Here is a 142,690-nt window from a genome sequence, read left to right on the forward strand (position 1 = left end):
TATATTTATTGTTAAACGATTAAATTTTTACAAAAATATTTTATCACAAAACTAAAATAAATTCATCAACTTCCCAAATTAGTCCACTAATAGTTAATTATTAAATTTAAAAGTAAAATAGATTTTTCTTTTTTTAAATTTCATCCGAAAAAAGAAAGCAAAATACAACTGATTGCAACAAATAGAAAAAATAAAAACTAAAAGCAGTGGGTCCCAATCATATCGTACGATGACGTGGCAAAAACTCGGTGCAAATTGGATGAAAACTGGAGGAAAACGACTGGATGGGAACTGAACCGGAAGAGAAGGCAAGAAAAGAAGAGAAAACCAGAGCTCTCAGCTGATCTATACGAATTAATTTAAACAAAAAAAGTTTTAATTTTTTATTTCTTTTTTTATTTCACTCAAGTTGTCTTCAAATCGTTGTTTGAGATTTGTTGAATCTTGAGAGTTAGAATAGATTTGAAGTTACATGAAGCTGATGTTATTAACGTTTCGTAATAAGCTTATAAATAGAAGATGAGGAGTGTAAACGACAGCGTTGTAACCGTTAACGCCGCTGCCTCCGCCATCGTCTCCGCCGAGTCAAGAGTCCAGCCTACCACGGCTCAGGTATATCCACTTTTACTAGTAGAATTTGTAAAAAAAATCTTTTGTATTTTTTCTGATTGGTTGCCGAGAAAAGTACTGGAAATACGCGATTTTCAGATTACTTAAGCTCTCTTCTGAATTGAGAATCTGACGGGGTGGGGAGAAGAGCGCGGAAAGTTAAGCTTTTGAAAAAATCTCTTGTTTATGTTCTATGCTTGCTATTCTCGGTGTTGAAAAATCTGAAACTTATTTGTGATCTGTTTTCGGTATTGAACTTCAATTTTCTTCGTTCTCTGTTTGGTTGCCGAGAAACTGAGGGAAAACTGAAAGTAGTTGAAATTCGGATCTTGAGTTCTAAACTTTAGCTGAGGTAGATAGTCAACTCAAGGTTATAGTTTTACCTTTTTGCTTTTCATGCTTCTTAAGAATAAACAGCAAAAATGAAAATCTTATCATTGGAATTCAATTAAAAAAATAAAAAAATAAAAAGATTGCTTTACGCGTTTACTTTAAGGCGCAGATTTGAGTTTAAGAAGTTAATTATTTTTCTTTTTAACTAAAAAGGTAATCTTTCTGGTAGTTTCAAGTTTGTTTGGTCAGTTTTCTACAATTCCTTCACGGTTTGGGTGGGTGAAGCAGCTCCTCTATTCATTCTAGTGTTCTCCTACCGAAGAACTCTCTATTATCGCCTTACGGTGGAAAATTAGTCGATTTGGTTTACACAATTTTAAAGCAATGGAGCTTAATTTGATATTTGATACAAAAAATTTACGTCTTTTTTGCCATCATATTGAACTCCCTATGAAATCATACTCTAGGAAGAATGCAATTTGATCAGCCAAAATTCTTGACCGACCAGTCGTATAATCTCGGACTAAAAGTTATGTTCAAAAAGAGTGTTCTTCGCAATCTAATACGTGGTCTTCCTTGGAACACTGAAACAGTAATTAAAGCCAGAGTAGCTGCTTGCTCAAAATTCAAATTGCCTTTTTGGCAACAGTTTTGGCTTGATTTTACAGTCAATGCTGTCACAATTCACTCGCACTTACATCGCGACCTGTTTCTGCAGTTTGTGTGTGTATTTTATGCTGTGTAGTTTATTTGTTTATTCACATTGTACATGCAAAGTTAACAAAGGAATATGGAAACCGGAGTTTTATAAACATATTGCAACAATAAGGTCCAGGAAGAAAAAAAATTATCAAACTTTTTATGCGGAATTAGTCATTGTGATGTAGTCATTATCATGTTGCGGCAACAGATAGTTATTTGTTCATCTTGCCATTCATTAATCCTTCATTGGCATCTTATTCTAGTAGTTGAGAGATGAAACCAATTTACCTATATCACTCACTGCCTTATAGAGAGAGATTGTGGATGAAAATAACTTGTTTTCTGTATGGAATACTGAACACTCTTTTATTTAACAACAGAAGAAAAGATGGGGAAGCTGCTGGAGCTTTTACTGGTGTTTTGGATCTCATAAGAACAGTAAGCGAATTGGCCATGCTGTCCTTGTCCCTGAACCAGTGGCACCTGGAGCTGCAGTTTCAACTGCTGAAATCGTAAGCAATCCGACTGGCATTGTAATGCCCTTTATCACCCCTCCCTCATCTCCTGCATCATTTCTGCAATCGGATCCTCCATCTTCCACCCAATCACCGGCTGGATTGCTATCCCTAACTGCCCTTTCCGTTAACGCCTACTCTCCCCGTGGACCCGCATCTATTTTTGCCATAGGCCCTTATGCACATGAAACCCAGTTAGTCACTCCACCTGTATTCTCTACCTTGACAACTGAACCATCCACAGCTCCTTTTACACCTCCTCCAGAATCTGTTCAACTGACTACACCTTCATCCCCTGAAGTACCGTTTTCTCAATTGCTGACTTCTTCCTTGGAGCGTGCTCGGAGAAACAGTGGGATCAATAAGAAATATGGATTGTCCCATTATGAATTTCAGTCTTGTCAAATATACCCTGGGAGCCCCAGTGGTAATCTCATATCACCCGGTTCAGTAATTTCTAATTCTGGAACATCCTCTCCTTTCCCTGATAGACGTCCAATCATTGAGTTCCGGATGGGGGAGGCTCCCAAAATCTTAGGATTTGAACATTTTACTACTCGAAAATGGGGTTCTAGGCTAGGATCTGGATCATTGACACCAGATGGACTGGGGCATGGTTCACGACTGGCTTCTGGATGCGTGACTCCAGATGGTCTGGGTTTGGGTTCAAGATTGGGTTCGGGAACATTGACACCTGATGGTTTGGGTCCTGCCTCAAGAGATGTTCTTGTGGAGAGTCAGATTTCTAAGGTAGCATTGCTTTCTAATCCGACTAATGGACCTAAAATCGATGAGATTATAGTTGATCACAGGGTCTATTTTGAATTGAACGGTGAAGATGTCGTACGCTGCTCAAAAACAAGTCATTGGTATCAAGCAGAACCATGCCAGTTTATGAATATCGGAAGGACTTGGCGGTGCAGGGCAGGGTAGAAAGAGATGGACTAACAAAGGATCTAGAAAGGTCTTGTGAGCTATTTATAGGAGACACATCCAAAGAAACAAATGAAAAGGTTTTAGGAGAAGCTGAAGAGGACCATTGCTATCAAAAGCATCGTTCTGTTACTCTCGGGTCAATTAAAGAGTTCAATTTTGACAACAGAAAAGGTGAAGCTTCTGATAAGCCCACCGTCAGGTCCGAGTGGTGGGCGAATGAAAAGGTTGCCGGAAAGGAAGCTAGGCCCTGTAACAACTGGAGTTTCTTCCCAATGTTGCAGCCAGAGGTCAGCTGATTCTGTAAACTATGCAACTTAGTTTCACATCCATGCATAAAGTCATAAAACTGGTTTAATAGATTTGCAACAACACTAAACCACTAGCCTTTCAGTTGTTTTATCCGAAGGTTGTACTTTCTTCAATGGTCTCGGTATAATTAGACGGTGAAGTGAGCTAAAAGGCTATTTTCAGAGGTCAGATGAGTCTTTATTCCTTATGACCTAAAAGATGATCCGGCAAGCGAATAGTTCATAGGGATAAACTGTGTGGGTACTGATAGAGCATTCTTTTAATATTTCTTTACCTAGTGTTATACCAAAAACAAAGTATCCACATGTAGTGTTGTATTATTACTATTTTTATCTTCTTTCAAATTTGTAATAGTAAGAAGGATATGTATATATTTTTTATTTCATGCTAGTATCTGTAGCTCATTTGGTGTTTTTTGTGGTTCATACATTGCTCTCAACTAATAATGATGGGGATTCAGACATCTCTCCTGTTTCTCACCACACGTACAGGATTTAGATGTCGCTTTGAATATGCTTACACTGAAAGTACCGAGGTCTAAGGACTCCCTTGAAGGAGAGATGCTTAGTACAAACCAAAACGAGCACACCTTCGTAGTTGTTAAGATTATTTATCTAGTTAAGCTAGTTATCCAGACTTTTTGGTTTTCTTCACATATATTCAGAGATATATATATATATATATATATATATAGGTACGAGAATACGATCTTTAGGCATGCATGTACCTGGCAATCACTTTCGAGATCGGATAACATGGTAATTAGGCACAAGAACTCTGCATAGCATTGAAGCCAGAGGGAACATGTTTGGTGCAGAAGTGGTTGATAAGTCCATATGATTTTAATAGACATTTGTTTTGTAGGGCATGGATCATTAAAGCAGTGAAGTTCGTAGTAGGACATAGAATGATGGCCATTAATGGTTGATGCCAGCAATATATATGCTGGCTAAGGATAAGCCGAACAATGTTTGGTTAGGTAGCAGCCAAAGCTTTAATGTCTCTGTCCACAAAAATCGGAGACAGAAAAGATGTAACAAGCTGTGCCCAACATAAATGGACTCTGCTTCTTCACCATCACATAATCATAAAGATCAATGGGGGGGATTTTGAGGGCTCACTTATGTTCTGGTGCTTTCATCATTGATCTGTTTTTACTGAGCTTAAGCTTCAACTTTTTTTTTTTGGTTCTGCCATACGTAGTTTAAAGTAAACTATTGAGTTCAAGTCGTGTAGATAGAGAAAACAATTCAAGCACAATTTTATCTCTGTTCTAAAAGTTTGATTCGATTTCAAATATAATCAGATTCATGTGACTAATGAAATTTGAGTGATTTTAAAGATAAACCTTTTTTGATTCTGTCAAGTTAATCAGTGTTTAACACTTATAATTGAAGTGATTTTTTGTGTGATGTACATAGGGATGATCATAAGTTGGGTTGAGTTTTGACTTGTCCAAATTTATTTTGATTTGATTTGATCTTATCTTTTAAAAAACATGATCCCAAAATTCAATTTTTTATAAAACAAACTTTATAAAATCGAGTTAAATTCAATTGAAACTTGACGAGTCAGATCAAATATACACTCCTAGAACTAGGAGTGCTTACTGAGTGAGTCGTTCGCGAGCTGAGTTTGTGTTCGACTTGTGCTCATTAAAAAAATTTGTTGCTCGACTCAACTCGTTGTTCGTTAAAATTGTGCTCGACTTGTGCTCGTTAAAAAAACTTGTTGCTCGTTAAACTCACTCAAATTTTTACCTTATTTTTAACTAGAAGTTAAATCTACTAATACTATATAGAGTTTAATATAAACATAAATTAATAAATTTAATAAAAAATGTCAAAAGAATGTATGAAGTAATTATAAAGTCTAAACTCTAAAACAACAATTCAAAAATACATTAAAACAATAATTAGGGTTTGATTTTGGGTGTAGTAAAATAAAAATTATTAATTTAGTATTTTTATTATTTATTAGAAAATTAATAGATTAGTAATTTATCATTTTTTATTATCTATTAGTAAATCAATAATTTTTAAATGAAATACTTTTTTAAGATAATTACTAAAAAAAATTAAAAAAATTAACGAGCTGCTAACGAATTTATCGAGTCAAGTTAGATTTTGCTCAACTCAACTCATTAAAATCTTAAATCGAGTCAATCTAAATCGAGATTTAACCGAATTTTAATCAATACAAGTTTGATCTGCTAAACTCATTAAAAATCCCTACTTAAAACTTGTACTTGTTGTAAACAATCTCTATTGGTCCTAATTCAGAACGGGACATGGCTCCAGGTTTACAACAAACGGGCTTTGAGAGTGAAGTGGGGAGACATTACCTCCCTACAATTGAAGGCCCATATTTCTCTGCTCTTGACCCCAAACGTAACACCTTATTTCTCTCGTTCCCCATCGTAAATCTGCCAGAATACTATTGGATTAAGCAATTTCATCAATGTAAGTTCAAATACAATAAAATTATCTAATTTAGATGATATAAATTTGTTATAAGATAAACTCAAAGTTTATTCATTTGGTTCATATTTGTTATAAGATAAACTTATATAAATAAAATCTTAAATTTAATAATACTGATTTTATTAATTTAAACTTGTTTGCTTGTACTTGGTTGGAGCTTAAATTTTGTTTTATTTGAATGTCGTTATAATCAATAATACTTATCATAATATTATAAAATGATCATTAAATTTATTAAATTATATAAAATAATTATTATATTTATCAAATTTTATTATTATTATATCATGATGATTATTATATAATAATTTGTAACTTTAATTATAATTTCATAATTTTTAAAAGTTTAATAATAAAAAATATAATTGAGTAATTCTGATATATATTAACCATATTTTTATTATTTAAATTATTTTTTTGAGAGAAAAAACACCAAAAGCTAAAAAGGAAGGAATCAGATCCAATTGAAGAATACCAATGTAAAGAATGAACGCACGTGGAGATTTTCAGCTGCTTACAGTTATTTATTTTTAAAAACCATTTTATGATTAATAGTATTCATTTATCTTTAATATTCTGAAATCAACGTTTCAGACAAGACAACTCCGTCAGTTTCGCCTCAGACATCCTCTCTATCTCCATTTAGATCATTATAAGCTCTCTTCGCGATCTGCTAACAGTGCTTACAATTTCACAGAAAGTTGAAAAAAAATTAATAATATTTGAGATATCACGTTTTCAATTTAAATTTATTTTTATTTTAACTTTAAAATAGTTTTGGATTTTTTCTTCTTAGCTGGCGATATATTGGATGTTGTAGAGTAAATCAATACGGCGATTTGTATCAGTCTGTTGGAGCTAAGATTCATAGCTCCAACGCCAAGCATGTGATGTGAAGTAAGATTCCTTTTCCTTTTCTTCTTTTGTTTTCTTTGATGGTTGATCCATTTTGTCAGCTATTCATTTTCGATTAATTTTGGTGTTCGTTGGAGTTTGTATGTAGATCTGTATGTTTTGTGACTCACGCTTTTTGAGCAGTTTCGAGATTGTATATTTTCGTTTGGTTCAGCGGAAAGTGGGAGAGGGAAAAGAAAATGTTCAAGTATTATTTCACAGTCTAAACTGTTAAAAGGTTGAGATTCGCTCAATCATGGGTTTTTTGGGTTGCTTTATGAATATTGAGAGATGTTTGTTGCTTATAAGGGATTGAATTTGAGTTTGTTTGGCTATAGAGTAAGATGTGAATTTCAGTTTGTTTAGAGGTTTCGACGAATGTAAGTGAATCAGCTAGAACCTGGTAGTTTGGGTTCATCTGAAAAACCCTAAAGCCAGAGGCACTAGAGACTTGAGATTTAAGAAGGCTGGTTCCAGACTTTCAGCTCTATAATAATGTCTGCTCTGAATTTTTAGTGGCGCGCTTGTCTTGGAGTTAATTCCACTGATTAAGAAATTTAAGATATCATGTGATGAACTTTATTGGTTTAGAAATTAGACAAACATGTCTTAACATAAACAAATCACTCTTTATCTTAGAAAAGTAAATGTTTCATGTCGAAGTAATTAAAGTAGTTGATTTCTGTTATGGATTATTACTGCACTTCGGCCGGTTCTTGAGCATAGTACTCAAATGTGTTTGATAGAAACTAAACCTGTGGTCCCTCATCTGCTTTTGTTTTTTCTTTTCTTCAGATTCTGGCATTTGGTGTTATTTGTGAAGCTTGCTGAATTCCAACTCATGGTCTAGATTCTTTCGAAGATTCTCTTTTTTGAATCCATTCTGAATTAAATATATGAAACGTATATGGGTCTAGAGTTTTAGTATGATATTTGGAAGTAGATTTGCTTTAGAAAACCTTGCCAAATAGTACAGTTGATCTTCAAAATTGGAAAAATGCCTTCATGGTGGGGTAAATCATCATCCAGAGAATCGAAGAAGAAGACAAGCAAAGAGAGTTTCATAGATTCCTTTCACCTAAAAATTAAGACTCCACCTGAAGGTAAACCAAGCAGTAGATCAGCAGTTTTGAGAAGAAATTGCAGTGACATAACTTCAGAAAAGGGATCTCACTCCCGAGCAGAATCAAGGTCTCCTTTATCTTCTAAACAAGTTTCTAGGTGTCAAAGCTTGGCTGAAAGACCTCATTCTCAGCCGCTTCCACTTCCTGATCTGCATCCCACAATTGTGGGTCGTACAGGTTCTGGAATCGGCATTTCAACAAAAGCAAGGCCAGTAAAAGGCTCCAAGTCATCTCTATTTCTGCCTCTCCCTAGACCTGGATGTATACGCTGTAGGCCAAATCCTAACGACTTAGATGGAGATTACACTACTGCTTCAGTTTCAAGTGGGGGTTCCGCTGAAGGTGATGATCCCACTGACATGCAGCTTCATAGCCCCCTGGCAACTGATTACAACAATGGGACTAGAACTGCAGCCAGCAGCTGTTCTAGGTGAGTCTGTTTCTTGTTAACCATGGTGCTTGCATTGAGGATTTATTATTGTACAAACATAGTATTTTATTGTACAAACTTATCCCTTACAGTTTTTTTTTGGTCTGAAGTTTGATGCTTAAGGACTAGTCCTCTACAGGCATCCAATGTAACTCGAGAGAAGCAAACACACAGGATATATCATTTGGTAATAGTAGCTCCACAAAATCACCTAAAAGTAGAACTTTAAGCAATCATGTTCCAAATCTACAGATTCCACATCACGGTGCTTTCAGCAGTGCTCCTGACAGCTCCATGTCAAGTCCCTCTAGAAGCCCAATGAAAGCTTTTGGCACAGAGCAAGTCATGAACCCTCTTGTTTGGGCAGAAGACTTATACTGATATCACTTTACTTGGATCTGCCATTGCTCCAGTCCTGGTTCAGGTCACAATTCTGGCCATAATTCAATAGGTGGAGATCTGTCAGGACAGTTATTCTGGCAACAAAGTAGGAGCAGCCCTGAGTATTCTCCAATACCAAGTCCCAGGTTGACCAGTGGTGGTCCCAGTTCCAGAGTACATAGTGGTGCAGTTACTCCTATTCATCCTAGATCGGCAGGAATGGCTACTGAGTCACATACTAGCTTGCATGATGATGGGAAACAACAAAGCCATAGATTGCCCCTTCCTCCCATAACAATTCCTAATTCATCTCATTTCTCTCATTCAAACTCAGTAGCAACATCTCCCTCCATGCCACGGAGTCCAGCAAGGGTGGAGAATCCCGTAAAGCCAGGGTCACGATGGAAAAAAGGAAAGCTTCTGGGTAGAGGCACATTTGGTCATGTTTATGTCGGTTTTAGCAGGTATAATACTCCAAAGAAATAACTTCATTTCTTACATCTCTTACACTAAGAAATTAACATGTATCCATGGTTTATGCCTTATGCTAGTTTATATTGAGCTGTGTAAATATTCAGTGTTTATTATACTCCATCAATTACAAGTTCCTTTTGCATACTCTATTTTAAACAAGTTTGCATCCAAGGATTTCTTCTTGTGTTCCCTTTTGAAATGTTACTTAGTAATTCAGTTTGTTTATTTACTGTTTGTGTTCTATCTTTTTCAGTGAAAGTGGTGAAATGTGTGCAATGAAGGAGGTTACATTATTTTTAGATGATGCCAAGTCAAAAGAAAGCACTAAGCAGTTAATGCAGGTAAGCTGTTTTTCCTTCGATGTTGTCTGTTTGATGCCAAAAGAAATAATATGTTTCTTGATTCCTTATTATGCTTTAATTTGGTTATAGGTGTGGTAGAAATTCATATTCTCATTGCTCTGACAGGAAATTTCTTTGTTGAACTGTTTGCGGCATCCAAACATTGTGCAATACTATGGGTCTGAAAAGGTGTGTCCCATGTACGACATTTTGTTCATTGGTCTTGACATCTTGTATTGTTATGGTTATTTAAAACATTTACAGACCAAAAGGGTTCTGTCTTCTATCTGGAAGAGTTGCTCTTTATATATTGAGAAACAGTGAACCATATCTCGTAGTCAAGTATGGTTATTTTAAAATTGTTGTTGAACATATTTAAAAGTTCCATTGATGAAAGGATTCTATCTGGAAGCATTGCTCTTTAATATTGAGAAATGGTGAATCATATAATGCTAAGAAACTTTTGGGAACTACATTTATGGTTACTTAAACTACCCAACTAAAGTTTACTATAACATGTAAGCATTTTTTTCAGGAAAAAGGGCGAAGGCAAGGATTATTTTGATTCACTTACAGAACTTCGGGATAATTTTTTACAGGTAGATGACAGGCTTTACATATACCTTGAGTATGTATCTGGTGGGTCAATTTATAAACTTCTCCAGGAGTATGGGCAACTTGGTGAGTCAGCAATTCGAAGTTATACTCAACAGATCTTGTCTGGCCTTGCATACCTACATTCCAGGTCTACTGTCCACAGGTGAGTCAGTTAGGTATCTAATATTTTTGAATTATAGCTTCACGGGCAGCTGTCTATTGATTTTTGCTTAAAGGAATATACCTTTCACCATCTTGTTCTTTATTTCTTGGGCAGAGATATTAAAGGAGCAAACATACTAGTAGATCCTAATGGTCGTGATGTTAAGTTGGCAGATTTTGGGATGGCAAAGCATGCAAGTGTAGGCTTAATCATTTTTGTTTTAAATGAACTTAATCAGGAAAACCATTGAGAGTCATGAGTGAGAAAGTTAGTGAGAGAGTGAGCGTGGCGCATGGTATTGGTTCTGCAGACAGAGGCGGAGCACTGTCTGGCGAAGGAGCATGGGTAGCTTTCATTGATAATCTTAGTAGGAGAGTTCATAGAAGTGTTTTATGGAAGCGTTTTAGTTATTTCGGCAAGGTGATCAAAGTATTCATTCCGTTTGTCAATAGAAGGCCAAAGTACAAGGACTATACATTCGCCTTTGTGCATTTTGCAAGTAAGGAGGATCTGTTCAATGCAAAGGATAGGATGAATAACGTTGTGGTAGATGGTAGGAAAATATTGGTGTCGATTGCAAAATATCAGAAGAGAGGCTTTCTGAGAGGCCGTGAGCAAGTTTCTGGAGCGGGGTCAGGAGTGGACAGAGAAAAGGAGTCGCGTGGGAAGAGATCAATAAGCCATGTTGAGGCTAGGAAGAGGGAGTTGCTTAGTAAATTTCATGATAGTAGATCTTACAAGGAGTCGGTTGTGGGAAGGGATATTATGGAGAGCCAGCAGAGGAATAGTGGTGGCGATGTGAAGGGGGGTAAGAAGACTTTGGATGTGCATATTCCATTGGAAGAAAGAACTTGGTTAAGATCATCTCTAACTGGTATATGTAAGCATATTTTCGAGGTGGAGCTTGTGCAAAGAAGTTTAAGGACTGAGGGCTTCAATGTCAATGTGTTAAGGTGGGGTTTTGCGAAAAATGCCTGTCTGATTGTCTTTCAGTCGGTGGAAGAGAAAACCGCAGCGGTGAAGGATAAATGGGAGGCATTGTCTTTTTGGTTCGAAAGGCTTGAGCCTGTTATGGAGGAGAAGGGTGTTCCTTTATCTTTCTGTGTAGTTTCCTTGATGGGTGTCCCTCTGAATTCCTGGTCAGTTTCTTTCTTTTCTAGCTTGGCAGAGAGATGGGGCAAGTTAGTAAAGATTCAGGATCAAACTGCTCAAAGAGTGGATTGCAGGGTGACTCAATTGCTGATAAGAGTGGAAAGTCCGTTTGATATTCCGTCCCAGGAAGTCATTAATACATATGGTAGATCCTTCATTATTAAAATCAAAGTGGAAGGCTGTGATGAGTTCTTTCCGGAGCTGGATGATGGGGTGGATGAAGCCGGTTCTGTGGAAGGACGGGTCGTCCCGGGGGAAGAAACTCAATCGGAAGGGAACAAAGGAGACGATAGAGAAGCTCTGCAAGGACAGTTGAATTTTCAGTCGATGTCAGGCGCTTTTCATGGGGTTGACACGTTGTTTGATGGCAATTTGAATTTAAACGTGGAAGCCAATGATATTATAGGGACTGTCCATAGTGATCAGGGGACAGTACTAGGTGAGGTTAAAAGTAAGAAGAAAGTGTCAGAAGCCCTTTCTGCTGAGAGAAAAAGGGTGTGCAGTTTGGGAGGTGGATCCTTGGGGCAAGATAAAGGTGTCAAAGACTGTGGGATTAACCCTAAAACGGGCAGATATGTGGAGATTGGGCCTAAGCAGATTGGGTATATTTCTCCAGCCCAGTGTTGTCCTGTGGATAATGAAAGTAATTTCCAGGACCAAACTCTTTTCCAAACATATGAGGAAAATAGTAGTTTCATGGGGGAGGAGGTGAAGGAAAACAGCAAGGAATTGGAAGATTGGGCTAAGGGTGATAAAGGATGTAAATCTAAAAAGGCTATTAGCAATCCAATGGGGAAGAGGTGTAGGAGATGGAGATTGGGATTTCAGGTTTCGAAAGGATTGTCAATTAGCAAGACTTCTGAAGGTGTGAGGGGTTGTGGACGTTTTGTTAGGGTGTACAGAAGGTCGAAAACAAGAAGAGTATGGCTATGTTCAGAAAATAGTCATAAGCACAGTCAGAACAGGCTGGTTCTTCATTATTTTAAGCAATTTTCTTCAGCTTCAGGGGATAGGGGCCAAGTCAAGGAGTTAACAGGTTCTGGTCAAATTCAGAATACTTCTACGGGGCATATGAAAAGCAGTTTTTCTTCAACCAGGGGGGGGGCAGACCCGTCTATTATTTCAAGGAGTCGAAGATTATACAGAAAGAAGAGAAGAGGCTTAATCTCAAATGCTTTGGCAAATGCAGAAGTGTCTACAGTCTATTCTCGGTCCTTCTCTAAAGTTTTGGAGGAAGCATTGAATACTTGGGAAGTTTGTCAGAGGTTAGGCATTTCTTTCAAGGAAGGGAGGGAGGCTTTTATGGATAAAATTAGAAAGATGGAGGAAGGAGCAGGGGTGGTCAATGAAGCTGGTCAGTGAGCCAGTTTCTGTGTCCTGAAGGTTTCGGTAGGAAGTGCTTATGATGGAGTGCAATTTTATTTCGTGGAATGTTAGGGGATTAGGAAGAAAGGAAAAAATTAGAGGGGTGTCGAGACTTGTAAATAAGATTAAACCGGTTGTATTGTTTTTACAGGAGACAAAACTAAATAAAAGTCAGAAGGGATTGAATAGGAAGTTAGGAGGAAAGTTACTAAAGGGAGCAAGTTTTCAGCCAGCGGATGGGTCTGCTGGTGGATTGATGTGTTTGAATGAAAATGTTTTTGAGGCAAATGAGGTGGGCAATCATAGTAGATTTCAGATGTTAAAAGGAAGGTTCAAGGTGTCTAAGGTGGAGTGTGTTTTTATTAATGTATATGGCCCATCGGTTGAGGAAGAAAAGGAGTTTTTTAGTCAGCTGTTGAGTTTTGTTCATTCGGTTGATCTGTCTCTCTGCATTGGGGGAGATTTCAATGCTTATCTCGAATAAGAGGAGAAGATTGGTGCCTCTCAAAACTGGCATTCAATGGGTCTGCTAAGGAATTTCCTGCAACAATCAAATCTAATTGGCCTCCCTTTGGTTGGTGGCACCTTTACATGGGGTAGTCATAGAGAGGTTACCACTTGGGTAAGGTTGGATCGTTTCTTATTGAGCAGCAGCTTCTTAAGTTGCTTCCCCAAGGTGGTTCAGAAACTACTCCCTAGATCTCTTTCTGATCAATACCCTATTCTATTGGCGGAAGATGGGAAGAACTGGGGACCGAAACCATTTTGGTTTTTTAACTATATGATGGAGGAGGATGGTTTTGTAGATATGGTTCAAAATGTAATGTCAGATCGGGTCAATGATAGAGGGGGAAGCAGAATGTTTAATTTATTAAAAGGAACCAAAAAACGTATCAAGGAATGGCCAATCAGAAGTAAACAGGGGATATCAGAAGCTATTACTGGGTTGGAGAGTAAAATTTATGATTTGGAAATTAAGGCACAAAGCAGTGGACTGTCTACTTTGGACTGGGAACAGCTCCTATATTCCAGAAATGAGCTCTGGAAATTGCACAGAATCGAAGAAAGTATTTGGTTTCAACTGTCGAGAGAGAAATGGATTAAAGACGGAGACAGAAACACTAGGTTTTTCCACCTATGTGCTGTTAACAGAAACAGATTCAACACTATTTCGGAATTGAAAGTGGATGGGGAGGTGTTGACAGACCTAGAGGTGATTAAAGTTGCTGTCTCTCAGTTCTTCAAGAAAGCTTATAATTCCAAAGATTTTTTAGAGGTAGAGAACTTGAACCTGAATTTTGATATATTGAGAGAAGAGCAAAGGACTGGCCTCGAGGTTATTTTTTCAGAAGAGGAAGTAAGGGAGGCAATTTTTTCTTCGGACAGCTCTAAAGCTCCAGGCCCTGATGGTTTTACAATGGGGTTTTATAAGAAAGTCTGGCCAATTATAAAGGGGCATCTTATGAAGTTTATGGAGGATTTTTACTATGGAAGAAAATGGGATCATGGAGTTAATCATGCGTTCATTTCTCTGATTCCAAAGAAAGGCAATCCGAAATGTATTGAAGATTACATACCTATAAGTCTAGTTGGCAGTCTCTATAAAATCATCTCCAAAGTTTTAGCAAGGAGACTAGTTTCGGTGATCCAAGATATTGTGAGCCCTTCACAGTTTGCATTTATTCCGGGGAGACAATTACTAGATTGTGTTTTTATTGCAAACGAAGGTATAGATAGTTGGAGGAAGCGAGGGCTGAAAGGGGTGGTTTTCAAAGCTGATTTTCAGAGGGCGTATGACTCGGTTGAATGGCCAATTATTTTTAGATTACTGAGAGTCATGGGCTTGGGGAGAGATGTGTTTCCTGGATAAAATGTTGCCTCTCTACGGCGTCGATATCGGTATTAGTGAACGGTTCTCCTACAGAGGAGTTCTCGATGGGCAAAGGGTTGAGACAAGGATGTAGTTTGTCTCCTCTCTTGTTTAATTTAGTGGGGGAACTGTTAAATCGTATGTTGATGAAAGCGGCGGATGTGGGACTTTTTCAGGGATTTACTTTTGGAAGGTCGGATGCCCTCAGTCTAACTCATCTACAGTTTGCGGATGACTTGATTGTGTTTTGCCGAGACTCATCTACCTACATCCTCAATATTAAAAGAGTCATGAGAACTTTTAGCATAATGACTGGCCTCCATTTGAATATGTCGAAGAGTAATTTGTATGGAATCAATGTGGAGGGCGAGGTACTAAATGAATGGGCTAAGGAGATTGGTTGTGCTGTTGGGGTTTTTCCAACAGTGTATTTAGGGTTACCATTAGGTGCAAAAAGGAACTCAGAGGCTCTTTGGGAGCTAGTCATGCAAAGCTTCAACAAAAAATTATCCGGATGGAAAGCTTTCTCACTTTCTATGGCGGGCAGATTAGTGTTGATTAAATCAGTTTTATCCTCCCTGCCAATTTTTTTCCTCTCTATTTTCAGAATTCCGAGTAAGGTTTATAGGAAACTAAATTCTATTATGGCAAACTTTCTGTGGGGGGAGGGTTCTTCAAAAAGCAGAATTCACTGGGTGAATTGGAAAAGGGTTTGTCTTCCCGTAGAGGAGGATGGGCTGGGAATCTTGGATTTGAATTTCGCTAACAGAGTACTACTAGGTAAATGGGTATGGAAATTCGCAAATGAAAAGGACTAACTCTGGAAGAACATGATTTGCAGTAAACATAATGCGAGTACTATGTCTTTAGACCTTAACAAGGTAATCTCTCCTTCGGATTCTTGGATATGGAAGGGTATTACAAGAAATTACTTGGCAGAGGACGCAATTGGAAATGGTTTAAGATCTCACTCGAAGATACAAGTAGGTAATGGAAAGTCGATTGTATTCTGGCATGATGTGTGGCTAAATGAGGAATCCTTAAAAAGTCAATTTCCGAGGATATATGCTCTATCTAACAATAAGTGGGGAAAAGTTTCAGAGTTTGGAAGTATAATAAGCAATAAGTGGATTTGGAACATTCATACGAGAAGGAATCTCTGTGACTGGGAGATGGAGCACTGGATTCGATTGATGACACTATTGGAGAATGTTGGGCTATCTGATTCGGTGGATGATTTTTTGGCGTGGTCGGGAAAGAGTGATGGATTGTTTACTGCTAAAGCCTGCAGGTTGACCCTTTCTTCCAACTCAGGGGCAGTCTTACTTGGAAGAAATTCGTTTGGTCAGGTTTGGCCCCACCTAGAGTCGAAACTTTTCTCTGGCAGGTTTCTCATCAAAGACTGGCAGTCAGATCGGAGTTGATAAAAAGGGGTGTTACGTTGGAGGAGGTGTCTTGCCCGTTATGTGCTAAGCAGGAGGAAACAGTTCAGCATTTGTTTATTTCGTGTCAGGTTGCATGGGATTTATGGAGCAGTTTCTGGAGGTTATGGGGAGTCTCGTCAGTTTTACCTAATGATCCAGCCTCTTTGCTGTGCTCCTGGTCGGATTTAAGGCCAAAGTCATTAATATGGAGCTTTATACCGAGGGTAGTTCTTTGGTCACTATGGAAGGCTAGAAATTCGGTGGTTTTTGATGATTGGAAACTGGACAAACCTAATCTTTTCTTCATATGCAGATTTAGGTTGGTTAAGTGGTTCCTTGCTAAATACCCGAACGTTATCATTCAGGTTGATTCGCTTGTAGGAGACCCGTCGCTCGCAGACAAGCACCAGACAAGGCACCCTAAAAGGATGAAGGTTCAGGAATGGCTTCCTCCTCCCCTTCATTTTTTTAAAGTTAATGTTGATGGGGCAGTTAGTGGGGACGGGCTATTGGGGGGAATGGGGGGCATTTTAAGGGACTCAGAAAGCAAAATCCTTGGGTCTTTCTCGCTTGCTGTTGGTCCAAGTCCTCCTCCACTCGCTGAGATGAAAGCCATAGAGAAAGGCATTGAATTTTTTCTATCATCGGAATGGGCGACTCAAGGAAGGTTAATTATTGAGAGTGATTGTAAGACAGTGGTGGATTGGATCTTACTGCTGACTTCTTCTCCTCCTTTCCTTAGTTTATTGGTTCAAAAAATTGCTTCCTTAATCTCGGAGTAGGGCGATCATTATTAGACATATACCGAGGAGATGTAATTGTGAGGCTGATGCCTTAGCTAAACAGGGGATTGGCTGATCACACATTATTGCTTTAGAGGTCATTCAGTAGGGTCTTGGGTTATTGTGGTTGTAGGGGATGTGGTAGTTTCGCTATTGTGTAGGGGCGGACTGGTCGTTTTAAATGTTCTGTAATTTTTATGGTGTTTAGTCAGTCTGCTGGTTGTTTTTTATGTACTGTGTTTCTTGAGCAATAAAATCCTAAGGCACTCTTTTCCTCCCTTCACTGATTAAGGAACTTTCTCAAAAGTTCCATTAGTCAAGAAGGGGGTTTTTAATGAGGCCTGCAATTCTTATCAAAAAAAAAAAATGAACTTAATCAGACTAAAGTAAACTTGAGGTAGTCCAAGGTTGTGGAGATTATATTATGACTCATTTATGCTGCGATATTACTCAATGATTAGGCTTTCTTCTTCAAGGCGATTTCCTAGTTTTAAAACACATGCTTTGCAGATTGCAGGGCAGTCATGTCCACTATCGTTTAAAGGAAGCCCTTATTGGATGGCACCTGAGGTCGGACTTAATTTCTCTATTTGGTTTTAAGGGTTACTTCAAGTTCTAATCCATCACTTTGGGGGGGGGGGACTATCGTTTATCTGGTTTTAGCTTTCTTCAACCGTGAAATCTTCCTTCTACTGTTTCTCAATTTTTTTCTGCTCTATTATTTCCCAGGTTATAAGGAACTCAAATGGGTGCAACCTTGCTGTGGATATATGGAGTCTTGGATGCACTGTTTTGGAAATGGCTACAACAAAACCTCCTTGGAGTCAATACGAAGGGGTCAGTTGTAAAAATAGCAAGGATAGGATACTTGAAAATTTAGTGTTGTTTAGTCGTCTTTCATGATATTTCTCGTCTATGTATATAGATAAAATTTCAAGCATGTAACCTAATTAAAGTTTTTGTTTCTATTTGTTTGATATTTGCATGTCAGGTTGCTGCTATGTTCAAGATTGGAAATAGTAAGGAACTTCCAGCCATTCCAGAATACCTCTCAGATGAAGGAAAAGATTTTGTGCGGCAGTGTTTGCAACGCAACCCACTACATCGTCCTACAGCGGCTCAGCTTTTAGATCACCCATTTGTAAAATATGCTGCTCCTTTGGAAAGGTCTACTCCAGATCCTGAGCCTTTAGATCCTGCCCCTGGTGTTACAAACGCGGTGAAAGCTATGGTAGTTTTTTTCCTATTCTTTACCCAATTTGTAATTAGGTTGTGATTGTGCTCTATATCATTTCATTTATTACCTTAGAAAGGTTCGTTTTGGCAACAACCAATGAATCGGTTTCTACATAAATATTAGCTGGGTCAATCATCCCTGTGCTAATGTATATGCTTAAAGGTTGCTGCTGTGGAGGTCTCTTTTTTTTTTATAAGAATAGGAGGCCTCATTAAAAACCTCCTTCATAGTTGGCTCTTGTGAAAGAGGCAACTAGTGGAAGGAGGAAAAGAGCACCTCAATTTATTAATAAGCCTTAATACATAATACTACATGTTACAAGCTAGCTTCATGAAAAACAATACATCAACAAAATAACACAGACTTTGAACACATTCAACCAATCCCCTCCTTAGCTAACTTGTCTGCCTCCCAATTACAGCTCATGGGAATCCATCTGATGATAATATTCCTAGAAGAGATTTTTTTTTGATAAGAATGGAAGGCCTCGTTAAAAACCCCGTTCTTGATTAATGGAGCTTTAGAATAAACTCCTAAATCAACGGAAGGAGGAAAAGAGTGCCTTAGAACTTTTATTGATATTGAAAGTTTACATAAGATTTAACAATTACCCTAAAATCCAGTACTTAATACTTAAACACTCCAACTGCCATAATAATCATCTCACACAGTCAACCTATCCCTTTCTTTGCTAAACTGTCTGCCTCTCCATTGCACGCCCTTGGAATTAACCTCACTGAATGAACCTTTCCCGTGATAAGAGTAGAAATCTGATAAACTAGATGCGATAAAAAAACTGGGGCCAGAACCAGGGAATGAATCCAATCCACTACCGACGAACAATCACTCTCAACAATCAACCTACCAATAGACTCCCAACGTGAAGACAAAAAAATTTCAATGCCTCTTTTTATAGCTTTTAATTCAGCAAGTGGAGGAGTTCCTTGACCAACATTCTCTGAAAAAATCAAAAGGGTACAGCCATTCCAATCTCTTAATATACCTCCAATTCCTCCACCCGAACCATCAAGCCTAACAGCTCCGTCGACATTCATCTTTAGGAAATCTACCGGGGGGAATCCATCTTAAGACATGACAATCTTTAGCTTTCAATAGTGACACTCCATCTGCAAGGGATGGATTACCAATCAATACATCCTCCTGAATAGTTATTTTAGGAAATTTGGCTAGGAACCATTTAGTAAGCCTGAATCTAACAATGAAGAACAACGACATTCTGTCAAGAAGAGATCCTTCAAAAACCATTGCATTCCTAACTTTCCAGATTGACCAAAAGATTACTCCCGGGATAAATTTCCAAATCATTGAGTTCACCCTCAACTCACCCCATGAACAAAGAAGCGAAGGAGGATCTTGTGGTAGCACCAACGATATGTCCCATAAACTAGCTATTTTGTTCCATAATTCCCAAACAACATAACAAGAAATAAATAAATGTTGCACTGATTCCTCCTGTTTCTTACACAAGGGACACAAAATATCATCTCCTAGGGGTATACCTCTCTTAACCAACTCAGCTTTGACTGCTACTTTCTGATGTGCGAGCTGCCAAAGGAAAGCTTCCACCCGAGGTGGAGCAAGACCCATCCAAACCCCTTGTATCCACAAAGCACTACCCCCCAACTCACTGGCAAGAGTATTTCTGCATGATTCGACCGAATATAGACCATCTCCACTAGCAGACCACGATAAAGAATCTTCCACCAGCTCTGAAAGTTGGATATCGTTCAGTTTAGACATCAAATCCATCCATTGGACCAATTCCCAATCACACCAATTCCTTCTAGTTTGGACATTCCACACCCAACCGCTCTGTTCAAAGCTTCCAAACTCTACGATCTTCCCCTCTTTAATAGGAGAGAGCACAAAAATTCTAGGGAAAAGAAATTTTAAAGAAGTCTCATCAGCCCATGCATCATTCCAAAAAGAAATGGACTTTCCATTTCCCACTTTCAACTTCGAATTTGATCTAAAACAATCTCCTACCGAATCATTCTTCAAGTAATTATTAGCAATTCCTCTCAAAATCCAAGAAGAATGCGGATAAGTGACCTCCCTAATAGACATATTATTGCAACTAACCTTGTGTTTGCTGCACAACACTCTTTTCCATTGGGAATTTTTGTCATTGGCAAATTTCCACACCCACTTACCCAATAGAGCCCGATTGGTGAGATTCAAATCTTGGACACCTAAACCGCCTCCATTCAATGGCCTACAAACCGTACTCCAATTCACCCAATGAATTCTCCTCTTTTCCTCTTTGTCACCCCATAGAAAATTAGCCATTAACGAATTTAAATTCTTACCAACTTTGCAAGGCATTTTAAACAGAGATAAGAAAAAAATTGGTAAAGAAGTTAGCACCGTCTTCAATAATACTGTCCTATCGGCCAATGACAGACATGAAGCTTTCCAACCAGCAAGTTTAGCACTAAAATTCCTAAAAACTGGATTCCATAAAGCCTCTGAATTTCTCTTAGCACCCAGAGAAAGACCCAAATACTCTGTTGGAAAATAACCTACTGAACAACCCACTTGCGATGCCCAATCTGCTAATACTTCATCCTCCATGTTAATTCCAAACAGCTTACTGTTCACCAAATTTAGATGCAAACCCGCCATAACACTAAAAATCCTCAGCACTCTTATGACATTCTTGATCTGAGTTATATTTGCTTGGCAAAAAATGATCAGATCGTCCGCAAACTGTAGGCGAGACAATGTAGTAGAATTTTCAGCTCTCCCAATAACAAAACCTTGGAACAATCCCTTTTCGACTGCTTTGGATAACATCAAATAGAGTATCTCACCAACTATGTTAAACAAGAGCGGCGAGAGACTACAACCCTGTCGTAAACCCTTGGCCATAGGAAACTCTTCCGAAGGAGACCCATTAACCAGAATCGAAATCGAGGCTGTCGAAAGGCACTGAGAAATCCACGAGGACCATCTGTAGCCTAAACCCATCTCTGACATTGCTCTAAATAAAATTGGCCATTCCACAGTATCATAAGCTCTCTGAAAGTCAACTTTTAAAACAACCCCTTGCAACCCTTGTTTTCTCTAATAATCAATTCCTTCATTCACGATAAAAGCGCAGTCCAACAGTTGTCTCCCCGGTATGAATGCATATTGAAACTGACTTATGATATCTCCAACACAACAACTCAATCTCTTGGATAACACTTTAGAAAGGATCTTATATAGACTGCCCACAAGACTAATCGGTCTAAAGTCCTCCACATTATCCGGATTAAGTTTCTTCGGAATGAGCGTAATAAATGCATGATTCGCCCCATGTTCCCATACCCTACCATAGTAGAAATCCTGAAAAAATTTCATAACCTGCTCCTTTAAGGTAGGCCAACATTTTTTGAAAAAACCCATGGTGAAGCCATCCGGGCCAGGTGCTTTAGAACTGTCCGATGAAGCTATCGCTTGCCATATTTCATTTTCTGAAAAATACTCCTCAAGTTTTGAAGATTGGTCCCCTGTCAGCTTTGCAAAATCCAGAGATAAATCAACCACTTCCAGAGTTAACTTAGAATTATAAGCTTCCTTAAAATAATCCGCAATATGCAACTTAATCAATTGCGGATCAGATACATCAGAGCCATTAAACTTCAAACTTGAAATTTCATTTCTTTTACTCCTGTTTAACGCAGACAAATGAAAGAATCTTGTGTTTCTGTCCCCATCTTTGATCCATCTAGCCCTTGATTTCTGGAACCAAATACTTTCTTCAATTCTATACAACCTCCAAAGGTTCGATCTGAACTGTAACAGTTGATCCCACGCCTGTTGGGAGATAACACCACTTTGTGCTTTAATTTCAAGATCATTAATCTTCAATTCTAATTCTGTAATTGACTCAGAAATCCCATGAAACTTTCTGCCAGACCAGTTTCTGATGGATTTTTTGGTTCTTTGTAAAAAACTGAAGATACCCCTTTTCCTCTTACTCACCCGCAAATTATCCTAGGACAATTTAACCAAATCCTCAAAACCTTCCTCCTCTAATAGATAATTAAAAAATCTGAACGGTTTAGAGCCTCAATCTATAGATTTTTCCTCCAATGCAATGAGATTGTGATCTGATAAAGACCTAGGTAACATGCTCTGCACAATATTCGGAAACCAGATCAGAAAATTCCCAGAAATTAGAAACCTATCAAGTCTGACCCAAGTAGAAGCTTCTCTATTATTACACCATGTAAACTTTCCCCCTACCATAGGAAGATCAATCAAGTTAGTTTGGTTCAAGAAATTTCTCAGAATATCAATAGAGAGCCAATTTTGAGACTTTCCCAACTTCTCTATCGGATCAAGGTACACATTAAAATCCCCCCCAATGCAGACTGACATGGTTTGAGCAGCAACGAAATCCAACAGTTCCCTGAAAAATTCAACCTATTCCGAATCAATGGAAGGACCATACACATTAATAATCACGCACTCTTCACTTGTGTTCTTAAACTTCCCAAAAACTGCTATGAATCGACCACTTAAGTGACTATTGAGAACTTCAAAATCCTTATCATTCCACATAACCATTAAACCCCCTGCAGACCCCATTGCTGGAACAAACATTTCTCCATTATCCTTCTCCTAAAAGCCTGAGAACAATTTACTAACTTTGTTTCTTGAATAAGGAGGATGCACGGTTTGTGCTTCCTGACCATAGTTGCTAAAGCTCTTGATTTTTCCTTCTTACCAAAACTTCTTACATTCCATGAAATAATCTTTATCTTTATCATGAAGACTGTTGTTAAACCAAAGCCTCAGAGCAAAAAAGTAGACAAAAGTCTATTCCCCCGAGTCCAACCTTACCCTGCTTTCTTCCAATCCTTCCTCAAAATTTATAATATTTTTCCAAGAAGGCCTTCTTCCCCTCTTTGAATGTAATCCCCAAAATTCTACTGACTTCCCATGTTGCCAAAGCCTCCTTAAAAAATACCGAGAAATTTAAAGATGATGCAGTATGTAGACTGACCACATCAAGAGCTTCCCTGATCAGAAGCCTTCTCTTCCTTCTTTTGTCCACCCTAACCACTGGATCAGACTGACAATCTGTTGTAACATCTTTTACACTCCTAACCTTTGCAGAAATGTGCCTAGAACCACCTACCTCCTCCATTCCCATGGATCTTCCCTCCACAATAACAGGAAGAGATTGATTACTCGCCATAGGCTCAATTATAATCCTGTTATGATCAGTCATCTCCAAAGATTGCAATGCTCCTTCTTTCCTGCTCAGGTTAAACCACACATTTCTGTCTCTAGTTCTTTTATACACTCTAGAGATAGAGCCTCCATTCCACCTTCCTATCGATGCATTCCTTATATGTAGACTTCTAGACAAATGATCTAAAGGACTCCAACTCCTTAAACCATTTACAAGAGAGTCTTTATATAATCCTAACCCTTGGTTACTACCCATATGAACTAGCCTTGCTTCCCTTACCACCTCTGTTGCCTCCACTCTACTATCTTCATTATCCTGGACTGTTACTTCCTTTAACCTTTCATCCTTTGACTTTTTTGAAGTCCCTCTGTCAATGGCCCCACTAGGAATCGAAATTGGGATTAAGTCTGACGGAACATTATCCACATTCTGCGTATTTGTTTCAGCCGAACCATGATGCTGCTGAACTCCTAATATTTCCCCCTTAGACTCCTTATAATGACCATAGCCCAATTTAATTAAATTAACAGCTGGCCCAGCAGGAGAAATATCAATGTTTTTTGAATTGGGCTCACTCAACTCCTCTGATTGGGCTTTCTCCCTTTTAAAGAAGATATCATTCCTTAAACCAAGACCCCTGTAATCCCCTTTAAAATTCAAATCTTCATCTGAAAAATCTGACAACTTTCCTCCACTAGGTTGACCTTCTCCAACCTGCAACATTAAATGCTGACTTTCACTACAGCCTACCACTGTTGTACGAACATCCCCTACCAACCATCTGTCTATTGTGTCCCTAGAATCCTCAGCTAGCAACTTTGAGCTACCTACCCCTCCTGAACACCTATCTTCTTTCTCCTCCGATGAAGCTTCATCTCTGAACTCACCATCATCGGCCACCGTAAAATTTGCTACTGAAGAGTTATCCTGTTTTGTACTAACCGATCCCACATTAATTTTCACCTTAAAGGATCTCCCATACGAGCCCAATGTAACAGATTCATGAATATCATAAGGACTGGCCACCCTCAACAGTGCCCCTGCCACCGCCAGATCTTCTCTTCTGACCGTCGACTCATGAATACACACTAGTTTCCCCCACCTTGAAACAAGCTTTTCCAGAAAAGGAACATTCCAACATAGCAAGGGGACTCCAACCAATTCCACCGAACAAAAAGCCATCGGGACACCATCCATACTCATAAGTGGGTCGAGCCAATCAAACCAAAAGAACAGTTCCTCCCTTCTGTTCAACCACGCCTCCTCAAACTCTTCCTTCGAGCCAAAGGTTAAGATACAAGAATTCCATGAATAACCCCATTTAGCTCCCTTTACCTTAATCCCTTCACTGGCCAGCCCCTTCACTACCAACTCCAATTCAAAATGGGATTTGATAATCCCTGTTAATGATCTTTTCACCCACTCATAATCATCTGAGTGAATATGCATCTCCCACAAATTCCTCAGACCTGCTTCCTTTCCTGGATGACCCTCCCTTGGCTCTTTACTCGTCGAAATTTCCCTCCGCCCATCATAAGATACTAACGCATCTTTATATGATCTGTCATCCCTCAAACAATTGAAAAACTCAGATCCACCACTTCTTCTCCGAGTCATTCCCTTCTTCAACTTATCTTCTTCTCTTCTGACGTTACTACTAACAGCTTGCCTGAGCCTCTGCTTCTGGTATTTAGCTACTCCTACCGAAACTTTCTTTCCATCTATCCAAATCCCATTGACATTTGCTATCGCCTTCTTTAGCCCATCTTCCTTTGCAAACTGAACGAAAGCAAACGTATGGTTTCTATAATTTGGCTTAGAAGAACTGCTCGGAATGTAAACGCGCAGAACACTCCCCTATTGTTGAAAAATTTCCTTTACTGTTCTCCAAGTTACCCTCTTACTCAAATTGTCCAAAAATACCGTCCAATCCTCGCCGGAGGACTGACCGCCTGAGGCCCTCTTTCTCTCCCACTCCCTCTCTGACACACTCTCTCTCTCTATCTCTCTCTCTCTCTCCATGAAATAAACCATGTGAGATGTAATGAATATGGTATTGTAATTGTTCGTTTCTTGGTTGTAAACACTTTATCGTCTGATCCGTTTGTTGTTCATGGTTGGGGACCGACAAAGAACTTATTTGCATGAATTGTTTGATCCAATGCGGTAATTTGTTTGGACAATCTCTGTAGGGACAAACACATGGGATTGATTCGAGCTCCGTGTTCACAAGCAAGTTATTGATCTCTTCAGCTCCCCCGAAGTTGTAAAGCAGATCACATCTATCATTCCTAGAAGAGATTAACGCCCCAATTTCCCCAACCAATGTAGAGAAAAACGTTGGTGCAAAAACTGGCATCAAAATCCAGTCAACTGTTGTTTTGCAATCACTCTCTAAGATTAATCTTCCTTTTAACACCCATTCTGAATTAATGAATAAATCAATGCCTTGTTTAATGGCCTTTAGCTCAACAAACGTAACAGGACCTTGTATCGCAGCAGACGAGAAACTGATTAGCGTAGAACAATTCAAATCTTTCAAAACTCCTCCAATGCCACCCCGCGACCCATCGCCTTTAATCGCCCCATCAACATTGAATTTAAAGAAATCTGGAAGAGGTGGAGACCAACATTGAACCTTCTTATTTTTCGAGGATTTAGCAGAAACCTTGTCTGCAAGTGTTGGATCCCCTACAAATAAATCAGTCTGGATATTAGCATGAGGAAATTTAGCTAGAAACCATTTGGCCAGCCTAAATTCGGAAATGAAGAACAAAGATGAGCTGTCAAATTTCCAGTCATCGAAAACCACTGAATTCCTAGCCTTCCATAAAGACCACAAGATAACACCAAGGATAAAATTCCATATATAAGAATGCTCTCTAAGATGGGACCAAGAAGAAAGTAGGGCAGAAGGATCTTGTGGCAAAACACAGGAGATATCCCAAAACCTAAGAAATCTATTCCACAACTCCCCTGCAACAGAGCAAGAAATAAAAAGATGTTGAATTGTTTACTCATACTTTAGACAAAAAGGACACATAACATCTTGCAAAGAAATCCCTCGTCTCTTCAGTTCCACTCTAACAGCCAATTTCTGGTGACTAATCTGCCATAGAAAAGTTTGAACTCTAGGAGGAGTCAAACCAGACCACTCCCACTTGGTCCACTGAAAATTACCTCCAGTACCGCCTGCAATAGTCAATTTGCATGACTTCACCGAGAACAAACCGTCACCTCTCCCCGACCATGCAAGAAAATCATCCACTGATTCATTCAGAGCTATATTCTCAATCAATAACATCAAATTACACCAGTGATCCAATTCTCAATCACATAGATTCTTCCTCAACTGAATATCCCAGACCCAACCATTATTGACATAACAACCAAAATCGGACAATTTCCCCCTTTTATTAGTCGATAAAGCAAAAATCCTAGTAAATTGTATCTTTAAAGGAAATTCATTAACCCAAACATCATTCCAAAACTCAATTGACCTACCATTCCCCACTTGGATCTTCGAATGGGACCTCAAACACTCCCCTACCTCGTCTTTTTTCTCATAGATGTTCTGAATTCCTCTCCAAACCCATGAATCCCGAGGAGAAATTGCCTTGCATATTGATAAAGATAAATTGCTGACATTTTGTTTGCAACACAATAGTTTTTTCAATGAAGAGTCTTTTTCATTTGCATACTTCCACACCCTTTTCATATGGTTGACACCATTTTCCAATGTATTCGTTTCTTTGCAATTCCTTCACCCCATAGGAAACTAGCCATCAAAGAGTTGAGTTTCTGACTTATCTTTGAAGGAATTTTGAGAATTGATAGATAAAAAATCGGTAGTGAAGACAACACCGACTTCACCAACACCAATCTTCCCGCTATCGATAAGGAGCCTGCTTCCAGCCTGCTAATCTGTTGTGAACTTTCTGTATAACAGGTTCCCACAAAACCTCTGTATTCTTCTTGGCGCCTATCGGTAAACCCAGATACGTCATCAGAAATGCTCCCATCCCACAACTTGCTAACGAAGCCCATACTTTTACAATATCCTCATCCAAATTAACTCCAAATAACTTAATCTTAGATAGATTAAGGTGGAGTCCTGATATAAGACTAAAAATCCTCAAAACTCTCTTGATATTAAGAATTTGAGTTGGAGAATCTCTACAGAATAAGATTAGATCATCTGCAAATTGTAAGTAAAATTAAAGAGATTATCATCCCTACCAATACTGAACCCTTCGAAAAGACCAATTTCAGTAGCTTTGATCAACATTAAATTTAAGAGTTCCCCAACAATATTAAATAGTAGAGGGTTTTCAAATTTCAAATTCCCCAGGCGTTTTTGAAAATTTTTCTCTCCTCCGACTTACACCCGTTGTCCGCCGCCATCATCAGCCACCCGCCTCCGCCGTCAGACGCCGCGCTGGCCGTCACTTCCGGTGGCCTTTGAACACCAAAACTTCCAGATTTTTTCGACTCGACGCCAGCATCAAGGATCTAGGCTTCATTTCACCAAGGAGAGCCTACAACTCAGTGTATCTTAAACGTGGCCCTTCGACTTTTTAGCTGTTGGCGACGCTTCTTCTTTCTTTTTCTCCAACGACGGCGCGATCTACAACAACATTTTTACTTTCTCCATCTCCTTGCGTCTTTCGTCTCTCCACAAGCAATCATGTCAACCACGTTCGTCGCTGATCTTTAGCTGCAGTTTTGATTCTATTCATCACCCTTTCTTCCTTTGCTTTTCTTCAACGATAAAGCAACACAAAAGAAATGAGTTCCCGGAAACTTGAAGTGGGTCTTGCTACCCCTCTCCATTACAAGTCCTCTCGGCAAAAGCCAAGGCTAGCTGCAGAACATGCTTCGGCTTTGCAGTCTGTGGAGGCGGGGATTTCCAAGATACGAACTGCTATTGTGGCATTTGATCGCCTTGTTAATTCCCTCGGTTCACTTAAAGACACCGTTGAATTACGTGACAAATTGCATAAGACAAGGCTTGATATTGAGCAGCTCGTTAAAGAGTCTTCAGTCAAACTAAGGGAAGCAAGAGAAGTTGTGCAAGATGCAGAAACCTTAAAGAAATCTGTCGATGAGAAGCTTGCAGCTGGGAGGGAGACAACAAATTCATCTTCCGTTCCTAAAGAAGTTCGTCCATCAAGTTATGATGTCCATGTGCTGGAGGAAGGTGACCAAGAAACGCGTGGAAGGAGATGAGATGAGGGTTGAAGCCGCAACTCTCGGGGCTAAGGCTGGCCGTCAGTCCAATAGCGGGGATAAAGAGGCTGGAAAAAGTTTGAAAATTCCGGATAAGAAGGCGAATCGAGTGGAGATTTTGGTGCCGAAGGTTACGGAATCGGAGCTTCATAAACAGAGAGTGGAGCAGCAGGCGCCGACTTTGAAGGTAGCGAAGAAGGCCAAAGAGAAGCAGTGTAGGATTGCGGCGGGGGAGAAATATGAGAGGATGCTGTTGGAGTCCACCTCAAAGGGGTGCAGTAATGATAAGATTGGATGCTACACGTTATTTATTGATAACTTACCAGAGAACATTCACTGGAAGAGGTTTGGATTTTTATTTCGCTCTCATGGTCGGGTTCTTGATGCTTTTATTCCAAATAAAAGAAATTCAAAAGGAGTTCGCTTTGGTTTCATTCGCTTCGCAACTTTCGATGAAGCAAGAAGAGCGATCTCAAGAATGAATGGTTCTCATATCGACGGAAGCAAAATTGGTGTTTATTTTGCTAAATTCAAACCTCGACAGTCCTTTTGGAGAAAGTCCTCGACAGGTGTTCTTCGCAAGTCCGGGATGGAAGATGTTTCAAGGAAGAATCATTATAAAGTTGAAGGTGTTATAGATGAAGAAAAACTTCAGGTGTTGAGCAATTGTCTAGTGGGGTGGTGCAAAGACTTTGTCAAAATTGGTCATCTCGCCAGACAAATGCAAGCGAAGGGCCTCATTGGCTTCACCTTAACGAGAGCTGCTGGTAATGCGATTTTAATGATTTTCGAGGACAATGCTTCATTGAGAAGCGTGAAGAACGATAAATCAAAGATTCTCGCAGAGTGGTTCTCCATAGTCGAAGCTTGGTCAGAGAGTTTGGTAATGGAGTGTCGTCGAGTATGGTTAGTTTGCGAGGGTGTTCCTTTTCACGCATGGAATTGGGATACTTTCAAGAACATTGCTGATAAGTGGGGTTTATTATTAGCTATCGACGAAAGTTGTCAGTCTGCATCATCCTTTGATCGGGCAAAAATTCAAGTCCTCACAAAGGTTGATGCGAGAATTGATGCGATGGTGGAATTGAAGGTTGCTGACAACTTCTTCAAGGTCATGGTGCATGAGATAGAACCTTCATTCAAACCAAACTCTTGGGCTCCTGAAGAAGACGAGTCTCATTAGATCTTGTCTCTTCAATTGTGGTTGTTTTAGTCTATATGGTTGTAGGTGTTGCTTTTAATTTGTATTATGTTCTGTTTTATTCCTACTGCTGGTGGTGTAATTAGAAGTAAGGTGATTTGACTGTGGCTTTGGATGAGGTCATATGAGGTTAAGGTGTTTGTTGTAATGGTGTACATCACCATGAGAGGATATTCCATGGTATCTTTTGTATCGGGTATTTTATCAATAATATTTGAGGTACTCTTTTCTTCCTTCCAATGTTCGTTAACATACCTTTAGTATGTGAACGAATACGAAGGGAGTTTTTAATGAGACCTCCAACTTCTATAAAAAAAAAAATATTAAACAGTAGAGGGGATAAACTACAACCTTGTCTCAACCCCTTGCCCATCTGAAATTCTTCAATTGGAGAACCATTAACTAGGATCGAGATTGAAGCAGAAGAAATACAATATTCAATCCAAGAAATACATTTATCCCCAAAGCCCATAACTTTCATCAATCTCACTATAATCAGCCATTCCACTGAATCATAGGCTCTATGAAAATCCACTTTGAAAACAGTTCCTTTCCTTCCGTTTTTCCTCCAATAATCAATGGATTCATTGGCCATAAAAGTACAATCAAGTAGCCGCCTTCCAGGAATGAAGGCAAACTGCGAAAGGCTTATAATGCCCTTAATAACTGAAGTAAGCCTTTTCGATAAAACTTTGGAGATTATTTTGTATAAGCTACCAACAAGGCTTATTAGTCTATAATCCTCAATATCTTCAGGATTAAGTTTCTTAAGGATCAATGTAATAAATGCATGATTAACTCCATGATCCCAATTCCTCCCTCTATGAAAAGCATCCACAAACTCCATGAGAGGATCCTTCAAAATAGGCCATAATTTTTTAAAAAAACCCATTGTGAAACCATCTGGACTCGGGGCTTTGGTACTGTCCGACTGAAACACTGCTTCCCGAACTTCTTATTCTGAAAATTTGACTTCCAGGCCATTTTTCTGCTCATCTGTTAATATCGCAAAACTGAGTTTAATATCCTCCACCTCTATTGTAGTTTTCTTACTGTAGTTCTCCTTGAAGTAATAAAAAACAACGGCCTTCAACTGATCTGGGTTAGTAATTTCTACACCAGCCACCTTCAATGCTGAAATTGAATTTATTCTGTTTTTATTTACTGCTGTTAAGTGAAAAAACTTCGTATTTCTATCCCCATCCTTATTCCATTTTAACCTTGACCTCTGTAACCAAATGCTCTCTTCCTTCCTATGCAACTTCCACAGTTCATTCCTCGACCGTAACAGCACATCTTGTTCTCGAACGTCTAAACCAACATTTTGTGCCTTCAATTCCAGATTATTAACCATGTCTTATAGTTTTGAAATTTCTGCAGAAATCTGTTGATAAAGAGTAAACAACATAGTGGAGAAGAGAAGGAACTCTTTTTTATTATATATTGTGAATGGTGAAAATACATCTTTTTATAGGAAAAATTAGGAGTAAGTTTTCTATTAGAAGTAAACTACTTAGTAGTTATCCTTATTTATCTAACTTTCTAAGAGTTAGTGTTATATTAAAATACCAACTTATCTATTGCATAACCTACACTCCCCCTCAAGTTGGGGAGTAAATGTTGAAAAGACCCAACTTGGATATAATCTCATCAAAGGTAATTCTTGGAAGTGCTTTGGTGAGAATATCTGTTAACTGATTCTTCGTTGAAACATAATTGAGCTTCACCGTTCCACCATTCACCTTTTCAGAGATGAAATGGCTGTCAATCTCCAAATGCTTCGTTCGATCATGATGAACTGGATTCTTTGCAATACTTATTGCAGATTTACTGTCACTTTGAAGTTCAAACCATTTGTTGGCACATAACCCCAGCTCAGTTAACATTCTTTGAAGCCAAATTCCTTCGCAAATTCCAAGTGCCATTGCTCTAAATTCTGCTTCTGCACTACTTCGAGACACCACCGCCTGCTTTTTACTTCTCCAAGTAATCAGATTTCCCCAAACAAATGAACAATAACCAGTTGCAGATCTTCTATCCGTTAATTCACCTGCCCATCTTGAATCCGAAAAAATTCTTACTGTTCTATCATCACTATTTCTAAAAATTAATCCATGTCCTGGTGTCATTTTCAAGTATCTTAGAATTCTATTCATAGCCTCTAAATGTTCTTCTCTTGGATCATTCATAAATTGACTCACTATACTAACAGGGAACACAATATCAGGTCTAGTAAGTGATAAATAAATTAGTTTACCTACTAGCCTTTGATACTGTTATTTGTTCACATGACTTCCCAATTCTTCTCTCCTTAGCTTCAGATTTGCTTCCATGGGTGTTTCAGCTGGCTTACATCCCTTCATTCTAGTTTCTGATAGTAGATCAATGATATATTTCCTTTGGTTGATCAGTATTCATTCTTTTGACCTTGCAACCTCCATGCCTAAAATATACCGTAAAGTTCCAAGTCTTTGGTTTCGAACTCCTTCGCCAGTAGCTTTTTCAATCTTTCTATCTCCATACAATCATCACCTGTTAGAATGATATCATCCACATAGACAATCAAAATTGCATTTTTGTTGTTTGAAGATGTTTTGACAAATAAAGTGTGATCTGATTGACATTGCTTGTAACCATCCTGAATAATCACCTTTGTAAATCTGTCAAACCAGGCTCTTGGAGATTGCTTAAGTCCATACAAGGACTTTAGTAATCTACATGCTTTTCCTGTATTACTCTTCACACCCAGTAGAATTCGCATATATACTTCCTCCAAGTTTCCGTTTAGAAATGTGTTTTTGATGTCTAACTGATGAAGCACCCAATTCTCATTAACTGCTAATGATAGTAACACTCTCACAGTGTTTAGTTTTGCTATCGGAGCAAACGTTTCATGATAATCAACTCCAAAAGATTGAGTGAATCCTTTCGCCACTAATATCGCCTTATATCTTTCAATGCTACCATCAGCTTTGTATTTTACCGTGAATACCCATTTGCAGCCGACTGGTTTTTTATCTTTCGGAAGATCAACTATAATCCAAGTATTGTTGTTTTCCAATTCTTTTAATTCCTCTTCTACTGTCTTTTTCCACTTGGGATCTTTCAATGCTTCTTCCACCATTTCTGGAACAGTAATGCTATCTACACTTGCTGTAAAGTTCTTAAAACAAGGCATTAGCTTTTCATATGCAACAAATCTCTCAATTGGATAATTTCTGCATTTTCTTACTCATTTCCTTTGAGCAATCGGCAAGTCATTATCATCAATTAAAGAATTTAATTCAGTGGAAGAACTCTTATTACCTTCTTCGTTCTCCAAAGGATTCTCGTTCGGTTCCGGTTCATGACAGTGTCCATGCTGTGTGGGAGACTCGGGATTAGGTTCAGGGATTGATTTAGAAATTGGTTTTTGTCGTCTCTTGTAAATCTGCAACTCGGATTGAGGTATTTGAGAAGAAGTGATATGTTGATCATGTCGAGGTAAATGTGTTTCGGTGGACTGGTTTGGCAAGGATACGTTTTCTGGGTTCAGTATTGTTGTTTGGTCTGGCTGTAGCGATTTTGTAGGCTTATTCGACTGGTTTGACGGTGCTGGTTGATCAAAAAGAGCTGGCTGCAAATCAAGTGACAATTGTTGCGAGTCAATAAACTTATATTCATTATATGACTCCCCCTGAATAGCAGTTTTAAGGAAAAAATGTGTTTTTTCAAAGAAAGTAACATCCATAGTAATAAAGAATTTCTTTGTACGAGGATAATAACACCGAAAGCCCTTTTGAGTCGATGAATAACCCAGAAACACACCGAAATGCTCGAGGATCTAATTTAGACCTGAAAGGAACATTGTTATGAATGAACACAGTACAACCTAAAATTCTAAGGGGTAACAATGAAGTCATCGGTTTAAAATTGGGAAAAAACTGAAGAAAAACATCTCTCGGACACTTAAATTGTAACGGTTTACTAGGGAGACGGTTAATCAAATAAGTGGCAGTTAAAAGGGCTTCCCCAAAAAATAGTTAGGAACATTTGTGGAAAAAAGTAGAGACCGAGTAACCTCAAGAAGATGCTTGTTTTTTCGCTCAACAATCCCATTTTGTTGAGGAGAATTGACACACGAAGTAAGATGAATAATCCCGGTTTCCTGAAAGAAAGAACCCAAAATATTGGCAAAATACTCACTACCATTGTCAGAATGAAACATTTGGATTGAACACTGAAATTGGGTTTCAACCATCTTATGGAACCGTTTAAATATTTCACAAGCTTCAGATTTGGTTTTCATGAGAAAGGTCCAGGTAGTACAAGTGTGATCATCAATAAATGAAATAAACCACCGAAACCCATGTAAAGATGCGACCCGAGATGGTCCCCAAATATCACTATGAATCATGGTAAATGGTTTGGACGGTTTATATGGAGAAGGTAGATAAACACTCCTAGTTTGTTTAGCAAGTGGACAAATATCACAAAAAAAGGATTTTGGACTCTTATTGACAAACAAATGTGGAGACAATTTTGCAAGATAAAAGAAACTGGGATTTCCTAAACGAAAATGCAATAACATAACATCGGTTGAAGGTTCAAGTAAAGAAAATTGTTGTATAACATGGTAGGAAGTAGATGGGTGGGAAAATAAAGTTGCTGGAAGTAGGTAAAGATCCCCACAAAGCCTAGCACTGCCAATCACTTTCCCCGAGCTAGAATCCTGAAATTCACAAAAATCAGAGTTAAATTTCGTGATACATCATAAATCGGCTGACAACTTGCTAATGGAGATAAGATTGCAAGTGAGATTGGGAACATAAAGAACATGAGATAACAAAATGTCCTGATTTATTCGAATAGACCCATGACCGGCAACACCGGATAGAGAACCATCAGCTGTTCGAATATGAGAGATAGACTAGTCGACATGAAAAGTGTGAAAGAGCTGAAGATCACCCGTCATATGATCACTTGCACCAGAATCCACAACCCAAGTAGGAGTGGTGGATGTATTAGCCAAAGTAGCAGAAGGAATTCTACCTGCAGGTACTGATTGGGAATGAGTGTTTAACCGACTAAAAAACTGCTGCAACTCTTCCATTTGTTTTTTAGTAAACGAACTTCCTTGTAAATCAGTATTCACAAAACAGTTTTCTTGAGTATCACGTTGTTGATGCTGTTTTGAAGACTTCCCATCAGTAGGCTTGCCATGTAATTTCCAACAGGAATCCCGCAGATGGCTAACCTTCTTACAAGAGTCACACCAAGGTCTCCCCTTCTTTGGCCGAGTAGGAGTTTGAGAGTGAGGGATATAATTGTCACCATTCAATCGGTGACAGGTGATAGAGGCTGAAGAAACATCGAAGTGACCTTCGATGAAGAAGTGGAATTCATGATCGACAGCTAGATTTAGGGTAAAAAAGAAAAAAAATCGGCTAGATTTAGGTGAAGGATCGGTTACCTAGCTGATACCATGTTGATAAAGAGTAAACAACATAGTGGAGAAGAAAATGAACTCTTTTTTTATTATATATTGTGAATGGTGAAAATACATCTTTTTATTGGAAAAGTTAAGAGTAAGTTTTCTATTAGAAGTAAACTACTTAGTAGTTATCCTTATCTATCTAATTTTCTAAGAGTTAGTGTTATATTAAAATACTAACTTATCTATTGCATAACCTACAAAATCCCCCTTTGGTTCGGATTTGGCCACTTCTTTATAACTCTTTTGGTTCCCTGAAGTAAAGAAAATATCCCCCTTCGAGAATTCTTATTCTTTACTCTTGACAGAGAGTTTTCAACCAACCCATCAAAAGCGTCTTCCTCTAACAAATAATTGAATAAGCGAAAAGGCTTGGGTCCCCAATTGATGCACTCATCATCTAACACCACAGGATTATGGTCCGAAAGTGATTTGGGAAGCATTTTTTGGGTCACTTTTGGAAAGTGATAAATGAAGGAACTACTAATAAGAAACCTATCAAGCCTTACCCAAGTGGAAGACTCTCGATTGCTGCACCAAGTATACCTTCCCCCAACTAACGGTAAATCCATCAAATTAAAATGATGAACAAACGATCTAAACAAATTCATGGAATGCCAATTTTGTGAAACCCCACATTTCTCCTCTGGATCCAAATAAGCATTAAAATCCCCCTATGCAAACTGGCAGATTTAAGCTTTGCACAAAACACATCAAATCCCTAAAAAACTCCTCTTTATCCGCCTCTACCGACGGACCATACACATTTATAAAAACACAATCTAAATTCAGCATTTTGAACTTCCCTGAAATTGCCATAAATCTGGTCATAATGTGTTCACCACTGACCTCAAAAACTTCCTCATTCCACAGAAACAACAAACCACCTGCAGAGCCATTAGCAGGAAGAAAACTGCCCCCTCATTATTTAACTTGAGTAATTTATTCTGAAATCGTTGTCTTACGATAAGTTATCGGGTTGTAATATGGACCATTAATATGAAACCATGCATGGGGGATGCTGAAAATTGTCATATGATCTGCACAAACATCGTCTTGTCTGTAGATGTGCCCAATTTAGGTTCCCTGATATCCTCTATGTCTTAGTCATGTTGTAACTTAATGCTTGACATTGACACTTGGCAGATACCAGTTTACCTACTGATTTCTTTCTCATTTGAATTATATTTCATCTTTGTGTATAATCTCTAGATGCAGACTTTTACGTTGTTATGCATGTTTGTGTTTGTGGCCCGACTTTGTTATGCATGTTTAATTTGTGAACTTTCACGTGTTACCTATGGTTATTGTTTTTTCTGGCTCATTGACTTCTCAGGGAATTGGCCAAGCAAGGAATTATTCCCCCTTGGAATCGGAGCAACCTGCTGTTCATTCGTCTAGAGTTTCACCATAGGAAGCCCTTTTTTTATTCAAGATCGCCACATCGGAATGGAAGGATGTCTCCTCCCATATCTAGCCCACAGATCACTTCAGGCTCAACTACACCTTTGACGGGTGGTACTGGTGCTATTCCTTTCGGTTATCTGAAACAATCAGCTAACTTGCAAGAGGGTCTTGGAAGCACGCCAAAGCCCCCAAATGCTCTTGATGTCAGTGGCTCTTCTTATAATGAAACCAATCCTGACATTTTTCTTGGGTTGCAACTAGGTTCTAATATATTTTCTGAGCTAGTGCCATCAGAAAATGATGCTTTAGGAATTGGAAGATCGGTTCATGGGGAGTCTTATGATGGACAGTCTGTATTGGCTGGTCGTGTTTCTCGACAGCTTCTGAAGGATCATGCTATGATGAACCCATCACTAAATCTTAGTCCCAGCTCCCCTTCACCCAACCAAGCCAGTGTTATTATGTAAATTCCGAAGGCTTACTGACCAGAATGTCCTTTGTGTCTTCTGGCAAATCGTTCAATAAGGAGCCATAATGGAAATTTCAGGAATGCGGTTGAAAGTGCAGGGAAGTGAGGTGGCTGGTGGAGGTGACAAATTGATTCCTGTAAGACATTTGATAGACCATTTATTCTGGCGAACCTCTTCCCGGAAAATACGTATCTTGATGTTGTAAGTGGTTACTTGACATGGCATAATATGTGCAGAGTTTGTAAAATCCACTAAAGCTTGGCTGAACTATGTTCATCAAAGTTTGTTTCCAGGCTTCCGGCGAGCTGATGTATTAAATCTTCTCGAGTATAGGCAAAGGTCTTGGCTGCAAGAATTATATATTCTTTAACATCATCATATACAGAGTTAGGTTCCAATATAGTTATGCACATGCTAAAGGAACTGAATGGGGGGTTCCAAGTTTTTGTTCTGAAGCAGTCGCTGGATCAGTATCGCATCTTTTTCTGTCATCTCCATGTACATGCTTTTAAAAGTTGCATTCCCCCGGAAAATTTGCCTGAAAGATTCTTTGGTTTTTGATTGAAGAAACAAGATACTTTACATGCGGTGCTATCGTTGAGCTCTAGCTTGTTGTGCCTTACATCTTTGAAGGGATTGCCGAGGGTGATAAACAAGGCATAAAGGCAGCAGGGCCACATGGAGTGGCCTTCTCAGACAGGTTTCGTCCAGCACCAGTTTGAGTTTATGTTCAAGCATGCAGGATCCATTAGGAGCCTACATTGGAACAGGCCTGCTATGCATTATATGTTGCTTTGGTGCTTCAATCTGTTTGGCGTCTTGCTCCCTGTTTATCCACACAAAGCTTTCAAGTTCTGTTACTCTGAATCTTAGGTGAAAGATTTAACATATTTCAGGTTAAATGATGGTAATGGAGCGGGAGGGATAAGGGGATTTGTGTCGAACTTGGAGCCAATGTCGACTGAAGACTTGCTAATAATTCTTTTTTGCCCTCAACCTTACAAGTGAGCCTTCGAAACATTGAAAACGGTATAAATGACTATTTAACTGAAAAGTGTTGTTGCATTCGTACAATGGTACGTGAAAACAGCCATAAACGACTTAAACCTAATGAATAGGTTTTTGGAATACGAGAACCTAATAAACTTAATTGGACTAATTTCTTAATGTTTGTAAATATAAAGACCACATTCTGACTAATTAAAATGGAGGGACTAATTTTCCAATTTTTGTAAAGTAGGGAAATGGAATTTATAATTAGACCAGTCTTTTGATTTATTTACTTTATTTATGTGGGTAATTAGTATTAAAAAAAGCTAATCTTTCAATTTCTTAAACTGTATAAACTTACCTAGTTTCTTATTCCAAGTGAAAAATGACAATTACTAAGCTAGCCAATGCCGTTCTTTATTGTTATGCAAACACTAAAACATCCTTATGAACATAAATGAACTTCAAACATTTAAATAGATGGTTTGATGTGAGGTTTCGGATTCAATCACCACGTATGCAAGAGAGTATGAACGGTCATTATCAAAAGTTAAAGTTGAAAGTCTTTGAACAAATATTACATTGTATTTACCCAAAATCATAAAAAAAAAAGATGATAATTATGTTTAAATTTTCAATTTTTAAAATACATCAAAACTTAGGTTCGTGATTTTGGATGACAACGAATGAAATGTGAATATATTCAATTTTTACAAATTTATAAATTTGTTTAAAAATATAAGTTCATTTTATTTATATTGAATTTGAGCATTGTCATCAAAATTTGAATGTGTTAAATATTTTATTAAAATATCTAAACTCACAAAAATTATATTTTACAAGTCTAAAGAAATCGACTAAGTTTAATTAGGTTGATATTATCGTCAATACATTAGAAAGTAAGATATCTTCAATACATTAGATCGGAAGATCTGAGATTGAATATAACGTTAATACCCTCCAATTTTTGGATGAGACGGGACCTAAATAATATGGTTATTACACATATTTAAATAATAATATCATCCAATTTATGAGGAGAGAAATCTAGATAAGTATAGACATTGAACTAAAAAATTGTATGGTAAAAAAATACATACTTGAGCGCTAATATCATCCTATTTACGGGTGAAAATAGATATGAGATAGTGTAAACATTACATAAAAATTGTATGCAAACTCATTAGAGTTGAAATAACTTTTAGTCATTAAACTTCACAACTTTTCGAAATTTCATTTTTGAACTTTTTTCTTGCCTATATCAATCATCGGACTAGACAATTTTATTTTATTTTTAATCCTTTTAAAAACGTGGCAATATTATGCTACATTGCCTAATACAATAGTACTACATTAAAATGACAATCTAAATTCAGGAGTTAATGTGAAAAAAAGATTACAGACCAACTTGAAAAAATTATAAAGTTTTAAGGACTAAAAAGATATTTTGTCCCAACTCAACAATTGCGAAGTAAGTTGAGAAAGCACGCAAGAAAACAAATGATTGAAACTCCACTTTTGACACCACAAAAAAGGACCTTTGCAATAGCAATAAACCCAATTTATTACAGCAAAAATTTGGACAATTATGTAATTAGCAGATGCAGTGAAGACTAGTCGAATTGCTATACCACCTTAAGGGGGGGGGGGGGGGGGAAGAAGACTGAATGATAGAACATTTTCCAACAGACCACTTGTAAAACTGGAACCTCTGTTCTAAGAATATAACGATGATTCGCTAAACTGTGCATACCTCGATAAAAGAACAAAAAAATAAAAAAAATTCTCATCTCACCTCTTAGGTGGCAGATCTTTGTTTCGGAATATACTTTATCTTCACAACCTTTTCAGGCTTCCTTCTGAACTTGCCGTGGGCAGGTCCGGTAGTTGAAGCCTCGGAAGCCCTTGCCTTAACAATCAACGTTTCTAATGAATCGTTTACGATATCAGAGCACCCTGGAGAATCAAGGTTTGGGGAGAGAACCAATGTCACATGTTCACCTGCAATAGCTTCCTTCCACCCTGCAAAGCCCATCAGATTGTTTACGAGAGAGATGAGTTAATCAGGTGACAACAGATCTGTAGTGATAATGTTCAATAGATAAAATGATCAAACACCCCAACTTACTCTCCGCAAGAATGGCCTTGGCAGTATAGCTGTTGAACTGCAAGCTCCCAGGTTGTACAGGCATTGAAGAGAGATTCATGCTTCCCACACCATCAACACCATCTGTCGAAGAGGACCTTGAACAGCTTTCATTGGAAGTGGCATGCACTCCGTCCTTTTCAGCAACCACTTCCACATCAAATTCACTAACACCATTTTGGGCTGGTTGTGAACTTTTGCTGTCATGTTGGCTCACTGGCCTCCAAAACTTAATGGTTGATCGGTTTGAAACACCCTGAACAGGATCAAGTTTGCTGGACTTCTCCCGAACATTGTTCTTTGGGATTCGACACTCAGCGTCAGCGAGGCTCATGTCACGGGCTTCAGCTGGATTTTGTCCATCGTGATTGCTATAATTTTCAATCGTGACAGATATAGAGCCAATTAAAAGCTCATGGTTCTTATTTTGATTCACTTGATTTACTGTTTGTTTCTCTTCTCTAATTTTCAAGCTCTCCCCTTCCTTTACTGCTTTAGGTTTTTGGCTCCAAATTTTATTACCGTTACCTATTGCACCAAACCTTTCCCTGTTTGTTCCATGCTTATTAATGCCGCCTCCACATTTAAATCCACGAGAATTCTGACTGGCATGCAAACCATTAAACACCCCTCGTGAATTATGTGGATTCTGCCATCGAGCAACAACTATTTGCCGACGCCCGCCAACTTGCTCCATTCTTCTTTTAACATTCTGACTAGTTCCTGGATCCCTATAGCCATTGCTAAACCCCAACTGAATTTCATGATCTACATTCTCTTCCAGCTTGGAAAAATGAGTGGGCTCTACAGATGGAAGAATTTCATCTGTGGATATGGCAGGATTTTGTCCATCAGAATCAACAGCTGAAGGGCTGGATGTTTCAGTGGGAGTGTTATCCTCCGATGAGTCATCCATGCTCTGCTTGCTTTCTTCCAAATCCGAGTGCCTTTGTTCGTTTGCTTTCTGCTCCTTCTGCCTTAGCTTCTTCTGTCTCTTTCTCTCAAGAAGCTCAACTTGCCTACAGTGGAGGATCAGGAAATAAATCAACAATTGTAAGTTTCTTCAATTTCTCCTTCTATAAGGTGTTCAAGAGTTGTATTCGAAGAAACCACATGCAGGTCAATAATCAATAAACCTAACATTAGGTGTTAGACCTACCTGTTACCACTGCCAAACTGTATCACATGATGAGGTTGTATCTTGGAACTAAAAGGCACAAAGTAAGACTGAACTTTAGAATACTAGAATTGACAAGCCAAGTGCCAATATTTTTCCTTCTCTAGTGAATTTTTCCTAAAAGATCTTGATGGTTGAAATGGAAAAACAATTTCTGCAACTTTAATTTTTTTATCCGGCTGTGTTCTTTTCTTCCTCAAATTATGACATTACATTTCAAGAAATAAAAAAGCATTTCTTTTGTGTTACATCTTTTGGAAGCAAATTATTAACTATACCACATTGTGGGGGTTTACCCTTAAACACTCAAGGAAAAGAAGAAATTACTCAAGATGCTTTTGTGATCATTTTTCTCCTAGACATAAATACTTGAAGAAGGTTCATAGAAAAATAGGAAAGATGGGAATTTAAGTTGGCCAATCTTTTTGCGCAAGTCAAATATCACAGCTTTTCTTTTTCTTTTTTCTTTTTTAAAAAAACTGTTACACATGGAAAATTAGTGATATGCACCTCTTCTGGGCAGCTTCTTCCTCTTCCACCAGCAACTTCTGGCACCTCAAAGCTTCAGCATCTTTATCTGCAAGCCATGCTTTAACCTGAAAGTAAAACACAATTTACTTTTATAAGAAAATAATAAACGAAAGAATATAAAAATGTGACAAGTTCATGTTCTTATCCAACAGTTCTGCTACTTCAGCACAAAATTATGCATGTGTAAGCATGAAAACTTTGAGGTAAAAAAACCTAGAAAGAACAGAACAAAAAAAAGGTACCAATTTCTGTTCCACCAAAAAGCTGGTAAAAGAAACCAAGTTTTTGGTTTCAAGACCAATCTTTCCAGCTTCCCCATCAAAAATGTATTTTTGCATTGGCATGGCTGCACCACAAAGGAAAGTCCTTTCACTTGCATCATCAAGGATACTAAATAATTCCCGTGAAGATATTGGAAATATTGAAGGTCTAGCTTGCACGAGGTCCTGAAAAGAATTAAGACAAATGAAATTCACAGGATAAGAAAGTATTAGCATCTTTCAGATCTAAACAGAACATTTAATGAACAAGAAAATACATTCCTTACCAGAAGAGCAGAACCTGCTCTCAAGCAAACTTGTGGCAAAGCAGAAAGGGACATCTTTACATGTGTAGTCAATGATTTTATAACTGAAGATCCCGGAACTCCCTGGAAAGTACAGTTAACAAGGAAGCAATTGTTTAGGAGGCAGAGACAAGAACAAACAAAAACAATAATCCATGAAACATATGCATGTTTAATTGTTTATACCAGTGAGAAATAACCATTTGGACACAAGGTAATATTAACAAGTTACATATCGATGGTGTGTAAACCAGACCCGGATGTCACTTGAAAATTTCTAAATGACGTATCCGGAATTAAAAAGGTGAGAAATTATAAACAATTATTACTAAATGATGTAACAAGGAAACAGATGAGAAAAATTAAACAATTACCTCCAGTAACACATCCTTGAATGATAAGATTTCTTTCGCCTCATCCTCAGAGAGCTGGAAATAATATAAATGAGGAATGAAAGAAAAGAAAAAGATGAAAACCTAAAATGTATAAGAAAAAGACGAGAGGGGAGAGAGATATACCTTGTCCCAAAATGCTGCTAATAGGTCCCTATTTTTAGCAGAATCCTACAATATATAAAACAAAATCTTTTAGAGGAACCCTACGAGATGATAAAAATAAAATAAAAATAGGAAAGACAAATCTCAATTTTGCAAGAGGCTAGGATGATGAAGCAGCAGGAGAAAAACAAATTGCGGGAGAAACTCTAAAAAAAATCAATTTAATAGATTAACCATGGCTCAAAGGAATTGAAAACCTTATCCAGTTTCTTCAACCTATGGTGCACACGTATATGCCTTCTATAGTTAATGGGTGAACAAAATTCTCGCAAACACTTATCACACTTTTGTGTCTGCACCTTCAGAGGAGTGAGTAACGGCCAGCCAGGTATATCTGCAATAGATACAGGCAAGAAAATCAAGAAATAATGTAGCATTATAAAATATTTTCCAGGAGAATGATTTAAGCCATCAAATAATTTAGAAGTACCTTCTTGATCTAAGGCATGGAGCAATTGAATCCATTGAACCGGGCTGTCCCCAGCCCTTGAGAAGGGAAGGAAAGGTTCTTTTCCAATGGCATGTCTGATGAAGGTGTCCAAAGAATCATTTGGATCCACTGATTTCATTACATTTGCAGAATTGGCTGCTTTTGCAACTGGCATTTATGCATGCAAATAGAGCACAACCACTGCTAAATCGGAGGTGCCACTGCAACTAAAAGGGGAGAAAGACAAAATAAGATCGTGAACAAAGCTTAAAGTGCATGACTTACCCGTTGGTGAATGACAGTATTTTGACAATGATTCAAGAAAGAATGCTACTCCAATAAATCTATTTAATAGCCAGTCAACTACTTAAATAGAAGGGTGGTTCAATAACCAGACAATTATACCACTCATTATCTAAAAGGGTAGATATCATTCTGCATCTAGGTCATTTTACCTAATTCGGAACACTGGACAATGTTTAAAATTGATGCTACCTTCCACCACCCTCGGCCCACCTATATAATGGTAAGTGTCTAAAATATCATCATACAATCATGTGCCTGCACTGGAATCAAAGTGTGCACATGTTAGTTACAACCAATCATCCTGAGGGATGAACATAATAGTGAAAGACATCTGCCTGCTTCAATAATGATCAAAATAATAAGTCAAGAGGTGTCATCTACAACCATTATCCCATCTAAAATACTCAATATACATATATGCATGCATCCCATTGGATAAAGCTAGACAGGAATGCAATAACTTTATGTTCGTGCTTACTATTTCTGAAATGATAGCCAAATGCAAAGCTCAAATACAGAAATATCTGAAGTAAATTAAATTCATATAGAGTGCACCAAATTCTTGATAACAGTTAGGTCCAAGGACTTCCACATTGTACGAAACCAAGCACCATAGCCTTCATAAAATAGCAGGCAACTTATGCCAACAATGTCAACAATGGACCTGGATACTCATCCTACAGCAATTTTCTTACAGCAAAACAACTAAATGGTCGACATAGAAATTAACGCTAAACTCCATATGCAGGTAGCAAATGTATCAATTTTAATTACAAGAAAAGATTAACCAAATCATGACTCAATAACAACGAGAACAAAAGATCATAGAAGAACAAAGTTCTATCACCACTGTCCAAATGTAAAACAAAATAAATAAACAACTTTCCGAACCATGAGTCCTCCAAAAAAAATAATAAAGGAATTTTCTAGAAACTTCTTATACTGAGCCACAATACAACCATTAAACTTAGTTTTGCCCAATTTACATTCTTCACCCAACGCAAAATTCAAAATCCGACTTTCAAGTTCCATTTTATAACAGATTCCGCAAATTAACAATTAAATTTCACACAAAACTAATAAACAACTAAAACGAATTAAACGAAAAGATATGGTTAGGGCTTCGAGTCATGCGATCTGCGATAAATGCACGTTGTTGAATGGAAGAAACAAAAATATATACAAAGAAATGAAGTGATCGATTAACGTACCAGTGAATGAGTGAGAGGGAGAGAGGAAGAGATATACGATAGAGAGACAAAATCTTAAGCGATCGCAAGAATTTAGAGTCGAGGAGCAGGAGATTGGCGAATGTTTGGCGGGAGGGAAAATCGCCGAGAAAAAAAACAAGGAAGTGATCGACCGAGAAAATTGTTGCGGGAGAGAAAAAGAGAGTTTTCGAGGCAGCGAAATTGTAAGAGAAAAACATACAAAAGGTGGAAACCGGACCCTTTTCAACAGTGAATTTATGGGGAAAAAAAGGGTAAAATATATAGACAGGAATTATTGAAAGTAAATATAAAGAGGTGACGTGGAATATTTTTGGTGGCAAAGCTATGGTTGAGGGACGTGAACTTTAGAAACAAGGCAAATCCACACTGAAAATTAATTATTTCAAACTTATTTCAAAAAAACATTTATCTTATGTTTTATATAAAATATTCATACCAATAACTAGATTACGAGACATTTACCATATGATAGAATCAAAATTTTCATATTAAAAATATCAACTGTAGATCGAATAATTAATTTTTTTTATTAATTTATGAAGATTTAATTAATTTATTAAGTAATGATTTTTAATAATTTATTTAGTTTAGTTAATATCAATTTTATAGAATTGGAATAAAGTTATTGATAAAAATTTAATTAAGTGTGAATAGATTAATAAACTAATCAAACAAACGTCAAGTGAGAATAATAATGGAAACACGTATAATAATAATTGTTAGGGAGTTCTTCAATGAAATAGAATTACATTTAAAAAATAATAATTAGATTCTCAAATTTATTAAAAAATCTTATAAAATCTTTATATTTTGAATATTTTTAATTAAAAACCTTCAAAATTGTTATTTTTTATATTAAATCTCCTAAACTTATGAGAATTTTAATTAGACTTAATTTTTTTTAAAAAGAAAGAGTTTTTATCAACTTCTTCAAAAAATTTAATTAGGTCTCTAAAAACTTTTAATATTTTAATTAGGCCCCCAAATTATCATGCAAAGATTGTCGTAGGGAAATATTCAAGTGACATCCGAATCTGGTTTACACGCCATTGATATATAACTTGTTTACATTACGGGTATAAACATGCATATGTTTCATGGATTATTGTTTTTGTTTGTTCTTGCCCCTGCCTCCTAAACAATTGCTTGAGTAATTTCAGAACTCATCTTATCAAAAGAGGTATTGATAGACATGCACTTTCGTATAATAACTAACTACTAAAGCTTCATGTATTTATGGTGTAGATTAATATGTAAATTTGAAGGATAACTTTGACCTTTGTTGGTTTATCTTAGGATAATTTAATACAGTAAAATTATTATATTTCTAAAAGATTTGAGTTCAGGTTATAATTTTAAAAAAATAAGATCAAGCCAAGTAGACTTCAGGTCCTAAGGAAAAATATTTAACTCAACTTTACTCGAAAATAATAGTATAATAGACATTTAAACATATATACATTTCTTTATTGCAGTTACAAGAAGTTACCACTAATCACATTTTTTTGTTTGCGTCAAGGGCAGTGACGGTGACTTTACCCGACCACTCCCCTACCATTTTTGTCCTTTATTTTTTATTTTCTAATTTATAGTTGTTCAATTTTATTAGTTTTCAGTTGTATTTTATCGTATTTCTAATAATGTTTTCTCTTGGCTCATTTCTTAATAAAAGGTATCATGGTTACTAATACTTTTGAACTCCCGTTGCATATTTTTTTATTGGTCTTCTTTTTGGTCTACAGTTCTATAGGTTTCCTTGGTTGCTTGCTTTCTTAATGCATGATCGTTTGTGTAACATCCTCAATACCGGGTTAGTGATCAAATTGTAAAGTTTCAGAATTTGGTGACTAGAGTAGAACCATGGATTAGTTCAATGATTTATATGGAAATATTTCCTAGAAGTTGTTAGTAATTATTAAAGGAGTTAAAGGGCAAAATGGTCATTTGACAAGGAAAATTTTTATATTCCTTTTATAAGATAAGGGAACCACGTGGGAAAGGAGAGAATTCTCCAGAGTTTTCTTTCTTATTCTTCCTCCTCCCGTATCTCCAAGCTCAAAGGTGAGTTTCTTTGTTTGTGGATTAATTGTTGATTTTAAAGTTGGGTTATGATCATTAGATGATAATTAAGCTTAAGGAAAGTTTAATTTGGTCTAAAACAACAAGATGAAAGATATAGAAGAGATTAAAGAAAATGAGTTTTTAGATGAATTTCTGGAAAAGAGTTAATATGTGAAAGTTGATAAGGAATTTGACTTGTCATCACTAAGAATAAGAGATTTATGAAGTTAGAAGGGATTGATAACAAAGTTGAAAGTTTAGTAAGATTATTAATTTTAAGAATCATGATAAGATATGGAAGATAGAGATGGTTTATATGAATACAAGTTGGTTTAAGTAGTGGTAGTTGAGTTTAATGACATGATAGGGGCTTAAAATAGAAAAATTGAATGAAGAGTTGATGATTTTCGGGCGTAAAATACGAATTATGGGCAAGTGTGTCGATGCACATTCAATGTGTACCGATGCACATTCAATGTGTACCGATGCACAAGTAGTGCATCGATGCACCACTATGCACCCCCTTAAAATACAAACATCGAATGTGATTTATGTACCGATGCATAGATGGTGCATCGATGCACCCGTTAAGGGATGTATCAATACATGGTGTAGTGCATCGATGCATATCTTTATTAAAAGATGAAAATAGCTTTTCTTTTAGCCTAAGAAATGATAGTTTAGAATATATTAATTAGTATATTGATAAGTATCAATATATTACTATGTAGATACAGAGCCTAAAAAAGTTCCGGAACTTGACAAGTAAGATTGATCAAGGGAAAGATAACAGATCGGTATTGACTAGTGAGGCCAGGTGAGTGCGTATAATTAGAATATACATATTGTATATGGAAATTGGACTTACGACAAGTCTGTTTCCAATATGTTGAATATATGATTGTATGATTAGAAGTATGATTTTGTTTGATATTACGTGAATATGCTTAGTTTGTATTACATGTTATGTGGTATGAATTTATATGATATGTGTTATATGACAATAAATTATGTATTATAGGAAGAAGTTATATGAGTTATATGAACCTGAGATATAATTTATAGGATCATAAACTATGTAAAATACCAATGACTTATGTGATAACAGGAGGAAGTGATAATATAAATATGTAAGATAAATTATATGGGAAAGATTTATAGGCTTAAATGAATTTATAATAAATAAGATATATAGTAAAAAAAAGCTGTGAAGCCATAGAGAGATATTATAGGAGCTTTTGATGATAATTTATTAGAAGACTTGTATATATGATAAGCTATGTGAAGCTGAACTAGGTAAATATATGAAATTAGTAAATAAATGATGGGAGATAAGTAATAATGTAAAACATGGAGTTATGATATATATATATATATATATATATATATATATATATATATATATATAGACTATATGAAAATGTGTACATGAATACATGCATAAGTGATATATGTTTATAGGTTATAATATGTTACATAATTTATGTGAATATAAAAGTGTAAACCATAAGTTATGTGATATGAGATAAGTTATTATATATACATAGGGTACGTTATAAGATGTGATCTATGTGATTACCGGAGAAAGGGTAATAGTTATATGAGTATATGAGTAAGTTTATAGGTTAATGATAGGACATATAAGATTATATAAATGTATGATAATATGGAAAGTGAATTAAGTTTAATGATGTTGAACCCTATGAGTAGAAGTTATGTGATTATAAGTAACATGATTATATGATCACAAGATATGATACATGATATGAGATATATGAAAGAGAAAATATATGTCATATGAAATATTATATGACTATGTGATTATATGAAAAAGAATACAATTATATGTGATAAGCTCTGTGATATGTGAATCATATGAAAATGTTCTACGCGTAAGTAAATCATGTGTTTATATGTATATGTTATATGTGATTGATATGACAATGAGCTATGTGAAAGAACTATGTGACTAGGTGAAGATGTGAATGTGTGATAACATAAATATTAATGCCCATGTTATGTGTCCTGAGAGCTAGAGGTATAGTTGGCATGCCAAGATTCGAGGGTCTACGCGGTCCTTCGGGACATATATGTATTCTTTGGAACATGTGTGAGGTCTTTTGAGACACATACTTGATCATTGACATATGTATATGATTCTTAAGGAATTTTCTACGTGGTCCTTAGGGACAACTTTATATAGCACTTCGGTGCATTTCTACGTGGCACTACGGTGCAATTCTACGTGGCACTTCAGTGCATTTATATGAGCTGTGGTGACAGCATTAGTGCACAACCTCTATAGACTCATATATCTATAGTTCTCACATGTGTACATGGGCCATTAAAGATATAATATGCGAAAATTCTATGTGATGTTATATGTTTATTGGTGATGTGATGTTTATGATGTGTATGTGTATTAAAGATAAGAAGAAGAGGATAATATAAAAAATGAGAAGCGATGATAACATGTAAAAGATTATGAATGTAAATGATGATATGTGTGTCTATGTGTAATTAGTACATCAAAGAATATATGATTTGGTATGATATATATATGTATGTAATTATGTTTTGTAGGTATTATGAGCTTATTAAATTACGATAATTCTATGAAGTGTGTAGAGCATGAATTAGAGTTAAGATTTTATATTTAAGTGTTAATGCCTCATTAAGTCATCGACTTAGCGTATGAATGTTTCACGCGTAGGTTTCGAGAAGAGGAAAAAGGGATCAAAGATGAGCTCATCAGGTCAGCATCTCCTTCCTGAAGTTCAGATCAGAAAAATCTTGAATTATATGCATTTTATGAAATGTAGTTGGCATGTAAGATAAAAGATTGGTGTCGAATACGCTCTGATAAGTTTTGTAAATCAATATGTTTTACATAATAGCAATTATTTGGTTATTGAAAATGTCAAACTGAATTTTTATTTAATTATTTTATTTTTGTCAAAGTAAATGATTTGAAAAGTCAATGTGACACCTCGGACTCGTATCCGAATAGGATATAAATTAGGAGTTTTAAAGTTTGTATATATATTTCGTTGGTTTTTAGATATATGTGACATATGATATTACAGTTAAGGAGAAATTGATTTTTCATTCAACCGTTTTGGATACTTTTTAAGTTTTCCTCTTCTATATCTGATGTCCGGAAATATCGAACTAATATATCTTTGTAAGTTGTTACCTCAACTATTTACACTTGTTTATCAGGTTATTACTAATCAATCATTGTCATAATTTACTTATGATTGTCCTGAATGTATGTATGACAATATTTTACATGATTGTACGAATGATCATGTTAATGCAATCTCGTTCTTATTTAAAAAAATATCGATATATAACAAATCCCCGTAAAAACCCGGTGTCCATCTATTCCTTCGCCCACCTGACCTTCTTTCAAGTGTCTGTTTGACTGGTAGCTTTTTAAAGAAACTCGCTTCCTTTCATGCCTAATCCATCTCCCTTTCTTAGCAGTACAATCCCTAAATTAATTTCTTCTGCCTATAGGCCATGGAAACCACCGCAGTTCCTTCTTCAGAAATCTCTATCGACGGTCTTCATTCTTCCACCGATTCACCGATTTTTGATCATGATCTCCACGCCCAACTCGAATCTCTCCGATCCAAATCTTAGTTCATGAAGGAGAATCTGTGTCTCCTCCATCAACAAAGAGACGAAGCAACTGCTCAAGCGAATACTTTAACGGTGAAAGTCCATGACTTGTCACTCGAGCGAGACTTTCTTCGGCACCAAATCAAGGAATTCGACGTCACTTTGAGAGAAAAAGGAAGAAGGTTTCATTAGAAAGATCGACGAGCAATCGGAAGCAAAGCTAGAACTCGAGAAAAAGCTTGAAGTTTCTAGAAGGGAAATCGGAGAGTTTGAATCCGAAACTAAAGTCAGAAATGAGGTATTTGTAAAAAGCTTGGATTCAATCCGGTCGGTGGAGGAAAATTTGATCAAACTCGTCAATATTATGAACGATGAAAATGAAGCGATGGAGAATGTTGATAGTGAGAACGAGAATGGAATTAGAAGATAAAAAGTTGAGGATTTTTTTCAAGAGAAATTACCTCTGTTTTGAAACTTGCGACTGAAGCTAACTCGAATGCAAATGAATTCAAGGACGCTAGAAAGAAGAAAAATAGGGAACTAGAGAGCAGCGTCGTGAGCTTAACAGAGGAGAATCGGGACACCAATAGCTTGTTGAGGTTGCACTGGTGGAGAAAGAGGTTGTGGAGAAGAGTTTGAATAAGTTAAAAGGGAACAATGAGCAAAAGAGGGTAGCATTATTACATATTACAGAGCGAGGGTTGCAGAGAGTCGGATTTGGGTTTATGATAGGAAGCAGAAGCAATGAGCAAGCCATCGAGAGTTCCTATTTCGAGGATTTTAGTACTACTACTTTGGCAAGTAGATCAGATAACGGTGAGAGCAAAGAGGAGGTTGTTAGCCTGGTAAGTTCAAGTTCACTTCATCTTGTTTGTATTGACATATCAGTTTCAAATGGATGCTTCAATTTTGTCGTTCAATTGAACCTAAAATTCATACTGGTCAAGAACTCAAGATTCCTTAACTTGTTTCTCGTCTTTTGGCTTAAAGCTTAATTTTCATGGATGCTCAAACTTAAAATGGGTGATGGCACACACAGTTCGCTACAAATGAGTGATAGTCGAAAATTCTAACTAGTAAGACTTGAAATTTCTCAGTTACGAAGATCTTTAGAGGAATCTAGGTATTGTTGCGAAATACGGCTATCGGATAGAGCAAAATCGCAACTGATAATTTGAGAAAATAAAGATGAAGATAAAGAAGACACAAATTTTACGTGGAAAACCCCTAAATAATATAGGGTAAAAACCACGGGCAAAGATAAAAGAATTTCACTATGAGAAAATAGGAATTACAACTTCTCTCGATCTACAAGGAGAAAATAATAACAATTATTTCTTGATAAAAAAGATAAAACAACTCTCAAGAAAACTCTCTAAATTCTCTAGTATTGGGAGAAAACTAGAATGATTTGGGATGGTTTTGAATCTAAATGGGTTAGGGTATTTATAGTTGAAGCTTAAGGACTAATCTTGTAAACACCCTAAAGTACAAGGACTAAATGTGTAATACCCCAAAAAATTTAGATAATGACTAAAATATAAATTTTGAAAGTTTGATGGTCAAAGTAGAAAATTGGAAAAAGTTTAAGAAATTAAGTGGTGATTTTTCTCAAAAAGAATTTTATTCCATAAATAGATAGTTTACTCTTGAGAGTGGGGTTTTTATAGAAATCATATTTTGGATTTGGAATTTTAGTAAAGAAAAATTAGAAAGGGTAGAAACCGGTAAGGAATCGGTAATTCAGATCGAATTGAAATTTTATAAAAATTTGAAAGATGATATAAAATGGTTGGAAATATTATTTTAATATTTTAGATCAGAGAAAATTTGTTTAGAAATGTGCAATTTTTTAGATTTAATCGAAACAGTGGAATTTAGTGACTAAAATGCAATTTTTGAAAAGTTCAAGGGAAATTTCGGAAATTAAAGTCAAATTAATTCATCTTTGACTTTGAAATATGATAAGGATGAATTGTCATGATTTTATGGTGAATAAGAAGATCCATTCAGGGTGATTTGGTCTTATCCCAATTAAATGAATATTATATTCATTTATAGTGGAATATAGTTTAAACAAAGATGAAATGCACCCAACATTTCATCCAAATTTGCTCTCTTCTTCTCCAATGCTGCGTGGGTTTTCTTCAAAGGTGAGAGAAAGCTTCAACTCAATTTTCAAGCAATTTCCTTAGGATTTTGAGTATGATGTAAATAGAAATTTGTTGTATGCGGAAAACACTATCATTTGGTACCAATATTACTTGATAATCTTGCTAGTGTTCAAAGACCCCAAATTCTATAGTTTGTGTTCATATAAGGTATCATGGAATTGATGATGAAACTTGATGTTTGTGAGGTAGTATATGCATATTCAAGCATGTATGATGATTAGAATATGTTAAAATTTGAGTATGAATATTGAGTTATATGTAGAGAAGTGGATTTTGAAGTTAAAAATGGGATAAATGAGTATTAATGAGTTTAAGCATGTGTATGTGACTTAAGAACATGAAAGGGGAAGAAACATGGAGTATTGAAGTTGAAAGGAGTGAAATTTCGTGCTTAAAATGAGATTTCTGGCTTAAAATGAGATTTCTGGGCAAAGTGCATCGATACACAGGTGGTGCATCGATACACCCTTCAATTGAAAAACATCGAATGCAATAAGTGCATTGATTCATAGGCAGTGCATCGATACACTATTGAGTGCATCGATACATAAGGGCCAGAATTGTTAAGTTGGGACGAAAATGTTGTAGAAAGATTAATAATAAATATTTTTATTAATGTTTAAGTTATAATGGTTAGTAAATATAACAATTGGTAATATACATGTACTCAATAAATGAGAGATAGATCGAAATCAAGCTCCTGAGTCGAGTAATGCGAAAGGAAAGGGCCAAGTCTCAGAGTAATCATTTTGCTAATCAGAATATATACGCAAGGAGAACCAGGTGAATGCATCTAATTATGCACGTACATGTGGTAATAGTTAAAATAACATGATTTATTAATGTATATATAGTGATTACCAAATGGCACTATATGTGCTAAAATGATAAGGAAATCATACTGAATGTATGAATTTTCATATGGAGCACTGAGTGTGCTAAAATGATAAGGAAATCATACTGAGTGTATGGATTTTCATATGGAGCAATGAGTGTGATAAAATGATAAGCAAATCATACTGAGTGTATGGATTTCCATATGGAGCACTGAGTGTGCTAAAATGATAAGGAAATCATATTGAATATATGGATTTCTAGATAGGGCATTATATGTGCTAAAATGGTAAGAGAATCATATTGAGTGTATGGATTTCCAAAAAAAGCACTAAGGGTGCTACAAGGATAAGGAAATCATACTAATAGTATGGATTTTCATATAGGGCACTTCATGTGCTAAAAATGGTAAAGGGATCATACTAATGGTATGGATTCTCGAATAGGGCACTTCATGTGCTAAAAATGGTAAAGGAATCATACGAATGGTATGGATTCTCAAATAGGGCACTTCGTGTGCTAAAATGAGAAGGAAATCATATTAAGTATATGATATTCCAGATAGAGCACCGAGAGTGCTAATATTATAAGGAAATTATACAAATTGTATAAATTTCCTATGGAATGTATGGATTCCAATAACAATTAATAAATGAGGTTAATGGCATCAGTGATGCAAATAATAGTAAGTATATTGGTAAAATAAGCTTACGAGCTTAAGAAATTATAGTAAGTATATTGGTAAAATAAGCTTACGAGCTTATGAAATTATAATAAGTACTTATTGGTAAAATAAGCTTACGAGGTTATGAAATTATAGTAAGTATATTGATAAAATAAGCTTATGAGCTTATGAAATTATAGTAAGTATATTGGTAAAATAAGCTTATGAGCTTATGAAATTATAGTAAGAATATTGGTAAAATAAGTTTACGAGCTTATGGAATAATGGTAAGTATATTGGTAAAATAAGCTTACGAGCTTATGGAATAATGGTAAGTATATTGGTAAAATAAACTTATGAGCTTATGGAATAATGGTAAGTATATTGGTAAAATAAGCTTACGAGCTTAGGGATTTAACGGTAAGTATATTGGTAAAATAAGCTTACAAGGTTATGGATTAAATGGTATGTATATTGATAAGAAATTTTATAGTATTTTGATCATGGTAAAATATTGGATATATTGATAACATGGTTTTATGGCATTTTGATTTTGACATTGAAATGCATAAATTGTATTGCACTGTTTATTGTTTTAATTGCCTCATTAAGTATATACTTAGCGTGTGATAATTTTCACGCGTAGGTAAAAAGCCAGTAGTGGAATAAAGAGTTCAAGTTGACATCAAGCATCGAGGAATATATTTCAATATCAGTAAGACATCCTATGATGAAATTTTGACTTAGATAGTGACATGTAATTAATAATGTTCAATTTATTTTATTGAACTAATTTTGGAAACAAAATGGTAAATTTATAGTGATGAAAGATTAAGTTTTTATAAGTTTTATGTCTTTTTCGGAAATTACTGTAGCAGTGAATCGATACACATTTTAAGTTCGAAATTTTGGTGCATCGGTATACTGTTCACGCTACTGTACAAGTGTATCGGTACATTGTTCATTGTTCATTGTTCATTGTTCACGGGTATTGTTCATCATTGTTCACGAGTATTGTTCATTCGTATAATATTATTCATAAAAAAGTATTTTTTTCAAATTTGTTATAACAAACATAATTCATCAATATATACTCGTATTTTATTAATATAAGTTCAAATGTGTTGTGATTTTGTAAGAACGTTGTTTTAAAAAGTCAATGTGATATCTCGGATTTGTATCCGGGTCGGGGTGTTACAAAATGTGCAATTTACAATCTATTTTTTCAATAATTTAGGTGGAATTGTTTTTCAATTCAACTTTCAGTGCCACCAATTTCAGTGGCACCATTTTTCAACAATCTCTCACTTGAAGATTTGATTGGAACAATCATATCTTCACACAATTTTTTCTACCTTGTACCATCATGTTGCTTACATCTCTGACAGGCCACAAGGGGATCGACACCAAGTAAATTTATCAGCATTGATCGCCTTCGTCATGAAATCTGTTATGTTGTCTTTAGTATAGATCTTCTGCATATCTACAGTCCCTTCTTCCACCTTTTCAAGAATGAAGTGGTACTGAACTCATATGTGTTTTGTTCTTAAATAAAATGTTGGATTCCTTGCTAGATGCAAGGCGCTTTGACTATCACAAAATAGAAAGACATACTCTTGATTGTACCCAAGCTCCTTCAATAGCATCTTCAACCAGATTGATTCTTTACTGGCTTGTGTAGCTGCTACATATTCTACCTCTGTCGTGGATGTAGCCATAACTGACTGCAATTTTGAAACCCAGCTTACAACTCCATCAATAACTTTAAACACATATAATGTAGTAGATTTGTTTTATCCAAATCCCTTTCATAGTCAGAATCGACATACCCATTGATAAGTAAGTTTGATCATTCGTAACATTATACAACATTTGAGGTCCCTTTGATGTATCTCAAGATCTTCTTTAATGTATTCCAATACTCTTTGCCTGGATTTTCCATGTACCGACTAACCACTCCCACTGCTTGTGCAATGTCTGGTCTTGTGCATATCATAGCAAACATTAAACTTCTCATTGCTGATGCATACGGTACTCGAGACATCTCTATCATCTCTTCTTCACTGCTAGGGCTCATACTGAAGGATAATTTGAAGTTAATATGAAGAGGGGTAGAAATTGACTTACAATCTTGCATGTTGAATCTTGATAAGATCTTCTTCAAGTAATTATTTTGTGAAAGCCAAATCTTCCTATTACTTCTGTCTCGGTGAATTGGCATCCCTAGAATCTTGTTTGCTGATCTCAAGTCCTTCATTTCAAATTCCCTAGCCAATTGTGCCTTCAATTCTTTAATATGGTCTTTGTTGGGTCCTGCAACCAACATGTCATCCACATACAACAACAATATAACAAAATCGTTATCACCAAACTTTTTGAAATAAGAACAAGGGTTCACGTTAAGTCTGTTGTATCCAAGGTACATAATGAAGGAATCAAATCTCTTATACCAACACCTCGGCGGCTGCTTTAGACCGTACAGAAATTTGTTCAACATGCAAACCAAGTTCTTCTTTTCTTTTTATTCAAAACCTTCAGGCTGGAGCATGTAAATCTCTTATTCAAGATTTCCATGAAGAAAATCTGTTTTAACATCTAGCTACTCTAGATGTAAATTCAATGTAGCACACATTGTCAAGACTACTCAAACTGTTGTTAGTCTAACCACAGGAGAAAAGATTTCATTAAAATCAATACATTCTTTTTGAGTATATCATTTGACCACCAGTCTTGCACGATACCTCTCAACTTGATCGTCACCATTTCGCTTGATTTTGAAGACCCATTTGTTACCAATTGGCTTCCTTCCTTGTGGTAGTGGCACAAGGTCTCATGTATTATTTTTATGAAGGGCTTCGATTTCTTCTTGCATCGCCATAATCCAAAGTGAAGCATCTGAGTTGTTTATTTCCTTTTAGAATGTTGATTGCTCACTGTCCTCTGTTAAAAGGCAGTATGCAATATTTACTTCTATAACATAATCTAAGTGCCAATTGGGACGTCTTCTCACATGATCTGATTGACGAGTTGTTGGAGCTTCAGAACTCTCTGGTTCTTGTTCATCATGTACTGGTTCTGCTTCAAAAGAATCTCATTGTTCAAACTCCTTTTCCACATGTATCAATGTAGTCTCTGACTTTTCAGCGCTATCATCGTCTTCTTTTCTTTTTAGTTTATCTTCTATAAAGATAACATCCCTGCTGATGATCACTTTATGGACAGTAAAATCCCACAAGCGATACCCCTTTACACCATCAACACACTCCAAGAATTTGCATTTCCTAGATTTTAGATCCAACTTTGAAATTTCTTGGGAGTTGTACATCACGTACACAATACTTCCAAATACATGGAGGTTTGAATAATCAGTTGGTTTACCAGTCCACATCTCCATTGGTGTGTTCATCTTTATTGCAGTTGATGGAGCTCGATTCACCAAATAACAGGCGGTATTGACTGCTTCTGCCCAAAATGATTTTTCTAGGCCTGTAGCCCTCAACATTGCTATTATTCTTTCTAACAAGGTTTTGTTCATCTGCTCTGCCACTCTATTTTGTTGAGGAGTGTTCACTACTGTGAATTGTCTTTTGATGTCTTCCTTCCTGCAAAATTCATCAAATTCTTCACTTGTGTATTCTCCTCCATTATTTGTTTTGAAACACTTGATCTTATTTCCAGAATTAAGTTCCACCCGTGCTTTGAAGTTTTTGAAAGTTGAAAACACATCTGACTTCTTCTTAATAGGGTACACCCAACATCTCCTAGAGTAGTCATCAATAAATGAGACAAAGTATTTTCCTCCGTATAGGGATATAACTGATGCTTGCCATACGTCAGAATGAACCAATTCTATAACACTTTTGCCTCTAGAATTTAATGTGTTGAATTTCAACTGGTGCTGCTTACTTGTTATGCAATGCTCACACAAAGTAAGTGATATCTTTGTTAAGCCTGGAAGTAGTTTTGCTCCACAAGGACTTTCATACCTTGTTCTGATATGTGTCCAAGTTTCTGATGCCATAGCATTGCAGAATCTGAACTACATGAGGTAACAAAGGCTTCTACTTCTAGTAAAGTCTCTCCCTTCAGTATGTACAAGTTTGCTGCTATCTTTTCGCCTTTCATCACCACAAGCGCTCCATGGAACACATTCATGATTCCTTTTAATTTTTCAATCTTTCTTGCATTATTATCCAACAATCTGTAGGATAATAAATTTTTCTTCATACCTTTCACGTACCGCACATCTCGAACGACTTTAATTGTTCCATCATACATCTTTAATTTGATGGTTCTCACGCCAACGATCTCTAAGGCATGATCATTGTAACTATACATAGATCCTCCTGAGACAGGTTCATAATGATGGAACCATTCTCTTCTTGAGGTCATGTGATATGATGCTCCTGAATCAATGAGTCATATATCTGTAAATCTCTTTCTGCCTCCACGGTGGTTGATGCTTCACAACATAGAGCATCTCCATCATCTGAAGTGCTTGCGGTATTGTCTTGTGGATTGGAGTTTTTATTTAGACTCCAACAATCCTTTTTCAAGTGACCCTTCTTTCTAGAGTTGTAGCACTTTAAATTATTTTTGCTTCTCGACTTTGATCTACCATGTTTGTGACTGTTGCTTTGGCCACGTTCTGTTGATCTCACTCTCATCGTTTTCAATGCTTCTGCTTGTTGTAGATTTACTTGTCTCTCTTCTTTGTTCTTGCGCCGATTTTTTTCTTGTAGAACATCAACTGCAACGTCATCGAAGACTAGACTGGTTACATTATTGTTTTTCAAGTTGATGATGAGCTGATCATACGAATCAGGTAGACTTTGAAGTAGAAGTTCAACACGTTCTTGTTCTCCTATTGTACATCTTAAGGATGTAAGCTGAGAAAATAAAGTGTTCAGTGTGTTTAAGTGCTCCGTCACTGAAGTAGATTCTGACATTCGGAGAGTGTACAATTTCCTCTTAAGGAAAATTTTATTGTGCAACGATGTGATATCGTACAGTTTGGTGAGATGATCCAATATCTCTTTAGTTGTCTTCTTCTTCTCGATGCTTGACAATACTTCATCTACTAATGCTAGATGAAAGTTTGCTATAGCATTCCCGTCCAATTTGATCTATTTGTTGTCATTTGTGAAATCTACCGGTCTTTCACTAATAACTGCTAGACAACCGTCTTTCCTCAGGATGATCTTCATCTTTAATTTCTATAATGATAAATTTCTCCCATTGAACTTTTCAATATCAAATTTCGTTGCCATAGCTTCTATTACGGATAGCTCCCACTATTTCACGATCGTGAATAGTTTTCTAGAACCTTCAAAGAATGTGTAATAACTTCTTACTTTCTTATGTTAGATGATACACCTTTTGGTGGCAACCACAAAGATAATAAGTAGTTATTACACACTCAAATCTAGCTCTGATACAAATTGTTACGGAATACAACTATCGGATAAAGCAAAATCGCAACTGATAATTTGAGAAAATAAAGATAAAGAATACACAAATTTTACGTGGAAAACCCCTAAATAATATAGGGTAAAAACCACTGGCAAAGATAGAAGAATTTCATTATGAGAAAATAAGAATTACAATTTCTCTCGATCTAACAAGGAGAAAACAATAACAATTATCTCTTGATAAAAAGGAGAAAATAACTCTCAAGAAAACTCTCTAAATTCTCTAGTATTGGGAGAAAGCTAGAATGATTTGGGATGGTTTTGAAGCTAATTGGGTTAGGGTATTTATAGTTGAAGCTTAAGAATTAATCTTGTGAATACCCTAAAGTACAAGGACTAAATGTGAAATTTTACCATATACTTTTTCAACAATTTAGGTGGAATTGTTTTTCAATTCAACTTTCGGTTTTTCAACAGGTATTTCATTAATGTTTGCAGCTATTGTTTATGTTATCCGAACATTTTATTTTAGAGAAAATAACCTCAGTGACCAAAAATGCCTTATAATATACGATTTTAACCAACTTTTTCTGGATTTGCCAAAATGACCAACAAAATTGCAATGCGATCGCTAATTCGCAACGCGATCTCCATTATCGCAAATTCGCGTTGCATTTCGCGTTGCGATAGTTTGAAATCGCGTTGCGATGGTCTACAGTGTCGTTGCGATTTTCCCAATTCGCAATGCGAATAAGTAAATCGCAACGCGAATTGGAAAAATCGCAATGCGATACTGACTATCGCAATGCGATACTTACTATCGCAATGCGATAATACAAAATCGCAACGAGATACTGACTTTCGCAACGCGATTCTGACTTTCGCAACGCGATTTACATAGCGCCATTCGTATTAACGCGTATTTTTTTTTTCAAATTCCAAACACGAATTTTTTCTTAATAATCGGAAACTGAACCGTCCACAGTAATCGCAACTCATAACCTCAAACCCAAAATCACAACACTCAGTCCCATCTCCATCTCTCACTCTCTACGGCGAAATCCGTCCCCATCTCCGAAGATTTCCGTCCCCATCGCCGGCGAAATCCCTCACAACCATTCACAGTCAAAAATCCCTCACAATCATTCAGAAATGGAAAATCAACCTCCGAGGGTTAGTTTTTTTTTTTTATTTTGAAATGTTTGCATTATTTTAGGTTTTTCATATTGAGATTGATGATAAGTTTACTGGTAATTTCAATAATAGATTAACCATTTCACTTAGATTTCTTATTAAATTCATTCGATTACTGCCAATACTGCTAAACTGTTTAGCCTGTGAAGTTAGTATTTATCTTTGTTTTGTCTTTTGGTTGAAGTAATGCAGAAGAAGAATAGTTTCGAGAATGAAAATCGCAACGCGGAAATAACTATCGCAACGAGAGAATCGCAACGCGAAATAAAAAACGCAACGCGAAACCAAAATCGCATTGCGATTTTCATTTCGCGTTGCGATTTTCATTTCGCGTTGCGATTCTCATTATCTCGTTGCGATTTTCATTTCAACCAAAAGACAAAACAGTGTTGCAAATTTTAGTTTCAAGAATAAACTACTATTTATGTTTATTGTTTTTGGTAGATCTTGACAGTGTAGTTTTTGGTATATCTAACTTGGTATGTTTATTGTTTTTGTAGAAATTTTTTTCGGCTTCATTGACATTAAGGAATAAAGTTAGCCTAGCCACTACAATTGCTTCGAAGCTTTCACCTGCACAAAGAAAATTGTTTGAGGAAACCTGCTTCGGGCCATGGCTGAGAGTACAACATCCGGGTGGAGAAGCTAATTTGACCCATTTGTGGCTTCACACCATGACTAGAGATCTACCCGACAGTATAAAACGTGGTGAGGAAGAGATATGGTTTCATTTTCCACCGGCGTATACTTGTTTTGGGCGGAAGGAGTTCTGCTTAATCACTGGTCTACGATTCGGACACGATGATGTAGGCCGGTACACTCGTCATATCACCCGCCCATCATGGTTATCCAGGGTTTTTCCTGATGAGTCAATAGAGAAGCCGAACTTACACGTCGACGACATGAAGAAATTGTTTAATAAGAAAGATGGTTTTACTCGGATGAATAACGTCGATGTTGTCCGAGTATGCCTTCTACTACTTTTGTATGCCGGCTTTTTAGGCAGAGAGGCCAGACAACCTATTCCTCAGGAGCTAATATTATTGGTAGAGGACCTAAATGCATGGAATCTGTTTCCGTGGGGTTCGTATATATGGAAAGCTACCTGGACTAAGTTGTCGTCTGCCTTTGATGACCGCAAAAGTTTGCGGGGCGATGGGTCGAAATACACTTTGTCATGCTTTGTTTGGGACTTTAAGGTAAGAATTTCTATATAATGTTTTCAAAATTATAATTAATTATTTAACAATTACTAATGTTTGTTATTATATTGTTTGTAGATTTGGATATTCGAGGCCTTTCCCGCCATGAAGACATATGCAATAAAAACTTCAAATGATATTCCCAGGGCTATTTCCTGGAAGAGGAAACGTCTGTTGGATTGGGAAGACTTAATACCATATACGACAATAAATAATGTAAGTTAACACAAATACTATCATATATAAACAAGTTATTAATAGTAGACGTTTAACTTTGTTTGAGTTTTTATATTTTTAGGAGGCCAACATTCCATTAATGAGACTGACACCCACGGAGGCTGAGCTTGCCACTGATTGGTGGCAAGCTAGTCAGCATTTTCTTGATGGCACGAATGATGAGCAGCCTCCACTTGCTCCACTTCGAGAGCCATCACCTCACCCAGAGCCATCACCTGATCGACCCGACTATACACCTCTACAACGAGAGCCATCACCTATCCCGTCACATCATCGAGCCTCTTCTCCACCATCACCTCATGATAGGCGACCGACAAAGATGCCACGACTTCTATCTCCCTGTTCTCCACCTCCACGGGATGAGTCAAGGGAGTTACATGATGAGGTCAATGCCTTGCGTGAGGAGATCGGTACTCTACGCGATAACGATGGTGCATGGCGTGTGGAGGTCAATGACTTGCGTGAGGAGATCGGTACTCTACGCGATAACGATGGTGCATGGCATGTGGAGGTGTCTACTTTACGTGGTGAGGTTGCCGCTCTAAGTGAGATGGTAGTATCGTTGCAGAATGAGGTTCATACTCTACGCAACGAGGTAAGTTTAAGATTTTCCATATTTAACTTGATGATAAATTTACTCGTAATTTCACTTAAATTAACCATTTCACTTAGATTGCTTAGTAAATTTATTCGGTTGCTTCCAATACTGCTAAACTGTTTATTAACACTGTGAAGTTAGTATTTGTCTTTTTGTTTTGTCTTTTGGTTGAAGTAAATTTAATCGGTTGCTGCCAATTCTTCTAAACTGTGTATTCTTTAACACTGTGAAGTTAGTATTTGTCTTTGTTTTGTCTTTTGGTTGAAGTTTTGAAATATATTTGTCTTTGTTTTCACTGTTTAAATATCATGTCCGTTTATTTACTGATATTTGTATTTAATTATTTAGCGGACCGATAAGGTGGATGCTTTACGTCGGGTTTTTCTTGCACGACAGAGTTCACGCATCAGACGGCGTGCACGTGCTATTAAGTCTCCATATACCCCAATAGTGCGAAGACACCGCAAGAAGAAGCCCGACTCGCCTGTCATCCCTCAAGAGTCCACTACTATCGTTGAAGAGGCCCCTATCATTCCTCGAGAGTCCCCTCCCACCGTTCAAGAGGCCACTGTCATCGTTGAAGAGGTCCATCCCACCATTCAAGAGCCCGATTCACATGGCGTCATATGTAGGATTCTTGAGAAACCCTCTGACGTGCCGAACATGATGGATTCAAGTTGGCTCTCGTATGAGTTACCGGCCAGTACCATACCGGTATCTGAAGAGGAGAGGAAACAACTACCGGACACAATTCTGGATAACACCCTTTGGGCTAAGACCGCAGTTGATTTTTATCTACATGAGCGAAGCCAGGGGTGTTTCACTGACATATGCAAGCTCAATGATGATATCTATTTGTTGCTTGATCGGTCTTGGTGGGGCGTATTATTAGGGGTCGAAGACAATGGCTATTTCGATGGAGGGGTAAGTCTTATATTTTTCTTATATTTTAATTTGATTATTTTTTTGTAAATTTATGTAAGTTGCTAATATATGTCTTTTTTTGTAAAACAGCATATCGATGCGTGGGTGTCACGTCTTCTAATAATTAGGAAACTTAAGGAAAATAAAAGAAATACACGATATACAATTATGCCGACGTCTTTTAACGCCGTTCACTTGAAGAATCTCGTCGAGCTTCAGATCCCATCCCTTAAGGCAATAGTATATGACAGCATGATAAATTATATATCATTGGCTGATTTAAGAGATATTATTAAGGGATGGAGCTCTTATTTGGCTAAATTCTTGGATGCGATAAATTATTGGACTCGTTCTGGAAACAAGAAGCCAAAGAAGCTCAATATTATAGTTAGCAGAGACGAGACCGCACCACAACAAACGAAAGGACCCAGAGGGGATTGTGGTCCTCTCGTATGCTTGGCGTTGGACCGTTTGATCACAGGAAGTATAAAGTATCTACCTCCCACCGATATAGATAGAGCTGCAGTAGGCTTGTGGTTTCGACATTATATGGCTAGATTGATATATACGAGACGCTGCCTACCTGCATCCGCGTTATAAAAATGTCCATAAATAATTGGTATGTTTATAGGCTTGTGGTTTGAAAATGTTTGGTTAAGTACCTAGAATTCAATAATTTGCTGTTTGTAGGTTTTAGATGTGTAGAAAGTGTTGTTTGAGCAAATGTTTGGTTTATGCAGGTTAATCTCAGAAGTGAGCTGCATGAAAATGATGTATGGCTGCAAAAGTTGATTCAATAGTAGAAGTGTTATTTTCTCTAATAATTATTGCTTATTTTTTGATTGTTTAATTGATTTGTAAAAGGTGATTTGTAAAAGTTGATTTGTTTAATTGATGTTAACATAATTCTTATTTGTGCTTGTTTAATTGATTGAAATGTAATGGTTGATTTTGTTGATTTCAATCTGCATTATGTTGAAGGCAAAAAGTACTATCGCAATGCGAAATGAAAATCGCAACGAGAGAATCGCAACGTGAAATGAAAATCGCAACGAGAGAAACGCAACGCGAAATTAAATTCGCGTTGCGATTTTCATTTCGCATTGTGATTCCCTCGTTGCGATTTTCATTTCGCATTGCGAAATTAGCGTTGCGATTTTTATTTCGCATTGCGATTCTATCGTTGTGATTTTCATTTCGCATTGCGATAGTAATTTCCGCGTTGCGATAGACATTAAGATGATTGCCTATTAAGTGATAACAACTGAACAGATCATAGCAATTTTCAAACTCAAGTTACTAATACATGCCTAACTGAAAATGTTAAAAGTTCACACATAAAATCTACATAATACAACGTTTGCATTTAAAAATCACCTAAGTTAACAGTCCCAAAAGGTGAAGCCAGTTGTGATTGGGATTTTAAAGATGATTGCGATTTTGATTGCCTTTTTCTTGACAACATATGAGCTTTGGATTTTGATGATGATCCATATTTTGGTAGAGGAAAAGATGATTGTGATGGCACTGGTGATCCACATGTCAACCTTGTATGACCACTTTCCTTGCACCGACTACATGTCGATCTCTTCTTCTCTTCACCCTTAGACGGTATACGATCGTGACTTTTTGGTCGGCCAGGTAGCCTTCTGTCCATGGCTGGTGGCAAAACTGTTTGTAAGTCATCTGGTATGTCCCACTCAGAAGGATGTGAAATAGGGTAGACAATATCGGCATAAGTCTGTCGATATACTTCTGTAGTGTAGCAATCCATAGCGTATGTGCTTGAATCATCTTGGTTTAGATGAAGAGAAACTTTTATAACATTGTCATACGGATAACCAGATGTTTGCCATTTCATACAACTACACGTCCTTGCATTTAGATCGACAAGCCCATTTAAGTTATTATCCAGTACTTCAAACAAAGTGTTTGAACATGGTTCAACTCTCCATGACGTTGACTTCACAACACGTTTCGTTATCTTTTTTTCAGTCCATGGTGTAACACGATGTTCCAATGTTCCTGTAAATTTAAATAAATAATACTTAGTAAAATATATGATAAGTTACGAATTCAAAGAAATAATACCTGCATGGTTTCTTTTCTTGTAGTACCACTGTTGAATAGAGGCTCGAAAAAACTCCATTAACATAGTAATGGGTAATTTCCGGGAATGACGACTTAGAGCGTTAATTGATTCTGCACTATTAGACGTCATGAAACCATATCTTGCTCCAAGTTAATGTACTCTTGACCATCTTTCAAACCCGACATCTTCTAGTGTTTGAGCACACTGAGGCAAAACACGTCTTAAACAGTTTATATGCTTATTGAAATCCACTTCCCGATAAGTCTTTACAGCCTTCCAGTATGTCCATTTGTGCTTTTTTATACCAGCAGACCTTGATTTTAGATTTCTATACAAATGAACACCACAAAGTCCATGAAAAGCATCTGGGAAACACCTTCTAACAGCGTTGTCAATTGAGTTTGCCCTATCGGATATGATTGTCAGATTGCTAATAGGACCTATGCAATCCCTAAGATGCCCCATAAACCATGTCCATGAATAAGAGGTTTCAGATTTGCCAACCCCGTAAGCTATTGGCAATATCCCATTGTTAGCATCCATGGCTACTGCTAATAAGTTTACTCCAAGGTATCGACCTTTCAAATGTGCTCCGTCAACTATAATAACTGGGCGCATGCAAGTAATAAACGAACGAATCTACAAAATAATATACACAAGAAATATAATCATTTAAATGTGAAATGCATGTAACTAATAGAAATGAGTCAACAGAATTATATTGATTTACTAACCGCAGCACCAATGGCGATAAACAGCAACTCAAAGCGTCCATCTCTATCTGTTTTGATATGAGTTACCGACCTAGGATTTTTCAGCTTTAAATTGTGACAATAAGCCGGCAGTTGGGCAAACGATGCTTCTGGCGACCCCCTCAATAATTCCAAGGCATAACATTTGGCTCTCCAAGCTTGAGAATATGATATACTAATCTTGAACCGAGCATTCATGTCAGTCATAATTTCATGTCCCCGATATACCCTGCCATTCAAAAACATTAACTCAGCCAGAAAACCACCCAACACCTTTTTGTTTGCCTGTCTATGGTGAGGAAAAACTTGGGTTCTTGAACATGTATGTTTATCAATAAAAGTCCTAACTTGAAACATTGCGCAATCTTTTATCCTCTTTGCAATCATACGCCACGTACAGTTTTTGTCAATCGTACACCTTGTTTCGAAATGATCTTTGCTTGATTTGTTAACTTTTAGTTGATAGCCATCTTCCACACATTTCGTATACAAAGCTATCTTCAAGTCTTCCTTTGTATCAAAACAATCATCTTTCTTGATACGAATAACTTTTGTGTAACAATCAACTGTTTTCTTTGCCAACTCTTCTTCCGGTAGCTGAAGTAATTCTGGCATATTCCAGTTATACTCCCGTGGCATTTTCTTTTCTTCGGGGACTTTTTCTTCTTCTTTTTCTTCTTCAGGATTATATGAATTACAGAATGGATGTTCAATATGTTCATTCACAGTCGTAACTTCCTCCTCATTATCATCAACAACATCTTCCTCGGCAACGAGTGTTTCATCATCAAAATTCGGGTATTGACCAATATCAAAATCATTACACGCAGGGTCTGTTTCTTCTTCTGAAACATCATCAAAATCCGTGTATTGACCAATATCAAAGTCCGGGTATTGACCAAGATCAAATTTCGAATACTGACTAGTACTCACAATTTTTTCTCTTGGCTCATCATCGTCTAATTGGTCAATACGAAAACCGGAATTTGGTGCTGAAAGTTGATTTGGATTTGGATTAGAGAAAGGCTGTGGGTTTTGAGACCCACTTAGTTGATTACTACCCGCTACTGACCCAACAATACTACTTCTAGGTTCAACAACATACAATGTAACATCATCACTTGAAACATTAATGTAAGCAATGAATCGTTCAACATCTTCATTGTCGGTTAAAAAATAAACTTTACCATTTCTCTGATAAGATAGCCTAAATCCACTTAGGGGCTCTAAATTCAATTTCTTTGAAACACGTAACATTAGGGTTTCATAAGTTAACTTCTTTAATGACAGTTTTAGTTGAAGATTCATGGGTAAAGGCATATATTGTAAAACACCATGAACATTCTCCCATGACCCTCCAAAACACAAATCTATCCAAACATGATCAACATTAGATGATTTCATGGTTGTAACTAAACAAACGAGATGCGAAACTAAGACCTGTTGCCGGATGGGGAAGGATGTCATTGGATATAGGAACGGATGTCGCCGGAGAGAGTGATAGATGGAGATGGAATGAGTTGCGATTTAGGGATTTAGGTTATGAGTTGTTGCTGCTGCGTATATATATACACAAAAAATTTGGCTTGCGAAACTAAAACATGTTGCGAACTTTGAAACTCGTATTGTGATTCTGTATTATCTCGTTGCGAAAGTCAGAATCGCGTTGCGAAAGGCAATCATTTGACCATCGCAATGCGAAATGCAAATCGCAACGATAGAATCGCAATGCGAAATGAAAAAGGCAATGAGGATTAACATGCATAAACTTTTAATAATTATTTATTGAATTCTAGGTACTTAACCAAACATTTTCAAACCAAAAGGAGTATATATGTTAACAAAACTTGCATTATGTGTATTTTATGTGTGTACTTTTAACATTTTCAGTTAGGCATGTATTAGTAACTTGAGTTTGAACATTGCTATGATCTGTTCAGTTGTTATCACTTATTAGACATTCATTTGACTATCGCAACGCGAAAATGGCTATCGCAACGCGAAAATGGCTATCGCAACGAGAAAATCGCAATGCGAAATGAAAATCGCATTGCGATTTTCTCGTTGCGATTTTCATTTCGCATTGCGATTTTCATTTTGCATTGCGATTTTCATTTCGCATTGCGATTTTCTCGTTGCGATAGCCATTTCGCGTTGCGATAGTCTGTTTTGCCTTCAACATAAAGCAGATTAAAAATAAACAAATCAACTATTACATTTCAACACAAATTATGTATACATCAATTAAACAAATCAACATTTACAAATCATCTTTTACAAATCAATTAAACAATCAAAAAATAATAATAATTCTTATTTCTTCATCAATTATTGAATCAATGAATCAACAACATTGTGACCCCGTACATCCATTTCACGCAGCTCACTTAAGGATTAACCTGCAGAAACCAAACATTTGCTCAAACAAGACTTCCTACACATCTAAAACCTACAAACAACAAATTATTGAATTCTAGGTACTTAACCAAACATTTTCAAACCAAAAGGAGTATATATGTTAACAAAACTTGCATTTGACTTACCAATTAACAATGGACACTTTCATAACGCGGATGTAGGTAGGCAGCGTCTCGAATATATTGCTCTAGCCATATAATGCCAAAACCACAAGCATACTGCAGCTCTATCTCTATCGGTGGGAGGTAAAAACTCTGTGCTTCCCGTCGTCAAATGCGCCAAGCAAAGGCATACGAGAGGACCACAATCCCCTCTGGCTTCCGGCGATTGTTGTGGCGCGGTCTCGTCTCTGACAACTGTGACATTGAACTTCTTTGGCTTCTTGTGTCCAGAATGACTCCAATACTTAATCCCATCAAAGAATTTAGCCAAATGAGAGCTCCATCCCTTGAAAATATCTCTCAAATCAGACAGTGATATGTAATTGATCATGATGTCATACACTATTATCTTCAGGGATGGGAGCTGAAGTTGGACGAGAAGCCATTGACGACGTTCCAAAACAGGGATAAACACCTGCGATCATAAGTAATAATTCATTTATTTGTGCACTAATTTATGAACACCTTTAAAAAATTTAAAAAATAAACACTAACCTTATTGACCTCCCACCATGCAGGATAAAGTTTAGCTTGTCCATTGCCTAACAAAAATGATTCATCTCGTTGATTCTTCAAGTGAACTGCGTGAAAAGCCGTCGGCATTATTGTATATAGCGAATTTTTTTTTATTTTTCCTAAGCTTCCTTATTATTAGTAGACGTGACACCCACGCATCGATATGCTGTTTTACAAAAAAATACATATATTAGTGAATTACATTAATTTTTAAACAAATTAATCAAAATCATATATAAGACAAATATAAGACTTACCTCCCCATCCAAATAGCCACTGTCTTTAACCCCTAATAGCACACCCCACCAAGACCGATCAAGCAACAAAAACATTTCATCGTTGAGTTTGCTGATGTCAGTGTAACACCCTTGGCTCCGCTCATGTAGATAAAAATCAACTGCGGTCTTAGCCCAAAGGGTATTATCCACAATTGTTTCCGGTAGTTGTCTCCTCTCCACTTCAGATACCGGAAGGGTACTAGCCGGTAACTTATACGAGAGCCAACTCTCATCCATCATGTCCGGAACCGGTGGGGGTTTCTCAATACTTCGATATATTACCCCATGTGAATCGGGCTCTGGAATGGTGGGAGGGACCTCTTCAACGATGATAGTGGCCTCTTGAACGGTGGGGGGGGAATCTTGAGGGAGAATAGGGGCCTCTTGAACGATTGGAGGGGACTCTTGAGGGATGACCGGTGAGTCGGGCTTCTTCTTGCGGAGTCTTCGCACCATTGGGGTGAACGGAGACGTAATAGCACGTCCACGCCGTCTGATGCGTGAACTCCGTCGTGCAAGGAAAACCCGACGTAAAGCATCCACCTTATCGGGCCGCTAAAAAAAATTAATACATAAATCAGTAAATAAACAGACATGATATTAAACAAAGACAAATATGTTTCAAACTAGCATTGTATTCACCCAAGTCATTATTCTATCATAGTTCACAAAATGCTCAGATAACATTCCAGAAGTAAGCACTTATATAAACATTTAAAAGGACAACATATATAAACATTCCAGAAGAAGAATAGTTTACTTTCGCAACACGAAACTTAAAATCGCAACGCGAAATGACTATCGCAACGCGAAAATGGCTATCGCAATGCGAAATGAAAATCGCAACGACAAAATCGCAACGCGAAATGAAATCGCAACGAAAAAATCGCAACGCGAAATGAAAATCGCAATGCGAAACACAAATCGCATTGCGATTTTCATTTCGCGTTGCGATTTTTTCGTTGCGATTTTGTCGTTGCGATTTTCATTTCGCATTGCGATAGCCATTTCCGCGTTGCGATAGTCATTTTCGTGTTGCGAAAGTAAACTATTCTTCTTCTGCAAATTGAAACTTGAATGGATTGCATTACTTCAACCAAAAGACAAAAACAAAACCAAAAACAAATACTAACAAAAACAGTTTAGCAGTATTGGCAGCAACCGAATGAATTACGAGTATGAAAAATCTTAAACTTATCTCGTTGCATAGAGTATGAACCTCATTCTGCAACGATGCTACCATCTCACGTAGAGCGGCTACCTTACCGCGTAATGTAGACACCTCAACACGCCATGCACCATCGTCTTTGCGTAAAGTACCGACCTCCTCACGCAAGGCATTGACCTCATCACGTAACTCCCCTAACTCATCCCGTTGAGGTGGAGGTGGAGAACAGGGAGATAAACGTCGTGGCATCTTTGCCGGTCACCTATCTTGCGGTGATGGTGGAGAAGAGGCTCGATGATGTGACAGAATAGGTGATGGCTGTCGTTGTGGAGGTGTATAGCCGGGTCGATCAGATGATGGCTCTGGGTGAGGTGATAGCTCTGGGCGAGGTGATGGCTCCCGAAGTGGAGGCTGCTCATCAACCGTTCCATCAAAAAAACGCTTACTAGCTTGCCACCAATCAGTGGCAAGCTCAGCTTCCGTGGGTGTCAGCCTCTGTAGAGGAGTGTTGGCCTCCTAACAATATAAAAGCTCAAACAAAGTTAAACGTGTACTAGTAATAACTTGTTTATAAACATATGGTAGTATTTATGTTAACTTACATTATTTATTGTCGTATACCGTAGTAAATCTTCCCATTGCAAGGTCCGTTTCCTCTTCCAGGAAATAGCCCTGGGAATATCATTTGAAGTTTTTATTGCATATGTCTTCATGGCGGGAAAGGCCTCAAATATCCAAATCTACAAACAATATAATAACAAACATTAGTAATTGTTAAATAATTACTTATAATTTTGGAAACATCATATAAAAATTCTTACCTTAAAGGCCCAAATAAAGCCTGTCAAAGTGTATTTGGAACCATCGCCATGCAAACTTTTTCGATCATCCAAGGCAGACGATAACTTATTCCATGTAGCTTTCCATAAATACGAGCCCCACGGAAACAGGTTCCACGCATTTAGGTCTTCTACCAATTTGATTAGATCATTTGGAATAGGTTGTCTGGCCTCTCTGCCTAAAAACCCGGCATGCAAAAGAGTTAGAAGGCATACTCGGACAACGTCGATGTCATCCATCCGAGTAAAACCGTCTTTATTATTCAACAATCTTGTCAGGTCTTCTACGTGTAGACTCGACCTCTCCAGCTCAGGAAAAACCCGGGATAGCCATGATGGGCGGGTAATGTGTCTAGCGTACCGACCTACATCATCGTGTCCGAAGCGTAGACCGGTGATTAAGCAAAACTCCTCCCGCCCAAAACACGTATACGTCGGTGGAAAATCAAACCATATCTCTTCATCACGACGTTGTATAGTCTCTGGTAGATCGCTAGTCATGGTTTGAAGAAACAGGTGTGTCAACATCGCATCTCCACCGGGATGTTGTACTTTCAGCCATGGCCCGAAGCATGTATCCTCAAACATTTTTCTTTGTGCAGGTGAAAGCTTCGACGCAATTGTTTTGGCCAGGCTGACTTTATTTCTCAAGGTCAATTGAGCCAAATAAAAGTTCTACAAAAACAATAAACATACTAAATTAGATATACCAAAAACTACACTGTGAAGATATACCAAAAACAATAATAAACATAAAGAGTAGTAGTTTATTCTTCAAACTTAAATTTGCAACACTGTGAATTTCGTATTTGTCTTTGTTTTTTGGTTGAAGTAATGCAATTCATTCAAGTTTCAATTTGCAGAAGAAGAATAGTTTCTGAAAATGAAAATCGCAACACGAAAATGACTATCGCAACGCGAATTTGACTATCGCAACGAGAGAATCGCAATGCGAAACTAAAATCGCGTTGCGATTTGCATTTCACGTTGCGATTCTCGGTTGATTTAATAATCAATCTAAGTGAAATGGTTAATATATTATTGAAATTACCAGTAAACTTATCATCAATTTCAATATGAAAAACCTAATAATAATGCAAAAATTTCAAAAAGAAAATAATTAAAAAAACTAACCCTCGTTGGTTGATTTGGTTGATTTTCCATTTCTGATTGTGAGGGTGGCTCTGAGAGATGGAGATAGACGGATTTCACTGGAGATGGGACGGATTTCGTCGGAGATGGGTGAGAGAGTGAGAGATGGAGATGGGACTGAGTTGTGATTTTAGGTTTTAGGTTATGAGTTGCGATTACGGGATATACTGTGGACGGTTCAGTGTTCCAATATATTAATATTCGTGTTTGGAATTTAAAAATAAAATACTTGGCCAGGATACTAATGGCGCTTTGAAAATCGCATTGCGATTATGTATTATCGAGTTGCGAAATTCAGAATCGCGTTGCGAAAGTCAGTATCGCGTTGCGAAAGTAAGTATCTCGTTGCGATTTTGTATTATCGCATTGCGATTTTCCCAATTCGCGTTGCGATTTACTTATTCGCATTGCGATTTTCCCAATTCGCGTTGCGATTTACTTATTCGCATTGCGAATTGGGAAAATCGCAACGACACTGTAGACCATCGCAACGCGATTTTCAACTATCGCATTGCGAAAATGCAACGCGAATTTGCGATAATGGAGATCGCGTTGCGAATTAGCGATCGCATTGCGATTTTGTTGGTCATTTTGGCAAATCCGGAAAAAATTGGTTAAAATCGTATATTATATGGGATTTTTGGTCACTAAGGTTATTTTCTCTTTATTTTAAAGCATATGCGTTCAACAAATATTCCGATACGAGTACGAGAATATGATCCTTTAGATACAAGAAAAAACTTAATTAAGCATACCCACATAGAAGACGTACTCGTATCCGAACTCACCACGGTTGCACTTATCTATGTAATATTTTGCTTTCGTTGACGATGTAGGCATCGTTTGATCATTTGCTGTTATGCTAGGTCCGATAATGAGCGACTGCAGTGTCTTACAGAGAAACAAGCTCGAAAAATTGAAGAAAACACACTGCACATTAAAGAATTGGAAGACAGGAATATGTTTTTAGCTAAAAATGTTAGCATGTCTTTTTTTTCTGCTTCCATTGGAGCTGTTCTCTTCATCTGTACTTTATTATTTTCTTGAAAATTTAATCTTTATAAGGTCGAGGAACTCTTGATGGAATAAAAGAAACTGAAGCAGATGTTGCTAGATGGAGGGAAGCTTGTGAGTTGGAAGTAGAAGCTGGAAAAAAAGAGGCTGAAGAACGTGACAAACTGGTACGTGGTTCTATTCTGCCATTATATGAACCATCAAACTTGTGTGCTCAGTGACTAATAGGAATACTATTCTATCTTTTACGTTACTCGAGCTTGGATGCGTGTGTCAAGTATATATATTTAAAGCTTTTGATTAATATGGAGGATCATATTTAGGAAAAATTATTAGATGAAATTGGTACACTATGTCATCCGTGGTCTCAAATAAAAAAATTCATTCATCTCATTTTTTTCCAACGTGAATCTTCATCTCTATTCTACATGTAAACAAGGAGTGGGTAGTTATTTGGAAGATATTTTGAGATTGATAGATCTTATTGGCTAAGACCACAGATGACGTAGTGAACCGGGTTCATCTAATAATTTCTTCATATTTAGGGACAAAAATGAGTCCAATTGAGTTTTTCTCTTATCTTAACTCGAGCTGAATCTTAGACCTTTCGCCGTTACCAATTTGATTAGATTTAAAGGAAAAACACCCAATCCAAAACACAACTTAAATCTTAGGTACCTAACTTGATACAATTAGGTAGGTATATATATATATATAATTATTTTTTTGCAAAATATAGATGTAATTAATAAATTATTGAGAGAGTTATTGTGACAATTATCCTTAAATATATAAAAAATAATTATATTATTATCCCGGGTCAAAGTCAAACTGAAAATCTTTTGCGACTTAAATCCAATTAGACTTTTTACTCTAAAAATACTTCACGGACCTAACTCAAATATAAATTTTCAATAAAAAGATGATCTTACAAGATCGAGTTAAAATGCGCTGGGTCGTAATTCCATGCCCATCCGTCACACGAAACAAATGTCGGAGTCATGTGCTTCTAGCAAAAGTTGTGAGAGTAGCATAGATCGTCTTTATTTCTATCTTAGATAGACTCTTAAAAATGACATCGAGATTAATTAGAGTTTATTGAGATAAAATCCAACAACGTTGATGTTTGATTAGGTTGTCATTTTAAAGCAAGAGTTTGACAAAACAAAGGCAGCTTTGGGAATTATCCAATGGCAAGCTAAACCTTAAAGAAGAACTTGCAGCTGCTGCTATAGCTACACAGGCAGCTGCAGAGCAGTCTCTGCAGCTGGCCGACAGCAGAACCGCTGCACTTCGCGAGCGGATCGAGGAGTTAACGAAACAATTAGAAAAAAGCAGAGGGTAAAGAGAGGACCCGCTGGAAGCCGAGGCACTTTTGTTGGCCATGGCAAGTCCTAAAAATGAATATCACAAACAATACCAATACTAGAGCTCAGAATGTTAAACACATGCTGCCAGAAATGAAGGTTTTGCTTTAATAACACCAGCTAATTGTAGATGTATTTTGTCACACGATTGTGTAAAGAAGAATATTCGAGTGAAAAGCACAGTAAAAGTAAAATATCATAATAACAAAACAGGTACAGATTTTACAAATTGACAATTGAAATCCATCCTTGAAAGGTTAACTGAACAGCCCTCCCATTTCCTTTCTTATTATTCCTTTGATCTGAATACAAGAAAAACAACAAGTAAAAAGAAGATTGAACAAACAAAAATTCGGCAGAAACAAACATTTAAGCTTTATATATATATATATATATATATATGTATGCAAATAGAAAAAAAATACCTGCTTTTCTGACAATCCGATTTCTTTCAAATCATCAAGCTGTAAAATAATAATTTTAGTTGTTAAAGTAAATAAATTACAGAATAAACCTATTCAAAATACAACAAACAAGCCATAAACCAGGCCAGTAGGGGTGTATTCGGTTCTAATTTTTAATAAAAGATGAACTGAATCACACAATTCGACTTTTTAAAAATGAAACCAAAATCGAACCGAATTATGAAGTTAGATGTCTAAATCAAACCATAAAATGAAAAACATGAACTGAACTGAATTAAACTATGAAAATTGATACAATGCTATTGACGGTGGTGCTTACATCCTTAAAAGGCTCTGGTGATTCTTCACGAAGTTCAAGAATGTATGTAGCTCTTTTTTCTCCAATTCCCTTGTATATAATAAAAAAGAAATTAATTACCATAATTGCAATTCAAATTAGGATTATTGGATCATTAGTTAAATGCTCTCTCACCTTCAATCTTTTCAAGTCTTCTCTGTTGATAGGAAAATTAGAAAAAGATTGCATTAGTTTATCAATAATATTGAAAATGAATTTCAAATAATATAGTTGAAATTAGATTTGAAAGCCTTAACAACATGTCTTATAGATGTAAAGATACTCTATTAATATCATATTATACAACTTATGCATTTGCTTAGTTACTTGTTTAGTTAGAATTAAATTTTTCAATATGTTGCATGGTCACTAAGACGTGAATGATATCAATAAATGTAATACTTCCGACCTGACCTAGCCAAGAACCGGACCGACAATTTGACATTGATTAATTGGAATAAAGCCTAATTTGAAATCAAACAAAATCGGAGATTTATAGTCCTTCAAACACAAGTAGGGACTCACATGCAAACATTACAAACTTAAATGTCATATCACAAACCTTGCATAATTAAATGACCATTTAAATTTTTTAGCCAATTTAGGATAGTGATATCAAACAATGAGGATTAATACTGTATGAACAGTACCAATATTAGCATGGATACCAAATTAATATATTGTGACCTCAATTCAAAATATTATTGTAATAGTTTATGGAAGTTCAAAAAATGTACTTACTTGCTAGCTGTGTTTAAGAATCTGAGGTATTCATCGACAAGAGTGTTCTGCGATACGAAAGAAAATAATTAACAAAGCAGTTATAACTTATAAGCTAATATAGATAGTAAGATTTCAATACGATAGAATCTACCTTCATTCTAGAACTACGAGCACTGAATGCTTTCCAAGAACTGCAACTGTTAACTGCAATGTCTGATTTGTCATTATCCAGTAATCTTGGTTCCGGAGTTCTCGGAGTTTCTGGCTCCAAAATTTCTGTTGAGACTCGACTGTTAGTTGGAATATCAGTCTTAGACAGGATATCTGCGCACGACGGAGTCGAGGAATAAAGCAATTTCAGATTTTTAGACAACTCCTGCAATCGTGCGCTAATCGGGGGAGATTCATCCTTGTCAACAAGTGCAAGGGTGTTCTCCTTATCCATGGCTGGGTCTGTTTAGAAAACGAAACAGATTATTCACGATAACATGTTATTCTTGTCTAAGAAATCAATTTTTCATCTTGACATGCTATATACCTGCTCCAACAAAAGAAGCTGCCTCTGCTTTGCTACCAATTTTTGGAGTGGATTTATCATGATTATTCTCATCAGTCACATTAACCTTTAGAATCAAATAACAATTTCAGCGATAATTAATCTCGTTGACATTTAAACAAGCATTTAAACACAATTTCTAGCTAATCACCTTGTCTAGTAACTTGGTTTCTTGTGTGCTAGCCTTAACTGGCATATCACTTTCTTCTGCACTACAAGATATCAAGGGGAAATGATCCTAACAAGAAAAAAGGGGGAAAAATAACGTACTAGAAGTAAGATTTGAACTTAGTATCAGTTCTAATTGTTAAGGTCTAAAAAACCTAAGAAACAAAGAAGTTTTAAGAAAGAGTTTTACCTCTGTAAGAGATCCTACTGCTTCTGAAATACCTGAGGATTTCTTTTCCTGCACAAAATGAAGACAGATTCCCAAACATAAAAAGATTTAGAAACTGATCCACATTTTCAGATGCATATTCATTACACACCAGATAGAATGAATATGAAAAACGGTACCTCTTCATGCTTGGCATGTTCGGTAACAGTTGAGACAATTTCTAATGGCAAGCTTTCCTGCATTCAGATTTACGAGCCTTATTATTTAATGAACCTTAGTTTCATCAAATTCAATGTTTTATTTTCTTAACTTTACTAGTGTGAGGTGATAAAATACGAAATCGAATACCTCGTGAGATGCCTTCTTCGATTTGGTTGAGATGCCTTCATCAAAAAGTTTCCTTCAAATTAGATAAAAGCCAAAATAATGGAACCTTCAGATTACCAATATAGAAAGAGCAAAAACGATTATGAAAATGTTATATAGGTTGAAGCAAGTATGAGATATATCATCAAATACCTTCCTTTGATAATTGAAGCGTTAACATTTGCTTTGTTTACCAAAAATCCCGATCGCGTTCCAGTTTGTTTTGCAGCAATTGCAGAAGCTGTCTTGCTTGAAGAAGAAAGCAGTGTAGGTTTTACAATGCTTTTAGTTTTCTTTGTGGAGTCGAGTATAATCTTATTGGCGCCCTTAGAAGAACGAGAAGCCAACTTTATCATGTACAAAGAATCTTGGCAATAAGATGAATTCTACACTCAAAGAAGTTAAAATGTCAATGTACATTGCAGACAACTTTTGAGAAAAACAAAACTTTTAACAAATCTGAAATTGAAAATCTCACCAAGCAAGTGATCATCAAAATCTTATTCGTCCCTCCCAACGAGTCGCGCAACATTCGTGTTATTTTACTTTCACGATAAGGTACATGACTCTCATTGGCATTTAAAGCATAAACAACATTATGTAAGGCATATATAGACTTATTAATTATATTACTCTCCTGAAGATTAACACCACCAGTGCCTTTCTTTCTGACATCCTCGTAACCTGGTAAACGCAATAACAGCTAGAGTATAAAAATGGATAATTTTAAGCCGTTACAGGAAAAAGAAATATCCAAAACAAAATAATTGACTATATCATCAAAAATTGAAACCTGATAAGTCAACAAAATTCATCTTCCCAAGAGGAAGTGCATCAGACTGATTGCCTCGAAATACATGAATGATTAATCCTTTGTGACTTCTCTGATTAGGTTCGGCTATCATCTTCTCGGATTGTTTGTGTGAATTTTGGCTCGAAAGATGTTTATGTGAATTCTTACTCAAAAAATATAATTTCTGAAATTCTTCAATGGACTTCACATGAATCTGTAGAAAGAAATGAATCAACTTATGAAACAAAAAAGTAAGCTAAATACACTAGAGAAACTTAGTTTCTAAAAAAAACATAGATTATAACTTGCCTGAGAAAGTCCTTTAAGTTGAATTTTGCCACGAGCAACATCCTCCCACACCAAAACTTCATGTCTATTTGGATCTAAAAGATCATAAGCATGGTCTTTCAAAATCTCATAACATGATATGGAAATTAACTTGCCACTTCCCTTTGCCATCGAAAGGATTTCAGCCATGGCTAGTACAGCTAAACCCGGTTTTACTTCTGAACCCTTCAAAATTTAAAATTTCTTAAATGAAAAAATATATATAACGAATGAATTAGTCTAATTCATATATTCTTTGGAAATTTCAAATTCATTTCTTGATAGCCATACAACAATTCTATAGATTCGAGAAATATATAATTTACATTATCTTTTAGATTCAAATCCAAAATTTAAAATCTAGCCACTACTGCCTACCTAATAGCAATTTAAAGAATAAACAGCTACCTGAATTGTAAAAGTCTTTCCACTGCCTCTTGCTCCATAAGCAATGACTGTCGCATTACAACCATTAAAAACATCTTCAACAAGTGGCTTTACCTCTCTCGGAAAAATTAAATCATTTCCCTCGCTTCGATCATAGATATAATCCAGTTCGTATGACTCTTTCCTACTGCAAATTATTAAAAAATATATGAAAACACTATTAACATATTTTTCTTGCTTTCAACTATAAATTAATAAAAAATTACCTACCTTGTCAATTCATCTCCAAAAGAAACCGTTAAAGTTCCCGAATCATCTCCTCTGTGAACTGAAATCCATTTTTCAGAAGCTTCCGGTTCTAGATCTGTGAAGCCTTTGATTTTTGCTATCACTCGAGCCTTTCGACCTTGATTTGGTCCCATAGTAGAAGAGCAGTCTTTTCCTCGCTGAAATTTCTTTTTCAAGTTGAAGATTTGTGAGAGGCGTAGAGAGAATTGGAGGCTTTGATTTTATTTTATTTTTCTTCTAAATGAGTGAGAACCGTTGGGGTTCGATTTCAAATTTGGTTGTTCTGGCGCTCTCTGGCTACACCTTTTAAGGCGGTGGCTTTTTATTTATTTATTTATTTTACTTTATCAGCCAAAAATGCATCGGCTTTTCTCGTACGCTTTCCTTTCCTTAGACGATGCGTTTTATCCTAATTAGTTCCAAAATGCTGCCGTTTGGACTTAGAACCCAAAAGTACAAGAGTAAAGTACGCTAGAGGTCATTGAACTCTTCCATATGATTATTTTCGTCACTGGACTTTTAAGTTATAAAATAGTCATTAAATTTATCAAATGATTACAAAATGGTCATTAAATTTTATCTAACTATTGTGACATGTTCATTATTAATCGGAATTTTACAATTATCATACCATTTTGTAATAATTCGACAAATTTATGAAATTTTGTACCTTTTGAATTTTAATGACCAAAATGATCATTTGAGCATAGTTCAATGATATTTGATAAATTTACCCAAGAAAACAAGGTCTGGTACTTGCTTTGTACCATGTACTATAGTAATGTTTTCACTTTAGACATTTTACTATTTTTTCAGTCAATTGATCGAAATGTAGAAAATTCTAAAAATATATATTTATTATACAAGTTATAACACAAAAACTATTCTTAGTCCCTAAAATTTATATTCAAGGCAAATGCATTTATGAGCACCCAAACTTATATTCATAGTCCCCAAATCTCATGAATGTTGCTTTATCCCAAAGGAAAAATATTAAATTTCAAAAGTACAAAGAGTACAAGGATTAAGGGTATAATTAGACAACAAATATAGTCCTGGGTTTTCCTTTTAGGTTAATATACTATATTAGAACCCAAAGAAAAAAATGTTTAATACTTGCTTTGCACCTTGTACTATAATAAAATTTTCACTTTGAACATTTTACTATTTTTTTCAATCATAAATATAAAAAAATCTTTAAAATTTCTTAATTTTTTTAACAAATTATAATATTTAAACCACTCATAATCACCAACTCTTATATTAGAGGCAATTGAAAATTGTAATCTGAAAAATTAATTATATAGTTTTTTGGTATCTAATTGCATATCAATGTAAAAGTTAGTATCAAAAGTTATATTAACCCAACGTTGCTTTATACCAAATGAAGATTATGGCGCCGTTTGGTAATATTGTCTAGCCACACTCTTGACTAAGAAGTTAGTCTTTACCATATAATCAATGTCAAATGAATAAAAATTAAAAAAATTATAATTAGAATGGTGGTTTTAAACTAACAGTAAAAATAATAATTTCTAACTTTTTCATTTTTAACTTTGCGTTTAGAAGATGTTTTAATCATTGTTAATGCATGGACTCCTCTCATTTATCTTGTAACAATTTCAATAATTTAATAATAATATTCTTAAAAAATAATTTATTGTTTAATAATTTATTTTAATTACTTAAAAATAATTAAAGTTTATGATTTATATATTAAAATATTAACAGGGTTATTATAAATATATTTATATTTATATTATTTATATTTATATTATAATTTAAATTGATATATTTCTTATTAAAATATTAATAAATTTAAAATAGTTTAAGTTAACATATTTTAAATTTACAATATAATATCTAAAATAGACATTTTGTCTTATTAAAAATAGCTTTTGATAACAATTCAAAAGAGTACAAGCACTGATAGCATAATTAGACAAAATTATATCTTGGGTTTTCCTTTTAGGCCTATATAAGTCCTTGAGGTTTGTCACTTTATTTAAATAAGCCCTTCTTTCTTAAAACTAACATAAACCCAATTTCATTTCCCCATCTCTTCCCCTTGCGCGTTTCCACAGCTTTCTTAACCTACAAACAGCGGATTTTGAGAAGATGGGCGAGAGAGGAGATGATAAAGGGGTGAAGAAGACACAGTCACCATGCGACGTTGAGGCTTTGAAAAGGTGTTTGCAAGAAAACAACGGGGACTACGTCAAATGTCAATCTCAGATCGAAGCTTTCAAGTTTTCTTGTTCTTTGAAGAAACCAGCTCCTTCTGCGGATTCCACAAGTAACAGCCGAGGCATTTGATTCCTAGTTTGATAAGAGGCAAATCCCTTGATTTTGTTTGTAGCCCATACTAGCTTCACAGTGTTTTCTTTTTAGCTTTGTTGAACTTTTAAGATTTAGTTTCCGCTCTTTAATTCAAGAAATTTTGGAACTGGGCAATAACCCAGTTTGAATTTTCCGATTTTTGTTATGAATCATATGGTTTAATTTTGTTTCGTCAATCTAATAAGATGGTAAATGAATATGAATTAATCAATGAAAGTTGTTCATCACAAACATCATAATGTTATGAGTCTTAATTTTGGCGTTACTCCTAAAATTTACATCACCAATGATTTGTATGTGATTTCTTGAGCACCCTGTGCCTGGATTCATCTTTGTCGAATAAGCGTTTGATTAATTCATTCCAGCTTTCTTTGTTCTTGCTTCTACTCGATGACCCAAACGACGACGACTCGCTACTCGATTTACAGGAGTTCTCCCCTTCCTCGGACTCATCGAAAGTTCCGTATTTGGAAGGTGAATAATAAGCATGGGGCACTGATAATGAAGCAGCCCTTTGCAGTGCGGCTCTGTACTCTTGACTGTGTTCTTTTGCCAATGTCTCCTGCCGTTCCATTCTCTGTTTTCCTGGGATCACCATGATCCTATCTTTCTCCAGCATCAACTAAAGCAAAATCAAGAGACAAATATGCAGAGCTTTAATTTCAAATTCTCGGAGGATGTATAAATAAATGCATTTACTTTATCGATATGGTCTCCGAGCTTTAAACTTACATCCATAGCTCTCTGAGCTTCTCTCTCAATCCATATTATAGCATGGTCCGAGGTGGCATTACAAGAAAGAACTATGTGCTCGAGCCTACCGTCCACAGGCACTGCAGTCCTCACAACCGGGGGAAATCTTCCTAATCTGCAAGAGAGATAAAAGTTCTTATGCATATACTGAGCACAGCATTTTGCTACGACGATATAAAGGAGAGAAAGATGCCAGTTGTGGATTGTTATACCTGAAAGTTTTTCGGTCAACGATGTGATAGAGGCGACCGGGTGCATATAGCCTCCTCGGATCTTTAAGCATTTTTTCCTCCGGTATACAAGTATCCGTCATGCATCTCAGACATAGTAGGCATGGCAAACTGTTTAAATCGAGAAAGAAAACAACCCGAAGTAAGCATACTTTGATTAGGAACAACAATAATGGAGCTATAACTCTCTTTTCGTTTTCCATGTCCTGCCAATAGGTGTTGTTTAAGGGGAGAAACCAGAGGACAAGGTATGCAACGACCTTTAAAAACTAGAAAGCATGTTAGGACTGACACCAGAAGCCCTATCAGCTATAAGCAAAATAAAAAAGTTTGAAATGGGTGGTGAAGTGCAACCATACTAGAAAAGTGACTTGAAAATGTCTTCTAAAGGCGTGGCTGTTCGTGGCAAGAAGTCATCCTGATGCAGCACCAGCCACAATTAAAATTAAAGACGAAAAGTTGGAAACATTTTGCAGATTTCAAATATTATGATTCTCAAATATATCATATTACCAAGCAGCATACTCTTAACAAGATGCTTTCAACATTTGGTGACACTTGCAAATGTGTAAAGATGTTCTACCTACAAAGAACACGGATTCAAGTTTTACACAGCCACTTGGACTAGTATCAGACATATCTAACCTATAACACGATTCCTTCTGGTATCTATGTCACGGTATCGGACATGATCACACCTAAAAATATAATTCACACGACTACTTCCAGTTCTATTTTCAGCCAAACGTAAGGCCAACATTAAAGGGCGGAAAAAAATTGCCTGAAGAACCACATAATTGATGACATCTGCATATCCGACTGCTAAATTCAGCGACATGCACCTTACAGGCGCAATAGCATAGAGTTTATCCTGATGCCGGACAACCACCAGCGCTAACATGGCTGCTACACCTGACCCGAGAGAATGTCCTGCAAATGTCAAAGTATAATTCGGATACTCCTCCACAAGTTCCTTTAAAACATCACACTCTGCATCCAAAACCCATCCAGCAGCTTTCAAGAGTCCATTATGAACATAGCCACCATCAAATTTCCTTTTGCCCAGCTTATTATCCAGAAGCACTTGGTAATCACTTTCTTTTGCCAAATTAAAACCTCTAATGGCAAGGACGATATCAGCATGATCATGATCGAGATATAGTATATACGAAGGAGCCTGCCCCTGAGTGTCTTCATAAGTTTTTCTGAGAATTAACCAATCAGGGTTGATCCCATATCCGCCGGGGGTTCCCAAAGGGGATGCCGAATATCATCTTCATAAACAGCTAGAATATAGCGACACATTCGAGGAACAGGCTCGAATTCTTCAGCGGTTGCAAGACCCCATGTCTCACTGTTATGGCCAGCAGTATGAAGGCACCTTTTCCACGCCCAGCGTGCACAAGCCAGACAGTAAACACATTCTATTAGCGGCAGGCCACATATAATTGACATTGATGCCTACCCTCTAACAGTGACAACAAAGAACACTGAACGTTGATTTTGCATGCAACGGCATCGAAACAAGAGGTCCCCCGAAGTAAGAAATACCAGACAAGAACCTAGATTATGGAAATTTGATTAATGATTTGAGAAATGGATGAGATACTAAATTCATATCTATTCGAGCAACAACAACTGTAAAAATTGGAGCAATTAAACAAAGAAATTCAAAGAGAAGGCAACATAACTAGTTGAGTCTTAATCATGTATTTCAACTACAAAGTTTGAGTATTCGAATTCAGTATATCAAATCGATTGCCAACCATATGCAAACCGAGACTAGAAAACGGATGAGAGCAAGTGAGGAAAATGATTGAAGGGATACGATTTAGAAACGAATAGCAGATGATGAATTACTCAAGAAGATGATTATAACAGTTCCCCTAGGATGCACTATCAACTGAATATACCAAACGCATTATAAGGGGGGGGGGGGGAAATCAAAACAGTAGGCAAGTCAATAAATTAGAATTATTGTCACAACACCATGTGAAGGGTAAAAAAACAAAGCACTCACCAGAGAGAGTGAATGATGGCTACAGAAAAAACTGCAACCCGAGGTGGCTCATGAATTGATAGCTGCATCAAGAAACCGATCTGGGTTTTTCTAGCATTAGGGTTTCAATGTCATGAGCTACTGAGTGATAAAAAATTCATCACTAAATTTGAAAAAAAAACGAACAAAAAAACCATGTGCAAATGAATAAGAAAAATTTAGAGCAGAAAGTAGAAGACTTGTTAGGTTACAACAAATGTAGTTGTAATTTCGAATTTTTGTTCTCCATGTGCAGAGGATCGTTGATAAGAAAATAACAAAAACGACATGGATGGACTTCAATTTATGGAAGGTTTAGGTAGAGACTGGGGTAATGCTGAGTTCAATTACATTTAAATTGACAGGCAAAAGGTTCAGTGTAGTAAGACAAGGCTCATCATTTGTCGGTTTTATAATGGTAAAATTAATACTAGTAATAATGATAATAAGCGTAAACTACACTGGTCATCTCTAATCTATTAGAATTTCTTTCCTTTAGTCATTAAACTTACTTTTATAATTTTCATTACAGTCATTAAACTTTTAAAATTTGCATTACGATCATTGCTATTAATTAATGTTGACATAGCACGTTAAAGTTTTTTTTTCCAAGCACGAATATAGCGACCTTGGTGATAAAGGAATTGTTATTATTTATTGAGGTCTCGAGTTTGAGCACCATGAATGTCAGGGGTGTGAGTGTTCAATGTCAAATAGTTGAGAGTTGTCTTTAAACATATATTATCTTGCACTTATCCAAGATTAATAAAAAAAAGTTTTCTTCCAAAAGAAAACTTTCATTTTTCAAATTGAACACTGAATGACGATAGGAAAAACTGCAAATTGAGGCGACAATTTAAAACTAAAAATAAAAACTTTCTTATCTGATACTGTTAACTATCAAATTAATTTGAAATCAAATTATGTTAATCTTCTAAATAAACGGATCCTTATTGATATTAATCGATGATCGATTATTGTAATCTTTGGTGAAGAAATCAATTATTGCAACAGATATTGATATGAAAAATAGTTTTTTTTTTGGTGAAGACCGCTTAAACGTATTATGTCAGCATTTTTTTAATGAAAATGACAGTAATAAAAAAATTAAAATTTAATGATTATAATGTAAATTTTAAAAATTCGATAAGTTATACTTTTTAATTTAAATATCTTTTTAGGTTTTTCTAATTTCAAAGTTAAACCCTCTATTTTTGAATTCTAAACTGTTGTTTTTTACATGAAGGCTGAAGCACGTTACTCTTGCCATCGTGAATGAGCCATCAACCTCCTAATTCAGGGAAATGTTAATGGTTCCTCACGTTGCTCAGGATTGCTTTTTTTTTTTTTTATTGTCCTTCCACTACTTAAGGCTTCGCCTATATTAATTAGGACCGACCCGAGTCACACACACCTAACTGTGGTGGATGAATTTTTCAACATAGATTTTTTTACATACACAATGACTCGAATTCTAGACCTGGTTAAGAATATCAAACTGCTTACTACTTGAACCGACCCCATTCTTCATGCTTTCCTTTTATGTTCCGTTTTAATTCCCCTATTGTGTTTTTCGGGTTCTTAGGGAGCGTTATACGAACTAAGTGGAGAACGTGAAGTTTGGAGACAGAGTCTTCCTTTTTTCACACAATTAAGGGAGGTTAAATTTTATTATTACTATTCGTATTATGTACAAATTATGAATTCAGATCCCATACATTTTTAATCGTTTTTAGTCTCTATATTTTTCAGATTTTAAAATTTTGATTTTAATTGAATCAACCAAAATTTAAAAATTATGACTAAAATTAATCAAATTAAAATATATAGACTAAATCCACAACTCATGCATAGAACAAGTATTAATAATATAATTTGACTATTAATCCACAAGTCATATATTTTTTAAAATTGTATATAAAATTTCTAGGTATATTTAAATTATAAAATAAAAATATCTTATTAAATAATACAAAATAAGAGGTTTTGGGTTGGGCCAATTCCTCAAGCCATTGTTGTTCTCTTTATGTCCTTTATTTTATGGTTCTAAGCTCATTTTCAGCCCATAACCCATATTACAAACCCTAGAAACCTAGCGTTAGCAGTCAATATATTTGTTATATCACAAGTCCAAAACCCTATTTCTATTAGCTCCGCCTCAGATATCTCGTCTTCGCAGGTACAGCTCTATTATCTCTCTAAGCCCTTACACACTTCTTTAGTGTATGTTCTCTGGGTATTTTGCTCTGTTTGATTGGATGGGAAGAGAAAGTGTAACCTGAAAACCCAAAAATGTTGTGTCTTGTGTTCGTTTATCTGATGTGCGTTGATTGTTGGGTTTGTTTTAGCTGATGTGATGTTAGCAGCTCTGATATTGTCTTACAAGTTTTGGTTTTTGTGATGTTTTTATGTGCCAAATCTAGTTTTGAAGCCCATGTTTCATGCTATTTTGTTTAGATCTTGTTCTTGAGATATTTGGAGATTAATATGCGCCTGCATTTTATCTTCCATTAAATGTTTGGTGTAAGTTTATTTTGTGGAAGTTGAGATGTTTATGGAGGAAAGTACAATAAATGAATTGTTTGATTCCTGTTTGTAGCAGGAGTTGATGATCAGAATGATCCATAGTTTGATTCTGAATGACTATTGAAATGTATTGTTTTTCATTCTTTTTTATGTTTGATTTTGTGTTTCCGAAGCAGACATGGCAACTAAGCAGCCGAATACCGGCCTCTTTGTAGGACTGAACAAGGGTCATGTTGTGACCAAGAAGGAGTTGGCTCCACGCCCCTCTATTCGAAAAGGAGTGAGCACATCTATCTTCATTTATGTATATTATTTGTAATTGGGTATAACTCAAATCATGGTCGCTTTGATTCATGTATGAGTGTTGGATATGGGGATTTGTTTGACATGTGTATGTTAAACTGTTAACATTTTCCCATCATCTTTTAAATATATTTGGTGGGTTGTATCTCTATTCTTGTTTGAATATGCATTGGACATGGTACATAAAAAATAGTGGGAGCAACATAGGAAGAGATGCTACTTAGTAGATCACCATGTTAGATCTGTTATTCTTTTTATCTATCTTTTTGAAATGCTTGTTTCGTCCTAGAATTCATGGTCCTGATTATTTTTATTCAGAAAACAAGCAAGAGAGTCCATTTTGTGAGGAGTTTAATACGGGAAGTTGCTGGTTTTGCACCATACGAGAAGAGGATCACTGAGCTTCTGAAAGTTGGTAAGGACAAGCGGGCTCTCAAGGTAGCTAAAAGGAAGTTGGGAACTCACAAAAGGGCAAAGAAGAAGCGAGAAGAGATGTCAAGTGTTCTCCGCAAGATGAGGTAAATATCGAATTACATCTCACACAAGCAACTATATTATATTGTCTTCCGTTTAGAGGAAGCCATATTGCCTGGGAATGGTAATAAATATTGTTCTTTGTGTGATGTTCCTTGCAGGGCTCATGGTGGAGGTGCTGAAAAGAAGAAATAAACCTTTGTTTTGTCGGTTTCTCCCTGTTCGCGTTTACAAGCAGCTAGAGAGGGGTTTGTTTTGCATATGGTTTGTTCTTTGTTGTTCGAAATTGAATTTTGTGTTTTTAAAACTTGTTTATTCGAATTAGGCACGAGAGATTGGAGGAAGTAATTACGTAAAAATTATGTTTTTCTTTTCTTTCTAATTTATATTTATCGCCATTGTTATACTACGTGCAAGTTTCTCTCAAATTAGATCACATATGGTAAATTGTTAGTAAGTGATGACTAAATTGTGTGAAATGCACAATTAAACAAATTATGTTTAAACCTAATGTCCGAGAATGTTAATAGTACGAGTTAATTGAACCAGACTTGTTCAACAGGTCTTGATTTTAAATTGGATCTTTAAAACATTTTAATGAAGTTCTTAAGCTATCGATATTGCTTTAATATCGCCTTGGTTATTTTAAGAATATGTTTGAGCATACAAAGTAAGCTCGGATGACATTGAATATTTTTATAATAACTTGGATCAAAATTTTAAAATATGGACACATTTGTAAGGACAATTTGGATGATATTCGTAAACATGGGTAAGGTCAGATTTTACTTTGAGATTCGAGATGAAATTATAAGCTTTTGGGAGGTCGAATTTATGAAAGTGGAATAGAATAATTAATTTTTAAGAATGGCCTAAAATGTAAATTTACTTTTTATTTAAGGTGATTAAAGGACTTAAAAATTATATCTTACTTTTGTTAAGGGCTAATGGTACTTTTTCTAAGGCGACAGTGCCTCTACTTGTAAAAGAATGGGTTGTGTAATCAGAAGTTAATAGTATTATTATTATTATTATTATTATTATTATTATTATTATTATTATTATTATTATTATTCTGGTCATATTGAAGTAACATTTAACGTCTAAACTGTTGTTAAACTGATGAAAGGGTCCAGTTTATAAATCGAATCATAATCTAGAAGAACGCATGAAAAATAGTACAGGTAAGGTCAAAATTTACATTTTATCCTTATATTATACTAATTATAAAATTAATCTTTATATTCTAATTTATTTAAAATCAATCTTTATATTTTTCAAATTTTAACGTTAGTATCAGAAGCGATTAACTCTGTTAAATAATATGATGTGGGGTTGTTTTTTTCATTATCATGTGAAACTACTCGGCTCAATTCATATAATTTTTCAATCGAGTCACTGGTAATTCAGTCTTAACAATAGAAATATCCGAAATACATATATATGCCCTTACCGTCTAAGTGATGCAAAAGGAAGAGGCAAAAGGGAAAACAGTAACTAATTTATGCACCTCACCAACGCCATGCTTTCCGCCCTCCATAAGCTCCCGGAATAAGGGGTGGTTGTTCGATATCAGAGCTCGCAAAATAAGGGGGAGAAAGAGCGAAGCCCATCCGCCATCGCGTTGTATATTTCATTACACAACCTAAAGTAAGTAAAACTGGGAATATAGATATTCCCGTATCTTGTAGTAATCCTCGCACAAGGGGCCCTCTATTACAATTTGCTGTGTACCAGAACCACCACCCTAAAACAACGAAATTTAAAGGGAGAAAAAGAGTGAAAAAACGTATCATGGTCAGTAAAAGATGATGTAAAGGATGCTAGTCAGTCTCGTTAGCTTGCGAGATAGCGAGTCAAAAATGCCAAATTGCTTACCTTCTGATTTGCAACCCCAACCTTGCGTAATGTCACGTATTCACCACATCGCAGCGCCCCTCCAGCAAATTCTACCTGTAAAGAAGCACCTTCAGATATCAAGAGAGGGCTATACTTTTCGAGATTTCGGTCTCTAAATAGGAAAGTTTGAGAACTTTTCCATTTCATCTCTATGACTTGTTTAAACAAACATGAAGAGCAGTACCTTGACACCCTTACTGGCAAGAAACTGCTTGAAATCCGACATTTTCAGATCACCTACGACCACAGATTTATGTGGCGGAGCTGGCGTCGATAGGGGTAGTAAAGAGAGCATGTCATTTTCTGTCTTTCCTACTTCAGCATCCACCCAAGCTATTTCATAATCTCCTAACTGATATTGCAGTTATTTTAGACAAAGCGATGGAGATTGAATACAACTCGAAGATTGTTATCAACGTGACAAGATAAATTCTATTTGTTACCTTTTTAAAGAGCACATTGCTCATCAGCTTCTCAGATAATTGTACCTATATTACACACAAGGTCGGAAAATGCATTATGATTTCTTCGGAAATGGTTGCCTCACCTTAAACGAAAATATATTCTTGAGTTATACCTTATAAGCACATAGATCAGATGTGACATCAATTGCTTCTTCAATTTGGGGAGCATAAACATGAGGACAAATGTGTTTCGAGCAGTGTTGCTTCAAATGCTCTGTTGCCTCTGCTGATCCATGCACAAAGACCTGAGTGAAAAAATATACGACAAATGAGGCACCCACATAAAATAGATCAAACCCCCAAAAAATTATACGGAAGAATGAGATAGCATAATAAAGGGACATATTTAAATAGGTACATATAGGGAAGTTCTGTCTGCAACTGTTCGACAGCTATTAGTGCATTTCATGCATGTTCCACCTCACAGGAACATCATCTCACATTCACGGAATAAATGGGGACAACTACATATAATAGCATGCCATAAATGCATGAAAATTAATAACATGTTGTGCAAGGAAACATTTACATGGACAGCCCATAAAGATGACGAGGCAAATATACAACCAGGAATTCTAAAAAGTTGCCTCAAGAAATATCCTTACAAGCTTTAATGGAGCCACATGAGCAAGGATTGATTTGACAGACCGACCATCCGAACGCCCCTCATAGTCCATGTAAATAAGTGAAGACTTCACTTGAACCTAACCATCATTACAGAACATTGTTCAATAAACGGAAAATTCAGTATACTGCAGTTGACAGGACAAACTAATAATTGCTGAAATGTTCATGGACAAACTCACAACCAAATCTCGGTCCAGAAACAAACAAACAAAAAATACTAAAGCATCATATTTCATATTGATGTAAGTACAACATATAAACCAAAATTAAAATTACTGGGATAGAAAAAAAAGATTGAACTTAACAATAACATTATTAAAGTTAACAGCTATGTTGCTCGGACTTTTTCATGAAGTACTTGTGTCTGACACATGGATATGGAGATATGACCTCTCAGGATCCTCCAAATATATGAAAAAACTTAGAAAAATCTAACTATACCTGAGTCGATATATACACGTGTCCGACGCCTACGCCTGAGTCTGTGTAACATAGGTTTAAAGGCATCCAAAAATCTGGAAAGGACCAATACTAGTTGAAATGAAAAGATAACTCCTCTCTATGATCCTAGACTAGAAATCCATTTTCCAGGTTTCAAACTACTTTATAATGAAAACAAATGAAATTTAGTCAAATCATAATATGGCCATGGGTGCCTTTCCTATCATTGTAGACAAAATCAACAGAATCATCAATAAGACGCATAATACCAGTAACTTATGATCAGGAGCGTAAACAAGCTATACCATGAGTTGAGCAAGAATTCAGCTTACAGTTAACTCATTAGATATGACTTTTGAAGGTGTTGTGTCAAGTATCAAACTAGCAGAGCCTTCATCAAGTTTTCCATCCATATCCCCACCAATCTGAGATGAATATGTAAAACAATTTCATTATTGACAACAATTTCAACAAACCCAAATGTCAGTAGATTAAAGATATAGAGCTATAACATTCTAAAGTAATCAAGCAGATGGCACAAAGAAACCGGCACTTACACGCATAGCTGCTTGGTCCATATCTTCATCCTTTATTACATAATCATCAGGATTTATGACCTCACCAAAGTCATCCCAATCAGAAGTATTGTCATAGAAAGGGAACATTGGGGCAACACTAGAGGATGGGGGTACAAATCCATCAATCAGAACATCACGGAATTTGCTCCCATGTTGATCTAACCCTGAAGTGTACAAGACGATAAAAAGATAGCAACTAAGGATACAAAAGGGGAGGTAAAAGATACATCAAACTGTCACAATGAATCATGAATATCCCACACAAGGATACCTCATCAGGTTGGCGAGAAACTTCTCAATGAGATAAATTGATAACAAGAAATTATAATCATCACATCTGAAATAGAATTGGAATCCATTTTCCTTCTAAAATAAATGCATATCATCAAGAATAAATGAAAATAAACCAAACCTCACTAGTTTTACTGTAAACACAACGGAGGGAACTTCTATGTTGAATGACAAGGGTATTATAGTTAATAACCATTCAAAGACATGGACTTATTTCGTGACTCTGCCGTAAGAATGTACACGGATAATGGAGACACAAAGGAAATATTTATCTAAATGCATTTTAGCAATTTAGGAGACCGCCTTACCTTTTCGAATCAATGAATATATCGGAATATCACTTTTGGTGTTCTCTTTGTTGTGAAACACCAACCACCCCCCTCCCTCATAATTTGAAGAAGAATTAACCATTCAAATACACAAGAAAACAAGTAATGCACAACAATAAAAGTTAATTGAATGCTCAAAACCCCAACATGTATACAGTTCTCAGAAGACACTTAGACCGAGTAGCTTTAGGGAATGGAAGAAGTATACCATCTAATGAAGAATGCTTATTATGAATTTCGATAACCATTGGATCACTTGAATTATCAGAAGCAAGAGAAGTTTTAGATTCCTCCTCTTTGATGAGACTAGCTTTTAAAGCTTCTTCTTTTTTCAACCGGTTTTGCTCTTCTTCATAAGCAATCAACTCCTCCCCAGTCAAAGGAACCCGCTTAGACATTGTGACCTTAACAGCTTTTGGAGGTGGATCTGCCTGGAGCATACGAGCTAATGTGCCAAACTACATATACAGGTCAAAGTATCAACTATATATTATGAGGAAGAAGAGGAAAGATATCCATTTGATCAAACAAAATAGTAATTACATGTCAGTTTCACAAGTTTTACAAATTGTTATGGTATAAACGTGATGCTGAAAAAAAAAAGGAACTTGGAGCCTTGGACAACCATGAAGCACAAAATAATTCAAGTTAAATGGCAAAGGACGTAAAACCTTTGGCCATTGAGTAAATAAACCTCTATTGGCCCACAAAGTAGATGCTCATCAACATATAAAAAATGCATGAATTCAACTAAATTTAAATTCCTACATAGTAAAGAACTCACCTGACCCCTTTCAGTAAAAAGAATGAGATTTCTGACATCTGCTGCCCATTCAACAAAAATATCATGAGAAAAACCCGCTTCCAAGCTGGCCATGGATGCTAGTACAACCTAAAAAAGAAATAAAAGCTAACAGTCAAATATATTAGGCTGAGAAGGACCATTTAGATTTGTTATTTAAGAGTGGTGCAATAAACTAACCTTAGGACCATCTGGAACTTTATCAAGTTCACCCTTGCTGACTAAAAGAGTGACATGCCTGCAATGTTGGCATAAATACCTTGTACTTAATTCTCCACCAAATGAATACAGATATACATAATTTACAGCTCAAACCGGTTATATTTTTCAAGCTTGTATAAATGATACAAACTGAGGAATAAATATAAAGCAAAGCAAAATAAAAGAATAGGACAATAGCAAGTATAAATAGTGTCTATAAGAAAACTTACTTCAGGAGAAAGGCATTATCACGTGAAGTTTCAAAGGATTTAGCTATAGCATCACTCATCCACTCAAGAAAACTCTTTGCATAATCAATAGTGCTTGATGAAACATATGTCAGAAAGTAGATGGGGAAGTTCAAAAACTTCATTGACCAGTGCTGTTTGTGATTCAGACGTTGCAATCAATAATATAGCTAACCAGAAGACTAAAAGAATCCAATTTATTAATCAAGTATCCTTACTGACCTCTTCTAAAACCAAGAGAAGTTCCAAGACACGACCAGCAGTATCGACAGGTAGTAACACATTTCCACCACCTTCTAAAGTCCTTGAAATGATGTCTGCATAAACTTCACAATTAAGTATGATGTGTGACCATAGTCCATTCGTGCAGGCGTTGGAGTGAATCAAGGCAGAAAGGATTATAGGATGGACAGAATTGAATTACACTATGACCCAATAAATTCAACATCAAATATTCAAATTACCAACAAAATCTCTGTCCCTTTCCCTTTGCGGTTTAGGAGGTTGATTGTTCAAAGCATTGTAGGCATCAGTTATAAGAACAGCAGGTCGAACAAAAGACTCCAGAACAGTTCCATTTAAATGCCTGATAAAACCAATTCATCTGAGTAAAAAAAGTTAATGCTAAAAAAGCTAAAATCTAAGATCAGATAAAAGATAGCATATATACTTCTCTTTGCGTCGGTTGAAGTCTACAGCATATATGACATCTTCTCCGTCCTTTGTTATCTTCCAAACAGTACCACCCAATAGATGGCCAGCAACATGAGGAGCAATCACAATACCCTCACCTTTTCCTAGAAGATTGTAACAGAAACAATGACAATATAATGAGAAAGTTATCTTAAAAATAGAACTACGTTGTCAAATGTCAGGCCATTACATTCCTCCAAACATATGTCTTGCGACCTTCAATTCTTGAGCTTTCATTGATGAATTAATATAGAACTAATGTTACTATAGTTCCACAACGGATAATGTAATTGAGATAATTACTAGCCAAAGAACGTTACCAGATAAATGATAGTTCTGCGAGTAGGTTAACCGAGTTACAATCTGGAAAGCAGAATCAATGTCATCCAAGGTGAACAAATCGAACTCAGATACTTGCTGAAATTGGGAGATAACATAGCATGTCAACAATTACTACAATAAACATTGGGGATCAAAACGCAATTCTCCGGAAATAAAAAAACGACGGAGATAACTTTCACCTTGCGAGAGAGATACTGATCGTACATAGTGAGAAGGCCTAATCTATAAACCGGTTCAGTGGAATATACCGGAGCCGAGAGTCCGAAATGTTTCATAGCATACGGAAGAGCGCCAAGGTGAAGCGTGTCGGGATGAGAGAGCAACACGGCATCAATCGTCGAAGCAACCCTGAAAAAAGAACCAGCTACAGTACGTTAAAGTTGTTAATCAATTGGCATTTCGAAATTTGAAGATGAAGAAGAACCTGGAGAGGGGTTGAAGAAGGGAGGGGTCAAAGAGGTCATTCCAGCCACAGTCCATTAAGAAGTTGAAGCCGTCGATTGAGACTAAGTAGGAGAGAGGGTTCTCGTTGTATACTCCACAGAGTGGGGTTATCTGAACCGACGTCCCCATTTCTAACTCGGTTCTAGAGGCCGAAAACAGAAGATTCAGGGCAAAGACCGAAGAAAACTGAGTTTCAGCCGCGGGTGACCGCTCTAGTGAAAGGCGATGTGAAGTCTGAAAGTCGCTGGAACGGCGCCGTTTAAAAGTTTTCTTTTAGGATAAACTACCCTAACAATAAATTATGGGTTCAATTTTATTTTAATTACTATATAAAGTATTTTATCAATTATGTCACTATAATTTCAATTTAATATCAATTTTAATTACTGAAATTATTTTTTGAAATTTTTTAAATCTAATCCTAATACTACCTAGAGGAGAGGGAGAAGGGTAACTCTAGGGGAAGGAAAGAAAGTACTACACCCATAACCTAAGGAAATATGAGAAAATAAATATGAACCACCCGACCAAATGTGCTTGCTCTAATTAACAAAATTATCGACTTGATAATTAATTAGATTTATATAATAATATATTTAGTCTTCATTACTAACATATTTATCAATTTGATTTTAATTTTAAATTTCTATATAACATAGTTACTCCTCATAACTTACATATTCTATTAATTTGATCTTAATTTTAGCAAAAAATAATTTTATAAATTTAACTTTCTAATAAGACTAAATAGATAAAATAAGTCTACACAATGAAAAATTCAATAGTTTTATTCCAAAATATAATAATCTAAATGAATATTCTATTTTTCCTTTTTTTTTTGCATTAACATTAATATTTTCTTTTTTCTATTTTTTAAGGAAAAAGGGAATAAAAACTTTTTAATCTCAACATCTATTTAGATTCATCAAATTATTATATTTTCATGCAAAACTAATAATTTTACATTGTAAGTGAATCTTACCCTTGTTAAATATAATTTCTATTCTCATTAAATTTTAGATTTTCTTTTATAACTACTCCAATTGAACTGATGTCACCTGCATCTCTTTCATATATAGCGGATGAAAAGCTCTAATATTTTACCATAAAACTGGAAAGGCAGAAACGGAAGGCCAGAACATTTTAGAGCAAATCGTTGGTCTGTTTCTTGTTCAAACAATAGGCTCACCATCAGGTTCGTTTTCTGGCTTTCATTAGGCAAATATATCATTGGCAAAGTTGGATTTCATAAAGTAAAACATTGAATTGTTGATTATATTACTCTAGTTTTCGACACCGGAACATCCAAAAGGTTCCGTCAACCTAACGAGGCATTGTGCTGCGGGGAGAAATGGCTCAGACTTCTATTTGCCTAGCCTTGTCATTGAAATTTGGCATGGTTCCTTCCCATAATTCAAGTAGCTCCTTCCTTAACCACGAGATGAAAATTACAGGTCCCAGCGTTGAAGGTACCTAAGTGTAAAAGATCAGAGGATGCAAGTCAAAAACAATGCAGAGGTGCAACAGGCATCCCATGAACTCAAAAAACTACAACGACCGTTAACAGCTTTAATAAAACCGAGTTGGATTTTGCTGGAGTTAACAAGAAGTTTCAATAAGCTGTAATGACAAATACCAGATAAAGAAGAGCGGGTTGAGGCGAGTGTGTCAAAATGCCGGCTGCAAGTGCGGTTACCAGTCCGACAGCATACCCAGGAAGGGCATACAATATGTATTTGTGCCCCTTTGAGGAATGTAAATCTAAAAGATTTACTGTTTCCCTACTCTTTCGATGATCAAAACAGAGGACTAATGCTAGCAGCATGGCAGGAATGGCCTACATGAAGTAAACAAAGTAATTAGGAACACTAATAAAAAAAAATAAAGATGACACTAGCCAAGAAAGTAATGTGGAACTGGTACACAACGCTACAATGTTATTCTCAATAAGTCACGTGCATATGTTGGAGTGTTAGTCTCTATAAAAGCATGAATAGCAAATAATATGCAGTTTTTCAACAAGTACATAACATTGATCTCCCTCGTGCCAGAATAAAAGTGTCGTCTGCAAACCAGAATTGTTTGAGAGGACATGTTTGTTAGTTCCTCCGATAATAATCATGCCAGGAACAAGAACAATAAGAATAGACTTCTCAAGCTTGAAGATGATGATTCAAGGTTAAATGCTAGTCCAGTAAGTGTAACAGCGGGCGTGCAAATATTCAAGAGCATTGCATGATACACAGCATGGCCATATAAAAAGAGAAGAATGGGCGTTAAAAATTCAACTGTAAATGGAAAATCTCAATGCAGAAAAAAATAGTACTGTGCCCAGTAAACTTGCCCAAGTGATTAATCCTTGAGCAACATAGAAACGGGTCTGATTCATCAGAATATTCTCCATGTTCATTCATAAAAGAATTGAGATCAAAATCAAATGAAATGCAAGGATACCTACTGATTTTATAAAATAAGACACCTTCAAAAGTCAACAAAAACTACTTTCTCATATACTGAAGAGAAAGGCTTTCATACCATATCACCAAGACCAAGCATCATGAAGTCAGCTGAACTTCCACCAGGGGATGCACCACCCAACAAATTCCTTGGGAAAACAATCTTTACAGGCAATTCTAGTTTTTTCGTGATCAATTGTAAGCCAGGGAGACTCAAACTATTAGCAACAGTGTGAACTGGGTTTGAAGCTTGTTGTGTTGCTACTGACACCATGACATTAGCCCCGAAAAATCTTTCAGAGAAGAAAACCCAGAATATGTCATACACAAACAAACATACTAGAAGCATCGCACATATTTTGATGTTCGGAAGGCGCACATGACTGACAAATGCAATACAGATGGCGATACCTAACAAATTGTTCAAAATCCAATGCCCTGAAACAAGCCAAGATGCAACCGTGAGGATGCATGCCAATAACAATAAGCCCTGTATTCTTGTAAATGACTTTGAACAACACCGAGACACAAATGGGTCGGCCAAACCAAAATGTGACTTCAAATAGGCAACGTGAGGGGATAGACAGAAGAATAAGGATGAAACAGACGCAATTGCTGTGAATGCAGCCAGAAGTTGCGAGACGGAAGAAAAAAGGTAAAACATCAAAAGTAAGCTGCAGGAGCTCATTATTGGGATCATTAGTGCTTGGGACCTATCTAGAGTAATTGATGCTTCTGACAAGTCATGATTCCGCTCCATTTCTTTCCCATAATTCAAAGCACGAAATGCAGATCCAAATGTCACAGCCACTGCCGTAAGTATGAGAGTAAGCGGGGCAGGCTCAAGTAAATATAAAAGTTTCCACAAAGAATCCATGACTAAGCACGCAACTATTTTTGATCAATTGTCTGAAGTGTGTCTTTATGCACCTAAATCGAATACAACACAAGATGAATCTCGAGAACAGAGTTGCACTATTTCTCTAAAGAAAACTATTAGCAGAGAAATCCATGCAACCTGCAAAACAATTACACCAAACAAGATCTATTAAAATACATAACAAATCAGGAGAAACATCAGTAGCTATATCAAGGAAAAGTGAATCAACTTTAGCCCCCAGATATTATATATCATGTGTTCCTTAAAAAAACAAATGGAAGATATAAAAGAGAAAAGATTTTAATTTCATTGCTGTGTTATAACTGATACTTTCTAAATCACAAATCTCTAATGAGGAACTTTAAATTGAAGAAAGGCAAGCTAGAAAAGCAAAAGATGAGCAATCCATTTCTTGAGTCTACATAACCCTAGTATCCCCATCTTCCCTTTAATTCTTTTTTATAACACTCTTTCCTCTGATTTGCATGGAAAATCTCAAAATACAAACAGAAACACAAACAGAAACAGGTTGATTACAATTCCAACAATTTTCTAATTAAACTAACTCAACTCCTTAATCCAGTCGCATTCAAGTAAGAATTGCATTTCCGTCTAGAGAAACCAGTTAAATTTACATCTCATGTCTATTTTCCGTCAATTTATATAAAATTCCCTCAAAAATTCAATTTTCATATAAATATAAGAAAATCACAGTAAACAAACAAAAACTGAGATGAAATGCAAAATCTCCATTACGTTCACAGCTCATATGGAAGATCAAGAACCCCATAAAACGGCTAACAATCTAGAGCGCAAAAAATTACTAAAAAGCTATAAAATAAATTCATAAACAATATTCTAAAAAAAGTAGAGATAAGATTTGATCTACATACACGCGGTGAGTAAAGATCTGAACAAAGGAAACGTAAATAAAACAAGATAAAAAATGTAAATTAAGGAAAGAGATATTTTGGAGAGGAACAGCTCTGATGATGATCATTAAGCTCTCTTTTTTCTAGTGCCAGGCGAAGGAATTGAGATTTTGAGTTAATTTGCAGAATGCCCCCATTATTTTCATGTATTTGTAATTTGAATCAACGTTGTTTTGAGATTTCGCTTGAAAACTAAACAGGGGAAGCACGGACATGGGTATGTCGGTAAACGAACCAAACGCACACGAACATAGATATGTTCATGTTCGTTCATTTAATAAATAAACGAACATAAACGAATAATTTTTTTTTTGTTCATGTTCGTTCATTAAGGAATATAGCTTGTTCATGTTCGTTTATTTAATAAATAAACGAACACAAACGAACGAACATAAACGAACAACACAAACACAAAAAAAAAACTTATTCGAACACAACAAACGAATGTAAAAAAAAGTAAACAACAAGAATAACAACTTAAAATTCATTAATATATCCTACAACTTTAGAGTTAATTTGTTCGAATACGACAAAAACATACATAAATCATAAATAAGCTATATGAACATAATAAAGTCTTAAAATTAATTTGTTCAACAAAACAATCTTCTTGAAATCCAAACAACTTCAATAATATGCGTAACATATTCAACTTGCCCTCTGTTCGAACATAAATGAACGAACATAAATGAACGAACATATAATCGAACGTTCACGAACGTAAATGAATGAACGAACCATTTGTTCATGTTCGTTCATTTAATTAAACGAACGTAAAATCTTATTCATGTTCATTCATTTAATAAATAAACGCACATAAACGAACTTCCCGCCGCACGGTTCATGAACGGTTCGTTGAACGTTCAGTTCATTTATGGGGAGGCCTAATGTGTGGTAGCCTTAATATACGATTAAGAAAAGATATTATTATAAATGTTAATATTAGACGTTACCGACACGGGTGAGCATTAACTAGGCACAACTAATTTGAATTTTGAGCAGTCACATTAGTTTCGGTAAATTAAAAATTAAAGTTGATTAAATTATATTCTTTTATCATTAAGAAACCCTAAATCACATAGAGTTATAAGAATGCAATCCTATAAGAATTAGGATTAAAAAAAATTATATAAATTTAATCTGATTAAAAATAAATAAATAAAATCTAAATAAAAAATATGATTCACCAACTCGTTTAAATTAAAATTTTGTAACTCGAATTAACTTAACTTACTCAAACAATCTCTAACTCCTCCATTTTAATTGTAAATGTAACTTTTCCGACAATTAAAAATAACTCACATAATTTCTTTAATAGATAACTCACATAAAATTAAACTTGAATTCAATATAAATTATTCATTAATTCATAATCTCCAAACCATTAATTTTTTAATACAAACTTTTAACAAAATATATTTTACATAAAATCTTTTTCTTATTCATTAGTGTACACACCCGTTTTTGTCCCGGTCTATAAAAAATATTATTAGTATATTATTATTATTATTATTAATTATATTACTATTATTATTCTTTTTAATTATTATTACATGTTACAGACCCAATTCCAGGCCTAACCCGAAGCCCAACAGCTCATTACAAGCCCAACACCAAGTCAACCCAATTACATGACTTGACCCAGGATCCAGACCTGATCCAACCAGACCCGACTCAGTTAGGGTTTTAAAACCCTAGCTCATATCCAATGGCTCCAGTGAAGTTGAACAACCCTCGCCGGCGCGTGTGATGTACGCGCTCCTCCAAATTGGCGTGTGAGCCGCTGCTGAGACATCCTGAGCTACCGTTGTCAGCCACAGTAATCGAATAATCCTCAAAACAGTGAAAATATCAACCCTATAACCTAATCCCTAAAAAATCAGGATTCAACCTACAAAAAAATCAGAGACCCATTATCCTACATACTAGATATCATCATCCCATCAACAAAGGCAAACAACCATAAAAATAAGAAGAGAATAGAGAGAGGAGGGATGACTATCAAAGAATCATTCGGGGAGGGAGAGAACAACAAAAACAGAAAAAAAGGCCAAAGAGATTCGAAAAAGAAAGGATGGGAATCTTACCTTTGAACCCAAAGACCCTTGTGTCACCGGAGCAAAAAAAAAATTCAGAGCATAAAGGTAATCCTTTTACCTATTTTCGGGTTTCTTTTTTTAGGGATAATGAATAATTATGATAGATTCAAGTGTTAGGGTATTATGGGTTTCGAATAGGGGAAATCTATAGAGCAATAGGGGTTTCGGGTTTGATACTACCAATATATGGTGGTTTTAGGGTTGTTACACCCTTAAGTGATAGGAAGCAAATGGAGAGAGGGAGAGTAGAGGCGAGCGACTGAGAGAGAAAAAAAGAAATGAAAATTTAGGGTTTTAAAACCCTTAATGGGGTCTTATAACCTAACATCGCCGTTTTGGCCAAAGGGGTTTCTCCGTGTTTTTAAGAAATGATTTATTAGCAGTTTTAGTCATTCGTCTTCTGTAATCTCACGCATGTTTTCATTTCTTCGGGGTAAAATCACAGTTTAAACCCCTTGTCTTTGTAATGTTATCCTTTAAGTCACTGAATGAAATTTTATGGTATTTTTATTTCGTATGTTAAATTTTGTTTGGTTTGCATTTTAATCATTGTATTAAACCTTTAGTGTTTGGGATTTATTTCTGTTTTAGTACTCAGGTTATATAATGTTTACACATTAACTATGAATTTTAATATGTTTATTATTATACCTCTAAAGTTAATGTTTTTACTATTTAGTCCTTATGTATTGTGTATGATTAAATTTTGGTTATTGGTATTTTATTTTATCATATTTGTACATACGCATTTTAATACAAATTTGTAACTTTTTTTTTTATTGATCGTTATAATTTCATGCACGTATGCATATAAATTATGTAATTGTTATAAGTATTCTTTGTATGAATTTTTTATTATTTCTTTTTGTTTTATTATTATGTGCATATTTAGATAATTATTAACGCCCTTTGTTATAAATCATCATTGTTCTATAAAATATGTAAAAATGGAAAATTTCATTGTAAGGGAAATCTACGAGGACATCTCCCAACTAAGGGAATGTATCTTTTCGAAGATTTTTCGCAGAAATGTTTTTTTATTAAATAGTTTCTTTGCTTTACATTTATTTATTTTGATTTTTATCTCTTTTCATTCTCATTTTCATTTTGTTTTGTTTTATTTTATTTTTGTGAAAAAATGTGAAATAATATTTTTGTGACGGGAATCTATGGGAAATGCATTCCGAAGATTGTTCACACAAAAGTGCATTAGTTATTCGAAAATTGACACTTTTTGAATAAAGTCAAATGAAAAAAAGGATCTTAATTTAAATATATTTTCAAGTTTGTAATTCCCAATATTTAAACAACATATAATCGTTTAGGTACCAAAATTTGGGCGTTGTGGGGGTGCTCACCCTTCCCCACACGTAATTGACTCCCGAACTCTTAAAAATCAATCTTTGGTAAAACACATACCATTTTTTTATCGTTTAAGGTTTCCAACCTACCTAACTTAAAAGTTGGTGGCAACTCCAAAATCAAATTGTTTTCAAAAATATATTTCATCACCTTCCCCGAAAACTAATTTTTTAAGTCTAACGGATTCCTCGGGGAAACGTTATGACAACTTGACGACTCTGCTGGGGACTTCGAGAGTCAGGCCATGAACACTTATACATTGTTTTGTATTTGGGAATTACAAATTTAAATTGTATTTAATTTATGATCCTTTTATCTATTTTGAGTTTCAGCATACAATACATATTTTTTTAAACTAATGGGTTTTTGATTTTATTGATCTTCAGAATTGGACAGGTTTTGAGCTTATTAAAATTTTGTCTTCTGTCATGTTTTTAAAGGGTTGTGAGTTTCTCCTTACTCACAACACGTACATTTACATATCATAAGCTCACTTACGAGCTTTGTGTTTTTTAAGTTGAGGTGAAAGCTTAGCCTGCGTGAGATAAATTGTTTCTCCGCATGGGTTTTAGCTAGTAACCTTTGGGGTTCATATACCTTATGTCAACATGAGATAAATTGTTTCTCCGCATGGACATAAGGGAATGTATTCTCTCGCATTGAACTCAATCCGTACGAGCCTGTAATTGGCCATGATTGAGGGTTTGACATCCTAAGAAGGCACCAATATGGACAATTCAAGTACCATTTTTCTTAGAACCCAACACCGCATATAGTGAGCCCTAGTAACCCACCCCCAATAAAATTTATGCCTAAACTATGTCCGTTGTTAGGTACCCGAATAAGTGTACACAAAGGAGAAACGACAATAAGCCTCTTTTCTTTACTCGTATTATTTTCCTTTTTGAATAAAGTATGAGAACTATAAAAGTATGTGGGTAGGTATTGTAAATACCTTTCAATAATATCTTCTTGATATTTGATTTTTTAACACATTTTCTATGTTTGATTGTTTATTATTTGACATTTTGCATGATCATCATAAATAAAAGAAAGGTATTGATTAACCAAGTAATCATCATAGTAGAAGAGCGACCATTAAAATGGAAAAGAGTTTTCATAACAAGGAAGAACGCAATCCGGCGGTCCGAGCTTGGTCTGAAAAAAAACACAAATGGCAAAAATGAGATAGTTTGTCTGGGGATTACGTATCACAAAACACATTCGTAGATTGATCTTTCTTGTAAAGATGAAAACTCTTTTGGACGAATGAAACTCTTTCAAAGAATGATTACTTTTGAAAATCGATATCTTTTGCATTTACATTCTGCACTGCGTTTGTTTAAACATTTTCACATTTTTTGCATATGCATTTGCATATTCGCATTCTGCATGACATTCATTGAAGCATTTTTTTTTGCATGCATTAATCATAGAATCATAGGTTTATCTCGTGGAGGAATATGAAGAAGTTCTTCTAACTGTGCAACTTCGTTCACACAGTATTGAGAATGCAAGCAAAATTTGAGAAACTGAAGAAAGAACTGGAAGAGAGTTTGCAAAAGATGCAAGCAGAGTGAGAAGCTAAAATGGAGCAGGTGCAAAAAGCCACCATGTATCATATCTTGCAAAACCAAAACGACCTGGTCGATCAAATTGTAGCAAAACTGAATGGGCTTAACCAAGAAAGAGGCAAATAAAATATTTCCTCAACTTGTGAAACCTCTGAATGTGTGAGTATACATACAAATCCACCAATACGCATTTAGCCTGACAAGCTTACAAGCCACCAAGTAGGCTTATCTGCCACTAAAACTCGTGTAACTGTGATAAATCCTCGGGGTAATTATACTGATCATAACATATATGTTCCTAAGGTGATGAGAAGAGCCAAGAATTAGATCCTTGAGAACTTAAAATAGTGGTGCAGAGAGACCTTCAAAGGAATGAGATGAAAGAGCTATGACAATGATATGGATGCAACAAAACTAGTATTAGCTCCCGACTTGGTGCTTCCGCCCAAATTCAAGATGCCCGACTTTGAAAAGTACAATGGAACTAGTTGCCCTAATGTCCATCTCACGATGTTTGTTCGAAGGATGACTAGATACACCAACAATGATCAGATGTTGATCCATTACTTTCAAGATAGTTTGACTAGACCCACTTCTAAGTGGTATAATCAGCTGAGTCATACTCAAATCTGCTCTAGGAAGGATTTGGCTAGAGCTTTTTTGGGTCAATACAAATACATGACTGATATGGCCCCTGATCGAAAAATGCTACAAAATATGGAGATGAATAGTGATGAAAGCTTCTGACAATATGCTCAACGATAGATGGATGTTGCATCTCAAGTACATCCATCAATGATTGAAAATGAGTTCATTACTTTATTCATTAATACATTAAAATCTCCATATGTTAACCACATGATAGGGGCTGCTACTAAGATTTTTTCTAACATCATAATGTGTGGAGAAATGATCGAAAAAGCTGTCAAGAATGACCAGATAAGAAGCACTAGTAGTACTGACATTGAGGAAAGAGTTGAAATTAACATAGTGGGGTCTTATCTTGCCAATCAAGGGACTAGACCTCATAATATCTTCCATGGAAAGAATCGTATCAATCCAATCCCAATGACGTCTAAGGAATTGCTCCCTACGCTAGTTAAGAATAATCTTGTGACTCTATTTCAATCCAAACCAAGAGAAACCCCATATCCTGAAGACCATGATATTAACGTCATATGCAATTGTCATATTGGGAGCTCAGGACACACCACTAAGAACTGTGGGGCATTGAAGTACAAGGTCTAAGATCTGGTTGATTCAGGGGCATTGACGTTCAATATGTGATGAGGCATTCTGATCGGGAGTCGGTTGGGGCATCCATCAGGAGTGTTGTTGCATTCTTATGTATGTCATTTTGTTTAAACTTGTGTTTTATATATGTGTGAATGTTTGCAAGTCACTTGACATTCGAACATTTAAATAAAATGCTTCATTATGAGGAAATGAACAATGAGCAAATTTTAATCTTGAAATTCCTTAAATATCATATTAATTAAAAGCCTTTTAATAATTGAGGTTGTAAATCTTTGACAAATGACAAGATTAAACCCCAACAAAACAAGAACTCTTAATCCTACCCCAGAATATACACCAAAATACATACCTGTTGAAAACATTTTGATATTTCGATTTAACAAATTAAGATAAATGAATTTTAAGATTTTCCAAAAAGATTTTCTAAGTATATTCGATATAATTATTCGAATATCAAAATATTACTCCAAATCTTTCAAATGTCATTTTTAATCCTTACTCAAGTGTAAAATTAAGATTTAAACTTAAAATAATTTCAAAATAATTTTACAAAATATTTCGAACCATTTCAAAGCCAAAAATTCCAGATTGCTCAGAGGGAACCGATTCCCCCCCAAGGGGGTACCGATTCCCCCTGAATGGTTTTACTCCGAGAAAAACAGAATGCTCGGAGGGAATCGATTCCCCCAAGGGGGTACCGATCCCCCTTTGAATAGGAACCGATTCCCTCCTTTAGGGAATCGATACCCCCATGAGTTCTGGTTATTAAACGCCCAGAAAAACCTTTTCTCTTAAAACCCTCTCTTCTATCTTAAACGTCATTCATCCTCTCTTTCTCTCTAAATCTCCATTTTTTCCAAAATCATCAAATACAAGTCGGAATTAGATCTTTCTTCAACTTCTAATCCTTGCAGACAACATCACATTCTCATAAAATCCAAATTTTCAAGGTAATATTTCAAAATCCTCTATTTCATTGATTTTTGAACTTAAGACTAGTTTTGATTAGTTCTAAGATGAACATTACATCGTACATTGGTTATATGATGATTTTACAACCAATTTCGTCAAAAACACTCAATTTTTCAAAAATATCTTTTAATTTCGAAATAAAAAAATCGAGAATTGTTGTTTTAATTGATGTTTTTGATTTAATTATGTTGTTTTCATAAAAACTATGAATATTATGATTTTCAAATATTATTTTCCAAACAGTTTTTCAAAACATTGCCCTTTAGGATTCGGTTTAGAGAACCTTGAAATATTGAGAACTCATTTGAGTTTTGGGTTTTGATTATATTGCATACATGTGTTTAAATTTGCAGGTTATATATTATATTTCGATTCTTAAACCATGTCAAATCCTAAACGACCTAGGACATTGTCTAGTCGCTCAAGTCAAAATCGACCTCTTATTCCTCCACCCAATCCAAATAACCCAAATATGACCATTATGAACTCTTGTTTCACGTACCTGGTCGTAGACAAGATCTATATCATAGGTACCATACTTGTTTTGAGTCATACAAAATCCGGGAAGAACGTATCCCTTTGATTCAACCTATAGAAGATATGGACTTCCAATATCTTCATACTCTTAAATCCTAGAAGTTTGATAAACTCTTTAAACTCAAACCTTTGGTTTATCATCAATTAGTCCGTATTTTTCTATTTTAATGTGGTATGTGTCCAAAACGAGCGCCGATATGAAATTATAGGAATTCGATCCTATCTTTTAGGACAATTCATTTTTATTGACTCCAGCACAATCGCTACTCATTTTGGACTAGATAACTCAGGTTTAATGAAAACGAGACTGTGGATTCACCCTATAAGTCTAAGGATAGTGAGAGTACCCTAAGAACTTATCGTGATAGATTCCTTCATTATATGATCTCTTGGTGGTTTAGACCATCCAGAGGTAAGTACTCCTCCCTTAGGAACATAGATATATGGTGGATTTACTGTATCCAATATAAAAAGAAGATTAATCTGCCACAGATCATCTTTAGTGAGTTTTCATAAATACTATTCCTTCCAAGAATATAGAAACCTTGGTTTATGGTTGTCTCCTTAGTAATTTATTTATCAAACGCGGTCTTAGGGTCTCTTCTGATATTCCTATCCCTCTTCAAAACCAAATCAATCTTACTTCCATGAAGAAAGCAAGATGGAAAAAGGATAAGGAACCGAGCCAATGGATTTATCATCCCGAACTCAAAACTTTGAATTGTGAAACATTTTGACGTTCATGGATTGTTTTATTTTGGATGTTTGAATTTGATGGATAATCGGATATTTGAACTTACATGCTTATATATTTGGTTTGGTTTTAACTTTCATTTTGAGCTTAATGTTTATTTTTGCATCATTTACATATTAGTTGCATTATGACCAATTTTTGTCATTTCACATTAATTATGAATATTGAATTATGGAACTAATGGCTAATGTTTCTCTTGATTGTGATCTTAGCAGCTTAAGCTATATATATCATCAATTGGCTAAATGATTTCAAAACCTTGTTTTAAAAGTCTTTTTGATTTAACAAAAAGGGGGAGAAATATTAAAGTGCTTTAAAGGAGAGAAGTGTTAGAGTAAGGGGGAGTAATTTCAAAACTTGATTTCAAAATCTTAAAATTACTAAAATGTTTTGTTATATCAAAAAGGGAGAGATTGTTGAAAATATTTTGATATTTCGATATAACAAATTAAGATAAATGAATTTTAAGATTTTTCAAAAAGATTTTCTAAGTATATTCAATATAATTATTCGAATATCAAAATATTACTCCAAATCTTTCAAATGTCATTTTTAATCCTTACTCAAGTGTAAAATTAAGGTTTAAACTTAAAATAATTTCAAAATAATTTTACAAAATATTTCGAACCATTTCAAAGCCAAAAATTCCAGATTGCTCAGAGGGAACCGATTCCTCCCAAGGGGGTACTGATTCCCCCCTGAATGGTTTTGCTCCGAGAAAAACAGAATGCTCAGAGGGAACCGATTCCCCCCAGGGGGTATTGATTCCCCCTGTTTAACAGTATAAATATTGAATTTTACACTTAGGGAACCGATTCCCCATGAGGGGTACCGATTCCCCCCACGCTCTACGCTGTTGTATTAATGGTTTTCACACTTAAACGGCTCCATTGACTCCACTAATCATCCCCAACGTTCAGAATCAATTGAGGGAGTATTTAAACAAGTTCTAAAGCCTTTGATCAACAAGAAATATAGAGAAACAAGAGAGAAAGCATCAAACACCATGTTTGTGCAAATCAAGCCAATTTTCCTTTCAATATTCATTTTGCTTTCAAGAACACCATTTGTGCTCATTTGTAATTATTTTTTATGTTCTTTTCTTGTTCTAGAATTGTGCAAACATCTTACCTTGTGAGGTTTTCCTTGTAATTTTGCAAATTTGTGTATTTCTCTTTGAAAAAGAGTGTGCTCAAGAATTTGGGGTATAATTCTTGAGAAAGTTGTAAGGTTACTCTTTGTCCTCAAAAGAAAGAACAAATTAGTGAATTTGTTGGAAAATCCTTAGTGTGGATAGCTAAGGTAGTGGACGTAGACTTTGGTTGAGAAAGTCGAACCACTCTAAATAGCTGTGCAATTACATTCAATTTTCTGCAAAAGCTTCCACCAAATTTTTAATTGCCAATTCACCCCCTTCTTGGTCGATTCCGTCAATCGATTAACTCAACAATACCCATCTCTTGAAGGAACCAAGCTAGTTTTACCCTTGCATGTAGAGTCAATCAAGGGTTTGGCATTCAGGTATGTGTTTGGATCGGACAAAATGGTGCAACTAGAGCACGAGATTACAAAATAATTGGTTCCTACTTATGTTAATAATGTTCAATGATGATCATGATCTTCACAGATGGAATGGTCAAGTAGGCGAATCTAGTTTAGGTCAGTTGCTTAGGAATTGAATTTTAACGATGACAAACTTAAGAAATGGAATCCGTATACCTAGAATATATATATATATATATATATAAAGTATACAATAAAGCTGAGCTATTCCGCTAAAATAATTGGTTATAGAGGAAACTCTAAAGCCCTGGCTTTATGAATAGATATCATTCAAACCATGACATTGATCGGGTACTTGGCAATTCGGTGTTTGCTTCACTGTAATTGTCAAGTCGAAGACTTTGTGACGACATGAATTCTTCAGCTAGCCGAACAAAGGCAATTATAATATATATACAATAAAACTGAATTCAGCTAGCCAAACAACGAAAAATTAAATCAAATTTACTAAATAAAGAGTTTCGGTGAATATGGACTAAGGGAGTTGAGGAACACCTTTTATAGTCAATTTCACACAAGCGCTCAGAAATCTCATTTTTAGACTTATATTTCTGCACTACCTTTGCTAGAGTAGTCTATGAAGCTTGAACAAATGGAAGATTTCAGAGAACTGAAATAGAAGTGTTCTAAAGAGTCTGACAATTAACTATGTTAGTTGCGTCATTTTGTTCGCCTCCGATCAAAATGTCAAACCAAGAAAGAGGGGCATGCCATGACCTTCACGATGACTAAATCGATGAAACATACATTAAAATTTAGGTAGCCTACCTCAAACCCAACCTTTCGATCTTGATATTTGTCAAAGATTTACAACTATCAAAGATTAAAAGAGTAGTTGATTCTTTTGATATCCAACAAACTCCTGCTTTATGACTTGCTTCAACTGTGAAACTTGGAAGGAGGAAATATTTTTCAAAATTCCTTTTGATATTTTTCAAAAATTTGAAAATTCAAAGGAAGAAAAACATTTTCAAACAAGATAAGTTCTTTGGAAGTATCTTGGAATTCAACGAATATATCTCTGAAACTCAAGCTAGGGAAAAAGAAGCCAAATTTTTGGGGAAAATTTGATTGGGCAAGGAAAACAAATTGTCTCAGATCGAGGTTTGCATGAGTACACCATGGTGGAAATGAAGACAAACTGAGTTAGGGATAGAATGAAGACTACTCATGTAACTATTCCCCTCACAGATTAACATAAACATACATCATTACATACATACATGAGACGTGAAATTTGCATCTTTGCATTCATCATTATGTGCATTAAAGACATTTTATTCTCTCTTGAGAACAAATTTAATAATTCATCCAAGCACATCAAATAAATTTCATCTTAGCATCCATCATCACATCCAATATAGTCAGTCATAAATGCATAGTTTTGATCTTTCAAGAAATCAATGTTCAGAAATTTTCAGATGTCTCTAACAATGATTTGACTTCCTGAAGTCATCAATCAGATCTTCTGAAGAATTTTGCTACACATATAGGAATAAACTGATTGGTTGTCGCCTTTGAGACAATTTCTGTTGGGATTTTCGGAAGCTTGATTCGACAACCAGAATGGTTTGCAAAGAGGGGTCGGAACGATTTTTGAGTTTAGGGAGTAAGGAGATTGAAAGATAGAAAATTGCACAACGATTTAGAGTGGTTCGACTTTCTAAACCAAAGTCTACGTCCACTACCTTAGTTCCTCACTAAGGATTTTTCAACAAATTCACTAATTTGTTCTTTCTTTTGAGGACAAAGAGATAACCTTACAACTCCCTAGTTTTTCATGGGTTAAACTAAAACCTTTACCTAGCTTTTACACGGGATTAGCTAGAACCTTTCCCCTTTACAAAGGATAATAAATGTAAACAAGAAAACCTCTATAAGGTAGGTGTTTACAAGATTGAGCTCACAAGAAAAAAATATTTACAAGAGAAAGTTGAAATAAGAATGAAAATCTCTTCTCTTGTGTTTGATTGCTTGGATAGTTGTTCTCTTATTCTTCAAGTGTCCTTAGCGTGTATTTATAGCTTGAAATGTGTTTGATGTTATATATAGCCGTTGGGGATGTTTTGGAGCCGTTTGGAGATGATTTTTCTACTCAAAAAGGCTTCCCATAATATGGTGCATCGGTGCACTATCATGGTGCATCGATACCCCTTCATTAAATTCAAATAAACTAGCTGTTACTAGCCATTGCAACCTTCGTGCATGGATGCACAGCAGGATGCATCGATGCACAACCTTGATGCATCGATGGACAAAAGGATGCATCGATGTACAACCTTGATGCATCGATGCACAGAAGGATGCATCGATGCACTAATTGCATTCGGTGTTTGAGTGCATCGATGCACTGTATGGTGCATCGATGCACTAGTGCAGGTGCATGGATACACTGCATGGATGCACTGTAGGGGTGCATGGATGCACTTTGACACCCTTTAGCATTTTGGCTCAAATCCGAATTTAATGGACTTTGAATTATTTTTGAAACCTTTTAAAACTTTGAATAAATTCAATTAAGTCCAAAAACATTTTGTAAATTCAATTCAAGTCCAAAAACAATTTTGCCTTAAATTGTTATATCAAAACATAGTTCAATAATCTCCCTTTTTTGATATAACAAAACATTTGAAAAATTGTTTTTGGCAAAACTCCCCCTTTTTCATTTAAAAATTGAATTTTTCAAACCAAACTTCTCCCCCTTTTTGTTATATCAAAAATAATTCGATCTTTGAAGTTCAAAATAACTTTGGAGAGTAAGTGGTAATTTGACATTTAAAAAATCAAAGCTCCCCCTCAATAAATGCATTCCAATCAAAATTTAGCTTTAAGAACTTGACACTTAAAAAGAAATTGAATTTCTACAAAGAATAACAAATATGTTAGTAGCACATAAAATTCAATATATCCAAGACTAAAATACTTTATGCAATACCAATTGTTGAAATTTGATATCAATACCATTTGTTAAAATTAAGTGCATATGCATAAAGTTTTCCAAAAATGTTATGCATTTTGAAAATTTCGATATCAATTGTTAGAGAGATATCATTTTCATTTAAACGACATGCATAAACATTCAAATTTAGGTCAAAAATTTAAAATTTGTAAAATCAAAGTTTTAAAAAAATTGATATCAATTATTAGAGAGATGTCATTTGCATTAAAACCAATTTTGACCAAAATTTTATTATGATGAACTAAAAATTTTGAAAATTTATTAAAACTTTAAAATTGTTCATCATACCAATTGTTTTCAACATACATGAGATTAAAACAAAACATAATCATTTAATATCACAACTCATACATGCTTAAAATCAAATGAGCAACCAAATAACCAAAATTAAATCATTAAGCTTAGAGGTTACCCATTCCTTTTTCATGTGTGGCTAGAGCATCTTGAATATCATCACTTTCAATCCCATTGCTCTCACACACCTATAAGAGACATTTATTTCAATTTTCGTATCCAAATTGCTTTGGATCCTTCAACATTAGTTTCAATGCCTCTTGTTCCTTTCGGAACCCATACTTGCCTAATTTTAAAACATTTTCCTTTATTCAAAGGACAAGTATGTTCCTTATGACCATGAAAATGACAATGTGAGCATTTTTTCATTTCTAAACATAATAGGTTGTTTTTAGAAATTAATTCTTTTTCTTTTGTTAAGCTTTTAAGCTTAACTCCTAACTCAAAATTTGTCTTTTCTAAATCATTTATTTTGATTTTTGAAAGCTCTAAATCTTTTTTCAAAATTTCATTTTGATTTTCAAAATCAACTCTAGCTTTCAAAATCGATTTATTTTCAATTTTGAGTTTTGAAATTAATTTTGTATATTTGGAATTCATGGTCTCAAATCCCAAATACAACCTATTATAAGCATCTTGTAATTCATCAAAAGTAAATGAATTAAATTCATTTGAGTTAGAAGATACCTAGAATTCTTCTTGAGTGGCCATGAGGCATAGGTTGACTACTTCATCTTCATCATTGGAATTATCTTCATCGCTCAATGATGCAACAAATGCCTTCTTCCCCTTTTTCTTTAGAGGAGGACATTCATACTTGACATGCCCCTTTCTTTGACAATTGAAGCATATCGGGGGACTCTTCTTCTTGGTTGATTCATGTTTCACTTCCTTGGAAATCATGAATCTCTTGAGTTCCTTCAAGAGCTTGGCCATCTATTCTTCTTGTTCATCATCATCTTCATCCACCTCATCACTTGAATCTTGATAGCTTTCATTGGTGGATTTGAAGGCAATGTCTACCTCCTTCTTCTTCTTCTTCTTGTTTTTCTTCTTTTTCCTTTCTTCATCTTCCTTCACCATCATCTCATGAGTGAGAAGGGAACCAATTAGCTCGTCGAGAGTGAGAGACTTTAAGTTTCTTGCTTCGATAATGGTCGTCTTCTTCGATTGCCACTCATTTCGAAGAGAGTAGATCATCTTCCTCACAAGCTTCTCATTAGGGATTACTTCTCCATATCCCTTGAGACCGTTGACAATCACAGAAAATCTATCAGTTATAGCTTTGATGTCTTCATCGAGTTTCATCTTGAACTTCTCGTAGTTATGGTTGAGAAGACTTTTCTTTAATTCCCTCACTTTGTCGGTTCCTTCATGAGTGACTTGGAGCTTATCCTAAATCTCTTTGGCACTGGAACAAGATGAGATTCTTCCATATTCATTTGGGCCTAAAGCACATAATAGAATATGTATAGCCTTAGAGTTAAGCTGGAAATTTTTCTGCTCTTCTCTACTCCAATCGTTGTACTTGCCGGGTAGAGAGGAGTAACCGTCCATGATTGAGTTCCAAGCTCCTAGATTGTAGGATTGAATAAAGTAAATCATCTTATTCTTCCAATGTGCATAATTTGCTCCATTGAAAAAGGGTGGCTTGTTGACCGGTTGTGAATCCATAATGGGATATTCTTCAAGATAATAAGCAACGGAGAAAAAAGTCATTTCTTTGTCGGTTGCGTCGGAAACTGGTAGAGTTTATTCGAGGATCATCTCAAGGTGGTTAAATATTCTTAACGAGTTAGGCTCTGATGCCAATTGTTGGGATTTTCAGAAGCTCGATTCGATAACCGAAATGGTTTGCAAAGAGGGGTCAGAACGGTTTTTGAGTTTAGGGAGTAAGGAGATTGAAAGATAGAAAATTGCACAACGATTTAGAATGGTTCGACTTTCTAAACCAAAGTCTACGTCCACTACCTTAGCTCCTCACCAAGGATTTTTCAACAAATTCACTAATTTTTTCTTTCTTTTGAGGACAAAGAGATAACCTTACAACTCCCTAGTTTTTCACGGGTTAAACTAGAACCTTTACCTAGCTTTTACACGGGATTAGTTAGAACCTTTCCCCTTTACAAAGGATAATAAACGTAAACAAGAAAACCTCTCTAAGGTACGTGTTTACAAGATTGAGCTCATAAGAACAAAATATTTACAAGAGAAAGTTGAAATAAGAATGAAAAACTCTTCTCTTGTGTTTGATTGCTTGGATAGTTGTTCTCTTATTCTTCAAGTGTCCCTAGCTTATATTTATAGCTTGGAATATGTTTGATGTTGTATATAGTCGTTGAGGATGTTTTGGAGTCGTTTGGGGATGATTTTTCTACTCAAAAAGGCTTCTCATAACATGGTGCATCGGTGCACTATCATGGTGCATCGATACCCCTTCATTAAATTCAAATAAACTAGCCGTTGCAGCCTTCGTGCATGGATGCACAGCAGGATACATCGATGCACTAATTACATTCGGTGTTTGAGTGCATCGATGCACTGCATGGTGCATCGATGCACTAGTGCAGGTGCATGGATGCACTGCAGGGATGCATGGATGCACTGCAGAGGTGCATGGATGCACTGCAGGGGTGCATGGATGCACTTTGACACCCTTTAGCATTTTGGCTCAAATCCGAATTTAATGGACTTTGAATTATTTTTGAAACCTTTTAAAACTTTGAATAAATTCAATTAAGTCCAAAAACATTTTGTAAATTCAATTCAAGTCCAAAAACCATTTTGCCTTAAATTGTTATATCAAAACATAGTTCAACAATTTCTTTTAAAAACAAAATTTTGTCTCGCATGAGACAGTTTTATAAATAGAAAATTTCATCTCGCTTGAGACATTTTTTTCTCTGAGATACAAATTTAAATTTGTTTCACTTGAAACAAAATTAATCTCACTTGAGATTTTCAAAACCAATTCATCTTACTTGAGACAATTTCCCCTTTAAACACAAATTCTGAAATAGTTTCACTAAAAACAAAATTGACAATCTTTGAGTCTTTTTCTCTTAAAACATAATTTTGTCACTCTTGAGACATTTTCTCTTAAAACAAAATCATCTTTGAGTCGTTTCCCTTGAAACAGATTTTATCTCTCTTGAGACAGTTTCTATTGAAATAAATCATCTTTGAGTCTGTTTCCCTTGAAATAAATCCCTAAAGATGGTCTGTCGTTCTCATCACGTAGGAATCGTGTCATCCCCCGCCCAGACCTCCTTATCGCTTATGAGCCATATCAACCTCAGATAACCAGTCGTCCTCATCACGTAGGAACTATACTATCATCCCTAAAGATAGTCTGACGTCCTTATCACGTAGGAACCGTGTCATCCACCGACCAGACCTTCTCATCACGTAGGAGTCGTGTCAACATTAGATAATCAGTCGTCCTCATTACGTAGGAACCGTGTTATCATCCCTAAAGATGGTATATCATTCTCATCGCGTAGGAATCGTGTCATCCACCGACCAGACCTCCTCATCACGTAGGAGCCGCGTCACCATTAGATAACCAGTCGTCCTTATCATGTAAGAACCAGATTATCATCCCTAAAGATGGTCTACCATCCTCATCACTTCGGAATCGTGTCATCCATCGACCAGACCTCTTCATCACGTAGGAGTCATGTCATCCCTATATAACCAGCCATCCTCATTTTGTAGGAATTGTGTTATCACCCTTCCTAAAGAGGGTCAGTCATCCTCATCGTGTAGGAACCGTGTCATCCACCAACCAGATCTCCTCACCACGTAGGAGTCGTGCCACCCTTAGACGACCAGAACTCTTCATCAAGTATGAGCAGTGTCGTCTCCAACACCAAACATATCAAAATTTAAGAAAAAAAAAAGAACCGGACAAAAACTTGTTGTCTTTTTCATCTTTGTCTTATTCTTGTTAACAAAAGAATGTGCAAAGAGGGGCAGTTGTAGACACCCATTTTTGTCTAGGTCTACAAAAATAATATTATTAGTATATTATTATTATTAATTATATTACTATTATTATTCTTATTAATTATTATTATTACATGTTACAAGTCCAATTCCAGGCCCAACTCGAAGCCCAACAGCTCATTACAAGCCAGCACCAACTCAACCCAATTAAATGACTTGACCCAGGATCCAGACTCGATCTAACCCGGCTCAGTTAGGGTTTTAAAACCCTAGCTCCTATCCAGCTGTCACTTGTGAAGTTGAACAGCCTGAGCTGCCATCGTCAGCCATAATAACCGAATAGTCCTCAAAACAGTGAATATATTAACCCCATAACCTAATCCCTAAAAAATTAGGATTCAACCTACAAAAATATTAGAGACCCATTATCCTACATACTAGATATCATCATCCCATCAGCAAAGGCAAGCAACCATAAAAATAAGAAGAGAACAGAGAGAAGAGGGAGGATTATCAGAGAATCATTCGGGGAGGGGAGAGAACAACAAAAATAGAAAAAAGGCCAAAGAGATTCAAAAAAAAAAAGAACACAAAAAAATTATGGGAATCTTACCTCTGAACCCAAAGACCCTTGTGTTACCGGAGTCAAAAAATTCAAAGCATAAAGGTGGCCCTTTTACCTATTTTTAGGGTTTCTTTTTTTAAGGATAGTGAAGGATTGAGAGAGATTCGAGTGTTAAGGTATTCTAGGTTTCGAACAGGGGAAATCTAGAGAGCAATAGGGGTTTCAGGTTTGATTGGCACTACTAATCTATGATGATTTTAGGGTTGTTACACCATTAAGTGATAGGAAGCAAATTGAGAAAGAGAAAATAGGGGCGAGCGGCTGAGAGAGGGGAAATAAAATGAAAATTTAAGGTTTTAAAACCATTAATGGGGTCTTATAACCCGTGTATGAAACGTCGTCGTTTTGGCCAAAGGGTTTCTCTGTGTTTTTAAGAAATGGTTTATTAGCAGTTTTAGTCCTTCGACTTTTGTAATCTCACGCGTGTTTTCATTTCTTCGGGGTAAAAATCACAGTTTAAACCCCTTATCTTTGTAATGTTATCATTTAAGTCACTGAATGAAATTTTATGTTATTTTTATTTCGTATGTTAAATTTTGTTTGGTTTGCATTTTAATCAATGTATTTAAAGCTTTAGTGCTTGGGATTTATTTCTGTTTTAGTACTCAAGTTATATAATGTTTACACATTAGCTATGACTTTTAATATGTTTATTTTTATACCTCTAAAGTTATTGTTTCTACTATTTAGTACTTATGTATTGTGTATGATTATATTTTGGTTATTGGTATTTTATTTTATCATATTTGTACATACACATTTTAATACAAATTTGTAACTTTGTTTTTATTGATCTTTATAATTTCATGCATGTATGTATATAAATTATGTAATTGTTATAAACATTTTTTGTATGAAAATTTTATTTCTTTTTGTTTTATTATTATGTGCATATTTAGATAATTATTAACGCCCTTTGCTATAAATCATCATTGTTCTATAAAATATGTAAAAATGAAAAATTTTCATTGTAAAGGAAATCTACGAGGACATCTCCCAACTACAATGGAAGATATTTTTTCGAGGATTTTTTGTCAAATGTTTTTTTATTCAATAGTTTCTTCGCTTTACATTTATTTATTTTGATTTTTTTATCTCTTTTCATTTTCATTTTATTTTATTTTATTTTTTGAAAAAAATGTGAAATACTGTTTTTTGTGAGGAGAATATATGGGAAAGTCTCATAACTATAAAGAAATGCATTTCCGAAGATTGTTCACACAAAAGTGCATTTGTTATCCGAAAATTGACACTTTTTGAATAAAGTCAAATGAATAAAAGGATCTTAATTTAAATATATTTTCGAGTTTGTTATTCTCAATATTTAAACAACATATAATCGTTTAGGTACTAAAATTTGGGCGTTGTAGGGGTCCTCACCCTTCCCCACACGTAATTGACTCCCGAACTCTTAAAAATGAATCTTTGGTAAAACACATTATCATTTTTTCGTCGTTTAAGGTTTCCAACCTACCTAACTTAAAGGTTTGTGGCAACTCCAAAATTAAATTGTTTTCAAAAATGTTTTTCATCACCTTCCATTAAAATTAATTTTTTTAAATCTAACGGATTCCCCGTGTAACGTTATTACAATTAGTACGTGATAAAATTCAGTATTTTAAAATACTAGATATTAGTTTGAGTAAAGTATTACAGAAATCATTGAGCTATATTTAAATGTTTATTTCCATTACTAAACTTTTAAAATTCATAAATGGGGTCATTAAATTTATCAAACAGTTACAAAATGGTGATTGGGATATTATAATAATTATAAAAGTTTTGATAAATTTAATAATCATTTTGTAATAGTTTATTAAAATTTAATGATAATTTTATAACCGTTTAAAAATTATAATAACTATTTTATAATATTTGAATGATCAAAATGATAATTTAAATATAGTTTAGTGACATTTGATGTACTTTATCCATTATTTTATGCCGGCATTGAAGATTGAACCCGTGAAAACATCTGGCACAGTTTCACATGTTTGCAATTTGACTGCAACCTCTATGAACAATATTTACTTCCCATTTAATTTCCAGAAATCATTAAATCCGACTGCACAGTACAACCTTTGTCTTATCTTTCTCAAAACCACGAAGAAAAGAAAAACGTGACATGAAAATAGTCTTTTCCCAGACTTTCACACTTCGACTGCTTTGCTTCTCTTTTTATATCGTATCCTCGTTACCTTCTGCAGTTTCAGAGAGAGTGAAAAAACGAAAATGAAGACGACGAAGCAAATGGATATTGCTTTAGCGAGCGTGCTGGTTCTTTTGGCCTCCGCGCCATGCTGCATTGCATGCAGCTGCAGCTCCTTGTTCGGTGGACTATGGTTCCAAATTCTCCTGCACTCGGTGCATGTAGAGATGATCATGGCCATGGGTTGGTGGGTTTTTGGACCACCCGAATCTGATCATGGGTGGAGTATGGAGTACTAGCTTATTAGAGGAAGAACTCGATCGGTTCTTCTCTCGAACTCATTGTTTCCGTTGCATCGTCGTTAAATAATTAAAAACAGACATCGTTGCTTTACTTCAGAGGGAAAAGGATCTGGGAAGCAGTCATTGACTCATTGTTGATCTCCAATCAAAAGGGTTGGCAAATTCACATAAAGTAAGCGTGAAATGGTTGAGTGATGCAGGTGTTATACTTATGGAGGTGGCCTCACAAAACCTCTCTATTCACTATAGCCTTTGACTAATTTACACCTTCTAAACACAGTTTTCAAATCAACAACATCGGTATAACCTCTATTCACAAACACACTGGCTAATTATAGTTTTGTCATGGTTACGACTCCCTACCCAAACTATAAAGGATGAATTGTAAAGATTGATGAACCACACTTGTTCCCATCCACAACATGAATTTTCCTAAATGATCGAGTAAGTCCACATCAACAACACTTATACCAATTAATTCAGATCAAGTCATATTAATGTTTTTTATGGAAAAAATTCTCTCAATCCAATTTATTGTATTTAAAATATCAAAATCCAAAATTTTATATTGTTTAAAGAATTTATCAATTTATCTTATTAAATCAACTTATTATCGATAATAATGAGAGACTTTCTTGATAATATTATTTTTAAAATATTATATTTTGTTTTAATAAATTTTAAAAATTATTTACTAGAAAGATAAAATCATCATGTACAAATGTATTCCGTCACCTAAGGGAGACAGGATTTTATGCGAATTTTGTACCATAAAATTTAGGGTAAAGTATAGTAATAGTCACTGAACTTTTCTAAAGTTTTCATTTAGGTCTTTAAACTTTTAAAACTTGTAATACAGTCCCTAACATTTAGTCTATTTGTAATATAGTCCCCCAATATTTAGTCTATTTGCAATATGGTCCCCAATGTAACCGACCATTTGATGCCTTTACAATGCCGTTAGTACGTTTGTAATATGGTCACTGAACTTTTCAGGCGCTTGCATTTAGGTCCCCTAACTTTTAAAACTTGCAATATATTCCTAAATTTCATTCTAAACCCCAAATTCCTTTTCGTTCTCAAATTTTCTTTTTCGCTTCTCTTTTCTCATTTCCAGCATAAATTTTTAGTCGGGGATGCATGTGAAATTCTAATCTAACTTTGAATTATGTGGAGGTGTTGACTTGAATAAGGGTCCATTGAGAGAAAACCCAACCAAGGGACTATCGAGACCACCAACGATTCAAGGTGTAATGTTAGATACATGTCATCTCAGGTGAAGCATAGATGTTCGATGAAATGATTGTGAGAAAAAATGGGTTAGAAATGCAGAGTTGACAAATACTACTATGATGAACTAAGTATCATTATTGAAAGTCACCAACAAAGCTGGAATTATTTTGCATAAATGACATATAATAATTTATTCGTTTAATCCTTGTGCTTAAAGATTTTCAAACAAATGATCAAATATAAGGAAATCTCAAACAGCGTATTCACCTCTCGTTTGGTTTTTGTTCTTCAATTTTCTGCCACGTAAAATTGTAAACCCAAGCAGTGATCTGTCTTTCAGCTTTTTATTTACAAAGAAAAAGTGGAGGAAGAATTGTTGGAACGCAACACCGATTGCGTTTATTTCTTAGCCTCTCATTTCTCTTGTAAGAAGGTATTTATTTTCTCTTTTGGGCTATCCGGAAGTAAGCTTTTCCTCTTTCGCACTTTCCCATTTTCAGCTCACAGTGTGTGTTTTTTGTTGAAATAATTATGTTTCTGGAACTGTATGTGTAACACCCTAACCCGTATCCGACCCGGATCCGAATCTGAGGTGTCACATCAACTTTCAAAACCTTTACTTGTGTAAAATAATGGAAATTTCCCATTAAAAAAACTTCATATTATTTCAAAATAAAAGTTTACAAACTTATCAGAGCATATACAATTCAGATCGTTTATATTACATGCCAACTACATTTCAAATAACAAATACATAAAATAATGTTCTGATATGATATCCAGAAGGGAGAACCTGACATGTCTTGCTCCTCTAAGTGTCTCTTCTTGCTTCCTAGAACCTACGTGTGAAACACTTACACCCTAAGTCAATGACTTAGTAAGGCATATAAACTTATAACTGAAACTCTAGTTTTAAACAATGCATGAACACTTAATATGAATATATCATGATGTCCGCTCTTTGTGAGTACTAAATATTGGTGTGGATATATGTGCAAGTATACACAATCGAAAAAGTAATACAGTGATAAGTGAGTATCGTCTCCACAGGGAATTGATGAAATCAAATAGGTTTGTCAAGGCACTTTACTTTGTCACTTAAGTAAAGTTAGTGGTGGTATGTACAAATGAGAATGTTATGGCAAAATGGGATGACTGACGTGGAAATGAAATAATGGTAGTGTGGTCGCAATTGAATATGTCGTGGCAAGTTGGATGGAAATGTCGTGGCAAATTCAATTGTGATAAGTGCAAACAAATGGAAATGTCAAGGCAAAATAAAGTGTAAATATTGGATTTAATGTATAGGACTTTAGCTTTCTTACACGACAAACTGCTATGGGAATGAGTGATAGGAGTCACTAGGAAAGTCTAAGTCTATTTCACCGAATGGTTTAATCTCTATGCCTCTTCTGCCCGACAGAGACTCCTAAAGTGCCCTATACTATCTCTAGTAAGGGACTCGACAGATTGAAGATGCCCTGGCAAAACTGATTGGCGTAAACCCCTGCAGTGATCCTATTGGTCCAGATAACAGGATATGTCTCGGCAATACCTTTTTGCGACAACATTAACATCTAACCTATCATTCTTGCACAACTTCTTTTAGTCGAATAAAATCCTAGCCTTATCTCTAAGGTAGATTAGGCCTAGTTACTATCTAGAACCCCTTACTTATGTGGTTCCTCCCTAGTTTCTCTCGAACACTAAGGATGTTATACCTAGGTATTCTCTCGAACCCTAAGAATCTCCTAAGGAAAGGTTACTCTCGTAGCTCCTACAACCTTAAGGCACTAAATATCATAAACAAAACATATTATAACATATAAAAAGAAACCATTCATTGAAATAAAATTTAAACATCCAAGTGAACTCCCACCAAATAGGATTAGTTCATGGTGGGGTTCGAAATAAAAAAGCACAAAGTAAGTTTCATTCGTTCCTTACAACCCAATAACAAAATATGAAAGCAAAGAACTAAGGGGGGGGAGAAAAAGCCTTCGACGTGCACTGCCGGAGCTTCCTTCGGCCACCTAGAACTGCCCCCAGTGAACTAGATCCTCTCGGATGCTTAGAACGCCACTCTCTTGAGCTTGTCACAGAGAAATGCCATGACAAGTAGGATTAACGGAGAAAAGTGAGACATTCTCTCTCTAACTTTTTAAGCTCAAATCAGCGTGAAACTAAAGTCTTTTTCATTGTGGCTTCATCCTCTATTTATAGGGAAAATTAACCCTAGGACTTGGTATTGACTTTCCTAGGATATCCCCAAACCATGGTTAATTTACTTGAGGATCGGGCAGAGCTGGCTATGATCCAGCCTGGGTTGCTGGCTAAGTACCCGACATGATCCCACTGTAGAGGCTTAAGGACAGACATGATCTGCAGAGCAGGCGGTGCGGTAAGCAAGATCGGCTGTAGCAGCGCCGATCCCTCCAGGTGGATATTCGAGGTAGATTTCTCGAGCAGAGATCTCAGAAAGTAGGGGACAACTGGCTTTAAAAATATCTTCTTCCACTTTGTTCGCTCTCGAAATGCCAGTCCAACTCGGTATTTTCATTCTGCTTAGCAGTCTCCTTATGTCACAACATTTCCTTTCCTCTTTACCTTGCTCTCAATTACTGCACATCATCAGACAAGCACCTTTCCAATAAGGCAACACCGCTTTAAAAATAAAATATCGCGGCAAACTGAATTCCACCACATGCAACTAAATGCATCTACATGGTCCTAAATGAGCTCTTAGACATTCAATAACTTAAGTGAAAAGGTCCCAAAATGTGACCTTTTACGGAGTTATCACACCCCCAAACTTAAGCTATTACTTGTCATCAAGCAATGAATATTAATAAGCAAACCAAAAATACCATAACATGTTCAGAAGCAGAATAGTTTTATGGGATAAAATTTTAGCCCTCAGCATTTGGCTTCAACATGCTAGACTAGGTCGAGAAATCTAGTACTGTCCCCTAGGGCAAGATTCTTTGTGTGGGTGCGTGCGTGTTTGTATCTAGTACATTCTTAACAAACTTAAAAATTTTCTAAGCAAGTTTTCTTCATTTTCCATGACATTCACAAAATCTACTCATACTTTGATTTCTTTTCTTTTATTAATTCTGCTATGAGGGGAGTCAGCCTATCACTCTATCATCCCACACTCTAGGTGAAAGGGAGCATACCTTTCACCCCCGAGCTAGTCAGATAGAGTCATCCCGTGACTACTTTCATTCACTCATATGCCATGGCATAGCGGAGTGTCCCTCTACAGATATGTCTAAGCATTTATTTATGACTTCTCTTCATTCATTTCATTTTTATGAGGGTTTTCATCATTCAAAGTTTTATGCCACGACATTTAGAAATTATCATATAAAAAATTTCTAAGTTTCTCAAGCATGGAAAACATATAATAGTGTATTCAAGGGTTCCAAAAAAGCAAGTCCTAGAGTTGGTTCTATCATCCTCAACCAATCATGTACATTCTATCCTAGCCATCAAGAATTCATCATCATCGGGCATCCTTAACTAATTCTAGAAAACTATTCAAATATTTACTAATGTCATGGCATATTTAATTTACTAATACTATCATGCAATGATGAGAGAACCCTACTTCCCCCAAACTTGAGAGAAGCATTGTCCTCAATGCTTACTAAAACTAAGGAAAATGAAACTACATGTTATGAATGCAATGCCATGCAAGGTACATTGACTTCAAGCGGGTGGTGGTGCAGTAGTCACGCGACGAGTACGCTTTCTTAGTTTGACGAGGTGGAATGTTCGGAGTCAGAAGCTGGTGCAGCCGGAGGAGTATTGGGACCTTCTAGGACGATTGAGAGCTGAGGCTCCGTGCGCTTAGATGCCTTCGTCAGGCGGCGTCAGCTCCTACGCAAAGGAACTTGCCGTGGCATCTCATATTGTGTCTCCTCCGTTGATTCGGTGGGCTGCGGTACTTCTAGGTTCTCTTCTTCCATTGGCACGGCAGGTTGTGGCATATCAGAATATTCCGCCGCCAGGGGTTCAACAAATTATGGGGAATCGAGACATGAGCAAGTTGGAGGTTGGCTTCACGATCTTCAGCTGGCGACACGACATGGAATGGATGGGCTCTTCTGCTTCAGCGAGCTCTTCTGCTTCAGCGGGCTGGTGGCTTTCTTCAATGTCTTGATGGGCGTCAACAGTGGTAGGATGGGGCACATCTGCAGTTACCTCAGTATCCTCATATGGTGGCACAAGTGTTTCAGAAGTGAATAGTATTCCCTCTTTTTTCTTTTGTTGTTGCTGCCCAAATTTCTATTGCTTCCACCGTGCACCACACATGCTGGCTGCGTGGTATGATTCTTGCAAGAAAAATAAAATAAAAATAGTTAATTAAAAAGAATATATACTAAAATAATATAAAAGTAAAATTATTTATGCACAGGAGTAATTTTAAAATGTAACGGCATCCTTAAGATGTTGGGGCAGTATCGACATCATGCAAGAGAAACACATATTTGTCACGCAATAGTGGGACTCCTTAGTAAGCCTTCAGGCACTGGCCATTGACTTTAAAGATGGACCAATCGTCCATGTTCTTGATATGAACAACGCCATATGGGTAAACATGATGGACTTCGAATGGTCCCGACCATCGTGATTTCAGTTTTCCAGGGAAGAGTTTGAGCCTAGAGTTAAACAGAAATACTTTATGGCCTACATGAAAATGTCGTAGCAAAAGCTTTTTGTCGTGCCAATTTTTGGTTTTTTCTTTTTAGAGCTTGGCATTTTCATATGCTTGCGCTCGAAACTCTTCCATTTCGTTCAGATCGAGCAACCGTTTTCCCCAGCTAGTTGCGCGTCAAAGTTCAATTTCTTGATCGCCCAGTATGCCTTATGTTCTAGCTCAACTGGCAGGTGACAGGCTTTTCCATATACCATCTTGAAGGGAGATATTCCCAGAGGTGTTTTGAATGTCGTCCGGTAGGCCCAGAGCGCTTTATCAAGTTCTGGGGACCAGTCTTTCCTTCTAGGGTTCACCACCTTCTCAAGGATCTACTTGATTTCATGGTTGGACACTTCAGCTTGCCCATTTGTTTGTGGGTGATATGCCATGGTAATTTTATGTCGCACTCCATATTTCTATAATGCCTTGGCAATTAGCTTGTTATCAAAGTGGGTGCCTTCGTCATTGATAATGACCCTTGGTACTCCAAATCGAGTGAAGATGTTCTTGTGAAGAAACTTTAGCACTGTCTTCGAGTCATTCCTCGGTGTGGCAATCGCTTCAACCCACTTAGGTACATAGTCCACCGCAAGCAAATTGTATAAGTCTCCAAAAGTATATTGGAATGGTCCTATGAAATCAATGCCCCAAACATCAAAAAGCTCTATCTCCAAAATATTTTACAGCGACATTTCGTGTTATCTGGAAATATTCCTAATGCGCTGGCATCTGTCGTATGCTTTGCAAAACTCGTGGGCATACTTAAATAGTGATTGTAATTAGAAGCCTGATTGGAGGACCTTGGCAGCATTCCTCGCACCTCTAAAATACCCTTCACAGGGTGTTGTGTGGAAATGGTGTAAGATATATCGTTGCTCCTCTTCGGGGATACACCGTCGAATCATTTGATCGACACATTGCTTGAACAAGTACGACTCGTCCCAAAAATAGAACTTGGCATCATGCATAAAACTCTTCTTGCCCTAACTGTTTAATTCATAAGGAAAACCACCACTGACAGGAAAATTAACAAGGTCAGCGTACCACGGAATTGTCGTGGCATATAAAATTTTCTCGTCAGGGAATTCTTCTTTAATTTAAAAAATGTCATGGCATTATGAAATGTTTTCTAGCCTAGATAAATGATTTGCAACCTAGTTTTTAGTACCTTTTCTATCAATTACCTCTAAGTCAAATTCTTACAGTAGTAATATCCACCTAATAAGTCTAGGCTTGGCATCTCTCTTGTTCACTAAGTATTTTATAGCTGAGTGATTAGTGTGAACTATGACTTTGGTGCCTATCAAGTATGTCCTAAACTTTTCAAATGCAAATACTACGACAAGTAATTCTTTCTTAGTGGTAGTATAGTTTAATTGTGTCTAATTCAAGGTACGGCTAGCATAATATATAACATGAAAAATTTTACCTTTACGTTGCCCAAGCACAGCTCCCACGAAAAAATCACTTGCATCACACATTAATTCGAACGGTGCCGTCTAATCTGGGGGAACTACGATCGGTGCAGAGATAAGTCTTTGCTTCAACTCTTTGAATGCGCCATGGTATTTCTGATTGAACACAAACAGCTGGTTCTGTTGCAGCAGGGTGCACAAGGGCTTGGATATTGTGGAGAAGTCCTTGATGAATCTTCTATAAAATCCAGCATGTCCAAGGAAACTCCGAATGCCCTTGATAGAATTTGGTGGGGGTAGCTTCTCGATCACCTCGATCTTGGCTTTGTCTACCTCAATGCCCTTTGCAGAAATTTTATGGCCTAGAACAATGCCTTCAGTCACCATGAAGTGGCATTTTTCCCAGTTCAAGACGAGATCGACCTCCTCGTATCGCTTCATTACCTTTGCCAAATTGTCGAGGCATTTTTGAAAGTCATCACCAGAAACAAAAAAATCATCCATAAAAATTTCCAAAATGTCTGAAAATATGGCTTGCATGCAGCGTTGAAAAGTTGTCGGGGCATTATAGAGTCCAAAATGCATTCTTCGAAAAGCATAAGTTCCATAGGGACACGTGAACGTTGTCTTCTCTTAGTCCTCTAGTGCGATGGCAATTTGATTATACCCCGAGTAACTTTCCAAGAAACAATAATATGTTTTTCCAGCAAGTCGATCCAGCATTTGATCGATGAACGGCAAAGGGAAGTGATCCTTCTTGGTGGCCTTGTTGAACTTGCGGTAGTCCATGCAAATTCGCCACCCGGTGACAATGCGTGTAGGTAGCAACTCATTGTCTTCACTCGTCACCACGGTCGTGCCTCCCTTCTTTGACACACATTGAACGGGACTCATCTAAGAACTATCAGAAATGGGGTAAATCACTCCAGCGTCAAGCCATTTGAGAATCTCTTTCATCACAACTTGCTTCATGATTGGGTTTAATCTTCGTTGTGGCTCTTTGGATTTGCCATGACATTCCTCCGGCAGGATTTTGTACATGTAGATTGTTGGACTTATTCCCTTTAGATCTGCCATCGCTCATCCTAATGCTCTCTTATGCTGTGACAAAACACTTAACAAACTAGATTCTTGGTTAGGAGTAAGGGCAGAGGAAATAATCACATGCAAAGTTTCATTACTATCCAGATAAGCATATTTAAGATGTTATGGCAAATTCTTAAGTTTTAGGGTAGGAGCATGCTGTAATGAGGGCTTGGGAGGAACAAACTCTTCAAAATTCAAAGGTTCGAAATGCGTACCTGGGTTAGCTTTGAGAAAGCTAGCATGTTTTTCCTCTATAGAAAAATCATTAGGGTGGTCTCCGACCTTTAAGTCTTTCAGTAGCCCCTCATCAGCTCCCAGCTGAATGAAATTGTCATGACAAAATTGATTTGCTTCTCTTGCAATTACTGTATCTACTTTAAAAATGCTTTGGCATTCTTTAGAATCATCCACGTATTTGAGAGATTAGAAGACATTCACAGTGACATGTTGGTCGGCCACTCGCATGGTTAGCTCGCCCTTCTCGCAATCGATGAGTATGCGAATGGTAGCTAGGAAAGGTCTCCCCAAAATGATGGGTATTGTGGCCTCGACCTCACAATCCAAAATCAGAAAATAAAAAGGAAAAACGAACTTGTCAACCCGTACAATGACATCATCAATTCACCCTTCGGGACGAACATGTGAACGATCGACTTATTACAAGATGACAAAGGTAGGTCTCGTATTTCCTATCCCAAGCTTCACGAAAATTTACTTAGGCATCAAGTTCACACTTGAGTCAAGGTCACATAAAGCCTTCCCAACAAATTTGTCTCCTATCGAACATGGGATGATAAAACTGCCAGAATCATGTCTCTTTGGTGGCAGCTTGCTTAAGAAAGAGCAAAATTCTTTTGCCATGGAAATTGTCTCGTACTGCTCAACCTTTCTCTTCTTGGTAACAATTTCCATGAGGAATTTAGCATACGTAGGCATTTGTTCCATAGCCTTTAGAGAAGGAACATTGATTTGAAGTTGACTCAGAATGTCAATGAACTTTCTGAATTGAATATCCTCATTATGTTTCTTCAGTCTCTGCGGAAAAGGAGGTGGAGGTTTGACTTCCTGTACTGACGGAGTGTGAACAGAAGTTGCCTTGTCTTTTTTATTTGCCCCCTCAGTTTCTTTACTTGATGAACCATCAACTTTGTCCTCTTCCTCTGGTGTTTCTTCCAGCACTTCGTGATCAGCTTGCACGGTTTTAGGGGGTGAATCATCCTTCGGTCTTCCCCCAAACTTGTCTTCAACTTTAATTTATATACCACTTCAGAGAGTTAGCACATTGCATTACTCTTTGCCATGAGTTTTGGTGACTTCAGTGTCACTCGGTACATGTCATGGTCTACGTTCTTGTAATGTCATGGTAATTTGACCAACCTGACTCTCCAACGCCCTCAACGACAAACTATGGCTCTAGAGCAGAGCTCTTTGATTTTTTATGGAGGTCAAATGATCTTGCAGTACTATCTTCGTTTTTGCTATGAACTCTTGCATTGTGGCTTCCAAAGAACTGGTGGTAGATGAAGATGGTCCTCCCTTATAGGAATTATGCCATGGCATATTCGATTGAAAACCCTGTGAGTCATTAAAATTCTGCTGCTGAGCTGGTTGATGTGCATTACTGGTTCCTTGATTACCCCATGCATAGTTTAGATGTTGACGCCATCCAGGATTATATGTGTTAGAATAAGGGTTGTTGTTACCTCGATTGAAGTTGGCTACATAGTTGATAGATTCTTGATTGGTCGGGCAATCACTCTCATTGTGATTGTCGTGACACAATAAACATGCTGAATTGGCTGCATTAACTTCTCTCACCTCACTCAGCCTTTGTAAATTCTTCAACATATTGGTGATAGCAGCAAGTTGGGCAGACACCGAATCCTTAGAATCTAGCTCGAAAGCTCCATGTGATTTTCGCCCAAGTCCAAGCCTTGTGGATGGAAACTGATAATCATTAGTGACAATCCTATCCAGAATGTCAAATGCCTCTGCTGGTGATTTGTTAAGTAACATCCCAATTGTCGAGGCACCTAGGATCATCATTGTGGGCGCATTAACTCCATTATAGAACATCACCACTTGCGTCTAATCTTGAAAACCATGATTCGAGCATTTGCGAAGTCTTGATGAAAAGAAGCAATGTCGTTCCTTAGTTGGGTGTTTATATTCGGGGGATTATACCGCAGTAAATATTTTTTGCATAGATCATTCCACTACTCTATAGAACCCACTGGAACGCCACTCAACCAAGCCCTTGCTCAGTCACGCAGAGAATATGGAAATAATTTTAATTTCGGAACATCTTTGTGCACTTCTTGTTAACGAAAGGAATCGCACACCTCTAAGAAGTTACGAATATGCTGCCTGATATCTTCATTTGGCATGCCCCTAAACTGCTCTATAGAATTCAGCATATTGAACATGACAGGTTTGAGCTCGAAGTGGGTTTTCTAAATTTCCGGTGCCACTATTTTAATATTTAAGTAATCTAATATGGGGTTTAAGTGATCACGAATGGCTCGAGCTCGGGCTGCATTCCCAGCATTTAGATTTATCTCGGCATTCTGATATTCCTTATGACCAATGCCTTGATTTCCGATTTGATACATATTTGCACATTGAGCTCGTCTTCTTCTTCTAAAGAGCCTCTTGATCTCAGGTTCAACCAATTCTACTGGCTCGTTCGGTTGTCCTCTGGTCATACACCAAGAAAAACCTGAAAAAGATAAGAAAAATAAAAAGGTAAAACTATATAGAAGAAATATAAAAAATTGAAATAAAAATGCTATGACAAAACTATTTAACCTCTAGTTGCCAATTCCCCGACAACGGCGCCAAAAACTTGTCCGCTCTTTGTGAGTACTAAATATTGGTGTGGATATATGTGCAAGTACACACAATCGAACAAGTAATACAATGATAAGTGAGTATCGTCTCTATAGGGAATTGATGAAATCAAATAGGTTTGTCAAGGCACTTTGCTTTGTCACTTAAGTAAAGTTAGTGGCGGTATGTACAAATGAGAATGTTGTGGCAAAATGAGATGACTGATGTGGAAATGAAATGGTGGTAGTGTGGTCGCAATTGAATATGTCGTGGAAAGTTGGATGGAAATGTCATGGCAAATTCAATTGTGATATGTGCAAACAAATGGAAATGTCAAGGCAAAATAAAGTGTAAATACTAGATTTAATGTATAGGACTTTAGCTTTCTCACACGACAAGTTGCTATGGGAATGAGTGATAGGAATCACTAGGAAAATCTAAGTCTATTTGTCCGATGGTTTAATCTCTATGCCTCTTCTGCCTGACGGAGTCTCCTAAAGTGCCATATACTATCTCTAGTAAGGGACTCGACAGATTGAAGATGCCCTGGCAAAACTGATTGGCGTAAACCCCTGCAGTGATCTTATTGGTCCAGATAACAGGATATGTCTCGGCAATGCCTTTTTGCGGCAGCATTAACATCTAACCTATCATTCTTGCACAACTCCTTTTAGTCGAATGAAATCCTAGTCTTATCTATAAGGTGGATTAGGCCTAGTTACTATTTAGAACCCCTTGCTTATGTGGTTCCTCCGTAGTTTCTCTCGAACACTAAGGATGTTTTACCTAGGTATTCTCTCGAACCCTAAGAATCTCCTAAAGAAAGGCTACTCTCGTAGCTCCTACAACCTTAAGGCACTAAGTATCAGAAACAAAACATATTATAGCATATAAAAAGCAACCATTGATTGAAATAAAACTTAAACATCCAAGTGAACTCCCACCAAATAGGATTAGTTCATGGTGGGGTTCGAAATAAACAAGCACAAAGCAATTTTATTTGTTCATTACAACCCAATAACAAAATATGAAAGCAAAGAACTAAGGGGAGGAGAAAAAGCCTTCGACGTGCACTGCCAGAGCTTCCCTCAGCCACCAAGAACTACCCCCAGTGAACTAGCTCCTCTCGGATGCTTAAAACGCCACTTCCTCGAGCTTGTCACGGAAAAATGCCACGACAAGTAGGATTGATGGAGAAAAGTGAGGCCTTCTCTCTCTAACTTTTTAAGCTCAAATCAGCGTGGAACTAAAGTCTTCTTCATTATGACTTCATCCTCTATTTATATGGGAAAATTAACCCTAGGACTTGGTGTTGACTTTCCCAAAATTTCCCCAAACCGTGGTTAATTTACTTGAGATCGGGCAGAGCTGGCTATGATCCAGCCTGGGTTGTTGGCTGAGTACCCGGCATGATCCCGCTGCAGAGGCGCAATGACAGGCAGGATCTGCAGAGCAAGCGGCATGGTCAGAAGGATCGGTTGTAGCAGCGCCGATCCCTCCAGGCGGATCTTCGAGGCAGATTTCTTGGGCAAAGATCTCGAAAATTAGGGGACAAATGGCTTCAAAAATATCTTCTTACACTTTGTTCGCTCTCGAAATGTCAGTCCAACTCGGCATTTTCATTTTTCTCAGCAGTCTCCTTATGTCACAACATTTCCTTTCCTCATTTCCTTGCTCTCACTTCTTGCACATCATCAGACAAGTACCTTTCCCATAAGGCAACACCGCTTTAAAAATAAAATGTCGCGACAAACCGAATTCTACCACATGTAACTAAATGCTTCTAAATGCATCTACATGGTCCTAAATGAGCTATTAGGCATTCAATAACTTAAGTGGAAAGGTCCCAAAATGTGACCTTTTACGGAGTTATCACATGCACAAACATTTATCCTTTTATATGACAAGTACACATATGCACATATATCATAATATTTATACTTAACTTTATTATTAATCTTTTTATCATATGATCTTTTATTTACTAGGTGTGGACATCATATATCACATAGATCAATTAACAAAAAATCAAACATATCTTCATATAGTTTCTATAATTCATCTCATATCACCTAAGCATATACAACATGTATATAAGGTATTTGTTGTTATCTTTGTCTTAACCCATGTATACATGTGAGAACTAAAGATATATGAGTACAATGAGGTTGTGTACCTATGCTGTCACCACAACTCGTATAATTCTACTGAATGGCATATGAAGTCTATATCCCGAAGGACCTGTCCATATGTCCCGAAAGACATAGGTAATCCTTGACTCTTGGCATGAAAACTATACCTCTAGCTCTCATTACATCTAACATGGGTATTATCATTATACTTGTCACATATTCACTTATTCATATCACATTGACATATTCACATATACATGTAATCACGTAGTTTATTTTCGTATAATTCATGTCACTTTGCTTATAACATTTATTATGTGTTCATATAACATGTATGTCATTGTCATCTCTTGTTCACATGTGTTTCTCATATGTCACATATACTTTCTCTTTCATATATCTCATATCTTATGATCATGTAAGCACATTACTTATTTTCATATAGCTCATATCATTTCATTCATAATCACATAATTCAATTATATCATACCAATATGTATTCACATAACTTCCTTTAAACATACATAATCTATCATATAACTCATCTGACTCAATCTCATTTCACATGTAGTTTCCTAGCTTATCCTTGTATAGATTATATAACATAAACCGGTTATCTCATATGTCCTATAAGTAATTACTATCTATCTTGTCTCACTTTTCCATTTACTCACATAAATCATTTATACTAGTTCACATGGTTTATTACATTATCCTGAATTTATACCGATCATGTAACTATACCCTTACATATAATTTGTATCACTTATTTCACATTATTTAAATATTAAGTTAATCTATTTATTTAGTTCAATTTCACATGACTCCTATATCATAGTTTCCATTAAGTATATAAATCTTCCCTATATCACTTATCTTATAGGTTCGTATCATCTATTATGCTCAAGTTTCCTCATTAATATATTATTCTCATATTATCCTATAGTTTAATCTTATTTAACTTATCTCACTTCTCATTTAGTCATATAATTCTATCATATTGGTTCATATAATTGATCACATCACTATAAACTTGCCCAACTCATGTTCCTGTTGTTTATATAGTTTTTACACATGTTTACCTAGCTCATAATCACATACTTTATCTCATAATCATGTATTCATATAATCTCATAATTTATTATCATATGGTTTATAGATTGTCCTCTTATGTTCACATATATCATATAGCATGTATGGTCACCTATCATATGTTCATACAATTCCTTATGTCCCTATGGTCATATACATATATATCATATCGCATAGATTCATCACCTTAACATGTATTCTCCCAAATCATGTAACAAATATAATCACATATAGTACATATGCTCATATTTATGAATTCATGCATACAACTATAAGAAGTAGACTCATTACAAGTCATATTTCCATTAAACATCATATACTGCTAACATGCACTCACCAGACCTCACTAGTAAATATCGTTCTCTTATCTTTTTCTCGATGCCTAATACTTGTCGACTTGTCTGAACTTTGCTCTCGGTCGATATCTACACAATCATACATATTATATACATATCAACATTCCAATTATCATAATTCGATCCTTAATTTCTTAGACCAAAAGAAAGGCTTAATTCCATTTCCACTTGGAGTAGTATTGGTACCCCCTGTAGGGTATCAATACTTCCCTAGCTGTGGTATCAGTACCATGCCTAGGTATCGATACCCATATTGCATTATATAATTCTCGTTTCAAAGATGGTATCGATACCATCCTTATGGTATCGGTACCCCTTGGTATCGATACTGTTCTTCAAGTATCAGTACCTCATGAATGTAATCCCTATTTTACTCTTGAAGTATCGGTATCTGATGAAGTAGTACCGATACCCATTGCCCAAATTTCCTTTTTAAGCCCAAAAATTCACTCTTATTAGCTTAAACACTTCATGTTTTAATCTCTTTCATACTCTTAACTCAAGTACACATACTTAAACCAATTCTATTCATTCAACACATCCTTAACCTCAAACTTCCCTCTTCCATATGGAAACTAATAATCAAACCAAATTCTCAACATTTTCTAATTTCAATTCTACCACTTCATACCTCTTAATTCCACAATTGACAAGTCAAATTTAGTTTCCAATTCTACTTATCAACTATTTTCCAATATTTCATTTAAAAACTCCTCATTTTTTAATCCCTCATAACTCCTTCATTCTTTGGTTTAAAGTTAACTTAAGCTTTCATTAAGCTTAAGTACCACCTAAGAATCATAAACAATCCTTAAATTCAACAAATAATATACTAACAAGAAAACTCACCTTTGCTCTTAAAGTTCACGGCTGAAGAGGATGAAGAATAGAATTCTCTGGAAAAACTTTTCCTTAATCCTCTATTTCCTACATGTATATAACATAACCCATACCAATATTTAATTCATTAAATGATCAAATGACTATTTAGTCCTTCTATTCTTCCTTCTTTGATATTTAATCCTATATAAAATTTACAATATGAGTTCCTATATTATTCAATTTATCTACTTTAATCGTTAAATTCTGAAGTTTTACAATTTTATCACTAACCCTGATTTTAAAATATTACAAATCTCCCATCCTTTAAGAAAAATCGTCCTCAAATTTTCACTGTGCTAATAGATGAAGATATTGTCTATACATACCTTATTCATATCCATGTTACATTGTCAATTTAATCTTTTATATTATCATTAATAACTTGACTTTCATTACTTCAATTCTTCAACTACCTTTTTCTCTTATACATCCATATTATTAACTTATCATGTAGACAGTAACATCAGTTCTTATCACTCAAAATCATAATCAATTAATTTCCTCATCAATCTCTAATTGCCTTGCAATAATAACCAAACTTTTATTCCATCATCATTTGATTGTCTCTTAAACTTCCTTAATACATATAAATCATTCTTTATTTATATGACTATATCTACTTGAATAAGAAACATAACCTTAAATCTTCATCCAATATGGTTTTAGCATTTACTTTACGAAATCAAATAATCTTTCCACATCACCTTATACACTTTTCTTATTTCTATCTTAAACTTATAATTTATACTTCCATATAACCCTTGTCATATCTGATTCAGTAAACTCCATTCTTTCATTTCCTTATTCCATTATTTTCCATAAATCAAAATCTCCTTATAACATCGGTCATATCTTTTCTTTCATACTTCCATACTCTTTTCATATTACTTATACTTATCTCTAATTACCCATTTTTATCACGTCATCATAACTCTGATAATCCACGCTTTTGCACAAATCTTATTTCTTGTAAAATCCTTGTTCAAATGACAACACCAATATCTCTTTTTAAATACTTTTTATTCTTCAATTTACATAATTTCTAACATAACTTTTAATCCATTCCACCACTTTCATATCTTAACTTCATATTTATCTTTAACTCTTTATTTAATTTTCCAGTACCAGACTCTACTACTTAAGTGAGTCTGACTTTCATCAGATTTGATCTTTGAACATGGAATTCAACTGATTCAAACCAAGTCTGTAGTTAAAAATCCTAATCTTTGTCTCTCTTTGATAGTACTGATTTCTATGAAATACTAATTCTCTTAATCCTTCTGAGCTCTCTCTAGATCTTTAACATAATTAACCACTTCTTGAAAAGGGAACAATTTCAACACCAATAATACTCTTTTAGTCTAGGTACAAGCCTTCCACACATCACTTATATACATTATTTTCATTTAGATTAGCTTCACAACAATTCACTTAACTTATAAAATTGCACTCTTATCTATACACATTACGATTTTCCCTGTTTCAAGCTCATAAACTCTAGCTTCATTTGTCTTATACACTTGTCATTGATGTACTTATTTTTTAACTCTTCTACAAATTTTAACCACATCCTTTGATCTTTTAACGTTCTCATGGTGACATTTGTCCACCATATTCTATTTTATCCATGTAATAACGAAACTACATATAACTTTTCCGATTCAAAACAGTAGAGACCCTCTAACGCTATTCTAACGTGTTTTTAACTTTCCAAAAACAATCTTCAATCTTATAAGACACTTCCTGAGGTGTCCTCTCTTCATCCTGTCTGGCCAGGGCAGGTGAATTGCTACCACCATCAGGTTCACCTATCACTTTTCTTTAGAAATTCTCATAATCAGATTTCTACTATATCATACTAATCTTATTCTATTAGCAAGACATTATACCCCTTTCACTATCAGATCTGAAAATTTTCTACTTTGTGTTGGCATGTACACATTCTAAAACTCCTTTAACTTTGGTTTAAGCCTATAACCGACTAAACCTTAGCTCTGATACCATTAAATGTAACACCCAACCCGTATCCAACCTTGATTTGAATCCGAGGTATCACATAAACTTTCAAAACCTTTACTTGTACAAAATAATGAAAATTTCCAATTAAAAGAAAACTTCATATTATTTCAAAATAAAAGTTTACAAGCTTATCAGAGCATATACAATTCAAAACGTTTATCTTATATGCCAACTACATTTCAAATAAAAAATACATAAAATATTGTTTTGGTCTGATATCTAGAAGGGATAAGCTAACATGTCTTGCTCCTCTAAGCTTCTCTTCTTGCTTCCCGGAACCTACGTGTGAAATACTCACACGCTAAGTCGATGACTTAGTGAGGCATATAAACTTATAATTGAAACTCTAATTTCTAATAATGCATGAACACTTAATACGAATATATCATGCACAAACATTTATCATTTTATATGACAAGTACACATATGCACATATATCATAATATTTATACTTAGTTTTATTATTAATCTTTTTATCATATGATCTTTTATTTACTAGGTGTGCACATCATATATCACATGGATCAATTCACAAAGAATCAAACATATCATCATACAGTTTCTATAATTCATCTCATATCACCTAAGCATATAAAACATATATATATAAGATATTTGTTTTTATCTCTGTCTTAGCCCATGTACACATGTGAGAACTAAAGATATGTGAGTATATTGAGGTTGTGCACATATATTGTCACCACAAATCATATAATTCCACTGAGTGGCATATGAAGTCTATGTCCCGAAGAACCTATCCATATGTCCCGAAGGACATAGATAATCCTGTCCATATGTCCCGAAGGACATAGATAATCCTGTCCATATGTCCCGAAAGACATAGGTAATCCTGTCCATATATCCCGAAGGACATAGGTAATCCTCAACTCTTGGCATGTCAACTATACCTCTAACTCTCATTACATCTAACATGGGCATTATCTTTATACTTGTCACATATTCACTTATTCATATCACATAGGCATATTCACATATACATGTAATCACGTAGTTTATTTTTGTGTAATTCATGTCATTTTTCTTATAACATTTATTATATGTTAATATAACATGTATGTCATTGTCATCTCTTGTTCACATGTGTTTCCCATATATCACATATATTTTCTCTTTCATATATCTCATGTCTTGTGATCATGTCAGCACATTAATTATTTTCATATAGCTCATATCATTTCATTCATAATCACATAATTCAATTATATCATACCAACATGCATTCACATAACTTCCTTTAAACATACTTAATCTATCATGTAACTTATTTGACTCAATCTTATTTCACATGTAGTTTCCTAACTTATCCCTGTATAGATTATATAACATAAATCAGTAATCTCATATGTCCTATAGGTAATTCCTATCTATCTTGTCTCACTTTTCCATTTACTCACATAAATCATTTATACTAGTTCACATGGTTTATTACACTATCATGAATTTATATTGATCATGCAACCTATACCCTCACATATAATTTGTATCACTTATTTCATATTATTTATATATTAAGTTAATCTATTTATTTAGTTCAATTTCACATGACTCCTATATCATAGTTTCCTTTAAGTATATAAATCTTCCATATATCACTTATCTTATAGGTTCGTATCATCTATTATGCTCAAGTCTCCTCATTAATATACTACTCTCATATTATCCTATAGTTTAATCTTATTTAACTTATCTCACTTCTCATTTAGTCATATAATTCTATTATATTGGTTCATATAATTGATCACATCACTATAAACTTGCCCAACTCATGTTCATGTTGTTTATATAGTTTTTACACATATTTACCTAGCTCATAATCACATACTTTATCTCATAATCATGTATTCATATAATCTCATAATTTATTATCATATGGTTTATAGATTGTCCTCTTATGTTCACATATATCATATAACATGCATGGTCACCTATCATATGTTCATACAATTCCTTATGTCCCTATGGTCATATACATATATATCATATCGCATAGATTCATCACCTTAACATGCATTCTCCCAAATCATGTAACAAATATAATCACATATAACACTTATGCTCATATTTATGAATTCATGCATACTATTATAAGAAGTAGACTCATTACAAGTCTTATTTTCATTAAACATCATATATTGCTAGCATACACTCACCTGACCTCATTAGTCAATACCGTTCTCTTATCTTTTTCTCGATGCCTAATACTTGTCGACTTGTCCAAACTTTGCTCTCGGTCGATATCTACACAATAATACATATTATATACATATCAACATTCCAGTTATCATAATTCGATCCTTAATTTCTTAGACCAAAAGAAAGGCTTAATTTCATTTCCACTTGGAGTAGTATCGATAGGTATCGGTACCATTCCTAGGTATCGATACCCATATTGCATTATGTAATTCTTGTTTCAAAGTTGGTATCGATACCGTCCTTATGGTATCAGTACCCCTAGGTATCGATAATGTTCTTCAGGTATCAATACCTCATTAATGCAATCCCTATTTTACTCTTGAAGTATAGATACCTAATGAAGCAGTACCGATACCCATTGCTCAGATTTCCTTTTTAAGCCCGAAAATTCACTCTTATTAGCTTAAACACTTCATGTTTTAATCTTTTTCATACTCTTAACTCAAGTACACATACTTAAACCAATTTTATTCATTCAACACATCCTTAACCTCAAACTCCCCTCTTCCATATGGAAACCAATAATCAAACCAAATTCTCAACATGTTCTAATTTCAATTATATCACTCCATATCTCTTAATTCCACCATTGAGAAGTCAAATTAGTTTCCAATTCTACTTATCAACTATTTTCCAAGATTTCATTTAAAAACTCCTCACTTTTAATCTCTCATAACTCCTTCATTCTTTGATTTAAAGTTAACTTAAGCTTTCCTTAAGCTTAAGTATCACCTAAGGATCATAAACAACCCTTAAATTCAACAATAATCTACTAACAAGAAAACTCACCTTTGCTCTTAAATTTCACGGCTGAAGAAGATGAAGAAGAGAATTCTCTGGAATAACTTTTCCTTAATCCTCCATTTCCCACGTGTATATAACATAACCCATACCAATAGTTAATTCATTAAATGATCAAATGAACATTTTGCCCTTTTATTCTTCCTTTTTTGATATTTAATCCTATATAAAATTTATAAAATAAGTCCCTGTACTATTCAATTTATCTACTTTGATCGCTAAATTCTAAGTTTTATAATTTGGTCACTAACCCTGATTTTGGAATGTTATAGCATATCAATGATCTAGATATTCAGTGTTAGTTTTGAACCAAAACCATCTAATTTTCTTTCTTTCTTCTTAATTAAAACTTTTAGTACTCTTTATGAAAGATATTCAGTCCATCAGAATAGAAGTGAAATAGGGTCTTAGGCTAAATTTTTTGTATCTTCTTGTTTGGTTTTTCTTTAAATCAGGGAATTGGTTGTGAGTATCGATATAGTGAAATCGCCAGACTCAATCTGAGAGACTGTTGGTACTAGTTTACTAGAATTGTATTGATATGACCTGTGGTTTTCGGTGTCCTATCAGCTCGTATTCATTTTAATAAGTTCATGTTGATTATGGGACTGATATATCGTGAACGAATTAATTTTTTTAAATGTTTTGGAAATTTTACAGTTGAATTGTATTGAATTATAGCTTTAGAAGACAATTATGCATATACACAACTCAAAAGGCATCATGACAGGGTAGTATATTTGGAGCAGCTGCTTGACCATGCCATGATGCCTTTCGAGTTGCGAAAGAGACTGAGAGGTGAATGCGATGTTTGGAATTTCATTATATTTGATCATCTGTTGGAAAATCTTTAAGCACAAGGATTAAATGAAGAAATTATTATATGTCATTTATACAAAATAATTCCAACTTTGTTGGTGACTTTCAACAATGATACTTAGTTCGTCTTAGTAGTATTTGTCAACTCTGCATTT

The 142,690-nt window shown here is 35.8% G+C and overlaps 5 protein-coding genes and 4 pseudogenes across 8 annotated transcripts; 4 read left to right on the forward strand and 5 right to left on the reverse strand.

Moving 5' to 3' along the window:
• The first annotated feature begins 251 nt into the window (after nucleotides 1–251).
• LOC120117854 lies at nucleotides 252–3,794 on the forward strand (annotated as a pseudogene).
• Nucleotides 3,795–7,582: 3,788 nt separating this feature from the next.
• Nucleotides 7,583–38,222, forward strand: LOC120117865 (annotated as a pseudogene).
• Nucleotides 38,223–39,594: 1,372 nt separating this feature from the next.
• Nucleotides 39,595–45,259, reverse strand: LOC120117874. 3 transcript variants are annotated; one of them, XM_039138063.1, is made up of 11 exons: nucleotides 45,024–45,259; nucleotides 43,507–43,733; nucleotides 43,274–43,410; nucleotides 43,038–43,082; nucleotides 42,894–42,947; nucleotides 42,502–42,603; nucleotides 42,197–42,400; nucleotides 41,934–42,019; nucleotides 40,229–41,265; nucleotides 39,896–40,122; nucleotides 39,595–39,811 (listed from the first exon to the last, which is right to left on the reverse strand). In XM_039138063.1, the coding sequence occupies exons 2-10, from the start codon at nucleotides 43,679–43,681 to the stop codon at nucleotides 39,899–39,901; spliced, it is 2,064 nt and encodes a 687-aa protein (XP_038993994.1). In that variant the 5' UTR covers nucleotides 43,682–43,733; nucleotides 45,024–45,259; the 3' UTR covers nucleotides 39,595–39,811; nucleotides 39,896–39,898. The 3 variants fall into 3 exon arrangements, with proteins under 3 accessions (XP_038993994.1, XP_038993987.1, XP_038993991.1); XM_039138056.1 differs by having other exon boundaries at nucleotides 39,595–40,122; XM_039138060.1 differs by lacking the exon at nucleotides 45,024–45,259 and having other exon boundaries at nucleotides 39,595–40,122; nucleotides 43,507–43,927.
• Nucleotides 45,260–50,615: 5,356 nt separating this feature from the next.
• On the forward strand, nucleotides 50,616–75,838 carry LOC120116583 (annotated as a pseudogene).
• Nucleotides 75,839–75,971: 133 nt separating this feature from the next.
• LOC120117901 (kinesin-like protein KIN-10C) lies at nucleotides 75,972–80,467 on the reverse strand. The gene is made up of 17 exons (XM_039138071.1): nucleotides 80,249–80,467; nucleotides 80,000–80,165; nucleotides 79,574–79,777; nucleotides 79,265–79,478; nucleotides 78,950–79,155; nucleotides 78,625–78,857; nucleotides 78,454–78,505; nucleotides 78,285–78,341; nucleotides 78,127–78,174; nucleotides 77,920–78,006; nucleotides 77,751–77,835; nucleotides 77,364–77,665; nucleotides 77,231–77,277; nucleotides 76,625–76,646; nucleotides 76,472–76,540; nucleotides 76,153–76,191; nucleotides 75,972–76,029 (listed from the first exon to the last, which is right to left on the reverse strand). Exons 1-17 carry the CDS (start codon nucleotides 80,398–80,400, stop codon nucleotides 75,985–75,987), a joined length of 2,028 nt encoding a protein of 675 aa, XP_038994002.1. The 5' UTR covers nucleotides 80,401–80,467; the 3' UTR covers nucleotides 75,972–75,984.
• A 2,408-nt stretch (nucleotides 80,468–82,875) lies between these two features.
• Nucleotides 82,876–85,164, reverse strand: LOC120117912 (annotated as a pseudogene).
• A 2,555-nt stretch (nucleotides 85,165–87,719) lies between these two features.
• On the forward strand, nucleotides 87,720–89,304 carry LOC120116593 (60S ribosomal protein L36-2-like). Of its 2 annotated transcripts, none has more exons than XM_039137034.1 (4): nucleotides 87,720–87,806; nucleotides 88,330–88,433; nucleotides 88,775–88,974; nucleotides 89,092–89,304. In XM_039137034.1, exons 2-4 carry the CDS (start codon nucleotides 88,332–88,334, stop codon nucleotides 89,123–89,125), a joined length of 336 nt encoding a protein of 111 aa, XP_038992965.1. In that variant the 5' UTR covers nucleotides 87,720–87,806; nucleotides 88,330–88,331; the 3' UTR covers nucleotides 89,126–89,304. The 2 variants fall into 2 exon arrangements, with proteins under 2 accessions (XP_038992965.1, XP_038992968.1); XM_039137037.1 differs by having other exon boundaries at nucleotides 87,792–87,806; nucleotides 88,327–88,433.
• Nucleotides 89,305–90,360: 1,056 nt separating this feature from the next.
• Nucleotides 90,361–96,543, reverse strand: LOC120117919 (cleavage and polyadenylation specificity factor subunit 2-like). Its single transcript, XM_039138088.1, has 18 exons — nucleotides 96,270–96,543; nucleotides 96,025–96,193; nucleotides 95,824–95,920; nucleotides 95,481–95,607; nucleotides 95,275–95,396; nucleotides 95,033–95,127; nucleotides 94,793–94,944; nucleotides 94,542–94,599; nucleotides 94,344–94,451; nucleotides 93,768–94,017; nucleotides 92,919–93,103; nucleotides 92,694–92,786; nucleotides 91,899–91,997; nucleotides 91,407–91,538; nucleotides 91,273–91,317; nucleotides 91,014–91,181; nucleotides 90,809–90,883; nucleotides 90,361–90,677 (listed from the first exon to the last, which is right to left on the reverse strand). The coding sequence occupies exons 1-18, from the start codon at nucleotides 96,416–96,418 to the stop codon at nucleotides 90,576–90,578; spliced, it is 2,226 nt and encodes a 741-aa protein (XP_038994019.1). The 5' UTR covers nucleotides 96,419–96,543; the 3' UTR covers nucleotides 90,361–90,575.
• Nucleotides 96,544–97,514: 971 nt separating this feature from the next.
• On the reverse strand, nucleotides 97,515–99,763 carry LOC120117930 (signal peptide peptidase-like 1). Its single transcript, XM_039138093.1, has 3 exons — nucleotides 98,825–99,763; nucleotides 97,926–98,126; nucleotides 97,515–97,762 (listed from the first exon to the last, which is right to left on the reverse strand). The coding sequence occupies exons 1-3, from the start codon at nucleotides 99,620–99,622 to the stop codon at nucleotides 97,646–97,648; spliced, it is 1,116 nt and encodes a 371-aa protein (XP_038994024.1). The 5' UTR covers nucleotides 99,623–99,763; the 3' UTR covers nucleotides 97,515–97,645.
• Between the last annotated feature and the right edge of the window lie 42,927 nt (nucleotides 99,764–142,690).

The sequence above is a fragment of the Hibiscus syriacus genome, unplaced genomic scaffold (assembly GCF_006381635.1).
Source record: "Hibiscus syriacus cultivar Baekdansim isolate YM2019G1 unplaced genomic scaffold, ASM638163v2 tig00000916_pilon, whole genome shotgun sequence".
NCBI classification, from domain to species: Eukaryota; Viridiplantae; Streptophyta; class Magnoliopsida; order Malvales; family Malvaceae; genus Hibiscus; species Hibiscus syriacus.

Bases quoted from the DNA above. Each gene is read 5' to 3' on its own strand.
- LOC120117901 (XM_039138071.1), bottom strand. From the start codon at position 80,400: ATGGGACCAAATCAAGGTCGAAAGGCTCGAGTGATAGCAAAAATCAAA. The intron at 80,166-80,248 runs GTAGGTAATTTT...AATAATTTGCAG, and splicing joins TTTGGAGATGAATTGACAAG to TAGGAAAGAGTCATACGAAC. The intron at 79,778-79,999 runs GTAGCTGTTTAT...TAAATTTTGAAG, and splicing joins GAAAGACTTTTACAATTCAG to GGTTCAGAAGTAAAACCGGG.
- LOC120117874 (XM_039138063.1), bottom strand. From the start codon at position 43,681: ATGCCAGTTGCAAAAGCAGCCAATTCTGCAAATGTAATGAAATCAGTG. The intron at 43,411-43,506 runs GTACTTCTAAAT...TATCTATTGCAG, and splicing joins CCATGCCTTAGATCAAGAAG to ATATACCTGGCTGGCCGTTA. The intron at 43,083-43,273 runs GTTTTCAATTCC...TATATATTGTAG, and splicing joins GGTTGAAGAAACTGGATAAG to GATTCTGCTAAAAATAGGGA.
- LOC120116593 (XM_039137034.1), top strand. From the start codon at position 88,332: ATGGCAACTAAGCAGCCGAATACCGGCCTCTTTGTAGGACTGAACAAG. The intron at 88,434-88,774 runs GTGAGCACATCT...ATTTTTATTCAG, and splicing joins GCCCCTCTATTCGAAAAGGA to AAAACAAGCAAGAGAGTCCA. The intron at 88,975-89,091 runs GTAAATATCGAA...TGTTCCTTGCAG, and splicing joins AGTGTTCTCCGCAAGATGAG to GGCTCATGGTGGAGGTGCTG.
- LOC120117919 (XM_039138088.1), bottom strand. From the start codon at position 96,418: ATGGGGACGTCGGTTCAGATAACCCCACTCTGTGGAGTATACAACGAG. The intron at 95,128-95,274 runs GTAATTTGAATA...AAGTTTATGCAG, and splicing joins AAGGGACAGAGATTTTGTTG to ACATCATTTCAAGGACTTTA. The intron at 91,998-92,693 runs GTAAGCTGAATT...AATGATGGTTAG, and splicing joins TCATATCTAATGAGTTAACT to GTTCAAGTGAAGTCTTCACT.
- LOC120117930 (XM_039138093.1), bottom strand. From the start codon at position 99,622: ATGGATTCTTTGTGGAAACTTTTATATTTACTTGAGCCTGCCCCGCTT. The intron at 98,127-98,824 runs GTATGAAAGCCT...TACTTCATGTAG, and splicing joins TGCTTGGTCTTGGTGATATG to GCCATTCCTGCCATGCTGCT. The intron at 97,763-97,925 runs GTATTTGTCATT...TTTTACACTTAG, and splicing joins AACCCGCTCTTCTTTATCTG to GTACCTTCAACGCTGGGACC.